The sequence below is a fragment of the Melanerpes formicivorus genome, unplaced genomic scaffold, assembly GCF_026170545.1.
Source record: "Melanerpes formicivorus ecotype bairdi unplaced genomic scaffold, bMelFor1.0.p_v2 SCAF_75, whole genome shotgun sequence".
Classification (NCBI taxonomy): domain Eukaryota; kingdom Metazoa; phylum Chordata; class Aves; order Piciformes; family Picidae; genus Melanerpes; species Melanerpes formicivorus.
The window spans coordinates 201,250-318,285 of NW_027142427.1; the positions used below are offsets into that span (position 1 = coordinate 201,250).

A 117,036-nucleotide genomic window follows, 5' to 3' on the forward strand; every position below is an offset into this window, starting at 1 on the left:
ATCCCAAAGGGAACTCCTAGCCAGGATTTACATCCAGGCAAGATGGAGCCAAAACACTTGGAGGTGATGTGGAGTCCTCCCTCCCTCAGTGGCCTGGAGCCAAAGGAGAGGGGCCAGGAAAACAGCACAAGAGCTTAAGCTGCATGAGCTGTAGCCCCAGGAGTCTGCTGGAGTGAGCAGGGTTAGGGAGTTACCCCTTGCACAAGGTTTTGGACACCTCCCAGAGCAGAAAGCCCACACTGCCAGGGCTGCCCGGGGCACCAGCTGTAGGAAGGGAGGGGAGGAGGCGCATGGGAGAAGGGAAGAGGTCCAAGGGGCAGGTTTAGGGCAGAAGGGATGTGTTATTGTGAAGGCAGCATTTATCTGCTCTGGAGGAAGGAAGTGTGGGGGGGTTGGCTCCACTTCTGAGGGCAGGTGCATAGCTGAATTTATCAAGGGGAAGGAAACAGGGAAGGAAGTGAGCCCGGAGCGCTGGACGGCTCCATCAGACCTCACGGGTGTGCATGGAAAGAGGCCCAACATGGCAATGTAGCTTCACAGAGCTTGGCAGGACACAGCTCTGCTGGGGAGTGGGTGCAGTGAGCCTCCTGCAAGCCCCCCTGCAGCTGCAGCACTGGGCCAGGCTCTTCCTGGCCACACCATGCCCTGTGCAGTGAGCCTCCTGCAAGCCCCCCTGCAGCTGCACTGGGCCAGGCTCTTCCTGGCCACACCATGCCCTGTGCAGTGAGCCTCCTGCAAGCCCCCCTGCAGCAGCACTGGGCCAGGCTCTTCCTGGCCCCACCATGCCCTGTGCAGTGAGCCTCCTGCAAGCCCCCCTGCAGCAGCACTGGGCCAGGCTCTTCTTGGCCACACCATGCCCTGTGCAGTGAGCCTCCTGCAAGCCTCCCTGCAGCTGCACTGGGCCAGGCTCTTCCTGGCCACACCATGCCCTGTGCAGTGAGCCTCCTGCAAGCCTCCCTGCAGCAGCACTGGGCCAGGCTCTTCCTGGCCACACCATGCCCTGTGCAGTGAGCCTCCTGCAAGCCTCCCTGCAGCTGCACTGGGCCAGGCTCTTCCTGGCCACACCATGCCCTGTGCAGTGAGCCTCCTGCAAGCCCCCCTGCAGCAGCACTGGGCCAGGCTCTTCCTGGCCACACCATGCCCTGTGCAGTGAGCCTCCTGCAAGCCTCCCTGCAGCTGCAGCACTGGGCCAAACTCTTCCTGGCCACACGATGCCCTGGGCAGCATTCACAGACCTCCAGACTCCATGTGACAGAGGGATGCCTGTGCCCAGGCAGGGTCTGAAGGCTCTGCATGCCTGTGCAGACCACAAGACACAGCAAAAGGAGCAGTGGGTTTGCTCTGGTTATTCTCAGAGAGGTAAAGGACGTGCCCAGAAAAGTTTGCCTCAGCTTTGCAGTGTCAGGAACAGCCATCCCCCATCTCTGCTCCACCAAGCCCTGCACAAGCTCAGAGGGAGGGAGAACTTCCTCAACCATGGATACTGGAGTCCTACCATTTTCTAAGGTACAGGGCAGGAAAAAAACCCCAGGCACAGATGAGTAAAAGCACCAGAGTCAGCATCAGCAGTGAGGGTAAGAACATCATAGAATCACAGAATCAACAAGGCTGGAAAAGACCTCAAGGATCATCAAGTCCAACCTGTCACCCAACACCTCATGACTACTAAACCATGGCACCAAGTGCCAATCCCCTCTTGAACACCTCCAGGGATGGTGACCACCACCACCTCCCTGGGCAGCCCATTCCAATGGCTAACAACTCTCTCTGTGAAGAACTTTCACATCATCCTTCAGTCTCCACATCCCTGGCCCTGGGCTCTCCTCCAGCTGCAGGCAGACCACATTCCAATGGAGGGAAGAAAGTGGTTGGAATGGAATGGAATGGAATGGAATGGAATGGAATGGAATGGAATGGAATGGAATGGAATGGAATGGAATGGAATCAGGTTGGAAGAGACCTTTGAATCATTGAGTCCAACCTATCACCCAACACCATCTAATCAACTAAACCATGGCACCAAGCACCCCATCCAGTCTCTTCCTAAACACCTCCAGTGATGGGGACTCCACCACCTCCCTGGGCAGCACATTCCAATGGCCAATCTCTCTTTCTGGGAAGAACTTCTTCCTAACATGCAGCCTAAACCTCCCCTGGTGCAGCTTGAGACTGTGTCCTCTTGTCCTGGTGCCAGCCCTTGCTTCAGCCATGAAGTCCTTGCTGCAGAACGCTGCAGGGGCAGAAGCCCACATAGGACCACGGGTAGGACTTGGACTTCTCCATGAACATGGCCACTTGAGGGCTATTAGAGACAGCTGAGGAAGACCCTGGCCCACAAATGGCTGGCAATCAGCAAAGTGGCCTGGAAAACTATTGCAGGACATTTGCCTTCCCCAGGACAGCTCATCTTGGACACTAGGTCTAACTCACTGCAGCCCATCACATTATCAACCTTATAGGAGCAGCCTGGGCACCTAAAGGTTTCTTTTTCCTAGGACAAATCTCATCTCAAGCTCACAAAGCTGATCAGAGAGGCTCACACAAGCTGTGTGTGCGCTGCTGGCTTCAGAACAAGCAGGCAAACCTTCCCTCTAGTGGCTGCAGGGCACAGGAGTCTCCCAGGGATCTTCTCTCCCCCCCTGCCAAGACTAACAGGGTTATTTTCACTAGCCCTTGGGCTCCACACAGATCCTAAGAGCATCAAATCTTACAACCCCAATGTGATGTTTCTCTGTGTGTGTGGTTTAGAACTGGCACAGCTGCCAGTTTGCACAGACAGACCCAGGGGTCTGTGTCTCCTCTGTAGTTTGTAGGTGCCCATCCCCATAGCCAGCCCCTGCTGAGGCTGTGACAGGCAGCCAGGAGTGCAGTGTGTGCCCAAGCACATCCCAGACCCTGGGGAAGCCACACAGCCATGGAACACCACTGGCCTATTTCTGCAGCCAGGATGGTTTGTGGGGCAAATCAATCAGATGAGTGACTCCCTGCAGCAGCAATCATTCCATGGGATGGAAGACCAGGCATACAGTCTCTCTTGGACCTTTTTATCATGGGTCTTTGTCCTGGTGTCAGCCTGATCACCACCACAGCAGCAGATCTGGGTGTGTTGTTCAAGTCCTAACTGTAGCAACAGGCACACACATTAGCATAGGTGTCTCCAAAGTGCTCAAAGTTTCCACTTGTCCACTTACAAAGTGACACTCACAGTGTCAAACCTGCACCTTACAGCTGGCCCACAACCTACTGAAACAGCTCTGCTTTCCAAGACCAAAATGCTTTGGTTTGAAGATGCAGCATCTCAGACTAGCAGGCCATCTGCTCCTACAATCTGGATTCCTGCATGGCATACATACAGAGCACACAGGAGGAAATAGCTGTCTGAAGCTTCCAGGCTCACAACAGCACTTCAGTGCAGCAGTCCATCAAACTGGCCTCCTGGAGAAAACACAGCAGGAACACCTCCTGGAGCTGCAGCAAACCCCAAGCCCAGCAGCAGAGCTGGGAATACCTCCCAGGCAGGTGTGGAACTTCCAGGTTTGTTAACCCTCTGTTATCTCCCTGCCATTCCACAGTGCTTTGCTCCTTGGGGTGATGTAATCCAGCAGCAGATCATTGATACAAGTCAGTCACTTCTGTGCTAAGTCATCTCATCCTATCCCACACTGGGGTTAACATGTAGAGTAGAGTAGAATAGAATAGAATAGAATAGAAATAACCAGGTTGCCTATCACCCAACACCATCTAATAACTAAACCATGGCACCAAGCACCCCATCCAGTCTCCTCCTAAACACCTCCAGTGATGGTGACTCCACCACCTCCCTGGGCAGCACATTCCAATGGCCAATCACTCTCTCTGGGAAGAAATTCTTCCTAACCTCCAGCCTAAACCTCCCCTGGTGCAGCTTGAGACTGTGTCCTCTTGTTCTGGTGCTGGTCACCTGGGAGAAGAGACCAACCCCCACCTGGCTACAACCTCCCTTCAGGTAGTAGTAGAGAGCAATAAGGTCTCCCCTGAGCCTCCTCTCCTCCAGGCTAAGCAACCCCAGCTCCCTCAGCCTCTCCTCCAAGCCCCTCCCCAGCTTTGTTGCCTTTCTCTGGACTCGTTCCAGCAACTCAACATCTTTGCTGAACTGAGAGGCCCAGAACTGGACACAGGACTCAAGGTGTGGCCTGACCAGTGCTGAGTACAGGGGGAGAATGACTTCCCTGCTCCTGCTGGCCACACTGTTCCTGATGCAGGCCAGGATGCCATTGGCTTTCTTGGCCACCTGGGCACAACGCTGGCTCCTGTTCAGCCTACTACCAACCAGTACCCGCAGGTCCCTCTCTGCCTGGCTGCTCTCCAGCCACTCTGACCCCAGCCTGTAGCACTGCATGGGGTTGTTGTGGCCAATGTGTAGAACCTAGCACTTAGATGTGTTAAATCTCATGCCCCTGTACTCTGCCCATCTGTCCAGTCAGTCAAGGTCCCTCTGCAGAGCCCTCCCACCCTCAAACAGATCAACTCCTGCCCCCAGCTTGCTGTCATCTGCAAACTTACTGATGATGGACTCAATCCCCTCATCCAGATCATCAGTAATGATATTGAACAGGCTGGGGCCCAGCACTGACCCCTGGGGGACACCACTAGTGCCTGGCTGCCAGCTGGCTGTGGCACCAAAGGAAATGACTGTGCCTGCAGAAACAAGCCCTTGCTCCCTTCATCAGTCCATGCCACCTCTGTCAGGATCAGAAAATGCTCCCTTTTGCCACATGGCTCCAGGCTGTATGATCAATGTGGACTGTTCAGTTTCAGTCTTACTTAGAAATTGTTCCAATGCATGGAAGAATGTTTCCCTTTTCTTGCCTTGGCCATTTCTTCCTGTCTTAAACCCCTGGAGAAGATCCTGCCTTGGGATTAATCACCTGATGGATTGAAGAAGCCACACTCAGAAGCACAGGTAGGGACTGCTACAGCATAACTCCAGAAACCCTGGCCTTTTAAACTCAGAAACAGGCTGAGGTGCAGATTTGGAGGGCTTGAATTTCACTCCTGTTGCCCATTACTCATCCAGGGATGTTACATTATAGCTGCATTAAAAGAATGAATATGGTAACTCTGACTTCTTTGAAGCAGGAAGCCAATAATGAATCAAAACTACCCTTATTTCAGCCAAGAGAAAATGATAAAGGGAGCACAAAGGCTATAAAAGGGAGGAAGGCTCTTTAATAAAGGTGATTTGCTGCTCAGATTCTAAGAGCTCTATCTACATCTCCTATCAGTCCCCTGCTACTCACAGGCTCACAGAGCCTACACAATGGGAAACAAAAAGAAGACATTGCCAGGGAACAGGGCTATCTCCTCACAAAGCTCTAGGAGAAGATGTGCCTCTGCTGAAAACATCTTCTCATTCCCTGAACAGGCAGGAGTTCACACCCAACATACCTTGAGTCCTGTGTCCAGTTCTGGGCCCCTCAGTTTAGGAAAGATGTTGAGTTGCTGGAAGGTGTCCAGAGAAGGGCAACGAAGGGCAACAGGTTGGACTCGATGATCTTTGAGGTCTCTTCCATCCTTAGTGATACTGTAAAGCTGGGGAGGGGTTTGGAGCACAAGCCCTATGAGGAGAGGCTGAGGGAGCTGGGGTTGTTTAGCCTGGAGGAGAGGAGGCTCAGGGGAGACCTTCTTGCTCTCTACAATTACCTGAAGGGAGCTTGTAGACAGGTGAGGAGTGGTCTCTTCTCCCAGGCAAGCAGCACCAGAACAAGAGGACACAGTCTCAAGCTGCACCAGGGGAGGTTCAGGCTGGATGTTAGGAAGAAGTTCTTCCCAACAAGAGTGATTGGCCATTGGAATGTGCTGCCCAGGGAGGTGGTGGAGTCACCATCACTGGAGATGTTTAGGAAGAGACTGGATGGGGTGCTTGGTGCCATGGTTTAGTTGATTAGATGGTGCTGGGTGATAGGTTGGACTCGATCTCAAAGGTCTCTTCCAACCTGGTTAATTCCATTCCATTCCATTCCATTCCATTCCATTCCATTCCATTCCATTCCATTCCATTCCATTCTATACCTACTCTACCCTATCCCATCCCTACTCTACTCTATTCTATTCCATTCCATTCTACAGGAGTTGCTGCTAACATAGAGCCCAACAGTAAAACCTTACTATCTCCCATTAGTGCTTAGCTGAACACTGTTCATGTCCAAAGGATGGGCAGAGAAAGTGCAGGGTGAGAGTGAGTATTCTATCCACAGAGCCCTACAGTTACACTCACAAGCAGATTGTGTAAGGGCACTGCATAACTCACCAAACCTCCACATCAGATCATGGTTATGAGTAGTGCAGAAAATCTGCTACGAGGCCTGCCCAAAAAGCTGGTCTTCCTCTAAAAGAGAGAAAAGTTGAGTGCCCTTCTTGCCTCCATTTCTTTGGCAAAAGAAGGGAATGCTTGCCAGCTACAGCAGGCTGATGGAAAGGCATAATGTGGCCTGGAGGCTAACAGATCATAGAATCATAGAATCAACACCAGGTTGGAAAAGACCTCAGAGATCATCAAGTCCAACCTATCACCCAACACCTCATGACTACTAAACCATGGCTTCAAGTGTCACGTCTAATCTGTTTTTCAACACCTCCAGGGACAGGGACTCCACCACCTCCCCGGGCAGCACATTCCAATGGCCAATTACTCTTTCTGGGAAGAACTTTCTCCTCACCTCCAGCCTAAACCTCCCCTGGCACAGCTTGAGACTGTGTCCTCTTGTTCTGGTGCTGGCTGCCTGAGAGAAGAGACCAACCCCCACCTGGCTACAACCTCTCTTCAGGTAGTTGTAGAGAGCAATAAGGTCTCCTCTGAGCCTCCTCTTCTCCAGGCTAAGCAACCCCAGCTCCCTCAGCCTCTCCTCACAGGGCTGTGCCCCAGCCTCCTTGCCCTTGTCTGGACACATTCAAGTGTCTCAGTGTCCTTCTTAAATTGAGGAGCCCAGAACTGGACACAGCACTCAGGCTGTGGCCTAACCAGAGCTCAGTGCAGGGGCAGAATGACTTCCCTGCTCCTGCTGGCCTCGCTATTTCTAATTAGTGCTAAGTGCTAGTTAGTACCAAAGATCTGATGTGGATATGGGAAACATTTCAGCACTGCTCCTGAGCAGCTCCCTGCTGTCCTCTGTCTGCCTGTGCAGTGGTGCTGTGCTGGTAATCGACAGGCAGGCTGCACATCACACTGCTGTGGTCTGCCCTGTCCACAGACACACTGGCTGCCTCTGCTGGGAATGAAAACAAGAGAAGCTTGAAGCATGAATGCTTTGGCATTCTCCTGTTGAAGGCAGGTTTAGAGAACAAAACCTGCTGCAGCCCATAAAGCCAGCACCTTCCCAGCACTGCTGTGTGAAAGCAGCAGTGCATATTCATGCCAACCCTTTTTTTCACTTATCAAGTGAGAAACCACTTGGTGCCTCCCTCTGTTACTATGCCACTCCACCTTGCTTTTATTATGGACTGTAGCCTTCCAGTGTCTGAAGGGGGCCTACAACAACGCTGGGGAGGGACTTTTTAGGGTGTCAGGGAGTGACAGGACTAGGGGGAATGGAGCAAAAATAGAAATGGGTAAATTCAGATTAGATTTTAGGGAGAAGTCTGGAGCCCCTATTGCAAGAGGGATCTGGAGGTGCTGGAAGGTGTCCAGAGAAGGGCCACGAGGATGATCAGAGGGCTGGAGCTCCTCTCCTATGAGGACAGACTGAAGGAGTTGGGGCTGTTCTGTCTGGAGAAGGGAAGGCTCTGAGGTGACCTAATTGTGGCCTTCCAGTATCTGAAGGGGGCCTACAGGAAGGCTGGGGAGGGACTTGTCAGGATCTCAGGTAGTGATAGGACTAGGGGGAATGGAATGAAGCTGGAGGTGGGGAGATTCAGGCTGGAGGTGAGGAGGAAGTTCTTCCCCATGAGAGTGGTGAAGCCCTGGAATGGGTTGTCCAGGGAGGTGGTTGAGGCCCTGTCCCTGGAGGTGTTTAAGCCCAGGCTGGATGAGGCTCTGGCCAGGCTGATGTAGTGTGGGGTGTCCCTGCCCATGGCAGGGGGGTTGGAACTAGATGATCCTTGTGGTCCCTTCCAACCCTGACTGATACTATGATACCATGAGACACTGGCACAGGTTGCCCAGGGAGGTGGTGGAAGCCTCATCCCTGGAGGTTTTGAAGGCCAGGCTGGATGTGGCTCTGAGCAGGCTGATGTAGTGTGAGGAGTCCCTGCCCATGGCAGGGGGTTTGGAACTGGATGATCCTTGAGGTCCCTTCCAACCCTAACAATTCTATCATTCTATGGCAGTCCCTTCCTGAAATGGCAACAAGAGCTATTTTCTATCCCTTCATATACACCCTGTGTAGAGGAGGCTGACTAGATACCAGTCTGAAAATCAGTGTTATAAAGCAAAAATAGAGAAAAATAAAGCAGTGTTCATAACCCAAGACAGAAACACAGCAAGAGGCCAACATTAGTAAGTCAATTCAGAAGGCCAAAACTCCCAGAAAAGAAGTCACCCTGGTTTTTAATCCTGAATAGAACATCTGCCTGAGGAACCTCAGACTAAATGACACAGAGGAGTCTGTTCATGGCCATCAGTCCTCTCCTTTTTTCTTGATGGACAAGCCTGTACAAATTCCACACAGCTGAAAAAAAAGCAATGGACCATGCAATTATAATGGTGGAGGGCACTGCAGAAGTGTTTACTGAGAAGAAATATTGATTGTTCTCCCTCTCCTGATGCCACCACAGTCCATTACACAGCTCCACTTCTGCCCATTTATTTCAGCTTCCATAAGCACAGCATGCAGCAGGGAGTTACAGGATGGGCAAACTGCCCATTCTGGTAAAGTTAGCCTGGAAGTACAGGGCTCCCTTTAGGTAATGCATTACTCTTGTTTAAATGGCCCAAGCCCTCATCTTTACATCAGTGCCAAGCAGGCTTGGCTATCACACTCCTGGGCCCCGTGCTCTTTAACATCATTACTGATGATCTGGATGAGGGCATTGAGTCCATCATCAGTAAATTTGCTGATGACACCAAGCTGGGGGCAGGAGTTCATCTGCTGGAGGATAGAGAGGCTCTACAGAGACCTCAACAGGCTGGACAGATGGGCAGAGTCCAAGGGCATGAGATTGAACACATCCAAGTGCTGGGTTCTGCACATTGGCCACAACAACCCCATGCAGTGCTACAGGCTGGGGTCAGAGTGGCTGGAGAGCAGCCAGGCAGAGAGGGACCTGGGGGTGCTGGTCGATGGTAGGCTGAACATGAGCCTGCAGTGTGCCCAGGTGGCCAAGAGGGCCAATGGCATCCTGGCCTGGATCAGGAACAGTGTGGCCAGCAGGAGCAGGGAGGTCATTCTGCCCCTGTACACTGCACTGGTTAGGCCACATCTCGAGTCCTGTGTCCAGTTCTGGGCCTCTCAGTTTAGGAAGGAGGTTGACTTGCTGGAGTCCAGAGAAGGGCAACAAAGTTGGTGAGGGGTTTGGAACACAGCCCTGTGAGGAGAGACTGAGGGAGCTGGGGTTGCTTAGCCTGGAGGAGAGGAGGCTCAGGGGTGACCTTATCACTCTCTACAACTACCTGAAGGGAGGTTGTAGACAGGTGGATGTTGGTCTCTTCTCCCAGGCAGCCAGCACCAGAACAAGAGGACACAGTCTCAGGCTGTGCCAGGGGAGGTTCAGGCTGGATGTTAGGAAGAAGTTCTATACAGAGAGAGTGATTGCCCATGGGAATGGGCTGCCCGGGGAGGTGGTGGAGTCACCATCATTGGAGGTGTTCAGGAGGAGACTTGATGGGGTGCTTGGTGCCATGGGTTAGTTGTTCAGGTGGGTTGGATTGGTTGATGGGTTGGACACAATGATCTTGAAGGTCTCTTCCAGCCTGGTTTGGTTTATTCTATTCTAAATAAAGGTTTATTCTATTCCTGTAGCCCAACTGGAACAAGAGGCAGGAAAACACCTGCCTGCTGCTGGCTCTCTTCACCTGCAAGCCAGGCTCTAGGACTTGTCAGAAGCCTGGCTGGGCCTCAGTTCTCTTCCAAGCCCACTTTGCTCAAGCTCTGCTATGACTGCCATGTATTTGAACTCGCTAGATCTGTGGTTGAAGGTCTCCACTAGCTCGTAGGTCTCGGAACGCTCCGTGGCGTAGAAGAGCGACACCTGATTCGCCAAGCACTGCGCCTCGTGGACCACCTGGGAGTTAAAACAAAGACAGTGTTGCCATGAGCTTTTGTCCTGTTTTGAGTTTCTGTCCTGGTTTGAGGCTGGACAGATCCTCTGCTGCCCCTGAGAGAGGGGCAGAAGAGCGACACTCACGCTGATGGATTGCAGCAGGGATGGAAAGCTGAAACGGAAGAGCACTTCAGCGGTTTACAGTGGTGAAGGATCCCAAAGCACACAGAGTCCCTTACAGCACACCCAAAGGCCTCCAACACTTCCCTTCTCCCCACCTGAGGGTATACCCAAACCCCCAGGGCTTTTTCTTCCCCCCCCCCCCCCACTCCTTGGCTAGTCTCAGACTGTCCAGGCCTGAGACTGCACCCCCCCCACATCTCTCCTTTCTCCTCCTGGCATTAGAGGCCTTGAGATACTCCCTGACCATTACCCCACAGGAGCAGAGAGGGGAGAGAGAGGAAGAGAATGACTTTGCAGATGGACTTAAGGGCACAGGACTTATGGGTATGAAATAAGCTGTTTCCTGTGTCCACCTCCTGGGCTGGACACTTGGAACACCAGAGGTGTAACTTACAACAGGAGGCACCCAGCCTAAACTGCCACAGTTTGCCACTGCAAGAGGCTCTTCAGCAGCTGAAAGGCTGCAAGTGCTGCTCACTGAGTGACTCAATTCCAAGTCACCTCAGTTTAACCAATCTCTTAAAAACCACCTCCCTCTCCTTCCTGACCCACTTCAGACACTTTAGCAGCATGTCCTTAAACTACCCTCCTGCTGAGCAGACACCTCAGAGGTAAAGTGTGTCTTTCATAATCCCTGCCCACTCTGTGGCACAGAAGATGCACCAAAGTCTCCTCTTTCCCTTCTGACAGTTGACCCATTTGCAAAGATTGATTGTTTGCCCTGAGATACAAGAGGGCAAGTGCATTACTGTTTCAGAAGTGGTACAAGTAGGTCAGTTAGAGGTGGGATGCTGAGTTATCTGGTTCCACCAGTACAATCCCTGGTGCTCTTAGTCCTAGCACCAGGCTATTACAGACATGCAAATAGCAGCACACCCACACAGAGAAACCAGCAAAGGCAGGCAGAACCCCAGCACACTGCTCTGGAGGGCTCCTGACTTTGACAAGTACTAACAAGCTTCAAAACTTGCTGGCAGGTGTCAACAGCTTTCATTTCAACCTTGATTCCATTCCATCCTTTCTTTTACAACAACAAACTACAATACCACAGGTAAGAATTTAATGTATTCAATGTGAGAATGAAAGAACAAACTGCAACCAGCCAAAGTAAGAATCAAACTGCAACAAAGAATTCAAGGATGCAGAAGCTGAAATCACCAGCCAGCCAAAGTACTGATTGTTCCCTCCTAGCTTTCCTTAGTATTAAGTAGATTAGGTTCATGAAGTCTAGTAAGATTTCCCCCTTCTATGGGGAACAGCCTTTTGAAGACTCCAGTCTGGCTTGAAGTCAAAGCTGAAGGTGAAGTTGCAGCAGCAAAGGAAGGAAGCTAATGAGCAGATTTCTCTTACCAGGAACTTGGAGTCCATTTCTGCTGTCATGAGTACTATCCCTTTTTCCTTCTGCAGCTCAGGGTAGTGGTACAAGACCAGCTGGCTAGGAGCAGCTTCACCTTGGGTCTGAATGAGGTAAAGAAACCTGTCAGTAGCCCATAAAGAATTTCAGCTCTACTGCAGATTTGGCAGCTTGATTACAAAACTTTGGAGTATAAACTGCTATGGAAGCAGTCATTTTTGCAGGGCTTAAGGGTCACTTCTAATTCAAAGCTCATTATTCCTTGCATCTACAGAAAACAAAGGATTTGGAGGGTTAGGCTGGGCTTTTCCTGAAGACCATTTTACATTTGAAAGATCCCAGAGTTTTCAGCAAGATGTTTCACCTTACAGTACCCACTGGGATTTGGCAGAAGAAGATCTAAAAAGCTTGGCTCTTGCCTTTGTTTTGTGACTAGCTGACTTCTACCTCACTCTCCTTTACACTGGAGAGACACTTAATACTTATACATACATATGAGCTGCAGTGTGCCCAGCTGGCCAAGAAGGCCAATGGCATCCTGGCCTGCATCAGGAACAGTGTGGCCACCAGGAGCAGGGAATTCATTGTGTCCCTGTACTCAGCACTGGTTAGGCCACACCTTGAGTCCTGTGTCCAGTTCTGGGCCCCTCAGTTTAGGAAGGATGTTGAGTTGCTGGAACGTGTCCAGAGAAGGGCAACAAAGCTGGGGAAGGGTTTGGAGCACAGCTCTGTGAGGAGAGGCTGAGGGAGCTGGGGTTGCTTAGCCTGGAGAAGAGGAGGCTCAGGGGAGACCTTATTGCTCTCTACAACTACCTGAAGGGAGGTTGTAGCCAGGTGGGGGTTGGTCTCTTCTCCCAGGCAACCAGCACCAGAACAAGAGGACACAGTCTCAAGCTGCACCAGGGGAGGTTTAGGTTGGATGTTAGGAAGAAATTCTTCCCACAAAGAGAGATTGGCCATTGGAATGGGCTGCCCAGGGAGGTGGTGGAGTCACCATCACTGGAGGTGTTTAGGAGGAGACTTGATGGGATGCTTGGTGCCATGGTTTAGTTGATTAGATGGTGTTGGATGATGGGTTGGACTCGATGATCTCAAAGGTCTCTTCCAACCTGGTCTGATCTGGTCTGGTCTAGTCTAGTCTACCCATAATTAAGAATCAAAGGGTTGGAAGGGACCTCAAGGATTATCTAGTTCTAACCCCCCTGCTATGGACAGGGACACCTACATCAGGTTGCTCAGAGCCACATCCAGCCTGGATCAGAGTTTATGCCTAATGAGATCTCTTACCTGCTAATTCAAATTAAGATAGAAAACCTGGTTGTGAAGCCATCTAGCAAACAACACACATATTGCAAGATGCTGACATGGAACATTTCTAGATCCTAAGCCATTTTTGGCCTTGAGTTTAACCACTCACCTGAATGTTTATTAGGGAAGTAAAGTGCAGCTCTGTTCCTGACCATTGCCCCACAAAGAACTCATAGCCTTCTTTTCTTGGCAAAGCATATAAAAACTGCAGAGAAATGATAAGAACAACACAGCAATTCTCCCTTTTACAGCATAAAATGATGCTCATGACGTAGCAGCCTGCAGCACAAACCACAAGGTAACAAGGAGATATATGTGGGAACATCATTGAAGCTGGCCTAACTCACTTCTCATCCCAGCACTGCAGAGAAGAGACTTAACCACAAGACATCAATTAATGGAAAACAAAGGCATGTACCAACTCTGTTCCCTGGGAGACACTGTGCTCTCACTTCTGAGTCCTACATCTAGGGATCCAATAGCTAGGTCAGACTGTGTAATACATATGAAAAGCCATTGCTTTTATCTGATAACAAGTCTGAATACAGGAGGGTCAAAGGTTGATGAATTATAGACTCTAAAGAGGAGAAATACAGCACAGCTATGTGCTACGGCATCGAGTGCACCCTCAGCAATGTTGCTGATGACACCAAGCTGTGTGGTGCAGCAGACACGCTGGAGGGAAGGGAGGCCATCCAGAGGGACCTGGACAGGCTGGAGAGGTGGGCACAAGCCAACCTCAGGAGGTTCAACAAGAGCAAGTGCAGAGTCCTGCATCTGGGTCGAGGCAACCCCAGGCACAAATCCAGGCTGGGCAGTGACTGGCTGGAAACTAGCCCTGAGGAGAGAGACTTGGGGGTGCTGAGGGACAAAAAGCTCAACAGGAGCTCTCAGTGTGCACTTGCAGCCCACAAAGCCAATCAGATCCTGGGCTGCATCAGGAGAAGTGTGGCCAGCAGGTCAAGGGAGGTGATTCTCCCCCTCTACTCAGCTCTGGGTAGACCCCACCTGGAGTACTGCCTCCAGTTCTGGAGCCCCTATTACAAGAGGGATCTGGAGGTGCTGGAAGGTGTCCAGAGAAGGGCCACAAGGATGAGCAGAGGGCTGGAGCACCTCTCCTATGAGGACAGACTGAAGGAGTTGGAGCTGTTCAGTCTGGAGAAGAGAAGGCTCTGAGGTAACCTAATTGTGGCCTTGCAGTATCTGAAGGGGGCCTACAGGAAGGCTGGGGATGGACTTCTCAGGATCTCAGGTAGTGATAGGACTAGGGGGAATGGAATGAAGCTGGAGGTGGGGAGATTCAGGCTGGATGTGAGGAGGAAGTTCTTCCCCATGAGAGTGGTGAAGCCCTGGAATGGGTTGTCAAGAGAGGTGGTTGGGGCCCCATCCTTGGAGGTGTTCAAGCCCAGGCTGGATGAGGCTCTGGCCAGGCTGATCTAGTGTGGGGTGTCCCTGCCCAAGGCAGGGGGGGTGGAACTAGATGATCCTTGCGGTCCCTTCCAACCCTGCCTGATACGCACTGCGAGGCTCTGCCATACATACCGATGGACAGCTCTGGGCTCTCTTCCACATTAGATCAAACTTCTCTGCCTTTGGGGAAGGAGAAAAAGAAACTCAGTTTTCATAGCACAACTGTGGATGCAGTTATTCATAACCATTAAGCAGTGCAGGGGACAACTTCCATCTACAGCAGGCCTCACCGTGGGAACAGCTAACAAGTGCACGGAACGCTGCATTTCCTCCCCAGTCCTGTTTTTTAACACTGCTGTTTCTGAGGTGCAGCAGCAAGCTCCCTGGGTTGAAAGCTTTATTCCCTGGAGGCCCAACATTTCAGGCTTACATTAAATCCCCTGTCAGTAATAGCTCCACTGTGTCATGCAGTGCCAACAGCTGAGCACGATGACGTATCTCTGGCCCCGACCTGTGGATTTTGCATCACCGTCATCTGTTCTTCACTATTAAAATGCAGCCCAGATATTCACTGTAACAACAGACTGAGGTTTATATGAAACCCATAAACTCATTTGGTCATGGCTGATGAAACCTGGCAACCTCATTCATGTGTTCCCTTGTGTGTCCCCAAGCCTTTTGCCTGCTCTTCTCTTCCCAGCACCGCATTATTAGTCCCTGCTCTAAGGTGTTCAGGAAAGAAAACATATGCCCTTCATCAACATGAAATTCCCCCATGTGTGCTTTGGAGCACTCAAGAATTCATAGTTTCATAGTTTCATAGTTTCATAGTTTCATTCAGGGTTGGAAGGGACCACAAGGATCATCTAGTTCCAACCTCCCTGCCATGGGCAGGGACACCCCACACTAGATCAGGCTGGACAGAGCCTCATCCAGCCTGCTCTTAAACACCCCCAGGGACGGGGCCTCGACCACCTCCCTGGACAACCCATTCCAGGGTTTCACCACTCTCATGGTGAAGAACCTCCTCCTCACATCCAGCCTGAATCTCCCCACCTCCAGCTTCATTCCATTCCCCCTAGTCCTATCACTACCTGAGATCCTGAGAATCCAGATACTGGAAGGCGACAATTAGGTCACCTCGGAGCCTTCTCTTCTGCAGACTGTACAGCCCCAACTCCTTCAGTCTGTCCTCATAGGAGAGGTGCTCCAGCCCTCTGATCATCCTCGTGGCCCTTCTCTGGACACGTTCCAGCACCTCCACATCCCTCTTGTAATAGGGGCTCCAGAACTGGACACAGTACTCCAGGTGGGGTCTCACCAGGGCTGAGTAGAGGGGGAGGATCACCTCCCTCGACCTGCTAGCCACACTTCTCCTGATGCATTATTATGAATTATGGGAGGCCCTTCTCCCAGCCAAAGGAATCTTCTGGCAAAAGACATGTTTTTTTAACCCTCCCCTGATGACACCATGGACTACTTCCTAATGTGCTTAGGATTTGGTTTGCATTCAAGCCTTAGAATCTTCCAAAGCTCCTTTAAACCTGTGCACCCAAGCACAGTGCCAGCCCCACTAATGCAAGGCCTCCATCATTTTAACTGGAGTCCCTGGCTGTGGCCCTCTGCTACAGCAAATGTGCAATTTCAAACTATTTTCACAACCTCCACACCACTGGGAAAACTGAGACACGAAGCTGCTTGACTTCAAACCCCATGTCGTCACTTTCAGAGCATCCAGCGCCTCATACGTTTCCAATGCTGCCTCTCACTGACTCCACTTGCAGCTCAAAGGGTCAAGAACAATTGCACACCAGACCCTGGATCTAAATGAAGTTTCAAGAGCTCAAGGAACACACAGTTTGTGGCCAGCTGTGAAAAGAGAGATGTAAGAGATCCCCAATCACACAGAGACTCTGGGACAAAGAAGAGAAAGAAATCCCCAAAGCAGGAACAACTCCTTCAGCCTAATACAGATTAACAACAATTAACACCTGGTAAAGCCATCAGGAATGGGAAGCATGATCTTATCACAGGAAGCACCACACACTCTCTCAATGAAAGAGAGCACTGCCAATAATTTCAGAGGTACCAAAGTCAGAAGTGATTAGCCACGTGCAAGTTATGAGCCAAGTGCTCTATGACTGCCACATGAAACTTGGGTGAGCAGTCTGTGCTGCAGGCCCCAGGGGGAAGAAATGAGGAACTCTGAGGAAAAATGATGTGAAAATACAAACACAAAGGGACCTTGACAGGCTGGATAGATGGACAGAGTCCAAGGGCATGAGATTGAACACATCTAAGTGCTGGATTCTACACTTTGGCCACAACCACCCCATGCAGTGCTACAGGCTGGGGTCAGAGTGGCTGGAGAGCAGCCAGGCAGAGAGGGACCTGGGGGTGCTGGTTGATAGTAGGCTGAACATGAGCCTGCAGTGTGCCCAGGTGGCCAAGAAGGCCAATGGCATCCTGGCCTGTATCAGGAACAGTGTGGCCAGCAGGAGCAGGGAGGTCATTGTGTCCCTGTACTCAGCACTGGTTAGGCCACACCTTGAGTCCTGTGTCCAGTTCTGGGCCCCTCAGTTTAGGAAAGATGTTGAGCTGCTGGAAGGTGTCCAGAGAAGGGCAACAAAGCTGGGGAGGGGTTTGGAGAACAGCCCTGTGAGGAGAGGCTGAGGGAGCTGGGGCTGCTTAGCCTGGAGAAGAGGAGGCTCAGGGGAGACCTTCTTGCTGTCTACAACTACCTGAAGGGAGGTTGTAGCCTGGTGGGGGTTGCCCTCTTCTCCCAGGCAACCAGCACCAGAACAATAGGACACAGTCTCAGGCTGCACCAGGGAAGGTTTAGGCTGGAGGTGAGGAAGAAATTCTTCCCAGAGTTATTGCCCACTGGAATGTGCTGCCTGGGGAGGTGGTGGAGTCACCATCACTGGAGGTGTTTAAGAAGAGACTGGATGAGGCACTTGGTGCCATGGTATAGTTGGTTAGATGGTGTCAGGTGATAGGTTGGACTCGATGATCTCAAAGGTCTCTTCCAACCTGGTTAATTCTATTCTATTCTTAATGCTTCCTTAATACATCCTAGGGCCCTGGAAGGAGTACTAAGTATTCCCAATAAAAAATGCCTGGGAATTCAAGCCAGGAGTGCAGAAAACAAGTACTGGCTTCACAGAGACTGATGTAAGTGAGGGACAAAAATGGGATAAATATTTTTGGAAACAAAAGTCTTTATCTGGGACAACAGAATCACTCAGTCCAGAAGGAAAGTTTGCTCTTGAAAGCAGATTTTCCTTCAATGACTGCTTGCAAAAGTAACAGAACCACAGTTAGAAAGGGAAACTTTGCACACTGGCCTATCAAATGTATAACCAGAGGAGAACTACTTACAGGAATAACAGCATAAACTGTATCCTTTGCAGAAAAGTATTGATGCCAAATCTGCAGGAAACAAAGGAGATGAGACACAGTTCAAATCAAGCAATACTACTAAAGGCTTTAAAAATTAGTCAACTTGTCCACTAACAGCTCTAAGCACTTTGAGAAACCATTATTTAGTCAAGCCTGATTGGCTTTGCAGTGCTACAGGCTGGGGTCAGAGTGGCTGGAGAGCAGCCAGGCACAAAGGGACCTGGGGGTACTGGTTGGTAGTAGGCTGAACATGAGCCTGCAGTGTGCCCAGGCAGCCAGGAGGGCCAGTGGCATCCTGGCCTGCATCAAGAACAGTGTGGCCAGCAGGAGCAGGGAGGTCATTCTGCCCCTGTACACTGCACTGGTTAGGCCACACCTTGAGTCCTGTGTCCAGTTCTGGGCCCCTCAGTTTAGGAAGGAGGTTGAGTTGCTGGAACATGTCCAGAGAAGGGCAACGAAGCTGGGGAGGGGTTTGGAGCACAGCCCTATGAGGAGAGGCTGAGGGAGCTGGGGCTGCTTAGCCTGGAGGAGACTCAGGGGTGACCTTATTACTCTCTACAACTACCTTAAGGGGGGTTGTAGACAGGCAGAGGTTGGTCTCTTCTCCCAGGCAACCAGCACCAGAACAAGAGGACACAGTCTCAGGCTGCACCAGGGCAGGTTTAGGCTGGAGGTTAGGAGGAAGTTCTACACAGAGAGAGTGATTGCCCATTGGAATGGGCTGCCCAAGGAGGTGGTGGAGTCACCATCACTGGAGGTGTTCAGGAGGAGACTTGATGGGGTGCTTCGTGCCATGGGTTAGTTGTTTAGGTGGTGTTGGATGATAGGTTGGACACAATCATCTTGAAGGTCTCTTCCAACCTGGTCTATCCTATCCTATCCTATCCTATCCTATCCTATCCTATCCTATCCTATCCTATCCTATCCTATCCTATCCTATCCTATCCTATCCTATCCTATCCTAGGATGGCAACATCTACATGAAAACTCCCAAGTCCTTAATAAATGGACAAACACAGGTAAAAACCCAGAGTTCAGGACTTTTTCAGATGCTCTTCCCCAGTCCCTCCTGAATAATGAGAATTGTCAGTATGAAAGAGAAACAGAGGAACTCAAAGGTAACTCCTGAGTTACCAAATAAACTCCCTGCTACAACAGGTCACACATCATCCTCTGCAGAGCACATAACCACCTCTGTAAGTCTTGAGCTATCAGGAAAGTAGCTAGATTTCTGCTCTTTAAGTTGTGCCAGAAGGCTCCCTCAGGTATGCTTCTCCCTTTAAATGAGCTGTTTCTTGGCATCCTGTATGATAAGGGGAAAAGCCAGCCAGATCTGACTCCAGCTGCATCAGAAATGTGCAACACATGTGACTTATTATTACATTTGAGGGAATAAAGTGCAAAGCCAAGCAGGTATTAAGAGAGAGGAACTTGACTCACACTGTTCTTCAAGCAAATGAAACAGTTCCACCCACCTCCTTCTTCCCCTAACCAACTTTAGTACGAGTTCAGAGTCACCTGAACGACAAAGAACACAAACAGAGGTACAAGGTGGCAAAAGCTTTGGCTTTATTCCTGCAAAACAGATGGAGCATAATCCATATAAGCTACTGCTAGGATTTCCTTTCACCTGGCTCCAAACCTGACAGGAGCCTGCTAATGTAAATTCAACTGCCACACATGAAATGCCAACACTAAGAACTACAGTAGAGACAGTTTCTAAGCAATCAAGTCTATCCTATCCTATCCTATCCTATCCTATCCTATCCTATCCTATCCTATCCTATCCTATCCTATCCTATCCTATCCTATCCTATCCTATCCTAGATGTATTGTTTATCAAAGGGGTACAACCTGGGTTGACTTCACTGTATGGAGCAAACTTTAACCTCTACCACTGCCATGCATGGGAATATGTTTTCTATACACACCCACAGCCATGGGATTTTTCAGTCTAAGTTAAGATTCCCACCCTCACATGCAGATTCCTACACTAAGCAGAGCTGTGGAGCAAACTTTGCTCTATTTAAATCCATCACCTGTTTTATCTCCTCTGCTGATTTCTCTTTCACCATCTCAACATTAAGGATTGAATCAAGGGTCTGCAAGAGAAAGCAAAAGGAATCTGGCATGATGACAGCTCTCTGATTCACGTGGGAATCCAGGGTGAATGGATGCAATTATGTAGAACACAGGCAAGCTAGAGGAACTTGATTCAATTTACAGTGTGGCTTAGTCCTCTTAATTGCCAAAGAAGCCAGTAAATCATAAGCAGCAACACAGTGAGAAGTGGCTTCACACACACTGAGGCAGAACAGAGGAGATTCTGTCAGGACACAGAACAGCCTTTGCTCCAGTTGTGCAGATCTCCGCTGAAGCCGCATGAGGTGCTGCAGCCTTTCACCTTCAGCCATCTGACACAAGCTCTGTTGGCAGATTTACACAGAATGCCTGCCAAGACACAAGGCTGTGAAAGAGAACAGAAACATTCTCTTGTCCCCCTGCTGGCTGATCTTTAGAAATGTATTTATGTGCTGTTAAGGCTGCTTAAGTCTTCCCATTTATTACCACCAGCACTTGGTACAGATCTAACCAGCAGGAACTTCCAGGGTCTAAGAGAGAAAGGACAAGGTAATAAAACCAGAGTGCCAGAAGGCTTAAGGCTGAACATGAGACCAGTAGTAAATAAAACCATTACACCCAAGTGTAGCATAAGGAACATCAATTTTACGTCAGGAAGCCCCTGGCTGAAGCACTCATAGCTGCAATATGTTAGTTTATATCCTTGATTCACGAGCACATCCTCTCCCTAACACTTAAATTTACAACCCTTACCTTATCCTTTGTGAATCCTCCCTTTGATGTCTTTGTGCCCAAGCCTTCTGCCTAGAAGAAAATATTCTTTAGTTTTCAGAGCTGATGCTTCCATGCCATTGATTTACCTTTCTTGCCATACACAACACACCTGCTGACAGAAACCTCAAGATACTGACTGCTGCAGGGAGTTTTTAGTAGATTATTGACTGAGAAATGCAAACAAGATGAGCAACAATGCACATTAATACTTTCTGGTCTTGAAGGCCAGGAGGAGGCTCAGGGGAGATCTTAATGCTCTCTACAACTACCTGAAGGGAGGTTGTAGCCAGGTGGGGGTTGGTCTCTTCTCCCAGGCAACCAGCACCAGAACAAGAGGACACAGTCTCAAGCTGCACCAGGGGAAATTTAGGCTGGAGGTGAGGAGAAAGTTCTTCACAGAAAGAGTTGTTAGCCATTGGAATGTGCTGCCCAGGGAGGTGGTAGAGTCCCCATCCCTGGAGGTGTTCAAAAAGGGATTGGACGTGGCACTCGAAGCTATGGTTTAGTTAGTCATGAGGTGTTGGGTGACAGGTTGGACTTGATGATCTCTGAGGTCTTTTCCAACCTTACTGATTCTATGATTCTATGAAATTTAGAGTTAAAAGCAAACTACTATGCATGTTGGATCTAGTATTAGCAAGCACTTGTCTTGCACTAAAACTTTCTAAATGCAGTATCATGTCATTCCATCTGGCCAAACTAATCAACTAATAAAAGCCTTAAGACCTCAAGTACAGAGTTTGTAGTACATTAAAAAGAAAAAAAAAAGGCAAAATACTACACTACTACTACAAAACACCAAACAAGACTTTTAGCCAACTATTAGCCCCAAATTCTGGGGCCCTTCATCAATGATAGACTCACAGAATCAATAAGGTTAGAAAAGACCTCAGAGAGCATCAAGTCCAACCTGTCACCCAACACCTCATGACTACCATGGCTTCAAGTGCCACATCCAAACCCTTTTTGAACACCTCCAGGGATGGGGACTCCACCACCTCCCTGGGCAGCACATTCCAATGGCCAATCTCTCTTTCTGGGAAGAACTTTCTCCTCACCTCCATCCTAAACTTCCCCTGGTGACTCAACAGGGACTCTGTATGTTTGTAGCATTATGCTGATCCCACATAACTGTGGAGGTGGGGAGATTCGGGCTGGATATGAGGAGGAGGTTCTTCACCATAAGAGTAGTGAAGCCCTGGAATGGGTTGTCCAGGGAGGTGGTTGGGGCCCCATCCCTGGAGGTGTTTAAGCCCAGGCTGGATGAGGCTCTGGCCAGCCTGATCTAGTGTGGGGTGTCCCTGCCCATGGCAGGGGGGTTGGAACTAGATGATCATTGTGGTCCCTTCCAACCCTGACTGATACTATGACATTATAGCTTTAATATATGTGAATTACAAAGACCATAAGCATGCCTTGCCTTTTCCTCCATGCACCTGATAAACTCTCCCTGTTTGGAGCGTCCCACAGGCTGCTTTTTCACTTCACTTCTTTTTTCCATCCGGGACTCAAACACCTCTGGACTGGATCTGAATCGGGAGAGGGAGGTTGCAATACTGGGTGATTAACACAGTCCTGCCCTTATAACTGCTTGGTGGGGTGCTCCCTTCCAAAACAAAACATGTTTTATGAGTAAAACTCTTTATCAAGCTGATCAAGCCGGGAGAGGGCTTTCTCGTTTTGTCTTTGCCAGCTCCACGTGAATGTCAAGGCAGTGTTGGGCCTAGACGAAGGGCACAAACCGAAATATTACCTCCCTACGCCCCAAAGGCAGCCCACCACCACCACCGGCAGCCACCCTCCTGCCCCGTTCCTCCCCGCCAGGGCCCCGCGCTCCCCTGCCCGCTGCACCTCCGCAGCTCCTGGATCTTGTGCCGGTACTTCCCGTAGAAAGGGTTCTCCTCCAGCGCCGCCTCCCCCGAGCCCGGCCCCGGCCCCGGCCCCGGCCCGGCCAGCTCCCGGCACGGCGGGGCCAGCAGCCCCAGCGGGCGGAGAGCAGCACGGCTCCGCAGGGCTGCCCCCAGCCCGCAGGCCTGCAGCAGCGGCGCCGCCATGGCTCCCGCCTCCGCCCGCGGTCCGTCCGCCACACCGCTCCGTTCCGCCGCCCCGGCCCCGCCGCTCCGTTCCGCCGCCCCGGCCCCCGCCGCTCCGTTCCGCCGCCCCGGCCCCGCCGCTCCGTTCCGCCGCCCCGGCCCCCGCCGCTCCGTTCCGCCGCTCCGTTCCGCCGCCCCGGCCCCGCCGCTCCGTTCCGCCCCCGCAATGAAAGGGCCGCCAGACGCAGTGGGGAAAGCGAACTTTTATTGAGATCAGTGTTACATGGTGAAAAGCGTGGAGGGCCGTAGCCCAAAGCCGGCGGAGCAGCGAAGCACAATGCGCGGCCAGCACGCTGCGGGCTCAGCTCTCTGTAAGGGTCAGTAAGCGAACCGAGAGGCGCACTGGTCCCCACAGAGGTCACCCCCAACCGCACAAACACAGGCTGAAAGCAAGCCCAGAACCACAGCACAAGAGCCTGGGCCCCCTGTTTCACCGTGTTCTGAATTCAGACATGTTTCTCCGAAGACTCGCCACCCCAGAAGGCACAAGAAGCATACAGCCTCCTCAGGTCGGCCTCCAACCGCCCCTCGGGCAACCCGCACTCTGCAGGTGTGAGCCACAGCGGAGAGCAGGTCCAGGCTGGTGTCTTTACTACATTCACGGCTCTTATGCCCTCCAGCACCTGCAGCATCACTAAAACCTAAACCCAGCGTGAGGGCTTTCACACGCATGGGGGACAGAGACCAGCAGCAGAGCAGGCACACACCACGATCAGCTACCCTTGGCCAGACAGCAGCCACTGGGCTCAGGGACGACTGGCTTTTGTTAACTTGACAGCACAAGCTCATCCTACAACAGCAGCTGCTACAGCAATTACCGGTCAACTATGCTCTGGACATGCAAATTAAGCAGCACCAATGGACAGCCATGCCCCAGTGCCAATTCCTGACCAGCTTGGCTCCCTGGCCACAGGCAGAGGGACACGGGTGGCTGGAGCAGTACACGCTGTCTTCTAAGCTGACAGTTTCACTACTGCTGTGGAAGAGCCTTCTAAAAACAAAGCAAAACTGCAACAAAACAAAAGAAAACCCCAACAGATTCACCTGACAATACAATCATCCCTTGAATGTTAAGGTCAGTTAAATTCCATACAAATTAAACTTCCAAAAATATTCTGCCAACTCTGGCATATAGCTATGATACAGTATGTACACATAAAATACCAGAATGGTTACATTTTATTGCTCTCTTTTTTTCCTTTTCTCTTTTATTTGGTTAAGGAGTTATACAGTAGTGTATAAAAGGGTGTGGGAAGTGGCAAGAAGCAGGTGTTGGCTTCTTGGCCTCTCAAAAAGCCAAGGTCGGTTGGTTTGGTTTTTGCAGTCACATCAAAAGCATTTTTCCTATTGGGTGATGGCTGCATTACCCAAACAGGACAGAAGAGCAACAGGGAAAGGAAGCCTAGGCAATGGGTAACAGGGTTCCATTTTGTACATTTCCTTCACTGATTCATACTTCCAGAACACCATCACTGAGAAGCACATCCAGCCTAAAGTTGTGTAAAAGTCAACACTTCTGAACCAAGCTCCGCCTGAACTGGTGTTTCATCAAGGTGGGCAACTTTTCACTGATCAGATAAAAACCTCCCAACAAGATCAGTGGTGTCTGGGAGAAAAATCATCCAAGTTGGCCCTGATCTGGCCTGCAAGTGAATTCCTTCTGATAAAGTCACCATCTACGATCCAGCAAGTTACAAACACACTCAATGTTTAGATCCCTCAGAATAAGGAAATCCTCTCTAGAAAGGAAGCCTCACTTACAAAGCACATGTGTCAACAGAGAATGACAAATGGGACTGCACACTCCCACCCTGCTTTTCAGATCCCTCTGTTGGTGAGAGTACAAAAGTTGCAAGTGCCAAGAGGTGCTCATGTTCCTATCAGTCAGTAAACAGCCCACAGGTCTACTCTCAGCCCACCCCATCCACTCACACTCCTACAGACCAGGAGCTTAACTCAGAACACCTCAGGGTGACCCAAAACAATCATGGGTGAAAGGAACTGGCAACACCAGCAGCCCTGTTTCAAAAGATCTCCAGTGACTAGTCAGTGACACCATCAGTACACCACCGAGTGCATCCAAGGCAAAAAACCAAATCAGGTGCTGCTCAGCAGACTGCATTGTAGACTTTTACATTTCAAGCACCTGTTGAAAGTTAGTCAATACTTCATTTTCTATTTAAAAACCCAAAAACAAAACCAGAGGCTCAAAATGCAACATAGCAAAGCTAAAAGAATGCTGAAGTGAAAACCCAAGCACTTGGTAGATAATTGCTCCTGTAGGCTCATGACACAGAAATGCTTTTCAACCCTTCCCTCTACAAATAGATCCTAACATAGATGGCCATGATTTATCACTCTTGCTTTCCTCTGAGTCTGAATTCATTCCTGGGTATACTTAGGGAAAAAAAAATCAGAAATTTAGCTGAACAGAGGTCCACCCCTTTTAGGCTCAGCCTGTCACTAGCCACAGCTTAGTACCAACACAGCCCCTGACACAATCTTCCCCTTAAATATGCATAATCCACTGTATCTCAAATATTTACAAGCAGAAGCAGCCCATCTTTACAAGATAGATTTGTGGGGCTTTTTTTTCTCCCCCCCTTCTGCTCTACATAAAGTGCAGCTCTCTAATTTAAGGCAAATTTCAGTGAAATATAAAAAACCCATAGTTTTATTTTAGTATGTACACATCTTAAATTAAAAACAAGGACTCCCCTTGAAAAGGAAAGAATATGAGAGGAAAAGGTTTCCAAGTGGGGGGGGGGCATTCCCTGGATTTTCCACAGTCCCAACACTATGTCCTAGTGACATATCCATTGGCAAATTTCTCTCCACTAAATGCAAATGAAACTAAAAACCAGAGGTGGCCACATGTGTGCACAGCAGTTTAGCTCCAAAGATCAGTAAAACACTGGGAAAGTGCAGGCTTAAGTTTTTCCATGCCCCATAGTTTCCTTCAGCTACAGCAGCATCCATCCATCTCACACTCCTAGCTATGCATCCTAGACACCTAAAGCTAATCTCAGTTCTTGCAGTGAGTACTTCTCATCCCCATCTGTGTCAAATTGCTTAAAGCTCTCTGACTCTGGGGCTGCAGAGCCAAGCAGCTGTTGAAGATCCTCATAGGACAGTTTTCCATCAGCATCTTCTGCTGCTTTTTCAAACAAACTCTGAAGATCTGCAAAGAGAACAAGGATTGAAAAGGAGCTCCTTTGAGAACACAGGAATAGCCTATAAGCTGCTCTTCCACTTTTACTGCACTATGTCTCACTACCCAGCAAAGCATCCCCCCCCAAGTGTGCAGTTTGTCACAAGCCATCAGCAACCCTTTGGGAATAAAAGCAGCACCAACATTTCTGGGTTAAATTACAGAGAGAGTAATCTCTTGTGTCTGGCCACAACCAAGAGCCTGTTCTACAACCACTAACTGCATACAGCTGTAGTTATCCTCCAGAAAAGCAAACTCTGAATGGAGCACAGATGACATAAAGGGCTAATCACTTCCTGCTGCAAAATAGAACAGAATAGAATAAACCAGGTTGGAAGAGACCTTCAAGATCATCGTGTACAACCCATCATCCAACATCACCTAATCAACTAACCCATGGCACCAAGCACCCTGTCAAGTCTCCTCCTGAACACCTCCAGTGATGGTGACTCCACCACCTCCCCGGGCAGCCCATTCCAATGGGCAATCACTCTCTCTGTGTAGAACTTCCTCCTGACCTCCAGCCTGAACTTCCCCTGGTGCAGCCTGAGACTGTGTCCTCTTGTTCTGGTGCTGGCTGCCTGGGAGAAGAGACCAACCTCTGCCTGTCTACAACCCCCCTTCAGGTAGCTGTAGACAGCAATAAGGTCACCCCTGAGTCTCCTCTTCTCCAGGCTAAGCAACCCCAGCTCCCTCAGCCTCTCCTCATAGGGCTTATGTTCCAAACCCCTCACCAACTTTGTTGCCCTTCTCTGGACATGCTCCAGCAAGTCAGCCTCCTTCCTAAACTGAGGGGCCAAGAACTGGACACAGGACTCAAGGTGTGGCCTAACCAGTGCAGTGTACAGGGGCAGAATGACCTCCCTGCTCCTGCTGGCCACACTGTTCCTGATGCAGGCCAGGATGCCATTGCCTCTCCTGGCCGCCTGGGCACACTGCAGGCTCATGTTCAGCCTACCATCAGCCAGCACCCTCAGGTCCCTCTCTGCTTGGCTGCTCTCCAGCCACTCTGACCCCAGCCTGTAGCACTGCATGGGGTTGTTGTGGCCAATGTGCTGAACCCAGCACTTGGATGTGTTCAATCTCATGCCGTTGGACTCTGCACATCTGTCCAGCCTCTCGAGGTCCCTCTGCAGAGCCTCTCTACCCTCCAGCAGATCAACTCCTGCCCCCAGCTTGGTGTCATCAGCCAATTTACTGATGATGGACTCAATGCCCTCATCCAGATCATCAGTAAAGATGTTAAAGAAGTGTTGCCCTTCTGTAGCTGAAGAGATTGAACAGCAGGATCCAGAAACACACTCATGTGACAAGGCTGTGTTCTCTTAAAAAACCAAAACAACAAACAAACAAAAACCCAAACAAGAAAACAAAATACAGGGGAAAAGGGATAAAAATAAACCCCAAACATACACAACACACCTGCTTCATAGTCCTTCAGCACCTTAATTCTGTCCTTGACTTCCCTTACAGTCTCTGGGATATAATATTTGCTGGGTTAGGGACTGGCTGGAGAGTGGTGGTGAATGGTGCCACATCCAGCTGGCAGCCAGGCACTAGTGGTGTCCCCCAGGGATCAGTGCTGGGCCCCATCCTGCTCAATATCTTTATTGACGATCTGGATGAGGGGATTGAGTCAGTCATCAGCAAATTTGCAGATGACACCAAGCTGGAAGCAGGTGTTGATCTGTTAGAGGGTAGAAGGGCTCTCCAGAGGGACCTTGACAGAGAGGCAGAGTCCAAAATGATGATATTCAACAAGCCCAAGTGCTGGGTGCTGCACTTTGGCCACAACAACCCCATGCAGAGCTACAGGCTGGGGTTGGAGCAGCTGGAGAGCAACCAGACAGAAAGGGACTGGGGGGTGCTGATTGACAGCTGGCTGAACATGAGCCAGCAGTGTGCCCAGGTGGCCAAGAAGGCCAATGGCATCCTGGCCTGCATCAAGAATAGCATGGCTAGCAGGAGCAGGGAGGTCATTCTGCCCCTCTACACTGCACTGGTTAGGCCACACCTTGAGTCCTGTGTCCAGTTCTGGGCCTCTCAGTTTAAGCAGCACATTGAGACTCTTGAACATGCCCAGAGAAGGGCAACAAGGCTGGTGAGAGGCCTTGAGCACAAGCCCTGTGAGGAGAGGCTGAGGGAGCTGGGGTTGTTTAGCATGGAGAAGAGGAGGCTCAGGGCAGACGTTATTGCTGTCTACAACTACCTGAAAGGTGGTTGTAGCCAGGAGGGGGTTGGTCTCTTCTTCCAGGCAATCAGCACTGGAACAAGAGGACACAGTCTGAAGCTGTGCCAGGGGAAGTTTAGGCTTGAGGTGAGGAGAAAGTTCTTCACAGAGAGAGTTGTTAGCCATTGGAATGTGCTGCCCAGGGAGGTGGTGAAATCACCATCCCTGGAGGTGTTCAAGAGGGGATTGGATGTGACACTTGGTGCCATGGTTTAGTTGATTAAATGGTGTTGGGTGACAGGTTGGACTTGATGATCTTTGAGGTCTTTTCCAACCTTCTTGATTCTATTCTATGATATTTCAGCACTCAAAAAACTTACAGTTTATTATAATGCACACTCCTGTTTCACTACCAGTTTCTTTTCTATCACATGGCAGCTATTCTCTCCTTTTAGGTGTTTTGGGGAGGGAGGGAGGAGTTGGTGGTTTGGTTGGGTTGCCTTTTTTTATTGTTTGTCTCTGTTTGGGTTTTTTGTTTGCTTTTAATTGCAGCTCCCTCCTCTGCCCCCTTTTTGTTTTTTGAAGTCTGTAGTTCTCAAGCTTTTAAAATTCACCTCTCATGTCCCAAAACACCCAGAAACAGCAGCATAACTGCTTAGACTTCTTAGCATTGACATGAACTAGTCAGCAAAAGACAAGGTCAGCCCAGAAAGGACATACCTTTGATGCTGGAAATTCCTGGTAAGGACAGATGTCTCTGCTGCCTGTCACTCTCTGTGTTGTCATCAGCTGACCTTGATGTCAGTCTCAAAAGGTCTGTGGGCTCTGCTGTAGCATTCAGACTGCTTTCAACTGTTACAAAACAATTTCCATTAGTCTTAGTAATTACAGTTAGCAAACCCAACCCAAAACAATTCCAAAACCCCCTACATTTATCATAGTATGAGTCAGGGTTGGAAGGGACCACAAGGATCATCTAGTTCCAACCCCCCTGCCATGGGCAGGGACACCCCACACTAGATCAGGATGGCCAGAGCCTCATCCAGCCTGGGCTTAAACACCTCCAGGGATGGGGCCCCAACCACCTCCCTGGACAACCCATTCCAGGGCTTCACCACTCTCATGGTGAAGAACTTCCTCCTCACATCCAGCCTGAATCTCCCCTCCTCCAGCTTCATTCCATTCCCCCTAGTCCTAGCACTACCTGATCAGGCTGGCCAGAGCCTTTGTGTCATTCTCTCTCTTTATTTCTTCCATCACAGATGCCAGAGGAGACAAGAATGCTGCAAAAATCATTTCAGTGTTGTCCCCTCTTACCAATAACTGCAAGAACAGAAGGAAGGAAACTTTTGTCTCCTTTTTTTCCTTAACCAGTCATTCAGCTTTAATCTTCCATGCTGTACTAAGGTGCATTTGTAAACCCCATATAAAGACTACCTTGGAAGTGCTTTCTACTTCCTGGTCCTGAAAGTGCTGAGCAAGCTTTTAATAAGCTAATTACACCTGGCCTGCTTTTTCCTCTGTCAAGTTTACCTTCCTCAACAGCAATGTCTACACTTCCAAGTTGCTGCTTAGCACATTAACAGCAAGCTCAGCTCTACTGAAATTAAGCATTCCAAATCTTCTCCTCAGCACTAATGGAACACATAGAGCAGAAGTGCAGAACTGAGCCAAGTCACCAGAAATGCAGACCCTTCCTCTATATTACACTTGGCTTTTGATGAAAAAGATTAAATAGATGTTCCAGGGTATGAATTCTTACAGGTTTCTCCTGTATGCCTCATAGGAATAGAATAGGGAATGGGTTAAAGCTTAAGGAGGGTAGATTTAGACTGGGCACTGTGAGGAAATTCTTTACAGACACTGGAACAGGTTGCTCATGGATGCCCCCTCCCTGGAGGTGTTCAAGGCCAGGCTGGATGAGGCCTTAAGAAACCTGGTCTAGTGGAAGGTGTGCCTGCCCATGGCAGCAGGGTTGGAACTAGATGATCATTAAGGTCCCTTCCAACCCAAACCATTCTATGAATCCATGAAACACAAGCTGGTGATACATGTGACTCTCCCCCTCTACTCTGCTCTGGTGAGACCCCACCTGGAGTACAGTGTCCAGTTCTGGAGCCCTTATCACAGGAAGGATCTGGAGGTGCTGGAAGGTGTCCAGAGAAGGGCCGTAAGAATGACCAGAGGGCTGGAACACCTCTCCTAAGAGGACAGACTGAAGGAGTTGGGGCTATTCAGTCTGGAGAACGTTCCAAGGAGACCTAATTGTGGTCTTCCAGTATCTGAAGGGGGCCTACAAGAAAGCTGGGGAGGGACTTTTTAGGGTGTCAGGGAGTGACAGGACTAGGGGGAACGAAACAAAAATAGAAATGGATAGATTCAGATTGGATGTTAGGAAGAATTTCTTCCCCATGAGGGTGGTGAGACACTGGCACAGGTTACCCAGGGAGGTGGTGGAAGCCTCATCCCTGGAGGTTTTTAAGGCCAGGCTGGATGTGACTCTGAGGTGGCTGATCCAGTGTGAAGTGTCCCTGCCCATGGCAGGGAGGTTGGAACTGGATGATCCTTGAGGTCCCTTCCAACCCTAAGACTTCTATGATTCTATGTGAATCCTGCCACACACATGGAAAGTTGCTTTCAAACTCTTGTAGCCTGGTTCAGAGCCACCAGTTTCCTACCACTTTAACTGAAATATTTTTCACCAAAATCATGGAGGAACAGTCTACATTTCCCACCTTCAGGAGTGACTCTTCAAGTTACACAGGGAACCTCCAGGTTGATGGACTACTATTATCCAGCATTCTTACCATTCTTTGATGTCTCAGTGGGTCTGTCATTTACTGGCTTGCCTGGGAGAGCATTCATCATCTGAAGCTTCTCTCTTAGTTTTGATACCTGAGAATCTCTAGTTTCTGTTTCCTGCATAGGTAGAAGAAAACAAACACCACCCAAATTCTTTAAAAGCACCCCATCAACAAATGGAGGAATCAGCAAAAAGTACTCATTTAAAATAATAGAATAGACCAGGTTGGAAGTGACCTTCAAGATCACCATGTCCAACCCATCAACCAATCCAACCCACCTAAACAACTAACCCATGGCACCAAGCACCCCATCAAGTCTCCTCCTGAACACCTCCAGTGATGGTGACTCCACCACCTCCCCGGGCAGCCCATTCCAATGGGCAATCACTCTCTCTGTATAGAACTTCTTCCTAACATCCAGCCTAAACCTCCCCTGGTGCAGCCTGAAACTGTGTCCTCTTGTTCTGGTGCTGGCTGCCTGGGACAAGAGACCAAGCTCTGCCTGTCTACAGCCTCCCTTAAGGTAGTTGTAGAAAGCAATAAGGTCTCCCCTGAGCCTCCTCTTCTCCAGGCTAAGCAACCCCAGCTCCCTCAGCCTCTCCTCATAGGACTTGTGTTTCAAGCCCCTCACCAACTTCATTGCCCTTCTCTGGACACGCTCCAGCAAGTCAACATCCTTCCTAAACTGAGGGTCCCAGAACTGGACACAGGACTCAAGGTGTGGCCTAACCAGTGCTGAATACAGGGACACAATGACCTCCCTGCTCCTGCTGGCCACATTGTTCCTGATCCAGGCCAGGATGCCATTGGCCTTCTTGGCACCTTTCCTGTGAGGACAGACTGAAGGAGTTGGGGCTGTTCAGTCTGGAGAAGAGAAGGCTCCGAGGTGACCTAATTGTGGCCTTCCAGTATCTGAAAGGGGCCTACAGGAAGGCTGGGGAGGGACTGCTCAGGATCTCAGTTAGTGATAGGACTAGGGGGAATGGAATGAAGCTGGAGGTGGGGAGATTCAGGCTGGATGTGAGGAGCAGGTTCTTCACCATGAGAGTGGTGAAGCCCTGGAATGGGTTGTCCAGGGAGGTGGTTGAGGCCCTGTCCCTGGAGGTGTTTAAGCCCAGGCTGGATGAGGCTCTGGGCAGCCTGATCTAGTGTGGGGTGTCCCTGCCCATGGCAGGGGGGTTGGAACTAGATGATCCTTGTGGTCCCTTCCAGCCCTGACTGATATTACGTTACTGCAGCTCTGTTATGGTATCCCATATGTAGTCAGAATGGCACGAGTGAACTTTTCTTCCATCCTGATTTGACTTCCTGTCCCAAAAATGGGAATGGATAAACTGTTGTTCTGCTCTGGACTTTTAAAAGGGGGAAAAAAAAAAAAATCAGATTAGCCTGCTTGCAGACCTCTCCTCAATTAAGTCTCAATTCCAGCATGGTTATACAGACAATTACATGCTCCAGCACACCACTATTGTTTGTGTTTCCTTTACCTCCAGGTCTTTATCTGGATTAGTTTCATTATCTAGTTGATCTTCATGTCCCTGTTTTGCAGAGGTAGTTAGATCATTCCCCTACAGGAAAAAAAATAATGAGGGAGAACCAAGTTTATTCATATGCTTATTATCTTCTACAATAGCTTCTTTCCTTCACATTTGGCAGGCATGGAGCAGGGAGGGGGGGAATAAATGGAAGAAATGCAAACTAGAATCACAGTATCACCAGGGTTGGAAGAGACCTTGAGGATCATCGAGTCCAACCTGTCACCACAGACCCCATGACTAGACCATGGCACCAAGTGCCACGTCCAATCCCCTCTTGAACACCTAAATAAACATGGAGACAGGGACTGACATAATTTACCACAGCAGCATCAAGATGATCCTTATTGCTAAACACACAGAACCTGTTCTCACAGACCTGCCCCAGTATGACAAACAGAAAGCACTGGAAAGATTTGCAAACATATTTAGCCTTTTTTAACCCCCCACACCCTTAGCCTTTGTGCTTTTTAACATGTAAGTACTGCTGAACAATCCAGAGGCCCACCAAGCTCCTCAGTGGTCTTGACAGACCCATGCCAGAAGGCCTTACTCAAACACAGTTCTGAATCCTATCCCATCTCATTAAGTAGAAACTCAAGTCTTAACTATCAGTGTTTTGGCTATTCTGTGTAGATGCTGCAGGGAGGAAATGAGTACATCAGAGAGACTCTTAACACTGGTCATCTGTTCAGGAGTATGGAACAAATTCCAGCCTTTTAAAATGTAACTGTTTTGTGTTTAGAATAGAATTAACCAGGTTGGAAAAGACCTCAGAGATCATCGAGTCCAACCTATCACCCAACACCACCTAATCAACTAAACCATGGCACCAAGCACCCCATCCAGTCTCCTCTTAAACACTTCCAGGGATGGTGACTCCACCACCTCCCTGGGCAGCACATTCCCATGGCCAATCTCTCTTTCTATGAAGAATTTCTTCCTAACATCCAGCATACACCTCCCCTGGCACAGCTTGAGACTGTTTCCTCTTGTTCTGGTGCTGGTTGCCTGGGAGAAGAGACCAACCCCAACCTGGCTACAACCTCCCTTCGGGTAGTTGCAGACAGCAATAAGGTCTCCCCTGAGCCTCCTCTTCTCCAGGCTAAGCAACCCCAGCTCCCTCAGCCTCTCCTCACAGGGCTGTGCTCCAAACCCCTCCCCAGCTTTGTTGCCCTTCTCTGGACACCTTCCAGCAACTCAACATCTTTCCTAAACTGAGGGGCCCAGAACTGGACACAGGACCCAAGGTGAAGCCTAACCAGTGCTGAGTACAGGGGCAGAGTGACTTCCCTGCTCCTGCTGGCCACACTATTCCTGATCCAGGCCAGGATGCCATCAGCCTTCTTGGCCACCTGGGTACACCACAGGCTCATGTTCAGCCTACTATCAACCAGTACCCCCAGGTCCCTCTCTGCCTGGCCACTCTCCAGCCATTCTGACCCCAGCCTGTAGCACTGCATGGGGTTGTTGTGGCCAAAGTGTAGAACCCAGCACCTGGCTGTGTTAAATCTCATGCCCTTGGACTCTGCCCATCTGTCCAGCCTGTCAAGGTCCCTCTGCAGAGCCCTCCCACCCTCTAACAGATCAAAACCTGCCCCCAGCTTGGTGTCATCTGCAAATTTACTGATGATGGACTCAATCCCCTCATCCAGATCATCAATAAAGATATTAAACAGGATGGGGCCCAGCACTGATCCCTGGGGGACACCACTAGTGCCTGGCTGCCAGCTGGCTGTGGCACCATTCACCACCACTCTCTGGGCTCAGCCTTCCAGCCAGTTCCTAACCCAGCACAAAGTGCTGCTGTCCAAGCCACGAGCTGACAGTTTCATCCTGACATTTTCTACAGTTAGGGTTGAAAAGCTCTACCTGTGCTGTATATAAAGTATTGAAACTACTAGCCTGAGGAGGCATCCTTGGTCAGAAAAAATACTTACCTCACTGCTAGACAAGTTGTCTCTTTTCTCCAGGTAACTGCCAGCAAGGGGAGAGTTCTCTAACCGTGTAACCCGCCGGCTAAGGTTGCCAATGGCTGAATCCACATTTAGAAGCCTGATGTCATTCAGCTTGTGGTACCCCACTGCAGTATTATTTAGCTCTTCCAAAGCTGCTTGCAGTGCCTGGTTGTCCTGAAATACAAAACCAGCTGGTGGCAGCTCACTTAACTTCCACAGCACTCTTGCTATGAACAACGCAGCGACTGAGCCAGCTGAACAGGGCAGACTTCAGGACTGGCTCTCCACTGAAACCACTGAAAACATTCAGCTGGAAGCTTCCAGAAAGGTTACTTTAGCTTTCAAATTTGAAACAGATTATTCCTCAGGACTAACCCCTTTGCTGCTAAGGTAAGCACTTCAGCTGTGCCAGCAAGCACAGAAAGCCTATTCATCTCATTTCCCAGGGCAAGCTTAGTAACCACACCAATTATTTTTCCCCAGGAAAACATTTACTAGCCATATTTATGCACAAGATTTGGTTTTTTTCAGAAGGATTCTGACTATCTCAAATGCAAATAAATGCAGTCATAGAATCAATAAGGCTGGAAAAGACCAAAGAGATCACCAAGTCCAACCTGACACCCACCACCTCATGACTACTAAACCATGGCACCAAGTGCCACATCCAATCCCCTCTTGATACCTCCAGGGATGGGGACTCCACCACCTCCCTGGGCAGCACATTCCAAGGGCTAACTCTCTCTGTGAAAAACTTTCTCCTCACCTCGACCCTAAACTTCCCCTGGCACAGCTTGAAGCTGTGTCCTCTTGTTCTGGTGCTGGTTGCCTGGGAGAAGAGACCAACCCCCACCTGGCTACAACCTCCCTTCAGGTAGTTGTAGACAGCAATAAGGTCTCCCCTGAGCCTCCTCTTCTGCAGGCTAAGCAACCCCAGCTTCCTCAGCCTCTCCTCACAGGGCTGTGCTTGAGGCCTCTCCCCAGCCTCACTGCCCTTCTCTGGACACGTTCAAGTGTCTCAATGTCCTTCTTAAACTGAGGGCCCCAGAACTGGACACAGGACTCAAGGTGTGGCCTAACCACTGCTGAATACTCCATTCTAACCCTTCAGCTGAACACATACACTCCATCTCTTTATTTTTCTAGTTGCTGAATCCCTGCTTTCCACACCTCAAATACACTGAGGGTGACTCAATACTTGCCACTCCCAAATTTGCTCAGCCAGGCAAGTACCTGCTGTAAAATCCACTTCATAAATAGTCTATAGCTCCTTTCCATTTACATGAACAAAGTACACCCAGAATTTGCCAGATGTTCATTTCAGTCTTTTTACTCTTCACAGGATCAATAAGGTTGGAAAAGGCCTCGGAGATCATCAATTCCAACCTAATACCCAACACCTCGTGACTAGCTAAACCATGGCTTCAAGTACCACATTCAATCCTGCTTTGAACACCTCCACAGATGGGGACTCCACCACCTCCCTGGGCAGCACATTCCAATGGCCAATCTCTCTCTCTGGGAAGAACTTTCTCCTCACCTCCAGCCTAAACCTCCCCTGGGGCAGCTTCAGACTGTGTCCTCTTGGTCTGGTGCTGGTTGCCTGGGAGAAGAGACCAACCCTCACCTGGCTACAACCTCCCTTCAGGTAGTTGTAGAGAGCAATAAGGTCTCTCCTGAGCCTCCTCTTCTCCAGGCTAAACAACCCCAGCTCCCTCAGCCTCTCCTCACAGGGCTGTGCTCCAGACCTCTCCCCAGCCTCGCTGCCCTTCTCTGGACACCTTCCAGCAAGTCAACGTCTTTCCTAAACTGAGGGGCCCAGAACTGGACACAGGACTCAAGGTGTGACCTAACCAGTGCTGAGTACAGGGACACAATGAATTCCCTGCTCCTGCTGGCCACACTATTTCTGATCCAGGCCAGGATGCCATTGGCCTTCTTGGCCACCTGGGCACACTGCTGCCTCATGTTCAGCCTACTATCAACCAGCACCCCCAGGTCCCTTTCTGCCTGGCTGCCAGTTAGAAGACAAACCACCCTCAAACTAGGATGCTTTCCTGTTTGCACCTACACAGGACCAGCAAAATTATCACCTGTTTTGTTCTGAAGGATGATATCTGTGTTGTCTGGATCAAAGCCACACTTGTTTGTACACTACAGTACTGCAACACTCACAGAAAGCTACCTATCAGTGACATCTGCACCGATATTTATTATGCAAGGGAGAACAATACCTTGTTGCAATTTTCTGTCTGGTTTGTCTCAGTTCTTGGCACAACAGTGGAGGGAAGTGAAGGTATGTGTTTCAATTCCTTCTAAGGGCAAAAGCAGAAAATTATGTTAGCAAATGCTGGCAAACAAGCCCCCAAACTGAGCTTCTAATAACTGGCAGGCTGTAGCTGAAGATGTTTTGTGCTACAATTACAGTCACTCATGTCTGTGGTGCATGCAGAATTTTAACTAAGCTAATATAGTGTTTTCCTTCTCAAACACACAAGGTCCCAATTTGTTTCAATGAAACCCTCCTAATGAGCTCTTTTCCCTTTAATGAAGTATTATGGTACACATTGCACTGCTACCACACACACTGCCACAGCTGCAACGCTCTTGTAGCACCCACTAACTGAACCAAGTCTTGTCATGGGGCTGGTTTAGATCTGTATCTGCAAACACTCTCACTAAAGTAGTTCTGTATTGCTACTGAGCTGAAAGTCCTTAATTATTGTCTCAGTTTGTTAAGTCCCAAGTGGGAGGTCAGTAGAAGGCCAGTGAGTACTTGCTGGTAAAGCTGGTCAGAAGTTTCCCCCTCATGTGCATCCTCAACCATCTCAACACTTCCACATTCACAATCCTAAGACAGTGCAGAGGAGCGATAAGCAGTAACCTGCACCACACAGAAGCAGAGATTCCCAAAGCTCCAAGTCTGTGTAGTAGGAAGCAAAAACCTGCAGAGTAAGAAGTCTAGTAGGACCCAAAGTCCAGGCTGCAGAGAAATACATACTTGGCACTATATAGAGAAAAGACCTTCAAGATCATCAGGACCAACCTATCAGCCAACACCATCTAATCAACTAAACCATGGCACCAAGTACCCAATCCAGTCTCCTCCTAAACACCTCCAGTGATGGCAACACCACCACCTCCCTGGGCAGCACATTCCAATGGACAATCACTGTTTCTGTGAAGAATTTCTTCCTAACATCCAGCCTAAACCTCCCCTGGCACAGCTTGAGACTGTGTCCTCTTGTTCTGGTATTACTTGACTGGATGAAGAGACCAACCCCAACCTGACTGCAACCTCCCTTTGGGTAGTTGCAGACAGCAATAAGGTCTCCCCTAAGCCTCCCCTTCTCCAGGTTAAGCAACCCCAGCTCCCTCAGCCTCTCCTCACAGGGCTGTGCTCCAGACCCCTCCCCAGCTTTGTTGCCCTTCTCTGGACACCTTCCAGCAACTCAACATCTTTCCTAAACTGAGGGGCCCAGAACTGGACACAGGACTCAAGGTGTGGCCTAACCAATGCTGAGTACAGGGACACAATGAATTCCCTGCTCCTGCTGGCCACACTGTTCCTGATCCAGGCCACGATGCCATTTACCTTCTTGGCCACCTGGGCACACTGCTGGCTCATGTTCAGCCTACTATCAACCAGTACCCCCAAGTCCCTCTCTGCCTGGCCACTCTCCAGCCACTCTGACCCCAGCCTGTAGCACTGCATGGGGTTGTTGTGGCCAAGGTGTAGAACCTGGCACTTACATGTGTTCAATCTCATGCCTTTGGACTCTGCCCATCTGTCCAGCCTGGCAAGGTCCCTCTGCAGAGCTCTCCTACCCTCTAACAGATCAACTCCTGCCACCTGCTTGCTGTCATCTGCAAACTCACTGAAGATGGACTCAATCCCCTTGTCCAGATCATCATTAAAGATATTGAACAGGATGGGGCCCAGCACTGATGCCTAGGGGACACCACTAGTGAAGACAGGAGATGCCACAGGAATGAGAAGATAAGCTTATGCTTGAAACTTCAGAAGTATTTCAAAGGCATAAGGCAGAACTCCAAGCAGCTCTTAAACTTGCTCCATACTATGCAGGTCCCTCTGAAAAGGCAACATTCAATCAGTACATTTTCTTACCACATCATTCTGGAGTGTTTCTATGGATTTCTTGTATTCTTCAATGGCTGTCTGGATGCTTTCAACATCATGAGACACACTGGTGAGCGTGCTGCCTATGTTTGCTACAGTCTGGAATGAAGAAGATGGCAAAAAAGCCCATATAAATCTCAGTCTTCCTCAAACTGCACCTTCCCCAAAGAGCCCATCTGCTAAACAATGTTGTGTTAGTGGAACTGAAGGCAGGCTGCCACCCAAATCTGCACACAAATGTCGAGGATTCAGAACTTCCCTTGCAGACAGAACTGCAAGTTGTAACCATTGCATCTCCAGGCCAATAACCAAAGCCAGCCTCTGCACAATGAGACCTCAAGCTAGTCGAGGGAATCCCAGGCACAAATCCAGGCTGGGCAGTGACTGGCTGGAAAGCAGCCCTGAGGAGAGAGACTTGGGGGTGCTGGGGGAGGAGAAGCTCAACAGGAGCTCTCAGTGTGCACTTGCAGCGCAGAAAGCCAATCAGATCCTGAGCTGCATCAGGGGAAGTGTGGCCAGCAGGTCGAGGGAGGTCATTCTCCCCCTCTACTCAGCTCTAGTGAGACCCCACCTGGAGTACTGCCTCCAGTTCTGGAGTCCCTATTACAAGAGGGATCTGGAGGTGCTGGAAGGTGTCCAGAGAAGGGCCATTAGGATGATCAGAGGGCTGGAGCACCTCTGCTATGGGGACAGACTGAAAGAGTTGGGGCTGTTCAGTCTGGAGAAGAGAAGGCTCTGAGGACACCTAATTGTGGCCTTCCAGTATCTTAAGGGAGCCTACAAGAAAGCTGTAGAGGAACTTTTTAGGGTGTCAGGGAGTGATAGGACTAGGGGCAAGGAAAGAAAAATAGAAAGGGGTAGATTCAGATTGGATGTTAGGAAGAAGTTCTTCCCCATGAGGGTGAAGACACTGGAACAGGTTGCCCAGAGAGGTGGTAGAATAGAATAAACCAGGTTGGCAGAGACCTTCGAGATCATCACATCCAACCTATCACCCAACACCATCTAATCAACTAACCATGCAACCAAGCACCCTATCAAGTCTCCTCCTAAACACCTCCAATGATGATGGTGTTTAGGAGGAGACTTAGGTAGAAGCCTCATCCCTGGAGGTTTTTAAGGCCAGGCTGGATGTGGCTCTGAGCAGCCTGATCTACTGTGAGGTGTCCCTGCCCTTGTCAGGGGGGTTGGAACTAGATGATCCTTGAGGTCCCTTCCAACCCTAACAATTCAATGATTCTGAAGGCACTGACATGACCTTCTTACTACCCAGACTATATCCAAACAAATACAAATGCTCCTCCAGGCCTTCATGTTGCATGGTGTTGGGTGATAGGTTGGACTCGACGACCTCAAAAGGTCTTTTCCAACCTGGTTAATTCTATTCTATGTCTGAACACAGGTTCAGTAAGATCTCTCTGTCCTCAAGGACCTCACAAGACCTTTAGGTTATCCAGGGAGGTTGTGGATGCCTCCTCTGTGTGGGTGTTCAAGCCCAGGTTGGAAGAGGCCTTGAACAGCCAAGTCTAGTTGAGAGGGATTCCTGCCAATGGTGGGGAGGTTGAATTAGGTATCTCTAAGGTCCCTCCCAACCTAATCTATTCTATGATTCCCTGGGTTTAGTGTATCAACCTTCCCAAACACAAATCCAAGCAAGATCACATCCAGAAAGTAGTGGAAACAGATGCCACATCTAACTTAACTTACTTAGATTGAACAGCAGAGACTGGAGAGATCTCAAAAGTTCCCAGGAGCTTTGATTTTTGTGATACAGGATGGGGCCTTGGTGCTCAGCAGACTGCTGCAAGCTAAATGTGTGGGCCCTAACACTTTGTCTTAACAGACCAAAGGCAGCAAGGTGACAAGATTTGCCTGTATGTTATATATACACATAAAGCAAGCAGGTGCAGGTTCCAGACTAGGTATTGCCTTAAGACTTCCTTCTGCTATGACACAGTAAAAATCCAGCATGCTAACAACAGTACATTACAAATAGCTTTGTACTCCTCCCAGAAAAAGAAATCCAAGCATCCTGATCAGCCAAACCACACTAATTGCTGTCCCTGCCCATGGCAGGGGGGTTGGAACTAGATGATCCTTGTGGTCCCTTCCAACCCTGAATGATACTATGATATGGCTAGCCTGGTGATTATACCTTCATTTTGCAGGGGAGCAAATGAGAAGTGGAAACCCATAACAGCCTGGGCTGCCATGAGGTGTGAGCCTGAGAGGAGTGCTCCTTGCTAAATAAACAGAACTGCTGGGGAAGACACAGGGAAGTTTCAACAAGCCATTCTTCTTAGCCAGGTAAACAAGATAGTTCTTTAGTAAAGACTACTCAGCCAAAGCAGATAAGAAGACACTTTAGTAACATAGTATCATAGTAACATCCAGGGTTGGAAGGGACCACAAGGATCATCTAGCTCCAACCCCCCTGCCATGGGCAGGGACACCCCACACTAGATCAGCCTGGCCAGAGCCTCATCCAGCCTGGGCTTAAACACCTCCAGGGACAGGGCCTCAACCACCTCCCTGGACAACCCATTCTAGGGCTTCACCACTCTCATGGTGAAGAACCTCCTCCTCACATCCAGCCTGAATCTCCCCACCTCCAGCTTCATTCCATTTCCCCTAGTCCTATCACTACCTGAGATCCTGAGAAGTCCTTCCCCAGCCTTCCTGTAGGCCCCCTTCAGATAGTGGAAGGCCACAATTAGGTCACCTGGGAGCCTTCTCTTCTGCAGACTGAACAGCCCCAACTCCTTCAGTCTGTCCTCATAGGAGAGGTGCTCCAGCCCTCTGATCATCCTTGTGGCCCTTCTCTGGACACGTTCCAGCACCTCCACATCCCTCTTGTAATATAAGTCACTTCAGATGTTTCTGCAAGCCAGTAGAGCTCATCTGTCAAAGGACTGTCAGAAACCCATCCCAGTTCAATTCAGGTTTTTCCATGCATGTAATGATCACCAAGAAAGCTCTCATGCTCATGTTTTTGGGCCCACTGCTCCCAAGTTAGACTCCTACCAGTCTCAAGAATGGAAGTGGAGGTGCAGAATGATACCCTGCTGAAGGTGAGGGAGTTTTCCAGAAAGCAATCCAATTTCTTTTCCAATTGCAAAAGCTGAACAAGCACAAGTTGTGTAACTGCAGGCAGGACTCCTTGCAGATTAAGATTAGCAATCTGAAGGAAACTAACCAGAAAGGTCAGATCCAAGGTAAAGAAGTGCCAACATAATACAAAGGCACCTCCAGAAAGGGACAAAGCAAGACCTTCAAATCATTCATCTCTCATACACTGTCATAGGACCACACAACACCAAGTACATGAAGTCCAATTTAAGAACAAGAGAAGCAACTACTCCTCACAGGTAATTCAGGTAACTCCTGTTGGCACCTGCTGTCCCCAAGAGCCCAGCTGCAGCACAGAACACATTTAGCACAGCCACATTCACAGTACTTGCCTTCTGAAGCTTCTCTACTGTAAGAGGAAGAGAAATCAGATCAGAAGCAGACTTTATGTTGTTTTTGAGATGATTTACTGTTGAGGTCAACAGCAGGATCTAAAACCAAAGAAGAGCATTTACAATTAGTCAACATAATCCCAACTCTGGCCTTCTCCAACACCAGAGACTTAACTTCTATCAAAAAAAACAACACCCATATGGCAAGACAAAAATTATCCATGTACACAGAAAGGAAACACACTTCTCTCTGGGTTACAAGTCCAGCAAAACATCTGGCCTCTTGCAAGAGAAGCAAGGGCTTCATTATCATTTAACTGAATGAAAGCAATAGAATAGAATAAACCAGGTTGGAAGAGACTTTCAAGATCATCGCGTCCAACCTATCATCCAACACCACCTAATCAACTAAACCATGAAACCAAGCACCCTGTCAAGTCTCCTCCTGAACACCTCCAATTATGGTGACTCCACCACCTCCCCAGGCAGCCCATTCCAATGGGCAATCATTCTCCCTGTGTAAAACTTCCTCCTGACCTCCAGCCTGAACCTCCCCTGGCACAGCCTGAGACTGTGTCCTCTTGTTCTGGTGCTGGCTGCCTGGGAGAAGAGACCAACCTCTGCCTGTCTACAACCCCCCTTCAGGTAGCTGTAGACAGCAATAAGGTCACCCCTGAGTCTCCTCTTCTCCAGGCTAAGCAACCCCTGCTCCCTCAGCCTCTCCTCACAGGGCTGTGTTCCAAGCCCCTCACCAACTTTGTTGCTCTTCTCTGGACACCTTCCAGCAAGTCAACCTCCTTCCTAAACTGAGGGGCCCAGAACTGGACACAGTACTCGAGGTGTGGCCTAACCAGTGCAGTGTACAGGGGCAGAATGACCTCCCTGCTCCTGCTGGCCACACTGCTCCTGATGCAGGCCAGGATGCCATTGCCCCTCCTGGCCACCTGGGCACACTGCAGGCTCATGTTCAGCCTACCATCAACCAGCACCCCCAGGTCCCTCTCTGCCTGGCTGCTCTCCAGCCACTCTGACCCCAGCCTGTAGCACTGCATGGGGTTGTTGTGGCCAATGTGCTGAACCTGGCACTTGGATGTGTTCAATCTCATGCCATTGGACTCTGCCCATCTGTCCAGCCTGTCGAGGTCCCTCTGCAGAGCCTCTCCACCCTCCAGCAGATCAACTCCTGCCCCCAGCTTGGTGTCATCAGCAAATTTACTGATGATGGACTCAATGCCCTCATCCAGATCATCAATGAAGATGTTAAAGAGGATGGGGCCCAGCACTGATGCCTGGGGGACTCCACTAGTGACTGGCCGCCAGCTGGCTGTGGCACCATTCACCACCACTCTCTGGGCTCGGCCCTCCAGCCAGTTCCTAACCCATCGCAGTGTGCTCCCGTCCAAGCCATAGAAGCCCCTTCTTTTCAGTAAGGTAGCCTCTGCCCATCTTACAGCCATACACTTGGAGAGAGAGGCTGTTACCCAAGAATGACTTACAAAAAATTGTGTAAGCAGCACTTAGATGGAAGGAAACAGTCATCCCCTTCTGTATTTAGCAATCAGACTTGTCTGCTAAAACCCAGCAAGGCCATGCAACATCGCCAGGGGAGAGATGGGCAAAGAAGTTACACCTATCACCCAAACCTCCTGCTACTGAAGTGAAACAGTGACAGTCTAGCTCAGTGTGGTGGTTTTAGGCTGTGCCTTTACAAATGTTCACAGATCTTGACCAGATAGTAGCAAAACGTAAATAAATCACTGTTGGGTGTAAACAGAAAAATAATGATAGCTCTTAACAATCCCTTTGGAACAGATAAGGGACTTAAAACAGGTTGTACAAAACTCTCTCTTCTTTTCACTACTTTGCTCTGGGAGAGAGAGGTTAACTTGCTCCTGCTTGACCTTGGCTGCATTGCTGTGGCTAAGCCTAACAAAAGCTCTCTCTGCTCCTTTCTCTCGTCCCTTTTGTGTACAAGGGGGAAAAGGGGGGGAGGGGGCAGAGGGAGAAGCTATTAGCTTCCCCTGGTCTTTGGCCAGGGGAGGGTTCTTGTGCTGTTTGTTAATTGTAAATACCTGTACATCCTGTATATTTTGTACATATTCACTGCATGGCATTGTAGATTGTAGTTTTGCTTGTAAATGCAGCTTCCATTTGCTTCCAGCTGAGCTGGTCTGGCAAAGTTAATGTTGTGAGGGGGCATTTCCAACCCACCACACTCAAGTTCTGTCAACTGTTTGACCCAGACAGCAAGGAACTCAGAGGGTCTTCAGGATTACCTATTCATTCCAGCTAAGATATTGTCAAAGCACCCAAAGAAACATGCAAACAACTACATGCTAGTCACTAACTACTAACACTATCCCTTTAGGATCAGTCTGTAGCCATCAGTAGTCAAAATGAAGAAAATGAATTTGTTCTCACATTTGACTACAAAAGGTAGAGAGGATAAAACTCACTTTCATCTGGTTAAGATAAAAAGCAATGTTGTTTTGCAAGCTGAGGAAATAGGCAAGGTACTGATTTTACATTGGGACAACACTGATCAGCTGCAACCTTTACTTCCACAGCTGTGAATGCTGGCTGAAACAATTCCCAGAAGCCTATCCCCAACAATACATGGAAAAATACCAGTAACTGAATTTTGATCACCAGAAGATCTGCCTCAGGCTCTAACCCTACCCTGCAGTGACTCGAGGGTCTGCAGTAACCACGTGCAAGTATCTTTAGCACCAAGGTGAAGATGACAGCAATTTAAAACAAGCACCTAAGTATCTGTGGATAATGCATGCTGCCAGATGCCAAAGACAGGCCAGATTTTCGAACAGATTTATGTGCCACATCAAGCACTTAACCACTGTGCTGGAGTGAAGGAAAAACAACGTGAGCATGCACTTCAGTACCCTTAAAAATGGAACCCAAAGTACCAGCTTCAGGGAAGATTCCCCACACACACCTCTTGATATCACTGCCTGTGAGCAGCTCTGAACATTTTTACCCTCCAAGGCAAGAATTTCAGTAAGAGCCTTGCTGGAAGCTCTGTTTGAGGCATGAGTTAATGCAGCAGCTGAGGAATGAGCTTTCTGTTAAGTGGCTTAGTTGCAGCCACGTAAACAGGGCTAAGATTTACACCAGCTCAGATCCCAAGTGTGTATTATAATGCAGATTTCATATTCACAAGACACCAGTCCTTCACTTGTAGCTACATCAACTTGTACTGATTCAGGTGGCTCTCTTCCACACCTATGAAACATTTTCAAATGCTCTCAGGAGTCTGAAATGTCAAATCATAAACATCAGGGTTCTTTGACAGGAATATTAAGCACTGCACAGGTCTCAGGTTCTTCCAGGTTCTGCATTCAGTCTTTCCACCAGCTGCATAATTTCTCCTCTTTGCAGTCAGTCTCCAGCCCAACTGGAGATGCTCAAACCTTCTTTATTTTTTTGCTTACACTCTATTTTAACTTTAATTTTTTATAGTTCAGCCTGTGGTCAGAGAACTGGTGACACATGGGTTTGATGGGTGGACCACTATGTGGATAAGGAACTGGCTTGATGGCCGCACCCAAAGAGTGGCTGTGAATGGCTCCATGTCCCAGTGGGGGCCAGGGACAAGCAGAGTCCCTCAGGGATCAGTCCTGGGACCTAACTTGTTCAACATCTTTGTGGGTGACATGGACAGTGGCATTGAGTGCACCCTCAGCAAGTTTGCTGATGACACCAAGCTGTGTGGTGCAGCAGACACGCTGGAAGGAAGGGAGGCCATCCAGAGGGACCTTGACAGGCTGGAGAGGTGGGCACAAGCCAACCTCATGAAGTTCAATAACAGCAAGTGCAGGGTCCTGCATCTGGGTCGAGGCAATCCCAGGCACAAATCCAGGCTGGGCAGTGACTGGCTGGAGGGTAGCCCTGAGGAGAGAGACTTGCGGGTGCTGGGGGACAAAAAGCTCAACAGGAGCTCTCAGTGTGCACTTGCAGCCCGCAAAGCCAATCAGATCCTGGGCTACATCAAGAGAAGTGTAGCCAGCAGGTCAAGGGAGGTGATCCTCCCCCTCCACTCAGCTCTGGTGAGACCCCACCTGGAGTACTGCCTTCAGTTCTGGAGCCCCTATTACAAGAGGGATATGGATGTGCTGGAAGGTGTCCAGAGAAGGGCCACAAGGATGAGCAGAGGGCTGGAGCACCTCTCCTATGAGGACAGACTGAAGGAGTTGGGGCTGTACAGTCTGGAGAAGAGAAGGCTCTGAGGTGACCTCATTGTGGCCTTCCAGTATCTGAAGGGGGCCTACAGGAAGGCTGGGGAAGGACTTCTCAGGATCTCAGGTAGTGATAGGACTAGGGGGAATGGAATGAAGCTGGAGGTGGGGAGATTCAGGCTGGATGTGAGGAGGAAGTTCTTCACCATGAGAGTGGTGAAGCCCTGGAATGAGTTTTCCAAGGAGGTGGTTGAGGCCCTGTCCCTGGAGGTGCTTAAGCCCAGGCTGGATGAGGCTCTGGCCAGCCTGATCTAGTGTGGGGTGTCCCTGCCCATGGCAGGGGGGTTGGAACTAGATGATCCTTGTGGTCCCTTCCAACCCTGACTGATACTACGATACTATGATAAGTCCCCAGCTGAAAGCTCAACACTGCACTTAAGTTAATCTCTTTGCAAAACCAAATCTGAATGGCATCATTTTCTGCTTTTCAGAACCAAGCACTGATCCCTCTCACCTGTTTATTGATCTCTGTGATATTTATCCAAATCTTACTTAGCCCCAGTTCTCCAGTCTCAATTTGTTCTAGCTGCTTTTGCTTCTGCACCAAATCTTCATTCAGCTTAGGTATTTCTTGGAAGGATGTCTTTTGATTGGACTCCACTGAAGAAATGAAATGATAATTACATTTGGGGTTAAAAACAAAGCCAAACCACAAAACAACCAAAACAAAACAAACAAACATCCCACAAAACCCCAACAAAACTCCAGGTAGACGACATTGAAAAGCAGCAAACAAATTGCAAGCAGCAACTCCTCCAGTGAGTGAAAGAAGGCAATAACAGTTGCAACATATGGGTTTATTGCCAATTCAGGATTAAATGTTTGCTCCAAATGACAGCTCTCTTTGTGTTTTAAGAGTACTAACATCTGCAGAGGGAACCCAGAGGGACCATACTAAATTTAACACTTTGCAATAGTACTGTTATTCTGGGAAGCCTCAGCAGATCTTTATTTAGTGAGGTTATTTTGCATTACTTCCACAGAGGCACATGAAAGAGTAATGAGACTGGGAGTAAGAGCTGCCAACAGCACCAGGGCAAAGGAAGCACCTGAAATGACCCTCAGTGCCCTTTTCAAGCCTGACAACGAAGTAAATTCCCATGAGATTAACATGATAACAGTTGCTCCGTGCGACAGAAAGACAGCTGAAAACCGATTACACACCAACATCTGTTGGTAAACAAATCAGTAAACAAGGTCCTTTGAAATCAAGTCAGTTATTACTGCCATTAATACCACAGGGAGAGGAAATGTGCAGCTCAAACCAACACCAGTCAGCCTCAGAAATGCAGCTCTACCAGGTCTGCAGTGACTAAGCTGTTTAGCTGCAAGCGCCATTAGGCAATCCCAAATCCCGAGGCCTACGAAACAAGCAGAGGTTTGGAGATGACAGCTCTCCAAAACCTGCACCTCCACCCTGGAACTGGAATGCTCCACCAACAAACTGCCATAGCTCAGGCCAGACTGCCAAGAGCAGTGGGACCTACGTGGTATGCAGCTGGCAGCACCCAGAGCAAATTCCCACGTGTGACGCATCTGGTCAGATGGGGAAGCCTTCAGGAGTGCTTCATGCTCGTGGAGTGTATGCCCAAAGGAACACAACTGGACTGCCCTTGCATCTTCAAAACCCACTTCACTTTCCTTGAAGCAAGTCCTAGAACTCATTGCTTGGTACAGAGTAATCTGCACTGATCACCCAAGCCCCAAGCATGGCTTTTGGTTAAGAAAGAGCCTGAAAGGTGTATTTTAGCCAAGGTGTATTTCAGTTGTGTGCTTGACACAAGCAGTTTACACTGAATCTGATGCTCCAGAGAGTCTTCTAGGTAAATTATCTCCTGTTCTGCCACTCCCATTGCATACAGTGAAACTCCACTTAAGTTTTTAACAGTGCTAGGAAAGTGAGTACTGCATGCACTCTTATCACTGCTAACAATTGAAGGAAAACACCACAATGACTTCCCCTTATCCAAACACTCAGCTCGAAAGATGTCTTCATTTGCAAAAAGCACTGAGAACCATACTCCATTTGTTCAAAGCATGGCAGAACATCAACAAATATCACTACAGGAATCTGTTCTCACATGGAAAAAAGAAAATCTGGATGAAGAATCAGGAGGAACTTGCTGAAGGACAGACTGATCCCATGCCTTTTATTCCCCGTTCATCCACACATCCTGCTGAAGCACAATGTTACCTTGCAGGACCAGGTTACTCTTACTGTCTGCTTTTGACTTGTTTTTCATGCTGTGCCTCATTATGAGGCTCCCATGCAGCTTCTAGGCATGCTATTACAGTGGCAAGCAAATCTGAGACTCTCTTATCACTAGATGAAGTATCACTTTTCCACCAGAACCATTAAGCAGAAAACAAGCACATCTGTAAAGCCCAGATGGTAAGCTGAAACAGAACAACTGCTTTACAAAAGAGGTCTGTGTTGAACAGGAGAGATGAAACTGAACTGCACCAAAGCCAGCAACTGTTGTCATCATGCAGAGCTTTTACTGTCAGTGCACACTTAAAGCAGACCAGTCCATGAAGAGCAGCAGTCAGTCGACCACAGCACAGAAACAGCGACTGCAGAGCTGTTGTGTATGCTCACAGCCACAAAGCAGCACCTGTAACTGAAGCTCTCCTCTGCTATCAGTGGCCACAGCAGTTACAGCTAACTTTCAGAGTTCAGTATCACTTAATAAAAGCACATCTAAGAGCAACACTTTCTCTGACTCCCAGCCAGCCAGCAGATGCTACCTTGGCAGACAACTCACCACCTCACAGAAGAGTTACGTACCTGAATACCAACAGCAAAGCATATCTGCACACATTTCCTCAGTGTCTCTTCTACCACAAGCAAATGAAACCCTCTGCTTACCTCCAGCCCCCCTAAAATCCTCCTCATTTTTGAGCTGATTTCACTAGCCTTATTTTTAAGGTCATCTTCATGTCTTGGGCACAGAAATTCTAAGCCAAGGACCAAAGCTATGGGACAAACCCAACAGTCAACAGCAGTGCTTTTCAGGCAAGACATAACTATCTAGCTTTCTTGAAGCAACTGAAGACTATCTGAATGCTTAAGCTCCACTCACACAGCTCCTCAGCTTATTCTTGCCTTTTTCAATATATAAGACTTTGAACACTACTGAAGTAAGAGACCAAAACATACCTTGTGTCCAGAGATGAGGTACAGAGAACTGAGAGCATAACCTCACCATCTGTTACATCTCAGCACTACAGAGGTTTTAATACTGAAATGTTACATGGACAGGGGGAAACCTGAGACCTAAAAGCAAAATGCTTCACATACTCCTTACCTCCAAGTATTAAATATGATGTAATTCCACACCATAGGCAACACAGCATAGAAGCTGAACAAGTCAATACAAGCAAGATAAACATTGAGAGGATATGAAGACATAATACTGAAGCAACATTCAAACTGCAACAACACTGTGGCAAGTACTAGGGGTTTTTGAAAGAGCTCAAGACATGAACACTGTTTTCCATTCACTTTATTTAAGGGATGCATCTAAATCCCCTAGACTGCCTTTACAGGGCTGATCATAACTTTTTCATTCTAAATAGTGGCCTCCTCCAGAACAGAGCACTCCCAAGCCAGCAGCTTTCTAAATGTATGTACAAGCAACCACAGACACACCTGGTCCAGTGCCCCTGCACCTCAGAAGGCACAGAGCAGACAGGAATATATAACATTTGCCTTAGATTCACCCAGCTTCCAAGGGTTTTTAGCTCAGAGGACTCCTCTTTTCAGGACCAGTTTGTCTACTCAGTGCTTTCAGACCTTGAATAAACAGGCAATTAAAGCTCTTCACATTGCCCAAAGCAAATAGGAAACAGTGGAGCTACATTTATACTTACTAGTTCGAAACTTTTCCTTTATTACATCAAGATCCTCCTTGAGGGCCACCTGCATCCAGACTAAGCCAACACAGGCCACCACACAGGCAGCCAGAATGACAAATGCACATAAGGGGTAACAGAATTTGCAGCATCGTAGATAATCTCCCCTGGGTAAAACAAACACACACAAAAAAATAACAGATTGTGACCATTTAACAGTACCTAGAAAAGTCTGATTTTAAATGCTGGTCTATCAAACTGAGGGATGCTGAAGGCACAGCACAGGCTTTGGCTGCCAAGTGCTAGCAAAAAGCTTGGCCAGGAATAAATATGGCAATACACTGAGCTCAGAGCTGTTACTCTCTGATCAGTTTATCCTCAGGAGGCACATCTAGCATACTTAAGGGCAGCTGTCAGGTTTTGCTTACTGACATTTCCTGCTCTGCTCTGCTCACATAAACTTGTTAGGAACATCTGCTGGCTAGCTCAGAAAGCAGGCTCCGAGAAAGGGCATTATCATAACAGTAGGGCAAATACTTTAGACTATCCTAAACTGCACAAGTCTCAGTTTTTCTGCTGCATGCCTACTTTCAGTAATTCTCAGAGACACGTTAATAATTCTGTCACTTAAAAGTTTATTTACTGCCAAAAGCACATCACGTCCACAAGAAAACCAGTACTGTGTCAGCTCGCTGATACAGGACTGTGCCGTGCTGAACACACACAGCTGCCCTCGAGCGGCTCCAAGGACTTCAGTTTCGGCAGGTGCAGCAGACAAACCAAAAAGTAAAACGCCACAGGATGGCTCAGATCTACTTCTGCCGCCAGCCAGACCTGTTGGATCAGGCATAGCGCAGCTCCAGCTCTTTCCGGGCAGTTCCCACTGCCCCACTACCGCGAAGCTGACCCCCTCCAGGCAACGCAGCCCGTCCAGCTCCGTTGCGGAGGCTGGCGCTGAGGTGACGGGCTCCCGCGGCAGCCCGAGGCCAGAGCCCAAAGCGGGCAGGACCAGGCAGGGGACTCGGCGGCAGTCCCGGGGAACTCACTTGCCGCAGCGGGTCCGCGCCCCAGCGAACTCGTCTTCCTCCGAGCTGGACTCGGAGTCGGAGGCGGGCGGCTCGGTGCGCAGCAGCCGGTGGCCGGAGCCCTTCTTGGCGGGCTTCTTCCTGCGGCCGTCGGCGGCCAAGCCAATGAGGGCGTTCAGCTCCTTCCGCTTCTTCATCCTCTTGTGGGCCGGCGGCGCGGCCGGCGGCTGGCTCCCGCCTCCCTCCTCTTCCTCTGCCGCCGCCAGCGCGCCCCGGCTTGCCAGCCTGCGGCCCGGCCGCGGCTACAGGCGCTCCGCGGGGCCGCGGCCGCTGCTATCCGGCCGGCCCCGCGGCGGCACGCCCGGCCCCGCTCCCTCCACCCGCCCCGCCCGCGCCATGGCTGCTCCCGGCCCCGCGGCGGCACACCCCCGCCACCTGCCAGCAAGACACGCTCCCATTGGGCAGTGCCGGGCCGCCCCGCTCGGGGCTTAAAGGCCCAGGTGCGCCCTCCACGGAGGTCTGTGAACACCCGGCAGGGTCTTGGTTCGAGTCCTACTAGCACCGGGTGAGACGAGTGATGAAGGTGGCAGCCAGAAGCGGCTACCAAGGCCAGGGACCTGGCCTGTTAGTGGTGCCTGACTCTACAGTTACGCTCTGTCCCCTCTTGAGAAGCAGGCTCAGTGAGAGCCGTTGCTCCCAGAGATAACGGTGTCAGGGAAGCGATGTCGCCCGGCAGTTGCCCGTCCTCTGCCTGCCGCAGAGCTGCCGCGTTACCCAGCCTCAGGGCTTGCGGGGCACCACACGGCCAGCCCGCTGAGGGAGTCATTGCCCTCTCTGCGGGGGAGACGTTGTCCCGGCCGTTTTTAAGATGCGGTGTAAAATGACAGGTCGCTCAGGAAGCCGGCAGCGGGACAGGAAGGACGAGGGGAGCTGCCAGCCGGCATGGCAATGGATGGAAGCGGCGGCGAAGCCTTGAGAGGCAGGAGCATGTGATGAAAGACCGCAGGGTGAAAAGCCCAGGGTATGCCTGTTCTCTCCTTCAGCCTTGTGTGCCCCAAAAGCCCAAAGTGCTGCGTGTAAAGGGGCGGTATTCCCAAATGCCAGGCTCCCAGGGACGCCGGGGTGGTCGTTACATAGCCTCGCTCAGACAGACTCTTATTTTTCCTTCGCTAAAAGCCCCGATCACGCTCAGCCTTTGCCGCCGTCCCCGGTGGCAGCGGGCCGCGGGGGTATGTGCGCACCCCTCCACCCGTGCCAAGGCCGTTCGGCGCAGGCAGCGGGTGCCGCTCCGCCGGCGGTGGGGCCGTGCTCACGGCTCTCCTCTCCCCTCCTCGGCCACATCCCCGACGGCGCCTGCGGCCGCCGGTGCGAGGGAAGCCGGTGCGGGGAAGCCGGGCAGGCACCGGCTCCGAGCCCGTTCGGCGGTGCATTTCCCGAGGCCCCGCGGGATGCTCCCCTCCCAACAAGCGCTGCCGTGATTTGGCAGCCGCTCGGACTCTCAACCTGCCTCTCCGCCCTGCATTGGCTGAGCGTGGCCGGTGCCCGCCCGGGCGGGGACGCCGGCCTCGCCTGAACCCGCCGGCAGCCGCCAGTCGCTGCTTCACTGCTGGTGGAGATGAAGCTCTTGTGGCTGGGCGTGGATGTTTCCCGGGTGCTGCACTTGGCGGCCGTCTTTTGCCTGACCTGCGTGCTGCTGAAGGCCATCCAGCTGTTCCACCGGCGGCGGGAGCTGATCCGGGCGCTGGCCGATTTCCCCGGCTACCCGACACACTGGCTCTTCGGCCACGTCCACGAGGTACGGCAAGAGCCGGGTCTGTTCGGCCTGGGGGGAAGGAGGGACTGAGGGAAGCAATTGCCCTGCCTTGATGGAATGATGCTGATGGGAGTTGTCCCTGTGGTCCAGAAGAATTGCTTCTCCTGGTCTCCAAGGAAAGGGAAAGGTGGCCATCATTTTCCTCAGCCGTGCAGACTTCTTCCACAGCACAAGAAGGACATGGACCTACTGGAGTAGGTCCAGAGGAGGGCCACGAAAGTGGTCAGAGGGTTGGAACACCTCTGTTCTGAAGAAAGTGAGTGTTGGGGCTGATTAGCCTGGAGAAAGCTCTGAGGAAACCTTATTGCAGCTTTTCAGTACTTAAATGGGGCCTGTTGCAACAGGACAAGGGGTGATGGTTTTGAACTAAGAGGGGGGAGATTCAGTCTTGATATAAGGAAGGCATTTTTTACAATGAGGGTTGTGAAACACTGCAACAGAATGCCCAGGGAGGTGGTTTTCATCCCTGAAAACATTAAAGATCAGGTTGGACAGAGCTCTGAGCAACTGGATCTGGTTGGAGAGAGCCCTACTCCCTACAAGGCAATTGGACTAGATGACCTTTAAAGGTCCCTTCCAACCCAAACCATGCTATGATTCTTGTGATGCTTAGAGAAGAGCACATGCAGGATGCTGCAGGATGCAGGGTGGGAGGAGGTGGTAACTGACTCGCCAGAAAGCGATACTGTAACTTTGAGTGGGCAAGATTGTCCTAGGATATAGCTCGGCATTGGTGTTGCACCAGAGCTGCACTGCTCTGTCTTGGGCTCCCATGAAAGTCAGGGCACAGCTGCCACAGCTGTCCTTGTGATACTGAGTAGATGGATGCTGCTCCCAGCATCTGGAGGCACCTTCCCTTAAGGCTAGGTTGGACAGGTCTTTGAGTAGTATGATCTAGTGGATGGTGTCTCTGCCCATGGCAGGGGATTTGGAACTGGATCATCTTTAAGGTCACTTCCAGCCCAAACCATTCTGTGATTCTTTCCCTCCCCAGCTTGCACCAGTTCATGGCCAGGTGAGCAAGACAGGACACTGATCATTTTGTGTCATGTTTAAGACATAAACCACGTGCCAGGTATACCATCTGGCACAGGCAGCATGGATCTTTTTAAGGTAGCATTAAAGCCACAGCTACCTGAACATATGTACATAAGCAAGCTTGTTCTAGGCACTTGTGGCGTGGATAATTGTTTCCCAAGGTCTGCTTATGCCCACACAGATTGGTGTGGCTGCCTTTGCAAGTGGATTTGCTGCAGCAGCTTCATGAGGAGTAACTGAGCTACCTGATGTGAAAGGCTTTTTTGTGCATGCTCAGGTTGACTTCAAATCACCCTGACCTGTCCTGGGCTCTGCTGATGCCAAATCTGTGATGCACTAAATAACTAGTACTCTGAAAAGCAGCTGGCAAATCTGGAGGGGACCTCTTATGCCTTGTCTCTGTACTGTGGCAGCCCCAGTTCTGCTGCAGTGGATGGGACAGGCAGTCTTTTGGCAGTGTAAGCATGAATGTGGGCCAGTTCAGGGCTTTGTTGTGCTGCCAATTAGACTTTAAAACTGTAATGAAATAAAGTATGTTTTCCTGTTTGTCAGCTGTGACGACTTAGCCTGGAATGGTATTTTAACTGTTTGTGCCAACCACTAGCTCCCAGCATAGCTAGGTTGTCCACAACTTGACTTTTACCTCAGACAGTAATTTTTTGGGGGAGGAATTCCTCTTTTGCCAATTGAATCGTTGACTGAATTCCTTGGAGCCCAGCAGTTCATTGAGGCGGTGAGGAAACTGGCAGGGCTCTGAGCACATGCTGAATACAGAGTTTACTTGAACCTCCCATGAGGACACAAGAGCTGTGCTCAGGGGCATCACTGATATTTCCTCTTCTGATGATTTTAAGAGAGTGTCAGTTTTGATTCAGGTCAGTTTAATATCCCAAATGTATTTGTCATGCTTTGGGAACGTGTCACTTTCTAGTGAAACATTTCTCAGGTATTAATCTTCTCCAAATCACTTTGTAGTATTGCATTAGGATATCAAGAGAAGTTGTGTAGAGCTGTTCAGCCTCACTGCAGCACCATGACTTAGTTAAAACCACAAGCTGGCCAAACTGACTTCCCATGGCCACAGTCAGTGGGAAGTAGAGGACAGCAGGGTCCCTGCCCTGCGGCCACAGGAGGATATCAGTCCCCTGCTTTGCCTGCATCTACCCTGCAGCTGCTGGTGGAGGGGAGCTAGCCTGGTTCTGACAGCATGGCACAGCTCGGTACTCAGATTTCAGCCCCTCTGTCTTCTGTTTCATTTGCTATTATCGTGTAGTCTTCTAAAGCACCTCTAAGCTCCTCTACCCAGATGCTTTTAGTGTTGGATCTGTTTCAAAACTTGCATTTCATGGTGAGATCACACAGTTTCCTTTCTTCCTTAGACCCGAGCTGGGGTTATACTTTTCTTTCAAGCCCCCAAGGGAGGAAGAAGTAGAAGTGATGGAACTAGATAATCCTTGAGGTTCCCTTCCAGCCCTGACAATTCTATGACTTTCTATGATTCTATGACTTTCAGGCAGAGGCTGGTAGCTGGAGCCTTGGTTAAGAAGTTTTCTGTTTGTGTTCCTCCACAGCCCACAGAACTTTACACCCTGTGCCCCAGGAGTGCTCAGCACAATAGGTAGAGGTTACTCACCTTGTGGGTAACCTCTCTTCTCAGATAAACCCATCCCAGTGCAGGGCTGGGCCTTGATAGCACAAGACCAGGCACTCCAAAAGCAAGGTTGGATGCAAAGGCTTCTAGTGTTAGGATGTCTGCCAGCAAGGCTTGCTCAGCATCTCCCAGTTACTTCCATTTATGTTTTCTGTGGTTTCATGATGGGAGGGAGCACAAGCAGATCTATCTTCCACATGTTTGAGTGTCACTAAAGGCACTATGCTAAGCCACACTTCTGCTGGCATTGCCAAAGAGGTGGCTGCTGGAGAGAGCTGCCTCCTTTTACCCCAACACGTGACCCTTACAACCAGAGAAATCAGTAGTTCTCTGTGATAAATCCAAACCTTGAACTCGAGCAAGAGAAGTTCAGAGATCACTTTCTATTGTAAATAACTGAGTGTGGTTCGATGCCACACAGGGCGTGCTGCAGGTACTCCTCTAGCTCATGGGGGAATGATGGGGTCAGCCCTGTGGCACAGAGCCCAGCTGACAGACACCCTGGCAGACACCCTCTGGCTCCTGAGCATCCTCTCCAAGACAAACCTGACATGAGTGACAATTTGAGTACGAGCCATCTCCCGAATTGAGAAACAGCAGCCAAACAAAAGGTTGAGCTGAGCACCGAAGTGATTGAGCAAACATTCAGTTGATTCATTCAGTAGGGTGCCTTGGACATTGTGGCTGATCTCTGCAGATGTTGTTGAACTTCAAGCCATCTCCCAGGTTGAGAAACAGCAGCCAGACAAAAGGTTGAGCTGAGCACCAAAGTGATTGAGCAAACATTCAGTTGATTCATTCACTAGGGTGACTTGGACTTGGTGGCTGATCTCTGCCGATGTTGTTGAACCTCAAGCTTCATGTCAGAGCAGCCACAGCCATGCCAGCCCCAGCTCACCAAAGTCCTTCCTCCTGCATATTCTGTCAGAGTAGTTTCTGTTCAAAGGAAAGGGAATTCTTATACAGTTCTGCCTTCATGGTTTTTTTTCTCTGACTCTGTGACTTTGAATCTTTCCACTGACCTTTCCACTTGTTCTTTAAGAGTTATTGCCTGTTTAATATACAACAAGCCTGGCTATACAGTCAATAAAACAGTGATCACTTTTGAAGGGTGAACCCTCCAGTGATGCTAATATGAAATGGTGCTCACTTTACTCCTCAGCATGCAGCTTCCAAGGACTGGAGAGGAACCTTGCTGAGAGCACCAGCTCTTCCTCACCTATTGCATTAAATTCCTGGAAATCAGCAAAGTCTTAATGTAATGATATTAACCAGTGTCCCCTCCTCTGTACAACTCCACGTGGCCCAGGTTTTCTGGTCAGGAGGCATGGTTGCACTGGAGCAGACACAGCAGCAGTGCCATTGGCTGCAGTGAAAGTGCTGCTGTATTTTCTCGTGGCTGCAGGGTGCTGATTGCTCAGCCATGTGCAAGTGAGAACAAATCTGCATGCCACAAAACGCAGATGCCATCTGGGGCAAACCTAAGGTGTCTTTGAGGTGGCCATGGAAAAAGACTAGGCAACATACATGCACTGATAGGCTTGATCACTGTTTCTAAGGGTGTTCTCCATGGCTAGGGGCAGTTGATAAGGAAGAGTTGTTTTAGATGAGGTTTAAAAGTAACAAGCATCTCTGCTTCTCATGCTCTGCAAACACAGAGGGACAACACCTTGTTTCCAGTCACCTGGTTCTGTGATGCAGAGGGATCTCTGAGCTTCTCTGATCTTTTGTGGGGATTGGTCTCTTCTCCCAGGCAACCAGCACCAGAACAAGAGGACACAATCTCAAACTGTGCCAGGGGAGGTTTAGGCTGGATGTTAGGAAGAAGTTCTTCATAGAAAGAGTTACTGGCTATTGGAATGGGCTGCCCAGGGAGGTGGTGGAGTCACCATCACTGGAGGTGTTTAGGAAGAGACTTGATGGAGTGCTTGGTGCCATGGTTTAGTTAATTTGATGGTGTTGGATGGATGGTTGGACTCGATGATCTCAAAGGTCTCATCTAACCTGGTTTATTCTATTCTATTCTATTCTGTTCTATTCTATTCTATTCTATTCTATCCTATCCTATCCTATCCTATCCTATCCTATCCTATCCTATCCTATTCTTTTTGAGACAATAGTTTGGGAGAAGATTTATTTTTCCTTCTGAATCTAAGTGTTCTTTCTCTTCTTGCTTCACCCTCTGACTACAGTTTCTCAAGGAGGAAGAGGTGCTGGACAAGGTGGAAGTCTGGGCACAGAAGTTCCAAAATGCTCACCCTCTCTGGTTGGGGAATTTCTCAGCCTTCCTGGTTGTCACCCATCCTGACTATGCCAAGGCTGTGCTGGGCAGAGGAGGTGAGGAGATGATCCCTTCAGTTGTGGAGCCTGCAGATTTGCCACACCAGCCTAAAACTTCACAGCAAGGCAGGGTTTCCCAGAGAGGCTGTCTTGCAGAAATCATCTAAAGGCATGGAGAAACACCTCTCCTGCATGCCATGCTTCAGGCACAGGGCTATGGAGCTGACTGGGGACCCCCAAATCTGGCAAAGCACACTTGAAAAGTGATCTTCTCGGTGCATGACCCCAGCAAGGAGAAAACAGCTGGAAGGTTTGTTTTTCTCAGCTCAGACCCCTGAGTCCTCCTGCTGAGGGGCATGTTGAGTGCACCCAGAGAGAAAGGGGCTAAATGGTGCTCTCTGGGAGGGTTAATCATTTGTCACACAGCACAGACTTTGGACTACCAGTTCATTGCAGTCTGGGCATCTGCTTTTATATGTGTTTCTTGCACCTGGGGCAAACAGTGTTGCTTTCTTGTGAAATATTGATGAAGCTGTGGGGATGCCACCAGTTCTGCTTCATAGCCAACCAAAAGTGAGAGCCCAGAGGGAGCTTTCAAGTGCAAACTAGGGGGTTTGATGCTAATGAAAGAGTTACCTTTTAATTTTCTCTTTATTAATGATTTTTTTTCCAGATCCCAAGGATAATGTGAGCTATAAACACCTTGTCCCATGGATTGGTATGTATTTGCAGGGCTCTGCCTACCAAGGATGATTCTGAAGTTAGTCAAGAGCATGCTATAAATAAACATCATTGTGCTTGTTCCTTGATGCAGTCAGAGCTAAAAGCTCCCTGAAATGATTATGTTTCTTGGAAAATGTGCCAAATAATGCTAGTTTTGTGATTCAAGGAGAGAAAATTCAGACACAGTCACACATACAAACGAGAGCCACTTACACATCTCTACAGAGCAAAGGGTGATGATGGAGGAGCTCAGATTCAGTGGAGGACTGGTGAAGAATGTGTCTGCTGAGCTGAACTTCTTGGCTCCAGCATTGTTGCTGTTTCTTTTTGGAGGCAGTACTGTGTCACTTTAATGAGCAGGGCTCTGCTCAGCTCTGGGAACCCTGAAGCTGATAGCAGCACCTGGAAACTTTCTCTCACAGAATCTCGAGACAGCAGATTGAATCACGCTCCTTGCGGGCAGAGGCTACATCTGCAGGCAGGGGAAAGCAGGAGGCTGCTTGTGCCCAGAGAAAACTTGCCTTGCCTGTGTTTCCCCAGGGAGAGGGTTGCTGATCTTACATGGGCCAAAATGGCACCAGCATCGGAAACTCCTGACTCCAGGGTTTCACTACGACGTCTTGAAGCCATACGTGGCCCTGATGGCAGAGTCAACTAACGTGATGCTGGTAGGACTGATGCTTCTTTCTCTGTCCTGTTTTCTTTTCCCTGATCCTGTCTGGTTAGTAGATAAACCCTGGAGCAGGGTTTTCCTGCAGTGCCCTTACTCACAACCTGGTAATTTTAAGAGCAGGCTGTGCCTTAGTGGTTGAAGATTTTTGAGCCACCACAAATCTCTGCCCACAGACTGGAAGGAATGAGCAGACTGAGTCTCCCCACAGGGACTATGTCTCTGATAATGCTTGGGGCTCTGTGGCTAAGATTTGAGGATTATGCTGTCCCCAGACTGTGCATAACAGCAGTCCCAACTACAGCTTCTTCTAGAAGAAGAACTGAAGGCAATAAAGGTTCATGATAAATCCTGGAAATACATAGTCTGCAGAAGAGAAGGCTCTGAGGTGACCTAATTGTGACCTTCCAGTATCTGAGGGGGGCCTACAGGAAGGCTGGGGAAGGACTTCTCAGGATCTCAGGTAGTGATAGGACTAGGAGGAATGGAATGAAGCTGGAGGTGGGGAGATTCAGGCTAGATGTGAGGAGGAGGTTCTTCACCATGAGAGTGGTGAAGCCCTGGAATGGGTTGTCCAGGGAGGTGGTCGAGGCCCTGTCCCTGGAGATGTTTATGCGCAGGCTGGATGAGGCTCTGGCCAGCCTGATCTAGTGTGGGGTGTCCCTGCCCATGGCAGGGGGTTTGGAACTAGATGATCCTTGTGGTCCCTTCCAACCCTGAATGATACTATGATACTATGATACATAGGTTTGAGCAGAGGTATACTCTGACCTAAGATTAAAGGGTATCATTTGCCGTCAATATGTCCTTGACTGGATTGCAATACCTTCCTTGCCTAATACACAGTGAAGCTACACTGTTCTCCCCTGCATCAGTGCTGGGATTGATGGAAACCAGTGCAAATTACAGGTGAGAGGCACTGGCCTTTATGCACATGGAGCAGCAGCAGCCCTGGTGTCAGATCTGTTCCTTCTTCTTTGCCTCCTTCAGTCCAATTTCCCCAGCAGCTTCACATGGATCCTGGGTATCCTCCTTCCCACCATCCCAGGAAGCAGCCAGGAGCTAGGGGATGGAGATCTAGGAGAGCTTTTGCAATGTACACTAGTGCCTGGCAGTTTACAGTTCCTTGCAGGCAATACAGAGTGCCTATTATGGGCACCCATGCCACCAGGTGGCAATCATTGTACATGGTAAGGACATAAGTCTGTCCCCATAAGCCTTGTTTCCCAGCCTGTTTTCTTGTTGTGGAAGTTCAGATGTGACTGTGTTCCTCCATCTCCTCCCTTTCTCAGCTTTTGAGCCCTCTGGTTCCTCACAGCTATGAAGGGACAGAGGACTCAATATGTCTTTTAGGCAAGAGAGACACTACAGCTTCTCTAGGGATCCCTTATGGAAAATGCTGAACAAGAGCTCCTGTATTATATGCTGGAAAAACATGGTGGGAGAGAGATCATGAGATGGAGGCTTGCATCTTTGACACCAAAGGCACAGAACTATATGTGCTTGTGAGAGACAGACAGCAAACACAGTCAGTGAAGCTGCTCTTTTGCAGGAAACACACTGCACCCCAAGAAATGCTTTGGTGACATGCCCCCTTCTCCAGCAACACATCAATCCTGGGCTTTTCTAGGGTGCATTTGCCCCAGGATAGGTTGTACCAGGGCTCACCACTGCCAGGGTTTGAGAGTAGCAGTTGGCTGAGGCAAACCTTGTATTAGTCCTCCCTCTCATGATATCCCTCCTCCAGGATTTTGACAGCAACTGAGAGGTCCTTTCCTTTTCTCCATTTCTCTGAGCTGAGCACTCACTAACCAGAAGGTGAACACAGATCACAGAGAAAACTATTCCATGCTTTCTCATTTCTGTTTCCTTTGCACCCTAGGACAAGTGGGAGCAGCTGGTTACAGAGGGGAAACCAGTGGAGCTCTTCGAGCATGTTAGCTTGATGACTCTTGATAGCATCATGAAATGTGCCTTTAGTTACCACAGCAACTGCCAGACCAACAGGTCAGTGCTGGCTGCTCCAAACCCCTGGCAGAGAGCTTGCAGCTCCCAAGGGAAGCAGGCAAATTGCTTGTCATGATACTCCCAAAGTTACCAACTTCCACCCTTCCCTACTCCCCAGGGAAAACACCTACATCCAGGCTGTCTATGACCTCTGCCTGATGGTGCACCAGCGCCTCCGCATCTTCCCATACCACAACGACATCATCTACTGGCTCAGCCCCCATGGATATCGGTTCAGGAAGGCCTGCCAGATTGCTCATGACCACACAGGTATTCCCTGCCTTAATCCTTCCCCAAAGCTGTTGAAATCTAGTGTGGGGTGTCCCTGCCCATGGCAGGGGGGTTGGAACTAGATGACCCTTGTGGTCCCTTCCAACCCTGAAGGATACTATGATACTATGAATAGATTGGGTGATGGTTGACCAGAGGCAGCTGAGTTGCATCTTGCCAAAGCAGTGATGCCACCTGGAGGCCAGACTCCAAGCAGAGGGTTGGCTTGCAGCAAATGGTTCAATCTAGGCATGAAGCAAGGGGATCTCACAGCTCCTGGATTATTAAACTGGATTAACAGAGAAGTTCCCTTCTGGGAACCCTGCTGTTCAATGACCAGAGACCAGTGAGAAAAGAGAAGGGTGCTGTGTGCAGCACCAACACAGATTTAAACACAACTAAGTGCCAGGTTCTACACATTGGCCACAACAACCCCATGCAGTGCTGCAGGCTGGGGTCAGAGTGGCTGGAGAGCAGCCAGGCAGAAAGGGACCTGGGGGGACTGGTTGAGAGTAGGCTGAACAGGAGCCAGCAATGTGCCCAGGTGGCCAAGAAGGCCAATGGCATCCTGGCCTGGATCAGGAACAGTGTGGCCAGCAGGAGCAGGGAAGTCATTGTGCCCTGTACTCAGCGCTGGTTAGGCCACACCTTGAGTCCTGTGTCCAGTCCTGGGCCCCTCAGTTTAGGAAAGAGGTTGAGCTGCTGGAAGGTGTCCAGAGAAGGGCAACAAAGCTGGGGAGGGGTTTGGAACATAAGCCCTATGAGGAGAGGCTGAGGGAGCTGGGGTTGCTTAGCCTGGAGAAGAGGAGGCTCAGGGGAGACCTTATTGCTATCTCCAACTACCTGAAGGGAGGTTGTAGCCAGGTTGGGGTTGTTCTCTTCTCCCGTTCAACCAGCACCAAAACAAGAGGACACAGTCTCAAGCTGTGCCAGGGGAGGTTTAGGCTGGATGTTAGGAAGAAATTCTTCCCAGAAAGAGTGATTGCCCATTGGAATGTGCTGCCCAGGGAGGTGGTGGAGTCACCATCCCTGGAGGTATTTAGGAAGAGACTGGATGGGGTACTTGGTGCCATGGTTTAGTTGATAAGATGATGTTGGGTGATAGGTTGGACTTGATGATCTCAAAGGTCTTTTCCAACCTGGTTAATTCTATTCCATTCCATTCCATTCCATTCCATTCCATTCCATTCCATTCCATTCCATTCCATTCCATTCCATTCCATTCCATTCCACCGTCCTGGTATGACTTTATGTTGGAGGATTGGGCAGAATAGGCTGAGGAGTCTTTGTCCTGAGCAAAGAAGTTTGCAGAACAGGATGGCAGTGTCTGTGGCATTTGTTGCCATGGTGCTGGAGAAGCCAAACTGTCTGGGATGCAGAACTAGATGTCATTGCATGGTAATAAACTGAGAGGTGGTCACTCCCTTTGAATGAGCTTTGCTTTGGCAGAACAAATCTGCAGCTCATCATCTCCTGTCCCTGCTGACCCCCTAACTCCTTCTTCCCCAGACAAGGTGATCCGAGAGCGAAAGGAGTCCTTTAAAGACGAACGGGAGTTTGAGAAGATCCAGAAGAAGAGACATTTGGACTTCCTGGACATTCTACTGTGTGCCAAAGTGAGTGCTGAGGAGCAGGTGTGAGGCAGGGCTGCTGGGTGCAAAAACCAGTCAGTGTTGTCACGGCTGCCTCGAACCACCGGAGACCCTCAGGCCTGAACAAGGCATTAAACAGTTAGCCCAGTCCTGCCCAGTTGAAGAGGAGCCAAGGTGATCCACATCATCACTGAAATGTTGGTAGCATCTGTTGGGGAATACATCATGCTGAAGGATTTCATAGTCCTGGTGGTTTAATATTGGGGGAATGTGTGGGGGGAATAAAGGGCTTTATAAGTGAAGGAAAAATGGTCTTGAATTCAGTCTAAACAGAGACTGATTTTGTTTATTGATATTCTTGGGGCATCACCACCCCACTCTGCAACAGCTGAAAGAATATAATGGTCCTTCCTGGGATATTATATACTTTTTTATCTATCTATCTATCTATCTATCTATCTATCTATCTATCTATCTATCTATCTATCTATCTATCTATCTATCTACCTACCTACCTACCTACCTACCTACCTACCTATCTATCTATTTAACTATCTATCTATCTGTCTATCTATCTATCTGTATATCTGGTATCATAGTATCAGTCAGGGTTGGGAGGGACCACAAGGATCATCTAGTTCCAACCCCCCTGACATGGGCAGAGACACCCCACAGTAGATCAGGCTGGCCAGAGGCTTATCCAGCCTGGGCTTAAACACCTCCAGGGACGGGGCCTCAACCACCTCCCTGGACAACCCATTCCAGGGTTTCACCACTCTCATGGTGAAGAACTTCCTCCTCACCCCCAGCCTGAATCTCCCCACCTCCAGCTTCATTCCATTCCCCCTAGTCCTATCACTACCTGAGATCCTGAGAATTCCCTCCCCAGTCTTCCTGTAGGCCCCCTTCAGATACTAGAAGGCCACAATAAGGTCACCTCAGAGCCTTCTCTTCTCCAGACTGAACAGCCCCAACTCCTTCAGTCTGTCCTCATAGGAGAGGTGCTCCAGCCCTCTGATCATCCTCGTGGCCCTTCTCTGGACACCTTCCAGCACCTCCACATCCCTCTTGTAATAGGGGCTGCAGAACTGGAGGCAGTACTCCAGGTGTGGTCTCACCAGAGCTGAGCAGAGGGGGAGAATCACCTCCCTTGCCCTGCTGGACACACTTCTCCTGATGCAGTCCAGGATCTGATTGGCTTTCTGGGCTGCAAGTGCACATTGAGAGCTCCTGTTGAGCTTTTTGTCCACCAGCACCCCCAAGTCTCTCTCCTCAGGGCTGCTTTCCAGCCAGTCACTGCCCAGCCTGGATTTGTGCCTGGGATTGCCTCAACCCAGATGCAGCACCCTTGCTCTTGTTGACCTATCTATTGATCTATCTATCTGTCTGTTTAACTATCTCTCTGTCTGTCTATCTGCCTATCTACCTGTCTATCTATCTATCTATCTATCTATCTACAAACCTACCTACCTATCTGTCTTGTCTATCTATGGACCATTATAATATATATATAATCTACCCTATAGAAGAGATATATGAAAATACCATATAAATATAATGTATATAATAATATAAACTAATATATAGTACATATAAAATCTATAATGTATAGCTAATCTATATTACCTGCATGATACATATTATCTATATTTTCCTGTATATAGTATTATTTGTGTGTAGATATATTTGTGTGGGCTACTGAAAATGTCTCTGGACTGTTAGGATGAGAATGGAGCTGGACTGTCTGATGAGGACCTGCGTGCTGAGGTGGACACATTCATGTTTGAGGGCCATGACACCACAGCCAGTGGGATCTCCTGGCTTTTGCACTGCCTGGCATCACACCCAGAGCACCAGGCACGGTGCCGGGAGGAGATCCAGGGGATCCTGGGGGACCGGAAGACACTTCAGTGGTAAAGTTGCACATTTCCTCAGCTGGTAACTTTTTCCCCTCGTTGCTGGTATTTCTAAGTGAGCAACAGCTTCAAGGCTCAAAAGCTAGGCTGCTAAAGGACTGATTGCTGCATGTGTGGGGACTGGATAGGATGGAGCAGATATTGCATCCCTCCACTAAATCTGCCTCCCTGCCCTTCAGGGCTCCTATTGCCAGGACAGACACAAGAGAAAGCCTTCTCAGCCCAGAAGAGATGTGTTGGATGCTATGCCAAGCTCTGGGCCAAATACTGGCTTCTGGTCTCTCCTGTTTTCTCATCACAGGACATTGTAGTCTCCATTTTTCACCTTTTGCTGTCACTTTGGCCTTGATCTTGTTCAAATATTAGAATAGGGTGGAATGGAATGGAATGGAATGGAATAGAATAGAATAGACCAGACCAGGTTGGAAGAGACCTTCAAGATCATTGAGTCCAACCTATCACTCAACACCATCTAATCAACTAAACTATAGCACCAAGTGCCCCAACCAGTCTCTTCCTAAACACCTCCAGTGATGGTGACCCCAGCACCTCCCTGGGCAGCCCATTCCAATGGCCAATCACTCCTTCTATGAAGAACATCCAGCTTAAACCTCCCCTGGCACAGCTTGAGACTATGTCCTCTTGTTCTGGTGCTGGTTGCCTGGGAGAAGAGACCAACCCCCACCTGTTAAGGTTGTGCCGAGGTGCCCCAGGGTCCCCAGCTTGCAGCTGCCTGTGGTTGATGTCATGGGTCCCTGTGTATGCCCCAAGGGGGCCGGACTGGGTTAACTTTGTTTAATGCCTTGTTCAGTTCATGCCCAGGAGGCTGATGGCCATGGGACAAGGGGGCTTCCTGGCACAGGACAGTGTGGGGAGCATGGGATTCAGCCAGCCTCTGTCCTGGCAGGGAGGACCTGGGCAAGATGACTTACAGCACCATGTGCATCAAGGAGAGCCTTCGCCTTTACCCACCAGTGCCTGGCGTGTCGCGGCAGCTCAGCAAACCACTCACCTTCCCTGACGGACGCACCTTGCCAGAAGGTCTGTAAGCCCCACTCCCCCTTCACAAAGCTGTACTCATGGACATCTTGCTGCCTGTGGCAGAGCAAAGGCAACAGCCCTGCTTCTGTGACTTGCTCCTTGCCAGCACAGACTGTCAGAGAGCACCTTGCAGCTATTGACATCCCACTGATAAACTGAGGTCTGGGCTGGGTGGTGGCATCCCTGCGACATCCTTCCTGCCACCACTGCTACAGGGCAGCTGTGCCAAAAGCCTCTTGTCATCCTGGCCAAGCACAAGCTCATGGTTCACTCACTGTGGCAGACTTCAGGCACAGGGAGATGGGAACCAGTCCCATCCTGACTTGCAGCATGGCAATTGGCCTGCCCTGCACCATTCCTTCTCTGATTTGGCAAAGCAGGCCGCAACATGCCAATGGTGATGGTGCCTTCCTTATGTTCCACTTTTGGCCTGTTTAGCACTAAGCAAATGGAGAATGTTTGCTTTCCTCTGGAGCAAAACACTCACTGTTTTCCAGCTGGTAAATGATGATTTAGGAAGACCTTTGTATGAGCACACTGCAGCCTTCTCTTTCATTTCTTTGTCACTGAGCCCTTTTCTCCTGCTTGATTTCTTCACAGGCACTAACATTGCAATAAGCATTTATGCCATTCACAGAAACCCTGAAGTATGGAAAGACCCTTTGGTGAGTTCTTGGTTTTTTGGCCCTTCTTGTATTTTCTCTGCTTTATGCTGTGCCTCTTCCAATGTCCCCTTCACCTGTTTGCAGGAGAGCACAGCCCCTTCTTGCTTCCAAATACCTTTGCCCATGGGAATCTCCGTGGGAATTGACTGCCTTGTGTTAGTGTCAGCCAACTGTGGCACAGGGCAGCCAGACAGCAGCATTAGGGCTGGGTGCTGCCCAAACAAAGTGCTGAAGAGCTTGTATAAATAGAATAGAATAGAATAGAATAGAATAGAATAGAATAGAATAGAATAGAATAGAATAGAATAGAATAGAATAGAATTAACCATGTTGGAAAATACATTTGAGATCATCAATTCCAACCTATCACCCAACACCATCTAATCAACCAAAGCATGGCACTAAGTGCCTCATCTAGTCTCTTCTTAAACACCTCCAGTGATGGTGACTCCACCACCTCCCTGGGCAGCACATTCCAATGGCCAATCTCTCTTGCTGGGAAGAATTTCTTCCTCACCTCCAGCCTAAACCTCCCCTGGTGCAGCTTGAGACTGTGTCCTCTTGTTCTGGTGCTGGTTGCCTGGGAGAAGGGGCCAACTCCCACCTTCCCTTCAGGTAGTTGGAGAGAGCAATAAGGTCTCTCCTGAGCCTCCTCTTCTCCAGGCTAAACAACCCCAGCTCTCACAGCCACTCCTCACAGGGCTGTGCTCCAAACCCCTCCTCAGCTTTGTTGCCCTTCTCTGGACACCTTCCAGCAACTCAACATCTTTCCTAAACTGAGGGGCCCAGAACTGGACACAGGACTCAAGGTGTGGCCTAACCAGTGCTGAGTAGAAGGGCAGACTGTCTTCCCTGCTCCTGCTGGCCACACTGTTCCTGATGCAGGCCAGGATGCCATCAGCCTTCTTGGCCACCTGGGTACACCACAGGCTCATGTTAAGCCTACTATCAACCAGTACCCCCAGGTCCCTTTCTGCCTGGCTGCTCTCCAGCCACTCTGACCCCAGCCTGTAGCACTGCATGGGGTTGTTGTGGCCAGTGTGTAGAACCCAGCACTAGGATGTGTTAAACCTCATGCCATTGGTCTGTGCCCATCTGTCCAGCCTGGCAAGGTCCCTCTGCAGAGCTCTCCTACCCTCTAACAGATCAACTCCTGCCCCCAGCTTGGTGTCATCTGCACTTTTACTGATGATGGACTCAATCCGCTCATCCAGATCATCTATAAAGATATTGAACAGGATGGGGCCCAACACTGATCCCTGGGGGACACCACTGATGACTGTGATTTATCTCTTTTGCTCAGCACACAGGTGGAGAATTGAATCCCACCTCCCCAGATTTCCTCATATCTGTGTCTGGTTTATCCTGGCAACCCCATTGCCAGGTTCAGTGTAAAGCAAGGCAGTTTAGTGTTTGAGTTTCAGCCCATCTCAAAATGAATGCTGTCTCCAGTCTGGCTTTTCAGGAATGATGTGGTGTCCTGTTTCTGGAGGTACTGTGCTCCATAAATAATCACATGCTCCTCATTTCCAGGTGTTTGATCCTTGCCGGTTTTCCCCAGAGAACATCTCTGGCAGACACTCTCATGCCTTCCTGCCTTTTTCTGCTGGATTGAGGTAAAGTGTATTGAATGCTGAAGGAGTAGGGAGGAGAGAAAATACATGTCCCTGGAAACTGCTCAGCCCAGGAATTGTGTGCTGCTTTCATAACTCATGTCAGGGAAGCACTCACAGAGTCCTTTCAGAAACCGCTCCCTGAAGCCCTGGCCCTGCAGCCTTCAAAAGTTTATGAGCACAGAACACACTCCTGTGCCCCAGAGGGGTTGTGATACCAGCAAGCAAAAAGGGAAGGAAACATCATGGCCCTTCATGAGGACAGGCAACTGGGTCCCAAATCTGCAGAGCATCCTCCTGGCATCACAGAGGGAGGCTGCAGCATCCTGGGCTCACCTGCTTTCCTCCCCTCTCATTCCCCGCCCTTTGGTTCCCTCTTCTCCCAGTCCTGTCCTTCACTCTCTGCTCACCCTGCCAAGGCATACACAATGCAGACCCTCCTGCTTGGAGACCTACAGCCTCGACTCTGCTGACCTCTCCTTTGGCTTCCTCATCTTCCCTCCCTCTCCATGCTCATACCCCAGAGTCCACCTGCTCAGCCCACGCCCCTGCTTTTGCCACCCAAAAAGCTGCCTGGAGGCCCCAGAGCTGTGGAGGAGGAGGGTTGTGTGCCAATGCCAGATGGCTGGGAGCCAGCTGTGGAGATTTCCTGTGCCCAGCACTGAGAGCAGGTGGCTGAGCTGCTCTGGTTTACCCCCAGGAACTGCATCGGGCAGCAGTTCGCCATGAACGAGATGAAGGTGGCTCTGGCCCTGACCCTGCTCCGCTTTGAGCTCTCGCCCGACCCCAGCAAGCCTCCCTGCAAGATACCTCAGATCATCCTGCGCTCCAAGAATGGGATTCACTTGCATCTGAAGAAAATCCACTGAAGCTGGAGAACATCCTGCCTTTGCCAGAGGGGGGGACAGAGCAGATGACAGGACAATGCTTCTCTGGGGCAAAAGGGGCAGGGCAGGGTTTGGGGATGAGGATTCCTGATTTCTGTGCTGCTTCCACCAACTGAAAGCCCAGGTAGCCTGGATGGCATTGCACAGACCTGTTGCCATCTGCTCAGCAAGCATTGGGCTCAGAACAGCTGGGCATGGCCATGCCTCTTTGCTGATGGTCCTCTTGCCCTGTTGTAAGAGCTGGCTTGGCCTGGGAACATCTGCAGGCCCCACCAGCTTCCTCCTTGCCAAACCCTGCCTTCACACTCATGTCCTGGCTGAATCCATGACTGTCCCCAGCCTTGCTCTGTCATCAGCACCTGCCTCAGTGCCTAGAGGTCAGCCCTTCCATCCTGCAGCAGGGACAGCCTGTGGCAGACCTCTGTCTCCCTTCTCACACTCAATGTGTCTCTGTTTTGTTGAAAGCACTGATTCCAGTTTGGGCTCTGAAATTCTGCCTAAACTGCATGAGAGCCTGTAATTTTTCTGTTAATAAACCAGTAATTATTGCTGTAAGAGCAGCTGCATTGGTTTTTATTGCTGGTGCTGGCTTGCTTCTATCCCAGTTCCTCCCAAGGCCTTTTGGTAATTAGGATATGTGCTTTGTTATGAGCAAACTGTTACAAGTTCTGAAATAAAACCAATGAACTCTTTCTCTTCAATCCCCACAATCACTCACACCTCCTCTAGTTAGAGCTGTACCCACAGCTACCACCAAGCCCCCTACAACCCTCTCCTGTGTCCTCTCTGCTGTGCCAGCACATCCAGCTGCCATCAATAAAACCTGCCTGCCATGGGGTGCTCCTTTAGCCAAGCAGCCTTGAGGAGACACATCCATGAGCCAGCTTCACCTCCAGTCTCCATACCTCATGGTGCCCCAGCTACCCAAGCCTCACACAAGCAGGTTACAGCAGGGTAACTCTGGTTTGGTTTCTGGGAGCAGACTGAATCAGGGATAGAGGAAAGGCTGCACTGCTGCTTTCCCAACTGGGTCATCTAATATATGAATGCTCCTGGCCCCAGGACCAGCCAGTTTGCCTTCACCCTGCTCATCCACTGGCCACTTCTTGACTTCTAGGTTTCACTAGAAGTCTGCCTCTACATATCTAAAGAGGAAAAGTGTCCTGCAGCATTCCCATCCTACTCTCTGTGGTGTACCTGTGTTTTTTTGGCACAGGAAGGGATCAGAGCCTGCTTCCCCCTCAGTCTCACACCCAAACTCAACACCAGATCCACACACAAAGTTTTCCTTGGTGCTAACGTGCTCTGAGGTGAGGAACTGAAGTGACACTTCTAAACAGCACCATCCATGATAGCCCAGCTCCCAAGTCCCCCTGAGCCACATGGGCCATCACTGCATGCCAGGCCAGACAGCCTGTGTCCTGTGTCCAATATCCCATGTCCTGCATCATGCATCTCACATCCTGCATCATCCCATAGCCCACATCTTGTCTCCTGCATCCCATATGTCATATCCTGTATCCTGCCTCCAACATCCTGCATCATCCCACATTCCTCATCCCTCATCTTCAATAGCTGCTCTGGTTTTGAACTGGAAAGCTGGGCTGAGGCTGCAACATGGTTTGTGGGGTGACTGTGTCCCAGTGCCAGAGCAAGGCACCTTCCCACAGTTACCTTTCCCCTCTTAGATATAAGAGACCTGGTTATGAGGGATGTGCAACTCAGCAAAAAAGACAGGGCAAGATGCAGAGAGGTGACCTCATTCTTTAATCCTTCCCTACTTTGTGCAGAAAGGGAAATTGCAGAGATAACAAACCATCCTTGGAGTGCCTGACTCAGACTTCCAGCCGTGGTTTAGTTAGTCATAAGGTGTTAGGTGATAAGTTGGACTTGGTGTTATCTGAGGTCATTTCCAACCTGGTTGTACCACAGTATCATCAAGGTTGAAAGAGACCTCAAAGATCATCGAGTCCAACCTGTCACCACAGACCTCATGATAAAATCATGGCACCAAGTGCCAAATCCAATCCCCTCTTGAACACCTCCGGGGATGGTGACTCCACCACCTCCCTGGGCAGCACATTCCAATGACGAATGATTCTCTCTGTGAAGAACTTTCTCCTCACCTCCAGCCTAAACCTCCCCTGGTGCAGCTTGAGACTGTGTCCTCTTGTTCTGGTGCTGGTTGCCAGTGAGAACAGACCAACCCCTTCCTGGCTACAACCACCTTTCACGTAGTTTTACACAGCAATAAGGTCTCCCCTGAGCCTCCTCTTCTCCAGGCTAAGCAACTCCAGCTCCCTCAGCCTCTCCTCACAGGGCTGTGCTCGAGGCCTCTCCCCAGCCTTGTTGCCCTTCTCTGGACACATTCAAGAGTTTCAATGTCCTTCATAAACTGAGGGGCCCAGAACTGGACACAGTATCATAGTTTCTATGATTCTATGATAGCTAAATTACCATGAACTCCTGAGAGGAGTTATGTGGGGCATACAAGGGTAAGGCTTTGTTTCCATCAAACAGATCTTGCTGTCTGCAACTACCTGAAGGGAGGTTGTAGCCAGGTGGGGGTTGGTCTCTTCTCCCAGGCAACCAGCATCAGAACAAGAGGACACAGTCTCAAACTGTGCCAGGGGAAGTTTAGGCTTGAGCTGAAGAGAAAGTTCTTCACAGAGAGAGTTGTTTGCTATTGGAATGGGCTGCCCAGGGAGGTAGTGGAGTCACCATCACTGGAGGTGTTCAAGAGGAGATTGTATGTGGCACTTGATGCCATGGTTTAGTAGTCATGAGGTGTTGGGTGACAGGTTGGACTTGATGATCTCTGAGGTCTTTTCCAACCTTATTGATTCTACAATTCTGTGATCTTGGATGTTTCTGATTGCCACAGCTTAGGCTTTTCAGAAGGGCTAAGACAGCATCTAATGCAGTTGTTCCTTTCTTCACAGAGACAGGCATAATACCTGCACAACAACATCCCAGTCACACACAGGGCACCTGTCCACAGCAGCCTGGTGGTGGTACTTCCCCACAAACTGCCAAGCACAACAGGAGCAACATGAACCAGCAGCGAGAGCAGCTTGCTCACTCCACTGGGAGATGTGGTCCCCAGGCAGACCCACATCACACTGCAGGCAAACTCTTTATCAGATGGTGCCAGCAATTCTCATCTAAACCCCACGGGGATTTCACGCTGGAAGCTTCCTGTGAATTCAATAAGCACTGCAATATATTTGCAAGGCAGCTGTATTAAATGCTTCCAGACAGAAATTCATCCTCAAGACATGTGTGGTCAGATGAGATCCAGGCAGCTCACATTACTCTGCAACACTTGCTGGGCTCTTGCCATGATTTCCTCATATATCATGTCTTTGGAAGCTTGAAACGTTTTTGTTTTGTTTTGCTTTGCTCTTTTGGCATGACAGCCACATTTCATCCATCAGCACTAAGCACTGCAGGAACACACAGGGACAGATGGGCCAGGACTCTTCTTCCTCCCTGAATAACCATAAGCACAACTGGAGAAAGCAGCTGCAGCAGGGTCACTCTCTGGGGCAAAGCACCAATTTGCCACCTAACTTTCACCTACTCGGTAAACCAGTTCCTCTGCAATGAATGCCAACAGTTAGAGTTAAAGCAGTGAGGAAGATCTTCTCCTTCTTCTGTTTAGGTGCCTCAATGAAGTGGAGAAATTCCCAAGACCCTTAAAGCAACATCCACAGCCTGATGTGTCCATGGTTGTGATGCAAATGGGAACTCAGTATAATAGTGTCATAGTATCATAATATCAGTCAGGGTTGGAAGGGACCACAAGGATCATCTAGTTCCAACCCCCCTGCCATGGGCAGGGACACCCCACACTAGATCAGGCTGGCCAGGGCCTCATCCAGCCTGGGCTTAAACACCACCAGGGACAGGGCCTCAACCACCTCCCTGGACAACCCATTCCAGGGCTTCACCACTCTCATGGTGAAGAACTTCCTCCTCACCTCCAGCCTGAATCTCCCCACCTCCAGCTTCATTCCATTCCCCCTAGTCCTATCACTACCTGAGATCCTGAGAAGTCCCTTCCCAGCTTTCTTGTAGATACCCTTCAGATACTGGAAGGTCACAATTAGGTCACCTCAGAGCCTAATAGGTTTTCTCATCTGTGGCCTGACCTGCCATGGCATACACTGCCAACATGTGGGCATTCACAGCATCGAGCCAACCATGCCAGAGGCTCTTTGCTAACACTTGTCAACCTTCCAAGAGCCCTTTAACCCATAACTGTAGTTTTGCCAGCCTCAGATGTCCACAAAGTCAAGTCAAGCTTCTGTTCACACTGCCAACCTCCCCAGGCCTCTCTGACAATCAGAAGAATCTTGTAGCTTGCTGGAATGTGTCCAGGGAAGAGCCACAAAGCTGGGGAGAGGTTTGGAGCACAGCCCTGTGAGGAGAGGCTGAGGGAGCTGGGGTTGCTTAGCCTGGAGAAGAGGAGGCTCAGGGGAGACCTTATTGCTGTGTAAAACTACCTGAAGGGAGGTTGTATCCTGGTGGGGGTTGGTCTCTTCTCCCGGGCAACCAGCACCAGAACAAGAGGACACAGTCTCAAGCTGCACCAGGGGAGGTTTAGGCTGGATGTTAGGAAGAAATTCTTCCCAGCAAGAGAGATTGGCCATTGGAATGTGCTGCCCAGGGAGGTGGTGGAGTCACCATCCCTGGAGATGTTCAAAAAAGGATTGGATGTGGCACTTGGTGCCATGGTTTAGTCAGTCATGAGGTGCCAATTATTAGGTAATAGGTTGGACTTGATGATCTCTGGGGTCTTTTCCAACCTGGTTGATTCTATCATTCTATGAAATCCCCTCAGGGATGTGGCATATTGCTGTGAGTTTCCAAGGAGGATTAAGAGCTCAGAGGAGTTACATGCAAGGTTTTCAGGTGAAAAGGGAGTTGCTTTAACAACACTTCTTCCTGAGGAGTGCCCTGCACCACACCTAAACTTCTCTGTCATCTGTTCATTTTTCTCTCACGGGGTGCAGGATGAGTCCAGGTGTCCCAGCTGAGGACCTTCCCACACTGCACTCACATCTCATGACCTTTTACCCGGAGCAATGCATCACAATGGTTGAACAGTAGCAACAATCCCTCACCTGCTGCCAGATACTTGAAATCTCCTTGAGTCTGAAACAGAAGTGGTACTTTGTGTCCCTACAGCTTTGTCTTTGTGATTATTAATTAACTTATAGGCCACAAGCCAGATGAGGGAAAAGTTAACTAATTTCCCTCACTTGCAGGCCTGGAATCACATAATTCCCATGCAGTGAGTCTGATAAGACTTTTTCTTATCTGGTTTTTTTCTGTCTGAAAAGGTTACTTTGTTTTGTTGCTGGAGCTGTGAAGATTCCCTTCAGTCAGCAATCTCCATGTCTCTATTGCTATAAAAAGGGTAGGTAGACCTGGGCAATGGACAGTAAATGAACAGGAAGGTTTCATCAGTAAAATGGTTCTACTAATAGAAAACATGAGTGGCCATGGCATAATGTAGACTAGAAACTAAAGGAGAATGACCAACCATCAGAATTCTGGTCTTTGCCTCAGAGATCATAGAATCATAGAATTGTTAGGCTTGGAAGGGACCTCAAGGATCACCTAGCTCCAACCCCCCTGCCGTGGGCAGGGACACCCCACACTAGATCAGGTTGCTCAGAGCCACATCCAGCCTGGCCTTAAAAACCTCCTGTCATTACCTGACACCCTAAAAAGTCCCTCCCCAGCTTTCTTGTAGCCCACTTCAGATACTGGAAGGCCACAATTAGGTCTTCTCGGAGTCTTCTCTTCACCAGACTGAATATCCTCAACTCCCTCAGTCTGTCCTCACAGCAGAGGTGCTCCAGCCCTCTGATCATCCTCGTGGCCCTTCTCTGGACACCTTCCAGCACCTCCAGGTCCTTCCTGTAATAGGGGCTGCAGAACTGGACACAGTACTCCAGGTGGGGTCTCAGCAGAGTGGAGTAGAGGGGGAGAATCACCTCCTTCGACCTGCTGGCTGTGCTTCTCTTGATGCAGCTTGGGATGTGATGGCTTTCTGGGCTGCAAGTGCACACTGCTGGCTCATGTTGAGCTTTTCATCCACCACATAATTCAGCATCCCCTGTGCAGTGGCCCATCAGACTACCATGTTCAGCAGCTGATAACCCATTTGATTCTTATAACATCCCGACACCCCGAAAGAGAAATTATTCTAGCACATGTTACTCACATTATGCCAGGAAGTTACCCATATGCAAAGTTCCAGTCCAAGTCCTTCACCACACCACAATTCCCTCCAAGCCATTCCAGGACTCTTTGCCTACAGAATGTGAGCCCAGGTGACCAGCAGGATCTGTTCAGGGATTGCTAGGAGGGGTTCTACCGGAGGTTGAACTAAGCACTGTGCTGAAGACATAACTGCGGTGATGTGGGGCCTTCATAGTATCATAATATCATAGTATCATTCAGGGTTGGAAGGGACCACAAGGATCATCTAGTTCCAACCCCCCTTCCCTGGGCAGGGACACCCCACACTACATCGGGCTGGCCAGAGCCTCATCCAGCCTGGGCTTAAACACCTCCAGGAATGGGGCCTCAACCACCTCCCTGGACAACACATTCCAGGGCTTCACCACTCTCATGGTGAAGAACCTCCTCCTCACATCTAGCCTGAATCTCCCCACCTCCAGCTTCATTCTATTCCCCCTAGTCCTATCACTACCTGAGACCCTGAGAAGTCCTTCCCCAGCCTTCCCTGGAGGATAGTGAGATGCCACGTAGACAGGGAAAGGAGGACTAATCAAGCTGTAGAGGGAACATGACCTTACCATAATGCCTCACCATCAGGTCAAACAGGTACTCTCAATCTTGCTGCAGCTCATGTCATTGCTCTGCTGCTATTTCTCTCCTTGTCTGGCACCAAAGCCAGTTCAGGTTGGATGGCTGCTTCTTGTGAGACGTATCCTCCAATCTTTTGGGCAGTTCTTGCTGTAGTAATTTCTATAACATGCAACTCAAATCATGGGTGGGTTATTTCCATTACAGACTCCAGCCCTGGTGCCTTTGGGCCAGATTATCAGGTTTAACATCACACTGAACTCCTCCTCTTGATTCCAGCCTGAACCAGCCACAAAGGGTTCTTGCTATAGCAATTCCCCTAGTGTGCAACTTAAACCCCAGGTTATAACAATTTAAAGGTACAACACACTTGTCTGTAGTAGGATCTCTTGGAGAACAGCATCATTGTGTGCTCATAGGGTTATGTGCCTTGTCTTCATTCCAGTCCAGTGGCTCTGTGTGTGTGTTGCATTTCTTTTACAGCTGGAGGCAGCTGGATCCATCCAGACCATGTGCTGGGCAGAGGTGGGCTATTTTTTCCTCACTTCATGCAGGCAGATGAATGCCCTCCAGATCTGAATTCTAGAGCCTAAGCCTGGCAGCTTCTCACCTTGCTCCTTCTATCATTTCATCCACAGGGGCAGCACAATAAGAGGACACAGTCTCAAGCTGCACCAGGGGAGGTTTAAGATGGATGTTAGGAAGAAATTGTTCACAGAAAGAGTGATTGACAATTGGAATGTGCTACCCAGGGAGGTGGTGGAGTCACCATCACTGGAAGTGTTTAGGAGGAGACTGGATGGGGCACTTGGTGCCATGGTTTAGTTGATTAGATGGTGTTGGGTGATAGGTTGGACTTGATGGTCTCGAAGGTCTTTAGCAACCTGGTTAATTCTATTCTTTAAAGATAAATTGTTGGCATGGATACCTGTGAGTGGTTTCACTCCATTCTGGGGTGTATGGGCCTTGCAAGAAAGCAGCAGATACATACTGGTTGTTTATTAACTAGCTATTTCTGTTTACAAGCTGTGGGTCAAAGTTAAATGGTGAGTCCAAGCAGCAGGCAATCAGGTTGCCACCCAAGATAACATGTTGCACAATATGGTGTTCCTGCTCCTATAAATTGCTACCAGCAGAGCTTCACCAGGATCACCTCCAGTGAGAGCAGGAGGGAGAGGATTTTTACCTGCACCTGCTCCCCTTTAAGCACAAGCACAGGAGCAGCAGAAGAGGAGAAAGCAGGAGCAGGCAGCGTCAGGCATCCTGGACACACAGCCAGCATGGCTTCTCTGCTGGACAACATAGCCAGACCTTCTGCTGTCGTTTTGCAGCTGTCTGTGGTGATTGGTGTCATTTTTGTGCTCCTGAAGGTGGCACAGTTCTACCAGGAGAGGAAGAAAATCACCAAAGCAATGGAGGCATTCCCTGGTCCCCCAAAACACTGGCTCTATGGACACAATCACCTGGTAAGAAGGGAGCTGGGCTCAGTCAGGGTGGGTTTTTCACAACAAATGCTCAAGATGTTCAAAATGTTCAAGATGTTTCACAACAAATGTTCAAGGCTGGCTCTGGCCAGCCTGATGTAGTGTGGGGTGTCCCTACCCACGGCAGGGGGGTTGGAACTAGCTGATCCTTGTGGTCCCTTCCAACCCTGACTGATACTATGATACTATGATACTGTGATACCAGGCAGGATCTGAGAGGGCTTTGGATGGGGTGTGCACGTCTCCTGCTCATGTTGCCTTTTACAGGAGATGGCCTCTTTGCACAGGGAGTGCCAAGGTTTTTGCAGGGCAGGCAGAAAGGGTGCCTGGGTATGAGCTGGAGATCATTCGGGGGGGGAATAAAAAATCATAGCTGTATGCAAAAAATGATAGCTGAATAAAAAATCCTGGCTGTAGCCAGGAGGGGGTTGGTCTCTTCTCCCATGCAACCAGCACCAGAACAAGAGGACACAGTCTCAAACTGTGCCAGGGGAAGTTTAGGCTCGAGGTGAGGAGAAAGTTCTTCACTGAGAGAGTTGTTAGCCATTGGAATGTGCTGCCCAGGGAGGTGGCGGAGTCACAGTCCCTGGAGGTGTTCAAGAGGAGATTGGACGTGGCACTTGGTGCCATGGTTTAGTAGTCAGGAGGTGTTGGGTGACAGGTTGGACTTTATGATCTCTGAGGTTTTTCCAATCTCATTGATTCTATGATTCTGTAATTCTATAAAAGAGACACGTTGCTTGGGATCATGTGCTTAAACAGGGAGTTAGGTCATTTCTGGGACTCACATAAGGTTATTCAAATATAAGTAACCATGAAGTAAGCCTTCTACCATTGGTGTATTCCTGTGTGACCTATGCTAGACTCTATGGTCTTGCTCTGACAGGGGGGGATTGGACTCAAAGATCTTGGACTGCATCAGAAATAGTGTGGCCAGCAGGAGCAGGCAAGTCAATCTGCCCCTGTACTCAGCACTGGTTAGGCTACACCTTGAGTCCTGTGTCCAGTTCTGGGCTTCTCAAGCTAAGAAGGACACTGAGACTCTTGAACATGTCCAGGGAAGGGCAGCAAGGCTGGGGAGAGGTATGGAGCACAAGCCCTACAAGAAGAGGCTGAAGGAGCTGGGGTTGCTTAGCCTGGAGAAGAGGAGGCTTGGGGGAGACCTTATTGCTCTCTACAACTACCTGAAGGGAGGATGTAGCCAGGAGAGGGTTGGTCTCTTCTCCCAGGCAACCAGTACCAGAACAAGAGGACACAGTCTCAGGCTGCGCCAGGGGAGATTTAGGCTGGAGGTCAGGAGGAAGTTTTACACAGAGAGAGTGATTGCCCATTGGAATGTGCTGCCCGAGGAGGTGGTGGAGTCACCATCACTGGAGGTGTTCAGGAGGAGACTTGATGGGGTGCTTGGTTGCATGGTTTAGTTGATTAGGTGGTGTTGGATGATAGATCGGACACGATGATCTTGAAGGTCTCTTCCAACCTGGTCTATTCTATTCTATTCTATTCTATTCTATTCTATTCTATTCTATTCTATTCTATTCTCTCTCCCTGCTTCTCAGGAGACAATGTCTTGCATATGCTTTACCTAGGCAAGTTTACCCTCTGCTCTCCCCAGCCTGTCCCTCTTTGAGGTAGTTTTGGGCTATGCCTTTAAAATTTAGTTACAGAGTTTGAGCAGAAAAGTGGAAACATGTAAATAAATCACTATTGGGTGTGAAAAGGAAAACTAAAGACAATTCTAAACAAATTCATTGGAGAAATATCTGCTATAAGGCTGGCTGTACCAAAACAATTCTTTCTCTTTCCTGATCTCTTCTCTGCTTGCTTCACTCAGGAGAGATTCACCTGCTTCCAGCTGACCTTGGCTGTATTATTTTGGTTAGGTCTAACCCCTGCTTCCTCTCTCTGCTCCTTTCTCCTTTAGGGACAGGGAGGGGGTCAGTGGAACGGCTTCCCTGGTATCTTTGAACAGGGGGATTTTGTTAGAATGGAATGGAATAGAATAGAATAGAATAGAATAGAATAGAATAGAATAGAATAGAATAGAATAGAATAGAATAGACCAGGTTGGAAGAGACCTTCAAGATCATCAAGTCCAACCTATCATCCAACACCATCTAATCAACTAAACCATGGCACCAAGCACCCCATCCAATCTCTTCCTAAACACCTCCAATAATGGTGACTCCACCACCTCTCTGGGCAGCACATTCCAATGGCCAATCACTCTTTCTCTGAAGAATTTCTTCTTAACATCCAGCCTAAACCTCCCCTGGTGAAGCTTGAGACTGTCTCCTCTTGTTCCAGTGCTGGTTGCATGGGAGAAGGGACCAGCCCCTGCCTGTCTACAACCTCCCTTCAGGTAGTTGTAGGGAGCAATAAGGTCTCCCCTGAGCCTCCTCTTCTCCAGGCTAATCAACCTCAGCTCCCTCAGCCTCTCTTCATAGGGCTTGTGCTCCAAACCCTTCACCAACTTTGTTGCCCTTCTCTGGAGTGTGTTGCTTGCTGATTGTAAATATCTGTTTAATATTGTAAATCCTGTCTATTTTGTACATATTCATTGCATTCCATTGTAGAATGTGGTTTTGCTTGTAAATAACAGCTTCCATTAGCTTCCAACTAAGCTGGTCTGGCAAAGTTAATGTTGTTAAAAGTTAATCTTTCTTTGTCTAAATTCAGTCCCTTCTTTACTGCCATTGCAGGTAGTTGCTGATAAAATATTACAACTGTTTGTGTCATGGGGAGAAAAATACCCCTATGCCTTTGCCAGATGGTTTGGACCAGTCCTGCCTACTCTAATAGTCCACCATCCTGAGTATGCCAAAACTGTACTTGGACAAACAGGTGAGTATCTACAGCTCGTTTTGGGAAGTCATGATCTTGACAATTCCCTAGGGAAGAAAAGGGAATGGGAAAGGGAAAGGGAAAGGGAAAGGGAAAGGGAAAGGGAAAGGGAAAGGGAAAGGAGAAAAAGGAAATTCTTCACAGAAAGCTTGGCCATTGGAATGTGCTGCCCAGGGAGGTGGGGGAGTCACCATCACTGGAAGTGTTTAAAAAGAGGCTGGATAAGGCACTTAGTGCCATGGTTTAATTGATCAGATGGTGTTGGGTGATAGGTTGGACTTGATGATCTCTGAGTTCTTTGCCAACCTGGTTAATTCTGTATCCCATGCATGATCTGTTCCACAGATAGCAAGCCCAGCTTTCCCTACAATTTCATAGTTCCCTGGATTGGTAAGTCATTCTCTTCTGTTATCCCTTTCAGCTGTGTTGCACATTTCACAGCAGCTTCTCTTTTGCCTTCTATTCTAAAACCAGAGCTTTTAAATGAGAGAGTTTGTTTGAGTGTCAGCATTAGTAGCAGTGGTGCTACCAGTACCTAGTTTTGGAGCACGTCAGGTGGCTTTCCCTTGGGTCACACACCCTGCCCTACTGAATACTATCGTGGATAACTGGACTGAGGTACACTAAGGACTGGGAAGTTCATGGCTTGCACACAGCTTTGTGGTAGCCATGGTTTAGTAGTCACGAGGTCTTGGGTGACAGGTTGGACTTGATGATCTTTGAGATCTCTTCCAACCTTATTGATTCTATGATTCCAGGGTCTTGCTAACAACAGTCATTGCTGCAAAAAACACCCAAGTATTTAATTTAGGGCAGGAAATCCCACCTAAGAGAGCAAGTCCTGTGTTTTTGCCATAATAGGTTTGGTTTGAGGGTAGATTAGGTGTGCTCAGCCAGTTGCAACGAAGGACATGTAGGCATACTTGTCCTCCATCCAAAGGACACTGAAGTGAGGGGCCTCAGAGAGGCTGGAGAAAAGGCTCCCCCACCAACTCTTCCTTCTCCTAGACCCTGTATGCTTGTCCATTCTTGGCCAAAAGCAGTAGTAAGGCTGCCAGAGCTGTGATTGGAGTCTGGAGGAGCTGATTGCACTTCTGCTGTTTGTGTCTCCAGGGAAGGGGCTGTTGATCTTGAATGGAGCCAAATGGTTCCAGCACCGGAAGATGCTCACCCCAGCCTTTCATTATGATGTGCTGAAACCTTATGTACACATGGTGTCAGATTCAGTCAAAGTGATGCTGGTAAGGATCACCTCTCCTGCTACTTTTACCTGTCAGCCATACACCAGCAAAAATAGCCATGTCTGGGAATGACTGGTGGAAAGATGCTAAACTTAGATGGTTCATAGAGTTTCACCAAATGTTTTGGGTAGGTTTGAAGCTCCAAAAGTGCTCCCCTCACCATCCTCTGGACATTCCACTTTTTCTTTCATTTATCTGCTTGCCAGTAAAATCAACCACTTCTAGAATGTCCTTTCCTAGCCCACTAATGGTAAATCCAGAAAGAGAAATGCATAGAGGAGTTTGATTACATTCACAGAACTTACAGTGAAAAGAAAGTAATTTGCAGTGTGGATCTGTTAAGAGGGACAGGAAAATATAACCTGGTCATATGACCTCACAGTCTGTCCTTCCTTACCTCTGTTTCCCATACTAGGATAAGTGGGAAAAGAAGAGCGCAGAGAGTAAGCCAGTAGAGATCTTTCAAGATGTTAGCTTGATGACACTGGACAGCATCATGAAATGTGCCTTCAGTTACAAGAGCAACTGTCAGACTCAGAGGTCAGTGCCTGGACTTTCAAATTCTGCTTTCAGATTCAAGAGCAAGTGCTCCTGGTTCCCCACTTAGGTTGCTAACACCACCTTGGTCTCCTTACAGCAACTCAGACTCTTACATCCAAGCTGTTTTTGATCTGAGCTACCTCACGAGTGACAGGGTGCGGAATTTCTCTTATAAGGATGTCTTCTATCACCTGACTGGCAAGGGCCGTCAGTTTCAGGAGGCCTGCAAGGTGGCCCATAGCCACACAGGTATTTCCCCCCAGCCCTGTCTCCCAGCTGAACTTCTCCCCCACTTGCATCTGGAGCAGCTCAGAGCAGGGTTGCAGCATGCGCTGGACAGAGTTAGGCTTTAAACGAAGTCCAAGCTGCTGACTGAGTAGATGTGGCAAGTTCTAACCTATGCCTTTAAAATTTGGATGCAAATTCTGAGCAGAAAAGTAGAAAAATATAAACAGGTCACTATTGGGTGTAAAAAGGAAAACCAAAACATTATTGTAAACAAATTCATTGGATGGAAGTCTGGGGTAAAAAGAAGCTGTATCAACAACCCTTCACATTTCACTTCCATTCCCATTCCTTTCCTTTTCTCTGGCTTGGCTGCTCTGCTTCACTCAGGAGATAATAACGCTTCTGGCTGGCCTTAAGAAAGATGAGCTAACCTGTTTTTCTCTCAACTCCTCTCTTTTTTCTCTTTGGTACAAAAGGGAAGGGGGAGGAGGTTTGGGGTGGGCAGTAGAGCAGCTTCCCTGGTCTCAGGGGGAACCAGAGGGAGGCCATGGGGCTTTCCATGCTATATTCTAATTGTAAATATCTGCATAATATTGTAAACACTGTATGTTCTGTACATACTCATTGCATTCCATTTGTAAGTGTAGCTTTTGCTTGCAAATACAGCTTTCATTTGCTTCTAACTGAGTTTAGTCTGGCTGGAGATAGCGTTGGATGGGAAACTTCAACCCATTACACAAAATCATCGGTGCCCAACGTGGGGCTCAAACCCATGACCCTAAGAGCCCTGAGTCAGTAGACAAGTGCATGAGGTCTCTGATGCAGCAGGGTGCATCTAACTGAGCACTATTCTATGCAGATAAGGTCATAAAAGAAAGGAAGATGTTGCTCAGCAATGAGAAGGAACTTGACAAGATCCAGAAGAAGAGACACCTGGATTTTCTGGACATTCTTCTTTGTGCCAAGGTGAATGCTTGAAATTGCTTCATCAGTTCTGGGCCTCTCTATTTTAAGAACCGTGGCTTCAAGTGCCACATCCAGTCCTGTTTTGAATACCTCCAGGGACAGGGACTCCACCATCTCCCTGGGCAGCACATTCCAATGGCCAATCACTCTTTCTGGAAAGAACTTTCTCCTCACCTCCAGGCTAAACTTCCCTGGACAGAGCTTAAGACTGTGTCCTCTTGTTCTGGTGGTGTGTCCTCTTGTTCTGCTGCTGTAGCCCCTCCTGGCTACAACCTCTCTTCAGGGAGTTGTAGACAGCAATAAGGTCTCCCCTGAGCCTCCTCTTCTCCAGGCTAAGCTCCCTCAGCCTCTCCTCATAGGGCTTGTGCTCGAGACCTCTCCCCAGCCTCATTGCCCTTCCCTGGACATGTCCAAGAGTCTCAATGTCCTTCTTAACTTGAGGAGCCCAGAACTGGACACAATACTCAAGGTGTGGCCTAATCAGTGCTGAGTACAGGGCAGAATGACTGCCATGCTCCTGCTGGCCACACTATTCCTGATGTAGGCCAGGATGCCATTGGCCACCTGGGCACACTGCCGGTTCATGTATTCAGATGCTCTGGCCAGAAGCTGCCATTTGGTGTTCAGGTCTGAGACATAGTCTGTGCTCACTCTCACTTTCTGGAGCCACTGCTTTCTTTTGTGTCTCCATCTAATCCAAAAGTTGTTAGAACCAAACTACTGAAAAACATGGCATGGACCCTTGATACAGGATCAAACAGTGTGTCCCTCTAGCGGTCTGGGATCTACATCCACAGAATCAGAGAATCATAGAATTGTTAGGGTTGGAAGGGACCTCAAGGATCACCTAGTTCCAACCCCCCTGCCATGGGCAGGGACACCTCACAGTAGATCAGGTTGCTCAGAGCCACATCCAGCCTGGCTTTAAAAACCTCCAGGGATGAGGCTTCCACCACCTCCCTGGGCAACCTGTTCCAGTGTCTCACCACTCTCATGAGGAAGAACTTCTCCCTAACATCCAATCTGAATCTACCCATTTCTAGTTTTTTTCCACTGCCCCCAGTCCTATCACTCCCTGACACCCTCAAAAGTCCCTCCCCAGCTTTCTTGTAGGCCTCCTTCAGAAGCCCCACTCTGGAGCTGCTGACTGCAAAGTCAGCAATCATTGGATGTGCTTTCTACTGGCTTGCTTCCTGATGTACAGGGAAATACAAGAGGTCCCAAACTGGATCCTCCTTCATCAGCACCTGGAGTTGTTTCTGTGCCCAGCAGAGTGAGTCCAATTGGTGTGCACTTGCAGCTGAAATGCTCCTTCCTTTCGTAGGATGCAAATGGAGTTGGGCTATCCGATGAGGATCTGCGGGCCGAGGTGGACACATTCATGTTTGCTGGTCATGATACCACAGCCAGCGGGATCTCCTGGCTCTTCTACTGCCTGTCAATGCATCCAGAGTACCAGCAGCAGTGCAGGCAGGAGATCCAGGAGATTTTGGGAGACCGAGATACTGTCGAGTGGTAAGCCAGGGCTTCTTACTCTTTTTCTTTGAACTCTTCTCACTCATCCTGGGAAGGGTACTTCACCCACCTGTGTGATGGGTTGAAAGTTTCCCCCCAACATTAACTTTGCCAGACCAGCTCAGCTGGAAGCAAATGAAAGCTGTGTTTACAGGCAAAACTACAATCTACAATGGAATGCAGTGAATCTGTATTATATTCACTGCATTCTCTTAATTTCACAGAATCACCAAGGTTGGAAGAGACCTCAAAGATCATCAAGTCCAACCTGTCACCACAGACCTCCTGACTAAACCATGGCACCAAGTGCCACCTCATGGAAGAGGGCCTGACAAGTTCACTTCTCAGTTTCCTGAAAGAATTCCTCCAATTTTTTGTTTCACTGGAAATTTATACATTTTGGTTTTCAATCTGACCAGTGAGGAGAAGCCTGGCTCTGTGATGCTCCCCAGTAGGAGAGCAGCCAGACCCCTAGACAAGCTTCACCTGCAATGTCCATACATGAGTGACACCAATGGTTTGATTCTGTATTATATGTAGACCTTACTGCTGTCTGCAGACCTTATTGCTGTCTACAGACCTTATTGCTGTCTATAACTACCTGAAGGGAGGTTGTAGCCAGGTGGGGGTTGGTCTCTTCTCCCAGGCAACCAGCACCAGAACAAGAGGACACAGTCTCAAGCTGTGTCAGGGGAAGTTTAGGCTGGATGTTAGGAAGAAGTTCTTCATAGAAAGGTTAATTGGCCATTGGAATGTGCTGCCCAGGGAGGTGGTGGAGTCAGCATCACTGGAGGTGTTTAGGAGGAGACTGGATGGGGTGCTTGGTGCCATGGTTTAGTTGATTAGATGGTGTTGGGCCAAGGGTTGGACTTGATGATCTCAAAGGTCTCTTCCAACCTGGTCTATTCTATTCTATTCTGTTGTACAAATAGACAGTATTTACAATATTTACAATTGACAAACAGCACAAGAACTCCCCTGGTCAAGCATCAGGGGAAGCTACTAGCTTCTCCTTTTTCTGCCCCCACAACCCCCTGGTACAAAAGAGAGAGAGAGGAGCAGTGCAAGTTGCTGTTAGACTTAACCAAAACAATGCAGCCAAGATCAAGCAGAAGCAAGTTAGTGTCTCTCCAGAGCTGAGGAGAGGAAGAGGAGAGGAGAGGAGAGGAGAGGAGAGGAGAGGAGAGGAGAGGAGAGGAGAGGAGAGGAGAGGAGAGGAGAGGAGAGGAGAGGAGAGGAAACTTGAGGAGAGGAGACTCGAGGAGAGGAGACTCGAGGAGAGGAGACTCGAGGAGAGGAGACTCGAGGAGAGGAGAGGAGACTCGAGGAGAGGAGAGGAGACTCGAGGAGAGGAGACTCGAGGAGAGGAGAGGAGACTCGAGGAGAGGAGACTCGAGGAGAGGAGACTCGAGGAGAGGAGAGGAGAGGAGACTCGAGGAGAGGAGAGGAGACTCGAGGAGAGGAGACTCGAGGAGAGGAGACTCGAGGAGAGGAGAGGAGAGGAGAGGAGAGGAGAGGAGAGGAGAGGAGAGGAGAGGAGAGGAGAGGAGAGGAGAGGAGAGGAGAGGAGAGGAGAGGAGAGGAGACTCGAGGAGAGGAGAGGAGACTCGAGGAGAGGAGACTCGAGGAGAGGAGAGGAGAGGAGAGGAGAGGAGAGGAGAGGAGAGGAGAGGAGAGGAGAGGAGAGGAGAGGAGAGGAGAGGAGAAGTGTTTTGGTGCAACCAGTCTTATGGTAGATACCTCTCCAACTGAATTGGTTACAATTATCTCTGGTTTTCCTTTTCACACCCAATAGTGACTTACTTACATTTTACTACTTTTCTGATCAAGCTCTGTGAAAAAAATTTAGAGGCATAGCCTAAAACTACCACACACCTTACATTACCTCTGCACTGGGGCATGCTGCTTTTCACAGTAGCACAGGGAGAACTAGCAGGAAGAAAAGCCCCAACAGGAGATGGAAGACACTGTGGTCTAGCCCACCCTTTGCTAGTGTCCTCATTGCTGCCACTGAAACACAGCCTGACCTCGTGGGTGTGTTTTTTTCTAGGGAGGACCTTGGGAAGATGACTTACTGCACAATGTGCATCAAGGAGAGCCTGCGGCTGTTCCCGCCGGTTCCGGCCGTCTCCCGGCACATCTCCAAACCCCTCACGTTTTTCGATGGCCGCAGCTTGCCAGCAGGTTGGTTGAGTTCACTCATCCTTCACACTGCTGTTCAGGACAAGCTGGGCATCCTTGCTAGAGCTGTGCAGAGTGGCTGGTGGGGAATCCTGACTTCTCTGGCCTGCAAAGTGTCCTCACAGCTCTTCCAGGAAGGTGGCTGGAAAGTGTTTAACACATCCAAGTGCCGGATTCTGCACATTGGCCACAACAACCCCATGCAGTGCTGCAGGCTGGGGACAGAGTGGCTGGAGAGCAGCCAGGCAGAGAGGGACCTGGGGGGGACTGGTTGATAGTAGGCTGAACAGGAGCCAGCAGTGTGCCCAGGTGGCCAAGAAGGCCAATGGCATCCTGGCCTGCATCAGGAACAGTGTGGCCAGCAGGAGCAGGGAAGTCATTCTGCCCCTGTACTCAGCACTGGTTGGGCCACACCTTGAGTACTGTGTCCAGTTCTGGGTCCCTCTGTTTAGGAAAGGTGTTGAGTTGCTGAAATGTGTCCAGAGAAGGGCAATAAAGCTGGGGAGGGGTTTGGAGCACAGCCCTGTGAGGAGAGGCTGAGGGTTGCTTAGCCTGGAGAAGAGGAGGCTCAGAGGAGACCTCATTGCTGTCTCCAACTACCTGAAGAGAGGTTATAGCCAGGTGGGGGTTGATCTCTTCTCCCAGGCAACCAGCACCAGAACAAGAGGACACAGTCTCAAGCTGTGCCAGGGGAGGTTTAGGCTGGATGTTAGGAAGAAGTTCTTCCCAGAAAGAGTGATTGGTCATTGGAATGTGCTGCCCAGGGAGGTGGTGGAGTCACCATTATTGGAAGTGTTTAGGAAGAGACTGGATGGGGTGCTTGGTGCCATGGTTTAGTTGATGAGATGGTGTTGGGTGATAGATTGGACTTGATGATCTTGAAAGTCTTTTCCAACCTGGTTTATTCTATTCTATTCTATTCTATTCTATTCCATTCCATTCCATTCCATTCCATTCCATTCCATTCCATTCCATTCCATTCCATTCTATTCTATTCTATTCCATTCCATTCTATTCCATTCTATTCTATTAAGTTCAAGAGCATGCTTCAGGGCATAGAGCATTCACAGACCCCAAAGGGAACTTACAGGTTGTTGATCCTGCCCAGGACTGAGAGTTCATCCCCTGATACCAAAATGGGGCCAGCTCTGAGGCCATTCCTTCTTCCTTGTGAGGGTTTCAGGTGGTGACCTGCCTGGATACGCTGGGCGTTGCTCCTGCCAGATCTTCTGCAACAGCCCCTGCAGAGCCCAGGGAGGGATAGCATCCCACAGGCATGTCTCTTGGGTCTTCATTCTGAGGTGTCATGAGCTTTTTCTCACTTTTGTTTTGCAGGCTGCCTGGCTTCTGTGAACATTTTTAGTCTTCACAGGAACCGAGATGTGTGGAAGGACCCCGAGGTAATTCACTTCTATTCATTCACTTCCACTGACAAGAGGAAGATGATCTCTGATCCACTCTCTTTGAACAAGGCAGTCTGTGCCTCTCTCTGCCATGATTTTTTTTTCATCCCTCTTATTCCAGCAGTCCATATCTAAATGCAAAGTTCAAGGAAGTTGCCAAACATCCCAAAGGCTTTGAACGTGCCAAAGTGCTGGGACAGGGCATTGAATAGTCTGTCTATGTGTATGGTGACACAGGGACACTCACACTGCTTTCAGCTGCCCTGGGGAGGCTCAGGTCCCAGCGTGGTATGAGATGTTTCAAGCCCTCCAAGCAGTGTGTGGTTTGAAGCTGTTGTCTTAGAGGCCTCAGGGAAAGAAATGTCATGGGAAACTTGAAGGAGAGTGTGCACCTGCCTCTCTCCAGTGGCAGTTTGGAGAGCCAGGATCAGGCAGCTCATGACTGGAGGGAGTCTGACTGGATCATTGCTGCCATGAATGAGAAAACACCTGCAGGCATATTGAGTGCTGTAGTGATGGGTTTGGGTGTCTTCAGGGTGAAGATCCACACAGCAACCAATGCCCTCTTCTCATTCACCCAGTGGCTTTGTAGCGAGATGCCTGTCAGCTGAAGCAGTGGAGGCCAAATCTAGCCCTACCTTGGGAACTTGGGAATCACAGCATCACAAAACATTAGAGATTGGAGGGGACCTCAAAAAATCATCTAGTCCAACCCTCCTGCCAGGGCAGAGTAGGTCGCACAGGAAAGCATCCAGGGGGGTTTTGAGTGTCTTCAGAGAAGGAGACTCCACAACCTCTCTGGGCAGCCTGCTCCAGTGTTTTGTCACCCTCACAGTGAAAAAGGTTTTCCGTATGCTCACATGGAACCTTCTGTGCTCCAGCCTGCACACACTGCCCCTTGTCCTATCACTGGGCACCTCTGAGCAGAGCCTGGCTCCATCCTCCTGACACTCTCCCTTCACATAATTATAAACATGAGGTCACTTCTCAGTCTCCTCTTCTCCAAGCTAAAGAGCCCCAGCTGCCTCAGCCTTTCCTCATAAGGGAGATGTTCCACTCCCTTAATCATCTTTGAGACTCTGCACTGAGACTCTTTCAAGCAGATCCCTGTCCTTCTTGATGGTGCTCGGGGAGGTCATTCTGCCCCTGTACTCAGCACTGGTTAGGCCACACCTTGAGTCCTATGTCCCGTTCTGGGGCCCTCCATTTAAGAAGGACATTGAGACTCTTGAACATGTCCAGAGAAGGGCAACAAAGCTGGTGAGGGGTTTGGAGCACAGCCCTGTGAGGAGAGGCTGAGGGAGCTGGGGTTGTTTAGCCTGGAGAAGAAGAGGCTCAGGGGAGACCTTCTTGCTGTCTACAACTACCTGAAGGGAGGTTGTAGACAGGAGGGGGTTGGTCTCTTCTCCCATGCAACCAGCACCACAACAAGAGGACACAGTCTCAAGCTGCACCAGGGAAGTTTAAGCTCGAGGTGAGGAGAAAGTTCTTCACCGAGCGAGTTGTTCGTCATTGGAATGTGCTGCCCAGGGAGGTGGTGGAGTCACCATCCCTGGAGGTGTTCAAGAGGGGACTGGATGTGGCACTTGGTGCCATGGTTTAGCAGTCATGAGGTGTTGGGTGACAGGTTGGACTTGATGATCTTTGAGGTCTTTTCCAACCTTATTGATTCTATGTTTCTATGATTCTGTATCAGGCTAAACAGTGACCAAATGGACTTTGCTGCTCCCACAGGTTTATGATCCCCTGAGGTTTTCTCCAGAGAACTCAGCAGAGAGACACTCCCACGCTTTCCTGCCTTTCTCTGCTGGATCCAGGTGAGAGATTCTTCATCCCCCTCCTTCCCCGTAGGCTGCCTTGCATGGGTGACCTAGCCCAGAGCCAAGCTAACCCTTCCTCAGTGCCAATGAGCCAAGTTGGCCTGTCCAGCTCCAGCAGGCTTTCCATAGCATGATCTCCACCACCCTCAGTTCTAAAGTGTTTCCCGCGCCCCAAGTTTTGTGGTCACTGAAAGGTTTCACACACCTTTCTGGTAGATTTGTGGAGATGTTTGCATTGTCTGTTGCCTACACTGGTGGGAGCACAGGCTCCCTGATTTAGGCATGAATACCCAGGTCCACTCAAAGTCAGCTGAGTCCAAGTTTTTGTAGTTCCCCTTTTGTATCAACAGAGAGATGTGTGATAGTCAGGTCTCAGCAGCTTGCAAGAGGAGATACTCCACGTAGAACCTGGGTTTTTAGCTAGATCCATGCAGCACTTCCCAGTGAAGCAAGCCCCAGTTCTCTCAATCTCATATCTCTTTTTGATGCTTATTAGCAAAACCCTAGCAAAACCCTGCTGCAAAGCTGGGTGCACTTTGATATGGCCTCAGGGGATTCCTAGATAAGATGTGATATCATCTCCCCAAGCAGCTGGACTTCCCCCAGCTCACACATGGGCTGAGCCCAGCTGAGGGTCCATCAGGGATGAAGGCTGCAGTAGGAGCATTTGTCATCCTTTTCTCAGGAACTGCATTGGGCAGCAGTTTGCCATGAATGAGATGAAAGTGGCTCTGGCCCTGACTCTGCTCCGCTTTGAGCTCCGTCCTGACGTGGCCAGGCCTCCCACGCTCGTACCACAGATGATCCTCAGGTCCAGCAATGGGATCCACCTGCATCTGAAGAAGATTTGCTGACCCTGTGGGGTACCATGGTGAGAGGCAAGCACTTTTCAAGGACTATGCTTCACCCAGAATTTTAAGAGGGTAACACCAAACAGCCTCACCCTGGCCACCTCAGACCTCTCTCACACTAATCTCCCTCCATGCTTGCCAGCCAGAGGGGCGTGCTGAGCCCCCTCAGACACACACACACCAAACTCAGCAGGTCCAGGTCCCGTCTTTGCACAGGGAACAACACTGCCAAGGGGGTTTTGCAACATGGCTGTGTCTCAGCCTTCATCCCCACGGGCATCCTTGTGTGTCCTACTCATCTCCTCACCTCAACCCTGCCCTTGAATACTGCTGGGCAAGACTTTTGTCCCCTGCTTGTGTATTTGCAGTGTTGCCAGCTTCCTGCTCAGGCACAGGTGTGAACAATGCTGGTGTGGTTTGCACAGGTGTATAAAGCCTGGACACTGTCTGAGCATGATGTCCCTCCCCTGCCTCCAGCCTGGGTGTGCTAGGGCAGGAGGAATTGCTCCTCCCTGCAGCCACATGACATCCTCACACACCGCCCTCAATCCATCCTGGGGCTGGCACCGTGCCCACCATTATGGAGACAAATTCCAGTGGGTTTTTCTGCACCAGCAATGAATTTCCTTCAGCTAAGGGTGCACAGGAGCTGGCACATGTCACCAGCTAACCTGGAGAAAGCCCTCACTGCCCCCAAAGCAGTGTGTAATCAGCCCTGCCCTTCGCTTCGCTCGGAAAGGAGAATAAAGCTCTGTGGAGATGCTCCCCAAGCATGCCTAGGGCTTCCTTTGCATTTGGGGGCCAAAGGGATACAGGATGAGGCCTGATAACCCAGAGACAAGGCTGTGCAGCCCTTTGAGTGTTTTCTCAAGCCTTAAAGGCTGGTCTAGCAGCTTTACCTCCCCGTAACCCCACCTAGCTGGAGAAGCCTGTTTCCACCCCTCCCACACCATGGGTCAACATTCACTCACCTCTGCCTCTGGGAGTTTCTGTGGTGAACAATTGAAATCATCTGGAGTCAAACAAAGCACATGCTGGTGGCAAGAGCAAAATCAGCTTGAGGGGTGGTAAAAGTCCAAAGGGGGATCATGAGTCCACCTCAAGTCCTTTTCTGCCCTTGCTGAGAACTGACCACTCAGTACACGAGCGAGGTGCCCAAGGGGTGCGGGTGGGCACTGGCCCTATGGCCAGACTTGTTTTGGGTGTGCAGCGACCCACTGCAGTCCCTCACCCCACCACAGGCCAAGAGAGACCATCCGGGTGAGCTGCAGCTCCGGGGTGGGGAAATAGATCGCTAGGTGGCAGTGAAAGACCCAGAAAAACCCGGGGTCCTCCCTGGTCCCTGGCAAAATCCCTTGGGCTTGGGAGGGAGCATGACAGGTCCCAATGGGGCAGCTGATGGGCTCTACTCCTGGGGGCACCCCCATTGCCATCACCCGTGCCACCCACAGCCGTGCAGGGCAGCAGAGATGGCACTGCTCCATCACAGTGCCCAGCCCAATGGTGGTGTTACCCACAGCATAGACAAAGCTTGGCAGGGCAAGTGCCTGAGCGCTCAGGCATGGAGGGCTGCGTGCTCACCATGCCGTGGTGAGAGACAAGGCTGCTTGCCCAGTGTTCACCCATGCTATAGCACCACCAGCATCACTGCAGGCACTAACACAGCCAAGCTGTGTCCAATTTGTCGGGGCAGCTCATCTTTGCTAATGGCTAGAGCAAGACAACCAAACCTGAGCATCTCCACCTCTGGACAAAGCCCCATTCCTCATCTCCACCACCTGCTGCATCCTCAGTTTGAGAATGCTGGATCCAGACCTTTGTTTTAGCTGTCTCGGTACCTGACAGGACAGGGATGCTGTGAATATCCAGCAAGGTGTAGCTTGCATTTAGTTTGCAAGGCAGCTGGAGACTGGAGCTACTCTTCTCCTGACCCTCCAATTCTCACTTCCAAAAAGAAACTGGGTGCAGGTTGCATAGGTGCTGATGACACCAACCTTACACTACTGCTAGACTCAAGCTGGTTTCAAAGGTCAGACTACAGCTCTCCTCCTCCTCTGCTCCAGCACAGTGAGGCCGTTGGAGGGCAGCAGTTTGATGCAGCTTTTCACTTCCAACCCTATTTGTCAGACATTTCAGCCACCCAGCCAGGAATATGCAAGGCACCCTGCAGCTCTGATCATCCACTCTCCGGCTTGTGATCCGAGCAACAAGTCTGGGGAACATTTGGCCACAAAGAACCAGCCCTTTGTCCTAGGTGGTGGGTTGCAAGGGAAAATAAGTGGCACCTGAAGATGTTCCTACAGCATCTTCTGGATTGGGCCTGGATTAACAAGGGCAGAGCAGAAGTTAGATCTGATGCCCATCCCTCTCTCCATATGATCACAGAATCATAGAATCAATAAGGCTGGAAAAGACCTCAGAGATCATCAAGTCCAACCTGTCACCCAACACCTCATGACTAACTAAACCATGGCTTCAAGTGCCACATCCAATCCCTTTTTGAACACCTTCAGGGACAGGGACTCCACCACCTCCCTGGGCAGCACATTCCAATGGCTAACAACTCTCTCTGTGAAGAACTTTCTTCTCACCTCCAGCCTAAACTTTCCCTGGCACAGCTTGAGACTTTGTCCTCTTGTTCTGGTGCTGGTTGCCTGGGAGAAGAGACCAAATCCTTCCTGGCTACAATCTCCCTTCAGGTAGTTGTAGACAGTAAGAAGGTCTCCCCTGAGCCTCCTCTTCTCCAGGCTAGACAACCCCAGCTCCCTCAGCCTGTCCTCATAGGGCTGTGCTCATGGCCTCTACCCAGCCTCGTTGCCCTTCTCTGGACACGTTCAAGAGTCTCAAAGCCCTTCTTAAATTGAGGGGCCCATAGCTGGACACAGGACTCAAGGTGTGGCCTAACCAGTGCCCTGCTTGTTCTCCCAGCCCTATGTTTTGAGGCTCTCACCCCATGAGCTGCCATGACCAAGGCTCCTTGTTGGGTTTCCAAGAGTCCTCCTGACTGTTACGAACAGCCAAACCCCAACCACTCCCAGCAGAGACCTCCCCTGGAAAAACCACTCTGGGAAATACACTCAGGAAAGTGAAGAGAAACTACTGCCATTCTTAATGCAGTAGTTCTGACAATCATTGAGGCAACTTGAGCCACACACTTTACAAAGTGTCTCCCCATTAAGAATCACCTTTATCCCAGGTTTGCAGTCTGAAGTACCAAAGCTTTGGGGGGAAGACCTTGCAGCACCAATACACCAGGGAGCCATAACGCAGTGGTAACCAGAAGAAAATTCTGCTGATTTCCACCTTATCCAGGTCAAACCAGGCAACCCAAAACACCCCCTCCACACACAGTCCTGCCTTCAAATACTGGCACTTTCTGGACAGCAGCGTGTTCAAGATAACCTCCTCTGCCAAGCCACCACTAAACAGCTTCGAGAACAGCAAACGGCGGCACGAAGATCCAGGCAGCACCCAGCGACACAGATCTAATCAGCCGAGCGCTGGCCCCAAACGTCTCCCTCCCAGGCAGTGACATTTCTGCGCTGTCTTGGCTCTCTCCCTCCATCACCATGGCTACAGCAGCCACCAATCCACACACGAGTCCTTCCAGGGTGCAGCACCAAACCCCTCTGGGAGATGCTACGAGAGCCAGCCCCTTTGGCAGGAAGACACTTCAGGGACCCGGGGACAGCCCGGCGCACCAAAAATTCCCCTTTTCATTTCATTTTGGTGGTGGTGTTTCTTCTTTTTTTTTTTTTCTCCCCCTTCTTTCCCTCCTCCTTTTTATTTTTATTTTTTTTTTTCTTCTTCTTTTCTGAAGCACAAACAATGGAGCTAAAAGGTTGGGTATCAGGCCGATAATCATGAATGACGTGTCGTTATTACACACCGCACGTTCATTATCTCCCACTCCAGCCATGTCACAGGCGGCTGGAGGAGGGCAGATAACGGGGTGCCTTCATGCAGATGGCTTATTATCAGGATGTTCCAGGAGGGGCTTTAAGACAGTTAGTGATGCTGTTTGCCAGTTAAAGATTAGAGACCCCAGAGAATAATTAACAATCCCCAAACCCAGTTTTTCTGCTGGATTCTTCTGCTTTCTCTCCTCCCCCCCCCCCCCCCCCCCAAGTTCCCTCCCCTCCTCTCCCCCATCCTCTTTAATCTATTCACTCTAGCAGGTGTAATAAAGCGATAAGGACAGGCTCCAGGGATGTTTGTTTGGCTACTATGGGTGTATAAACCAACAATGGATGGTATTCTACTCCTGCCTTTCAGTGGCTTGAATCGAGACCAAAAACTTTGCAGCCCCCTTGCCCACACACAGCCACCCCTACACACCATTCTCCCTGCTCCCACCTGGGTGACTGGGCTCCTTCCCTGCCCTAAAGGACTGCAGGGGTGGGATAGGCTTCTTTTTTTCCTTCTGGAGCTCCAAATTACATCATTTTGGTGTAAAGGCACCTGATGCCAGGACATAAAGCCAAGGCTATGTTGTTCAGGGACAGAGCTAGAGCTGGTGGTCCTTCCAGAAGCAGTTTACTTGCACACAGCAAGTTTTCAATTAAACCACCTTGGAACAATTCCTTTATCCTCAGGGCCAGACAGTGCCAACCAGCCTTTGCCAGTGATTTAATGCAGCTATGCCCATTGGTCTGTGCATGGACATCCAAGGAATGAGGTAGGTGTCCATCTGCCCAAGCTTCTCCAGGGGAATAGAATAGAATAGAATAGAATAGAATAGAATAGAATAGAATAGAATAGAATAGAATAGACCAGGTTGGAAGAGACCTTCGAGATCATCACGTCCAACCTATCATCCAATACCATCTATCAGCTAAACCATGGCACCAAGCACCCCATCAAGTCTCCTCCTAAACACCTCCAGTGATGGCTGCTCCACCACTTCCCCAGGCAGCACATTCCAATGGTAAATCACTCTCTCTATGAAGAACATCTTCCTAATATCCAGCCTAAACCTCCTCTGGGGCAGCTTGAGACTGTGTCCTCTTGTTCTGATGCTGGTTGCCTGTGAGAAGAGACCAACCCCCTCCTGGCTATGACATTTCTTCAGGTAGTTGTAGATGGCAATAAGGTCTCCCCTGAGCCTCCTCTTCTCCAGGCTAAGTACCCCCAGCTCCCTCAGCCTCTCCTCACAGGACTTGTGCTCCAAACCCCTCCCCAGCTTTGTTACCCTTCTCTGGACATGTTCCAGCAACTCAACATCTTTCCTAAACTGAAGGCCCCAGAACTGGACACAGGACTCAAGGTGTGCCCTAACCAGTGTTGAGTACAGTCACAGCTTACAGCAGAAACATCCTAGAATGAATCAAATTGGAAGAGACCCTCAAAGATCATCCTGTCCATCACTCCCTGCAGTGAGCAGGGACTTCTTTAACTAGATCTGGTTGCTCAGGATCCCATCAAGTTTGACCATAAGCCTCTGTGGGTGAAGAGCCTCACTAGCCTCAAGACTGGGGATGCCTCAGGGTAAATAAAGGTGCTTTACAAGATGCCCTGTTACCTTGGGTGACCAGGAGATGAGTTGTACCCTCCTAATCCACAAACAAAAGCTCTGATAGATCTTGTAACAAGGTGGTAATGTAAAAATACCACTCTGTCTTCTGCCCAGAAGGAGACTATGCAGTCCACATCAGGTCCCAATCCTGAACATCTTCCTGAAGCCCACTTCTCAGAGATACTGACATTAATGAGTGAGGGGTAGGATAGGGTACCCATGAGTGTCCTCCTTTACAGGTGGGCATGGGGTGACTTGTAGAGCACATGATCACTCCCAAACCTGTGTGGAGAGAGGTGCTGGAGAGCATTTGTCCCTAAATCAGGTTGGCTCTGAGCCTTTCAGAAAGGCCACTGAGGCTGTTGGAGATACACATAGAATCATAGTATCAGTCAGGGTTGGAAGGGACCACAAGGATCATCTAGTTCCGACCCCCCTGCCATGGGCAGGGACACCCCACACTAGGGCTATATGGACGCGATGATCTTGAAGGTCTCTTCCAACCTGGTTTGGTTTATTCTAAATAGATCAGCCTGGCCAGAGCCTCATCCAGCCTGGTCTTAAACACCTCCAGGGATGGGGCCTCAACCACCTCCCTGGACAAACCATTCCAGGGCTTCACCACTCTCCTAGTGAAGAACTTCTTCCTCACGTCCAGTCTGCACATCAGGTGCAGCCCTGGCTCTGGAGGGTATCCCCCAGCTCACAGGATCAGCGTGGTGGCTGTGAGCACTGGTATGACAGAAGTTGTCTTCCTGATCACACTCATCCTGCTAGGGAGGGATGAGACAGCATTGTGCTTTAAAGAGCATCCCCGACCCTATCAGCAAGAGATGAGATATCCTAATTATGGCAGCACAGGCGAGGATCCAGGCCGTATCAGCCAGCACAGAAAGGTAAACAAGCAATATAACAATGGACCCTTAACACTCATTAGCTGTGTCAGATAATACCTCACTTTTTCTCCCTTTGGGGCTTAAAATCTAATTAAGATTTTCCAACAATAAATTTCAGTTATGCTCGCTCCCTTTTGTTCTTTTTAGGATCACACCAAGACGCAGCCACCAGCTGGCTGCACGGCTCCCAGGAAGGCAGCCCCACCGTGCTCAGCCAGCCTAACTCGCAGGCTTGATGGACAAGGGAAACTGAGGCAGGATGGCATCACCAGCTGTGCAGAGGTCGGCTCCCACTAGGGAGCTGACACCGTGGCTCTTGCAAAAGATATTTTCCCCAGGATAGTGAACTCCCAAGGGGAACTCGCTGGGAGAAAGCAAGCATCAAGCTTCCTAGGTTAGCAGAAAAGCCCCATCCCTCTGTTTGCTTGGAGCTACCACTGCAGGAGGGATCCATGGGGAAGAGAATCCAACAGCATGAGATTTAACACATCCAAGTGCCGGGTTCTGCACATTGGCCACAACAACCCCATGCAGTGCTACAGGCTGGGGTCAGAGTGGCTGGAGAGCAGCCAGGCAGAAAGGGACCTGGGGGTACTGGTCGATGGTAGGCTGAACATGAGCCTGCAGTGTGCCCAGGCAGCCAAGAGGGCCAATGGCATCAGGAACAGCGTGGCCAGCAGGAGCAGGGAGGTCATTCTGCCCCTGTACACTGCACTGGTTAGGCCACACCTCAAGTACTGCGTCCAGTTCTGGGCCCCTCGGTTTAGGAAGGAGGTTGACTTGCTGGAACGAGTCCAGAGAAGAGCAACAAAGTTGGTGAGGGGTTTGGAACACAAGCCCTGTGAGGAGAGGCTGAAGGAGCTGGGGTTGCTCAGCCTGGAGAAGAGGAGACTCAGGGGTGACCTTATCACTCTCTACAACTACCTGAAGGGAGGTTGTAGACAGGCGGATGATGGTCTCTTCTCCCAGGCACCCAGTACCAGAACAAGAGGACACAGTCTCAGGCTGCACCAGGGGAGGTTCAGGTTGGATGTTAGGAAGAAGTTCTATACAGAGAGAGTGATTGCCCATTGGAATGGGTTGCCCAGGGAGGTGGTGGAGTCACCACCATTGGAGGTGTTCAGAAGGAGACTTGATGGGGTGCTTGGTGCCATGGGTTAGCTGTTTGGGTGGGTTGGATTGGTTGATGGGTTGGACACGATGATCTTGAAGGTCTCTTCCAACCTGGTTTGGTTTATTCTAATAAAGGTTTATTCTAATAAAGAGACTCACCGAGCCCCCAGCGCTCCAAACGCAGGCACTGCTGGGCGAATGACTCAGGCAGTGTCGGGGTGTGCACAGGGCAGGGAATAAACTCCCGCTGTTACTCATTATAAGGATGTTGTTTCGAACTCCTTTTGCAACAGAGAGGTAAAAATTAATGGGTTCCCCCCTCCTCTCACCACACCCCCAGCCCCCAGCCCGAGTGCTGACGCGGCAGGAGCAGGCAATGACTAATCCTCCTTAAACCCTGCTGAGCGAAGCATTACTGCTCGGCTCCCGGGAGCTTGTTTTTTCCAAACCAGCCTGAGGTCTGGCACCTGCGAGAGAAAAGCCAGGGGAGCAGCACCCATCATGGGCACCAGTGCAGAGGGCCAGGACACAGTCTGGGGCCGGCCCCACCTTCAGCTGCCCGAGGGAAGGTGATAGACGGGAACAGCTCTGCCTCGATGCTGCAGGCGGCAGCTGTCATGCCTCTGCACCCGGAGGCTTGATGCCTCCAGCCCTTCTGCCTGCTTTCTTCTACCCCCATGCGGTTTCTCAGCCAGAATAGAATAGAATAGAATAGAATAGAATAGAATAGAATAGAATAGAATAGAATAGAATAGAATAGAATAGAATAGAATAGAATAGAATAAACCAGGTTGGAAGAGACCTTCAAGATCATCGCGTCCAACCTATCATCCAACACCACCTAATCAACTAACCCATGCAACCAAGCACCCTGTCAAGTCTCCTCCTGAACACCTCCACTGATGGTGACTCCACCACCACCTCGGGCAGTCCATTCCAATGGGCAATCACTCTCTCTGTGCAAAACTTCCTCCTGACCTCCAGCTGGAACCTCCCCTGGCACAGCCTGAGAGTGTGTCCTCTTGTTCTGGTACTGGCTGCCTGGGAGAAGAGACCAACCCCCACCTGGCTACAACCTCCCTTCAGGTAGTTGTAGACAGCAATAAGGTCACCCCTGAGTCTCCTCTTCTCCAGGCTAAGCAACCCCAGCTCCCTCAGCCTCTCCTCACAGGGATTGTGCTCCAAACCCCTCCCCAGCTTTGTTGCCCTTCTCTGGACTCGTTCCAGCAAGTCAACCTCCTTCCTAAACTGAGGGGCCCAGAACTGGACACAGGACTCAAGGTGTGGCCTAACCAGTGCAGTGTAGAGGGGCAGAATGACCTCCCTGCTCCTGCTGACCACACTGTTCTTAATGCAGGCCAGGATGCCATTGGCCCTCTTGGCTGCCTGGGCACACTGCAGGCTCATGTTCATCCTACCATCAGCCAGCACCCCCAGGTCCCTCTCTGCCTGGCTGCTCTCCAGCCACTCTGACCCCAGCCTGTAGCACTGCATGGGGTTGTTGTGGCCAATGTGCAGAACCCAGCACTTGGATGTGTTCAGTCTCATGCCGTTGGACTCTGCCCATCTGTCCAGCCTGTCGAGGTCTCTCTGCAGAGCTCTCTCTACCCTCTAGCAGATCAACTCCTGTCCCCAGCTTGGTGTCATCAGCAAACCTACTGATGATAGACTCAATGCCCTCATCCAGATCATCAATAAAGATGTTAAAGAGGATGGGGCCCAGCACTGATCCCTGGGGGACTCCACTACTGACTGGCTGCCAGCTGGATGTGGCACCATTCACCACCACTGATCTCTCAAAGATGAGTCTTCAGGGTGTTTTCAAAACCTTTGCCTCCGTGAGGCTCTTTGGGGAAATGCCTTTCAGGGTATGTCTGTTGCTGGAAGGCTCCTGTTCTACTTCCAAACCTGCTTTTTTTGGGTCACCACCCCCTAGGGCCACTGAGTTACACCTGCAAGAAGCATGACAGCAGCTTGTAGTAGCACCAGGATGCAGCTCCAGACTTCAGCTCCACCCGGGAGGGTTGCCAGCAGTGGGAAGTGGCCTGTTTTCAACTGAGCTCCCCAGCAGGACTGTTACAGCTTTGCTTGAGGGACTATCCAGCAGGTTTTGGCAGTTTAGGAAAGCAGAATGTTTTGCAAGCCCCTGCCTGGGGAAGAATCCTGGGCAGCACCTTCTCCAGGAAAGGCTCAGGGCTTTTAAGGTCACTGGCAAGCACAGAGGAAAAGGGGACAGCCTTTGCAGCAGGAAAGCTTGGTTAAGGTTGAGAGAAAACAGAGCAGGAGCTCTGCTAGTGAGAGGCAAAGAGGTACCTTCAGCCCCAACAGCCCCTTGCCTGTTTCTGGCATCACTGCCTGCAAATGGGCTTCCAAAGCACCTCCTGAGCAGAGACCAGGGCTCTTCCCAGATCCAAACCCTTCACAGCAGGTCTAACATTTCCCCTTGCTTTGATGCTCAGCAGAAAGCAAGAGATGGCTCAAGCACCTGATGTCCTCTTGACTTGTCATCTTGACACCTATTTCACCTTGCATTTACACAGCACTAAGCAAAACAGAGCCCCCAAATCCCCTTGGTCCCTCCAAACCCAGTGGTCACCAAAAATGCCCCTGCTTATAAGCCCTTCATCCCATCCCTCCCAGGCCTGCTCCACTTGCAGCTCCTCTTTTTTCTCACTGGTCCAGGGGAGGACTCTGCACACCACTTACACAACTGTTGTTCCAGGGAAGGCCAAGGTGTTACAGGTCTCTCTATCTGTAAATGCTGTGATTTGGCAGCACTCATGGCTGCTGTCATGGTGTGCCCAGTGCTACCCACACCACAGCAGAAAATGGAGTGGTTAATGAACAGCTTGGCAGGAGCAGGTTGCACCATGGCCAGCTGCCCTGAGGAGGCCCAGCACTGTCCAGAGCAGCCCCCAGCCACATCCTGGCAACCCTGGTAAGTAATTGGCATTCACAGTCTCCAGCCTTGGGAATGGTCTCCTGTTGGCTGTGGCCAGTAGAGCACTGCCTTTTACTTATTAAGCTGTGCTGGGATGTGTTGGGTTGGTGCCACGTCTCAAGTTCCCCCCCTGGCAAATGGATGGGAATGATAGAATAGAATAGAATAGAATAAACCAGGTTGGAAGAGACCTTCAATATCATCACGTCCAACCTATCACCCAACACCACCTAATCAACTAACCCATGGCACCAAGCACCCTGTCAAGTCTCCTCCTGAACACCTCCAGTGACGGCGACTCCACCACCTCCCTGGGCAGCCCATTCCAATGGGCAATCACTCTCTCTGTGTAAAACTTCCTCCTGACCTCCAGCCTGAACCTCCCCTGGCACAGCCTGAGACTGTGTCCTCTTGTTCTGGTGCTGGCTGCCTGGGAGAAGAGACCAACCTCTGCTTGTTTACAACCCCCCTTCAGGTAGTTGTAGACAGCAATAAGGTCACCCCTGAGTCTCCTCCTCTCCAGGCCTGCTCCCACATAGAGGTCTTTGTGGCTTTGGGGTGGTCCAAATGCTGAGTAAAAAGAACACAGCTCCACATTTTCTTTCCCCTGTTGACACAAAAACAAACACACAGAAGTGCTCTCGGCTGAGATGGATCCTACCCAGAAGAGATCACTGGGGAAGATCATAGAAGAATGGAATGGAATGGAATGGAATGGAATGGAATGGAATGGAATGGAATGGAATAGAATAGAATAGAATAGAATAGAATAGAATAGAATAGAATAGAATAGAATAGAATAGAATAGACCAGGTTGGAAGAGACCTTTGAGATCATCATGTCCAACCTATCATCCAATACCATCTAAATCAACTAAACCATGGCATCAAGCACCCCATCAAGTCTCCTCCTAAACACCTCCAGTGATGGTGACTCTACCACCTCCATGGGCAGCACATTCCAATGGCCAATCACTCTCTCTATGAAGAATTTCTTCCTAACATCCAGTCTAAACCTCCCCTGGCACAGCTTGAGACTGTCCTCTTGTTCTGGTGCCGGCTGCCTGGGAGAAGAGACCAACCCCCACCTGCCTACAACCTCCCTTCAGGTAGTTGTAGACAGAAAGAAGGTCTACTCTGAGCCTCTTCTTCTCCAGGTTAGGCAACCCCAGCTCCCTCAGACTCTCCTCACAGGGCTTGTGCTCAAGACCTCTCCCCAGCTTTGTTGCCCTTCTCTGGACACCTTCCAGCATCTCAACATCTTTCCTAAACTGAGAGGCCCAGAACTGGACACAAGACTCAAGGTGTGGCCTGACCAGTGCTGAGTGCAGGGCACAATGACCTCCCTGCTGCTGCTGGCCACACTACTCCTGATCCAGGCCAGGATGCCATTGGCCTTCTTGGCCGCCTGGGTTGGAAGAGTTCCTTAAAGATTCCCTAGCCCAACCCTCCTGCAGGGAGCAGAGACCGCTTCAATAAGATCAGGTTGCACAGAGCCCCACCTAACCTGACCTTGAAGGTTTCCTGAGCCAGGCTCTTCTCAGTGATGTCCAATGACAGGACAAGGGGCAACAGGTGCAAGCTGGAGCACACAAGGTGAACACAAGGGAAAACTTTTCCACTGTGAGTGTGACAGAGCCCTGGAACAGGCTGCCCAGACAGGTTGTGGAATCTCTGTCTCTGGAGGCATTCAAAACCTGCCTAGATGCATTCCTGTGTGACCTATTCTAGGTGATCCTGCTCTGGCACCAGAGTTGGACTGGATGATCTTTCAAGGTCCCTTCTAGCCCCTAACATTCTGTGATGGGGGCTTCTACCACCTCTCTGGGCAGCATGTTCCAGTGTTTCACCTCTCTCACTGTAAAAAACCTTTTCTTCCTTATCTCTAGTCTAAATCTCCTCTTTTAGAGCTTTAAACCATGACCCCTTGTCCTGTTGGAACAGGTCTTGATAAAAAGACCATCCCCAAACCTTCATGTAAGAGTTCTTTAAGTATTGAATGCCCCCTAAAGAAGGTCTCCCCAAAGCCTTCTCTTCTCCAGGCTGAGCAAGCCCAACTCTCTCAACCTTTCTTCACAGGAGAGGTGTTCCAATCACCTGATCATTTCTGTGGCCCTCCTCTCAACCTGCTCCAACAGGTTCATATCTCAGTCTAAGCACCCTTCTCACTCTTACACCACCTTCCACTGCCTGAAGGCTAGGAGGGCTGGGAGATGCCAGAAAGTCCTTTGGATTATTAGCAGAACCATTCTCTTTGCTGTCATATGGGCAACAATTCTCTTTATTGCTCACAGGGGAGATATATACAGGGGAGAAGGTTTGTTCTGACATTAAAATGCATGGTGTAGGTCATAAAAAGGAGGGTGAAATGGGAAGAAAGAAGTGGGGTTTCCATTAGCAGCTCCTCAGAGGGTGGCTGGGGGTGCAGGGAAGTCCCAGGCATTCAGTAAGGACTCTTCCATTTCTGGAGCAGGTCAGCACCCCACTGGAAACAGGGACATCAGCCTCACCAACCAGATGGGGTGACTGGCTGGATAGGAGAGGTGGCACCTCTAGACCTCTCCTGGGGGCCAATGCCCACATGGATTCCAGCTCCCGAGGCAGAAGAGCACATTCCACAGGTGGGAAGGGAAAAGATCAGGAGATGATGGTGCCATGGAGAGACTGGGGAGCTGCTGCACACAGCGGGTGCCAGTGCCCATTGCCACAGCAGGAAGTGAGAGGAGGAAGGAGGGCAGCCAGCCAGGGCCTCTGCTACATGGCCGTGGTGATCACCTTCTCCTCAGGCTCCAGGGAGTTCTCATAGGCGTGCTGGTTCTCTTTGGACCTGCAAAAGAAGAGAGCAGCACAGCAGTCAGCTCACCTCCAGCAGGAGCAGCCTCCCCAGATTCACCACTGGGGTCCTGACCTTGCTGGTGCTAGCCATGCATTGAGCAGAGTGTGAGGTGGGGAGGGAGGGAAGGGTTCCCTTGCCAGGAGGAGAGCCAAGGGTGGGGTAGGAATTGCTCTGATTTCCAGTAAGGGCTGTTTTGGCACTCAGCATCTGTGTGGTGACCTACAGCCACTTTTGGTGGTTTCCTCTGTTTAAAAGGAGTGATGTAGTGCAAGACAAATGTGGTGTAGCAGGCTGCAAGGTGGTGGGTGGGCCATGGGGCTCAGCTGCAGTAATGAGGAGATACCAGGGAGAAGGGGATGCTCCCTCACCATCTTTTGTTTAGCCCCTGGAGGGGACAGAAGCCCCAAAGCCAGGTGCATGGGACATGTGAAACCCCTGAGTGGGAGAGCTTTGTGTGTTTGAGCTGTCCCCATGGGGATGGAATAGAGCCTGGGAGCCATAGGGAGGAGGGCTGAAGCAAGTCCTTCACCTGAAGTCAGCTGCAGAGCTTAGGTATTTCCCTTCATGGCCGTTGGACATGACAGCCTCTGGCTTGTCCTCAACACTCACCACTGTCTCAGCATTTTCCCTGGAGAACAAGAAGAGAAAGGCTGAGAGAGATCAGCAGAGGGGCTGTGTTGGGGAGCAGCTTGCAATGGTGATGGGAGAGAAGAAGGGACTGCTCCAACACTACAGAGAGACAATAAGGGACCTGGATATGTGATCCTAGCCTTGGACACCCAGCCCAGCCCCCTTCCCAACCCAGGACATGGAAAGACACCCTCATGGAAAGTTTGCAGGGGCTATGTTTGGATACCCAGTGCCAACCCCTGTCTGCAGGCGGTACTGCCAGTGCTAGGCTGGCAGCCAGCAAGACTCACTTGTTAATACATGGCATTGTTTTATCCCACTAACTGGTTTTTCCAGTCATCTTCTGTGTAATGTGTTGCAAAATAGTCCCTTATGGGTCCCAACAGACACCAAGAAAAGCACTGAGGCACTGCTGGTGCTTCAGCCCAGGCTCAGGAGGGGTGTGCACCTGCACGTCCACACCTGCAAAGCTGCGATGCTTACTCTCAGATGTGAGACTGGATCACCCACAGAAGCAGCCATGAGGCAGGGACCAGGTGTTCAACCTCAACTGAAGGCTAAAAGATCAGCTCTGGAGCAAGCCTGCGGATCAAATGGTGCTAGGGGGCTTTAGCTGTGGAGTGTGTGCATATCCCTGCCTCCTCCAGTGCTCACCCAAGGGCAATTTCAGAGGTTTTTCCAAGGAGCAGCCTGGCACAAACAGCCAATATCTTGAGCTGATAGCTGCTGTCACAGTGAGAGCCCAAGGCTGGCAGTGTGCCAGGCTGCCGAGCCTCGCTGCCCACTCTTCTGAAGAGAGGCCAGATTAATTAAAACAAGCCTCCATTCCTTCTCAAGCCCTTCTCAGCATCCTCTGCCTCTGGACTGGGAGGAGGCAGCCAGACACAGGCAGAGGTGGGAAACACTACGGAGCAGGAGGCAGCAATGGACTGGGGCTCCTCCAATTTAAGGACAAAGCTTTCTCTTTGGGAGGCAAAGACAGCAGTTACAAATTAGATGCCAATCTGCTGAGCATCAGGGTACACCCCAAGCCCCCACCTCCTCAGCCTGGAGAGGCCTCAAGGATGTGCAGAAACAAAGAGACTTCTTCACCTTTGGGTGCAAAGCCTAAAGTGCCTTTTCTGGGGCAAAGGAACCAGGAACCAGGCTACAGTGCACTTTAGATCATCATCCCCAGATGACTTTGGGCTCAGGTTCAAGATCAAGTTACTGAGGCTTAGTCAGGTAGCCTGGGTCAGCTGAGCAGGAGCAGCAGCCTGTGGCTTTGCTTGGTGGCAGTAGGCAAGAGGCAACTGGTCCCACAGAGCCTTTTCCTGACAAATAAGGCAACCTTTTTTGCCTGTGCCATGGGCTTCAGGTGGAGAGTACTGCCACACCTTGGCTACCTCCCTCTTCTCGCTCTTTCCAAAGCCTCCTGATGACCTGACTCAGTCTGCTTTGCCAATGAAGCTGTCTGGGGCTTGTTTTCCCACAAATATAAAGCACCTGGGAACTGCACCCCCAAATCCATAGGATACCAGGCTCAGGCCAGCCCCCTGAGGCATGTGCCCACGTGAACCAGCAGCAGTGCTGCAGCTCTGCCGTCCCCAGTGCAGGGCGTTCTCATGACAGCATGGATGGTGCAAGCTCACACCTGGCAATGAGTAACAGGGAGCAAAGACTAGGACAGGGAGAAGAGGACAGGAAGATCAGGACAGGGAATCTTTGCTCTCCCTACCCATCTCCCAGCACAGGGATCACAGTGTTCCCAGCCCTGGCATGGGGACAGAGGCAGATGGAAGTGACCTGCGCAGAGGCAGCTAAACCCAACCCGAAGCAACCCCCAGGGCTCCCCCACTTACACTTTCTTCTTACACCAAAACCTGTTGACCACAAAAACAATGGCCACCAGGACTAGAAACACAACCACTGCAATGACACCCTGTGACCACGGCTGGAGACTGCCCCGGGCTGCAGAAAGAAAAGAGGACAGATGTTAGAAACCCATCCTCAGGCTTTATCTGCCAAGCTTCTGCCATCCAGCTCCAGCAAGGTCCAAGCCAAGAGCTGGGTCCTGCACAATCAGGCACAGGGTGGGTGACAGCAATGAAATAAAGTGCAAGTAACAGCAGTTTTGCTTCCATTTCCAAAGGGAGCACAGTGCCTTTCAGCTTTGGGGCCCTGCGTGTGCATACATACCTGCAGATGACTCTGGGATGGGGGGCAAAGGGCTGGGGGGGGGGTCATAGAGGGAGGATGTTCGCCCAAAATGGCAGGGGAAAGAAGGCAGAGGTGTTTCAGCAAGCTGTTGATTTCCCATCCCCAGATGCCACAGACATTGTTCTCAGGTTGTTTTCCAAGCACTGCTCAGTGAAACAAGGATCCCGTGACAAGGAGAGTGTACAGCTCGGTTGTCGCTCTCCCAGCAAACAGTTGCTGGCGTGGATTTCAGTAAAATGCACCATTCAACGAGTTTCCAGAGCAGCAAACTGATTTATGACGGGAAATTGAAGGCTAAAGCTTTCAGAGCAACAGCCCTCAGCGCAAAGGCCAGGCAGGACTGGCAGGGGGCCAGGCAGTGAGGGGAGCAGTGGCGGGTGGCTTGGAGCCGGCCACAGCATCCCCAGCCCCTGCCCCCCTCCAGGGTGGGACAGACTCACAGGTTCATTTTCTCTCTAGCCAGACCTAAGCAGTGGTCCAGGAACAGGTGGGAAGGCTGTGGGATGTATCCTGGACTCAAAAGGAACTCAAGGGAAGGGGGATGAGAAGAGGAAACCCTTTCTAGGACAGCTGCTCCTCGTCTCCCACCAGCTTTTGGGCAACAGAGCTTCAGATGTAGTCAAATCCATCCTTAAGTGTTGTCACACCGACACAAAAGGAGACCTTATCCACACAGACATATCCATTTGGGATTTAATTACTGTTTATTCAAGCACAGCTTTTTCTCTTTCTGCTGATGGAAACACCAACCCTTGCACATAGATGAGGCCCCCGTGTGTGGGCAGATGGTCTGGGTGGAGGATGCTCTCTACCAGCCTCAGCACCAGCCTTGCACCACTCAGACTCGGCCCCTGGCACCAATACCCCATGAATCCAAGCTGCCCAGGATGATACTTTGGTCTGATTTGGGAGCCTTATGCACTTCACCTGTCTCACAACACAACTCTATTCTATCAAGAGGAAATAATCTTCACTAGCAGCAATGAAGGTGGGCTTTGTGCTCCTCATACACAACCACGCTGGCTCCACTGCTGACAGCTCTCACCTCCCTACTCTGGTTTTAGGGTAGGGAAATTGTCCTTTGGTAAGGCCTACAAGCTCCTTGAAGCCTTACTGCAAGGGGCTTTTATTTTTAAGGCAAAACAAAACTCCTTTTCCCTCCTGCAAGTGAAGTCAACCAGGCCAGCTGGCTGCCTGTGCCAGTCTGGAAGGCGGTGGCACTCCTGGGTGAGCAGCTGGGAGACCAGCCCTGAACAATGGCCTTCAGGTCCCCTCCTCCCTCCCCAGCCTCCCTGCAGAGACACTTTCCATGTTTACTGCAAGGTCCTGTGGCCAAAACTCAAGAAGGAAGAATTCAGGCGGAAATTCCCTCCTGTATCAGTGTGTTTCAGCTGAGATCCCATCCCATCAGCAGACTACTTGGGTGGGGGAAGTGGGTACTGGGGGTGTGTTGGCAGTGAGGAAGAGCAGAGCTTCATCCCCTCTTACCCATGATGCCCACCACTCCCCTGGGTGCAGCACTTACTGCCTCCAGGGTGAGCTTTGGCAGCTTTGCTTCCTCACTCTGCCCTGGGCTATTATCTCAGCCACAATTATTTAGTACTTGTGGTTTATTTTTCCTGCAGAGGCCAGGGTTTCCAGCCTAAGCCTAGGAGGGGATGGCCAGATCCAGCCTTCAGTGAGGTTTCTGCTAGGGTTAAGGGAGTTCAAGGTCAACCGGGGAATGAAGTCAGCAATGACTGAAATGGCCAAATTTGCATCTTGTGACCTTCAAGCAAAGGAGGCGAGAAGATAAGTGGAAGGAAACCTCCTCCAAGCAGCCATGCTCAGGAGGCACTGTATGTTTTCAGAAGAGAAACCTCACTCAGAAGTTTTCACCAGCTTTCAGAGCATCCAAAGACAAAAGCAAAGCACACCAGACTAAGATCAAGCAGATCAGGCTTTGAAAGACTTCATAAAACCTGGCTGCAAGGGAAGATGAGGAGGGCAGGGAGAATGACAACTGCCTCCACATCAGGCTGAAATGCCCCTGTGGGCACAGGGGACTTACATGGGCATAAGAGAGGAGGAATGGGAACCAGGTGAAGACAAGACCTTGACAGCATCTTCTCATGGAGTGAGTATGCAGATGGCAGCCATGGGGGTCACCACCTGGCTGCAGCCCCACTGGAACGTGTCTTGCTGCCCTGCTAGGATGGATGGCCAAAAAATGAGTCTCATCCAAAGAAGTGGGACTGTGTTCCTGGAAAAATGCTCCACCAGGGATGTCCCTCCTGGGACAGCCTGGCCCTCGGGTTCTACCATGTCCTTTCCATTCTGCCCCATAGCAATGATGAGTTTTTACCTCCCATATTCAATGCCTGGTTTGAAGTCACAGACCTACTTTTCAATATATCTTCCCTGAATGCTTGGAAAGCACTGCCTGGCTCCTGTCTTTTCTCCTCTCTAAGGAAGCTGTGCCAGGCTCTGAATCCTCATTAGAGGCTTTTTGTGGGTTTTTTTCTTTCTTTTTTTCCCCTCCCAAAGCAACAGCAAAACTTTCAGTCCTGCTGACAGTAGAGACCCCAGACTGTTAAATCCTCATCAAGTTGGTAAACAAATACAGGAAGAGCGGTCAGGGCTGGGGCATCAGGAGGAGAAAAGGGGAGGGAATTTTCCAGGACTTTGGCAGCAGCAGATGAGTTTTAATTACTCCTCATTATTTCTAGCATTAGACAAAGTCCTTCCACGAAATTTCCTAAAAATAAAGCCCTAGCCATAGGAAGTTTCTCTCTTAAGTCTTCAGGAAGGGGACAGGAGGGCAATCTGCAGGGGGAAAAAAATATTTGCTCTCTCACCTCAGCAGTGATCAACATTACAGATTAACAGGAAAACCTGGGAGCTCAGGGAACAACCCAGCACAACACTCAGAGAGGGATGAGAAAGGACAGAAGGAAAAGGAAGGGGGGACAGAAGGAAAAGGAAGGGGGGACAGAAGGAAAAGGAAGGGGGGACAGAAGGAAAAGGAAGGGGGGGACAGAAGGAAAAGGAAGGGGGGGACAGAAGGAAAAGGAAGGGGGGACAGAAGGAAAAGGAAGGGGGGACAGAAGGAAAAGGAAGGGGAACAGAAGGAAAAGGAAGGGGAACAGAAGGAAAAGGACAGGGGGGACAGAAAGAAAAGGAAGGGGGGGACAGAAGGAAAAGGAAGGGGGGGACAGAAGGAAAAGGAAGGGGGGGACAGAAGGAAAAGGAAGGGGGGGACAGAAGGAAAAGGAAGGGGTTAAAAACAAAAACCCCCAAACGTTTAAGAAAACAGATAGCTCATCTCAGTGCACAGTCCTGCCAGAGGAGAATCACAACTACTTTATCTCCATGCAAGCAGGTAAGATATCCTCGGACAGCAGTTGCAGTCTTCAGCGACACAGGTAGAAGGTCTCCAAGACCTCCCAGCTCACTGGACACCCACCCATCCCTCTCTCCCACTGATGTGAAGCTGGGACCGGAGCTTAGGCAGGAGCTGGGATGGTTTTTTTTTCTCTTCCCAAAAGGCTCTTTCACAGTTGTCCCTCGTTCCCCAAGCCACCCCGCTGAGCAGATCCTGCGCGCCTGGGTCTCAGCACACCTTCCTGCCTTCCCCCCCGCCTCACTTTCCCTGGGAAGCCACTTACCTTCCTGGCAGCAGGCAGGCTCCGGCACCAGGAGCAGTCCCAGGAGGAGGAAGAGGAGGCAGTGGGCAGGCATGGCGGCAGGCAGGGCCGCAGGTTCTCGGGGTGCGGAGGAGCAGCGGAGCGGGGCCGCTCCTGGCAGGACGCTGCGCCTGGGCACGCCGCCCTCCCGCAGGAATGAGCGCTTGGTCAATTATCAAACGCATTAACGAGGGAGGCAGATGCTCACACCTGGTTATTCAAATCCTGCTGCGGGAAGGGGTGGAAGAAGGCGCCTCATGCTTTTTTTTTTCCCCTCCTGCAGAGGCTGGCTGGGAATGTGGGGCACGGTGACTTGAACGTGACAGTCCCCTTAGGGTGTGACAGCCGCAAGACATTTGCATAGGCCGAGGATGAAGAGATGACGCCCAGCTGGGTAAATCTCTTTCCGTGGTTGGGGAATGTGGCTGAACAGGACCTAGGTGTCCCTCGGATTCCCCCTCCCCAGCAGAGGAGCCAGGAAGTCAGATGATCAGGGCAATCCCAAGCACTGATACAGGCTGGGCAGCAACTGGCTTGAGAACAGCCCTGAAGAAAAGGACCTGAGGGTGCTCATGGATGAGAAGCTCAACGTGACCACCAGTGTGCACTTGCAGCCCAGAAAGCCAACCACATCCTGGACTGCATCAGGAGAAGCAGAGCTAGAAGTTCGAGGGAGATGATTCTCCCCCTCTACTCCCCTCTGGTGAGAACCCACCTGGAGTACTGTGTCCAGTTCTGGAGCCTCTATTACAGGAAGGATCTGGAGGTGCTGGAAGGTGTCCAGAGAAGGGCCATGAGGATGAGCAGAGGGCTGGAGCCCCTCTCCTATGGAGACTGAGGGAGTTGAGGCTATTGAGTCTGGAGAAGAGAAGGTTCCCAGAAGACCTAATTGTGGCCTTCCAGTATCTGAAGGGAGCTACAAGAAAGCTGAGGAGGGACTTTTTAGGGTGTCAGGGAGAGATAGGACTAGGGGGAATGGAAAAAAAAATAGAAATTAGTAGATTCAGATTGGGTTTGGATGGATGACAAACCCACACCTGCAGGAAAAAGAAAAGCTTCACAGATCGTAGAATCATAGAATTGTTAGGGTTGGAAGGGACCTCAAGCATCATCTAATTCCACCCCCCCTGCCATGGGCAGGGACACCTCACACTACATCAGGTTGCTCACATCCAGCCTGGCCTTAAAAACCTCCAGGGATGAGGCTTCCACCACCTCCCTGGGCAACCTGTGTCAGTGTCTCAGCTTCAGTTACTCCTTAAAATTGTGAGCCAGTGGTTTTGTTCTCACTTTTTCTCTTGGTGTGTCATAACATCTCTGTAAGCCCAAGCACCACAGGACCCCTGATCATTCCTCTCTGCAGCATCTGAGCTCCTGGGCTCTGGGTCTGGCATTCCCTCCCCAGGGATCCCACCTCAGTGCCAGGTCCCAGTATGGGCAGCCACAAGATACCCATGCTCAGGAACATGTAGCATCCTCAGGAATGCATATCCACTGGTGAAGGATTGCTTTCCTCCATCCTTCCTCTTTCCCCTGGGTCTAGAATAATGTCATTTATCCTAAAAGCAAGCCAGAGATTGCTTAAGCTGTACACAACCAAAGACCAGTTTCCATCTCTCTCCCAAATTCCTTTCCCTTTCCAAGGGATGGTCAAACATGGGACAATCAAAATCCCAATTCCACCCCTGACAGGTTTTGCTTACAAACTCCATGGGGCAGAGACTCTCCTGCTGCACCAAGCAAGGAAGTGCCACAACAGGGACCTGCCCATAATAAGGTCCTTATAAAAGCAATCTAGTTCTGTTATGGAGTAAAATTAGTGTAGTTGATTAAGTGGTGCTGGGTGATAGGTTGGACTTGATGACCTCAGAGGTCTTTCCCAACCTGATTAATTCTGTGTTCTAATTAATAACTTGTGAAGAAATAAAAATGAGAGTGAACTTTGGGTTCCTGATGGCTTGCTTCCACATGATCTCTCCAGGAAGGCATGCAGAACTTGAGATCTCTGCAAAAGCCTAGCAAAAAAACCAACCCATACCAAAACCAAACCCTAACTGTTTAAAGCAGAGGACTTTATCAGCATATCAGAAGTCCTAGAGAAGCTGGCCCTGCTGCTACCCTTGGAAATTCAAGGTCCCTTGGAAATTCAAGGTTTGAGATAACTCTCTGCTATTGCTATCCATCCCCAAGTCATGCCTCGGGCTGCAGCAGGTTGCTCACAGGATTCCTTCTGGTCCATGCATACTCCAGCTTGTCTTCTCACCCCAGGGCCCTCTGCCCAGCCCAGATCCCACCCCTGGGCTGATTTGAGAAGAACAGCGACATCTCAAGGATCCACCTGAATTCTACAGGGTGTGTTGGGGGCACAGAACATGACAAACCAGACCAAGACCAAGACAAACCAAACTAAGACCAAGGCAGGGTTACTATACCTTCCAGACAGGGATCTTGGCGGTCAGCTCCCTCCCAAGGAGCAAATAACACTTTACCATGACACATTCCCACATTCATTAGAAAATGTAAGGAAATTTAGTTGTTCAACTGTTCTGGCCTTGCTGATGAGGCCAGAGAATTGCTCCTTTGCTTATCTCAAGCCTTCCCTGTGCATCATCTTTAACCCACAACAGCTATTAGGAAGGTATGTGCTCTTGCAGCCGAAAGCCTCTGTGGCACCTGCTCAGTTGCATGTCACTGGGCCCAGCCTAGGGGGAATGGGAAATACCATCTTACTGTAATGGCAGCAGTCTTGTTGCAGGGACAAAGTCTGACATTTCAGCAAATAATTTGCCATCCAGCTTCTCCTTTTGCCAACCTGGACATGGCTTGGGTGCTGCAGAGATGAGAAGCTAGGCAGTCCCGCTGCAGCACAATGGCAAGCTTGCTTTCTCTCTCATCTTAGAATCATAGAATCAGTCAGGGCTGGAAGGGACCACAAGGATCATCTAGTTCCAATCCCCCTGCCATGGGCAGGGACACCCCACACTACATCAGGCTGGACAGAGCCTCATCCAGCCTGGGCTTAAACACCTCCAGGGACGGCGCCCCAACCACCTCCCTGGACAACCCATTCCAGGGCTTCACCACTCTCATGGGGAAGAACTTCTTCCTCATGTCCAGTCTGAATCTCCCCACCTCCAGCTTCATTCCATTCCCCCTAGTCCTATCACTACCTGAGATCCTGAGAAGTCCTTCCCCAGCCTTCCTGTAGGCCCCCTTCAGATACTGGAAGGCCACAATGAGGTCACCTCAGAGCCTTCTCTTCTCCAGACTGAACAGCCCCAACTCCTCCAGTCTGTCCTCATAGGAGAGGTGCTCCAGCCCTCTTAGCCTTCAGCATCACCCAGCCATGATGAGCTGAAGCCCTAAAGGTCCATTTTATGGGTGAGGGAAACTGAGGCACAGAAGGGGCAAATCACCTTGGCAGCATTTATTTAAACCCAGACCTGGCTCAGGTCTCTTCCAGTGACTCGTGTGAGGGGTTGCCCGTGCAAACAGGTCACACAAAGCAGGCCTTGAGGTTTCAAGATTTATGCTGTTAGCCTCCAAAACTCAGCTTTTTTTGTTGTTGTTGTTTTGCCCTTCCAAGAAATATGTAGGTTTTAACCAACATTATTGCTTGCTCACAGCAACATTCCTGAGCCTACAATGTGTTCCTGGGCGATAGGGCTCAAAACACAGATGCCAGTTCCTCTTTGAAAAACGTTGTGGGACTCTGTGTTTTGGTGGAGGTTGTTTTTCTTTCTCCTTCACTTCCTTCCTTCCTTCCTCCCTCCCTCCTTTCTTCCATCCTTCATCCTCTCCCTCTACTTCTGCTCTCTCAGAAAGAGCCATAAAAATAAAGACAACATATGAGAGCAAGGCTGGTCATTCCCTAAAGAAGAGATAGTACTTTTCCCTGGTGATGGGGGGGGAGAAAAAGGTAATTATGAGTTTGTTCCATTTCAGCAGCTGTATGAAACCCACAACCCAACATTTCAATTGCTTGTTTCTTTTTGACATTTGCCATTGGAGACTTGATGGGGTGCTTGGTTGCATGGTTTAGTTGATTAGATGGTGTTGGATGATGGGTTGGACTTGATGATCTCGAAGGTCTCTTCCAACCTGGTCTCTTCTCTTCTCTTCTCTTCTCTTCTCTTCTCTTCTCTTCTCTTCTCTTCTCTTCTCTTCTCTTCTCTTCTCTTCTCTTCTCTTCTCTTCTCTTCTCTTCTCTTCTCTTCTCTTCTCTTCTCTTCTCTTCTCTTCTCTTCTCTTCTCTTCTCTTCTCTTCTCTTCTCTTCTCTTCTCTTCTCTTCTCTTCTCTTCTCTTCTCTTCTCTTCTCTTCTCTTCTCTTCTCTTCTCTCTCTCCTCTCCTCTCCTCTCCTCTCCTCTCCTCTCCTCTCCTCTCCTCTCCTCTCCTCTCCTCTCCTCTCCTCTCCTCTCCTCTCCTCTCCTCTCCTCTCCTCTCCTCTCCTCTCCTCTCCTCTCCTCTCCTCTCCTCTCCTCTCCTCTCCTCTCCTCTCCTCTCCTCTCCTCTCCTCTCCTCTCCTCTCCTCTCCTCTCCTCTCTCCTCTCCTCTCCTCTCCTCTCCTCTCCTCTCCTCTCCTCTCCTCTCCTCTCCTCTCCTCTCCTCTCCTCTCCTCTCCTCTCCTCTCCTCTCCTCTCCTCTCCTCTCCTCTCCTCTCCTCTCCTCTCCTCTCCTCTCCTCTCCTCTCCTCTCCTCCTCTCCTCTCCTCTCCTCTCCTCTCCTCTCCTCTCTCCTCTCCTCTCCTCTCCTCTCCTCTCCTCTCCTCTCCTCTCTCTCCTCTCCTCTCCTCTCCTCTCCTCTCCTCTCCTCTCCTCTCCTCTCCTCTCCTCTCCTCTCCTCTCCTCTCCTCTCCTCTCCTCTCCTCTCCTCTCCTCTCCTCTCCTCTCCTCTCCTCTCCTCTCCCCTCCTCTCCCCTCCCCTCCCCTCCCCTCCCCTCCCCTCCCCTCCCCTCCCCTCCCTCCCCTCCCCTCCCCTCCCCTCCCCTCCCCTCCCCTCCCCTCCCCTTCCCTTCCCTTCCCTTCCCTTCCCTTCCCTTCCCTTCCCTTCCCTTCCCTTCCCTTCCCTTCCCTTCCCTTCCCTTCCCTTCCCTTCCCTTCCCTTCCCTTCCCTTCCCTTCCCTTCCCTTCCCTTCCCTTCCCTTCCCTTCCCTTCCCTTCTATATGCCACATATTCCTTGCTTGTCCCAGAATTCTCTCATTTCCTATGGACACTGGCTTTCAAATCCTGCCTGGGATGGATGCTTCCAGGGAGAGCCAGGAGCTACCACCTCTGTGAAAAGAGCATTTTCTTGGCCCAGTGTGCCAGCGTGGATAAACAGCAGCAGAAGCAGCTTTTTGTCCATCATAGCTCTGTGCTCTCACTTTCACTCTTTGAATATGCCTTTAAAACAGAATCACAGAATCACCAAGGCTGGAAGAGACCTCAAAGATCATCAAGTCCAAGATATTTTCTTACTTATGTGCTATTGAAAACCCCTGTGGCAATGGTGTGGCAGTGGGGCGCTGTCCCACACCGGCCCCATCCTCCCTGCTTCAGCCTGGGGTTCAGCTGGGCCATTTGCTCCCCTCCTGCACACACACAGAGCCAAGAAAAGAAAAGCTCAAACAACTCTGAGCATTTTATTAGGCTGTTCCTGAGTCCCCTAGGGCTGATGCTAATTGTAAGCATTGAATAAGCTGCAGGGAGAAGGTGGTGGCATGGTGGTGACGGTGATCCCTCCTAGACCTCTGTTTGGAGAGGATATGGGGTTTCCCCTTCTCCTTCCAGATAGTCTGAGACAGCCAGGACCACTTCTGGCCAGACACTCGCTTGGAGCTAGTACCCAGCAGTCATTTGAGACGGGGCCCAGGCATGGCACCAGTGTCTGGCACCAGATATGCCCCCTGAGATCTTCTCTGTAGCATCACGGTGGCCCACGTGTATTTCATGGGACCCTCTGGATGACACTTCTTACCTCA

The 117,036-nt window shown here is 50.0% G+C and overlaps 5 protein-coding genes across 11 annotated transcripts; 2 read left to right on the top strand and 3 right to left on the bottom strand.

Moving 5' to 3' along the window:
• Nucleotides 1-8,498: 8,498 nt before the first annotated feature.
• ATPAF1 (ATP synthase mitochondrial F1 complex assembly factor 1) lies at nucleotides 8,499-22,777 on the bottom strand. Of its 3 annotated transcripts, XM_068163819.1 has the most exons (9): nucleotides 22,541-22,775; nucleotides 22,110-22,218; nucleotides 20,669-20,719; nucleotides 19,873-19,935; nucleotides 17,813-17,863; nucleotides 14,564-14,611; nucleotides 13,131-13,226; nucleotides 11,710-11,817; nucleotides 8,499-10,197 (listed from the first exon to the last, which is right to left on the bottom strand). In XM_068163819.1, the coding sequence occupies exons 1-9, from the start codon at nucleotides 22,741-22,743 to the stop codon at nucleotides 10,003-10,005; spliced, it is 924 nt and encodes a 307-aa protein (XP_068019920.1). In that variant the 5' UTR covers nucleotides 22,744-22,775; the 3' UTR covers nucleotides 8,499-10,002. The 3 variants fall into 3 exon arrangements, with proteins under 3 accessions (XP_068019920.1, XP_068019922.1, XP_068019921.1); XM_068163821.1 differs by lacking the exon at nucleotides 13,131-13,226 and having other exon boundaries at nucleotides 22,541-22,777; XM_068163820.1 differs by lacking the exon at nucleotides 14,564-14,611 and having other exon boundaries at nucleotides 22,541-22,776.
• A 193-nt stretch (nucleotides 22,778-22,970) lies between these two features.
• On the bottom strand, nucleotides 22,971-51,567 carry EFCAB14 (EF-hand calcium binding domain 14). 4 transcript variants are annotated; one of them, XM_068163861.1, is made up of 11 exons: nucleotides 51,217-51,567; nucleotides 50,189-50,337; nucleotides 46,770-46,915; nucleotides 42,063-42,161; nucleotides 38,590-38,700; nucleotides 36,695-36,772; nucleotides 34,443-34,634; nucleotides 32,455-32,535; nucleotides 30,971-31,082; nucleotides 28,884-29,015; nucleotides 22,971-25,963 (listed from the first exon to the last, which is right to left on the bottom strand). In XM_068163861.1, the coding sequence occupies exons 1-11, from the start codon at nucleotides 51,390-51,392 to the stop codon at nucleotides 25,788-25,790; spliced, it is 1,452 nt and encodes a 483-aa protein (XP_068019962.1). In that variant the 5' UTR covers nucleotides 51,393-51,567; the 3' UTR covers nucleotides 22,971-25,787. The 4 variants fall into 4 exon arrangements, with proteins under 4 accessions (XP_068019962.1, XP_068019961.1, XP_068019963.1 ...); XM_068163860.1 differs by having other exon boundaries at nucleotides 36,695-36,775; nucleotides 51,217-51,566; XM_068163862.1 differs by lacking the exon at nucleotides 32,455-32,535 and having other exon boundaries at nucleotides 36,695-36,775.
• Nucleotides 51,568-52,764: 1,197 nt separating this feature from the next.
• Nucleotides 52,765-69,916, top strand: LOC137454003 (cytochrome P450 4B1-like). Its single transcript, XM_068163825.1, has 12 exons — nucleotides 52,765-52,990; nucleotides 57,890-58,034; nucleotides 58,651-58,695; nucleotides 59,241-59,368; nucleotides 61,253-61,377; nucleotides 61,496-61,647; nucleotides 63,157-63,263; nucleotides 64,962-65,152; nucleotides 66,063-66,196; nucleotides 66,797-66,861; nucleotides 68,395-68,477; nucleotides 69,175-69,916. The coding sequence occupies exons 1-12, from the start codon at nucleotides 52,811-52,813 to the stop codon at nucleotides 69,341-69,343; spliced, it is 1,524 nt and encodes a 507-aa protein (XP_068019926.1). The 5' UTR covers nucleotides 52,765-52,810; the 3' UTR covers nucleotides 69,344-69,916.
• Nucleotides 69,917-77,341: 7,425 nt separating this feature from the next.
• Nucleotides 77,342-95,141, top strand: LOC137454002 (cytochrome P450 4A25-like). Of its 2 annotated transcripts, none has more exons than XM_068163823.1 (13): nucleotides 77,342-77,673; nucleotides 80,394-80,535; nucleotides 80,881-80,925; nucleotides 81,649-81,776; nucleotides 82,192-82,316; nucleotides 82,414-82,565; nucleotides 83,404-83,510; nucleotides 84,835-85,025; nucleotides 87,076-87,209; nucleotides 88,542-88,606; nucleotides 90,344-90,426; nucleotides 91,115-91,300; nucleotides 94,477-95,141. In XM_068163823.1, exons 1-12 carry the CDS (start codon nucleotides 77,488-77,490, stop codon nucleotides 91,281-91,283), a joined length of 1,527 nt encoding a protein of 508 aa, XP_068019924.1. In that variant the 5' UTR covers nucleotides 77,342-77,487; the 3' UTR covers nucleotides 91,284-91,300; nucleotides 94,477-95,141. The 2 variants fall into 2 exon arrangements, with proteins under 2 accessions (XP_068019924.1, XP_068019925.1); XM_068163824.1 differs by having other exon boundaries at nucleotides 94,593-95,141.
• An 8,866-nt stretch (nucleotides 95,142-104,007) lies between these two features.
• On the bottom strand, nucleotides 104,008-111,344 carry PDZK1IP1 (PDZK1 interacting protein 1). Its single transcript, XM_068163836.1, has 4 exons — nucleotides 111,057-111,344; nucleotides 107,052-107,160; nucleotides 105,110-105,208; nucleotides 104,008-104,571 (listed from the first exon to the last, which is right to left on the bottom strand). The coding sequence occupies exons 1-4, from the start codon at nucleotides 111,127-111,129 to the stop codon at nucleotides 104,499-104,501; spliced, it is 354 nt and encodes a 117-aa protein (XP_068019937.1). The 5' UTR covers nucleotides 111,130-111,344; the 3' UTR covers nucleotides 104,008-104,498.
• Between the last annotated feature and the right edge of the window lie 5,692 nt (nucleotides 111,345-117,036).

What these genes read in the sequence shown, in the direction of transcription:
- LOC137454002 (XM_068163823.1), top strand. Translation starts at nt 77,488, where the DNA reads ATGGCTTCTCTGCTGGACAACATAGCCAGACCTTCTGCTGTCGTTTTG. An exon ending in AACTGTACTTGGACAAACAG is followed by an intron (nt 80,536 to 80,880) that starts GTGAGTATCTAC and finishes TCTGTTCCACAG; the next exon opens with ATAGCAAGCCCAGCTTTCCC. An exon ending in ACATTCTTCTTTGTGCCAAG is followed by an intron (nt 83,511 to 84,834) that starts GTGAATGCTTGA and finishes TTCCTTTCGTAG; the next exon opens with GATGCAAATGGAGTTGGGCT.
- LOC137454003 (XM_068163825.1), top strand. Translation starts at nt 52,811, where the DNA reads ATGAAGCTCTTGTGGCTGGGCGTGGATGTTTCCCGGGTGCTGCACTTG. An exon ending in ACACCTTGTCCCATGGATTG is followed by an intron (nt 58,696 to 59,240) that starts GTATGTATTTGC and finishes GTGTTTCCCCAG; the next exon opens with GGAGAGGGTTGCTGATCTTA. An exon ending in AGTCAACTAACGTGATGCTG is followed by an intron (nt 59,369 to 61,252) that starts GTAGGACTGATG and finishes TTTGCACCCTAG; the next exon opens with GACAAGTGGGAGCAGCTGGT.
- ATPAF1 (XM_068163819.1), bottom strand. Translation starts at nt 22,743, where the DNA reads ATGGCGGCGCCGCTGCTGCAGGCCTGCGGGCTGGGGGCAGCCCTGCGG. An exon ending in CAGCAGAGGAGATAAAACAG is followed by an intron (nt 17,864 to 19,872) that starts GTGATGGATTTA and finishes TGTTTCCTGCAG; the next exon opens with ATTTGGCATCAATACTTTTC. An exon ending in CTTCCCTAATAAACATTCAG is followed by an intron (nt 11,818 to 13,130) that starts GTGAGTGGTTAA and finishes TACCTCATTCAG; the next exon opens with ACCCAAGGTGAAGCTGCTCC.
- PDZK1IP1 (XM_068163836.1), bottom strand. Translation starts at nt 111,129, where the DNA reads ATGCCTGCCCACTGCCTCCTCTTCCTCCTCCTGGGACTGCTCCTGGTG. An exon ending in GCCTGCCTGCTGCCAGGAAG is followed by an intron (nt 107,161 to 111,056) that starts GTAAGTGGCTTC and finishes TTCTTTCTGCAG; the next exon opens with CCCGGGGCAGTCTCCAGCCG. An exon ending in AGCTCTGCAGCTGACTTCAG is followed by an intron (nt 104,572 to 105,109) that starts GTGAAGGACTTG and finishes CTTCTTTTGCAG; the next exon opens with GTCCAAAGAGAACCAGCACG.
- EFCAB14 (XM_068163860.1), bottom strand. Translation starts at nt 51,392, where the DNA reads ATGAAGAAGCGGAAGGAGCTGAACGCCCTCATTGGCTTGGCCGCCGAC. An exon ending in AGACAGAAAATTGCAACAAG is followed by an intron (nt 34,635 to 36,694) that starts GTATTGTTCTCC and finishes TTTGTATTTCAG; the next exon opens with GACAACCAGGCACTGCAAGC. An exon ending in ATCCAGATAAAGACCTGGAG is followed by an intron (nt 31,083 to 32,454) that starts GTAAAGGAAACA and finishes CTACCTATGCAG; the next exon opens with GAAACAGAAACTAGAGATTC.